The following is a 110733-nucleotide window of genomic DNA, read 5'->3' as shown; positions in this document are numbered from 1 at the left end:
ACGAGAGGATCATGGGACAGGAGGCCCAGGGAGAAAGAAAAGGGGGAGGGGGAAAGCCCAGAGGATGGACAATGGGTATAGTCAGAGGGACAGAGGGAGGAAAAAAAAAACATATATATATTAAATAAAGGATGGGGTACGAAGGGGAGGAGGGGCATTAACGGAAGTTAGAGAAGTCAATGTTCGTGCCATCAGGTTGGAGGCTACCCAGACGGAATATAAGGTGTTGTTCCTCCAACCTGAGTGTGGCTTCATCTTTACAGTAGAGGAGGCTGTGGATAGACATGTCAGAATGGGACTGGGATGTGGAATTAAAATGTGTGGCCACTGGGAGATCCTGCTCTCTCTGGCGGACAGAGCGTAGATGTTCAGCAAAGGTGTTCACAAGGTTAATTCCCGGGATGGTGGGACTATCACATGTCAAAAGATTGGAGCAACTGGGCTTGTGTACTCTGGAATTTAGAAGGCTCAGAAGGGTTCTTATTGAAACATATAAGATTATTAAGGGATTGGACACGCTAGAGGCAGGAAACATGTTCCCGCTGATGGGTGAGTCCAGAACCAGAGGCCACAGTTTAAGAATAAGGGGTAGGCCATTTAGAACAGAGTTGAGGAAAAACTTTTTCACCCAGAGAGTGGTGGATTTATGGAATGCTCTGCCCCAGAAGGCAGTGGTGGCCAAGTCTCTGGATGCTTTTGAGAAAGAGATGGATAGAGCTCTTAAAGATAGCGGAATCAAAGGTTATGGGGATAAGGCAGGAACTGGATACTGATTGTGGATGATCAGCCATGATCACAGTGAATGGCGGCGCTGGCTCAAAGGGCCAAATGGCCTACTCCTGCACCTATTGTCTATTGTCTAAGTCAGGCCATTCTGCCGTTGCCCTGCGGGTGGATCTGTCTTGTCTCGTCTTTGCCTCTGTTGAGTAAGTCCGGCCATTCTGCCATTACCCGACGAAGGGATCTGTCCCACCTTGGTATGGAGATGAAGTTGAGTCCCGGCTTGTCCAAGGATAAGTCCCCGCTCTATGTTGAAGTACAGTTCCCAGTCTATCTCTGAGCTCCAGCCTCTGAGTTATCAGCCTCCGCATTCCCAGACTCCAGACCCCTGCATCAAGCCTCAAGAGCCAAGACCCCTGCCTGTCTCCAAGCTCAGGCCTCTAGACCCCAGCCACATCCTGTCCTGAAGCCATGTCATGTCCTTGCATGGTTCTGGGGTCCGAGCCCGAGGGAAGACCCAGGTCCTGGGTCCTTGTCCAGTCTCTGGCTCGGAGTCCAAGCCTTGTTTCCTAGACCATGGTTTCTATTCCTGGTCCTGCTCTCCCTAGCCCAGGCTCCTAGTTCTTAGTTCCTTGTCCAGGTTCCCTGTCTAGTCCATGCCCTGGCCCTAGTCTGTGTTCTTGTCCCTGCTCCTTGTCTGTATCCTGTCACATCCCTACTCTAGTCAAGTCCTGTTCCTTGTACTTCAGTGTCTGTGTCTTGCATTTGGGTCCGTTCCCAAAGCCTCTCTTTGTGACACAGGGTTTATGAGCATTTGGAGCACAGTCTAATTTTGGATAGTCAGCATGGCTTTGTTAGGTGCCGATCAATCCTCACAAGCCTGATCGAACTCTTGAGGATGTTTCAAAGCACATTGATGAAGCTGGATCAGTGGATGCAGTGTAGGTGGATTTTAATAAGATGCTTGATAGAGTTCATCAAGGTTGGTTCATTTAGAAAGTCAGGAGGCATGGCTGTGTGGATACAGAATTGGTTTCCCATAGAAGACAGAGGGTCCTTTATTTCTTCTACACAAAAAAATGACAAAGAACAGGGGTCTTAGACGAGATCTCTATGGAGCAACTCTAGTCACCGACCTCTGTAGATGGAGCATATTCTGCTTGGCTGTCAGTGACCAGTAGCGCTCTCTTCCAGGATTCCTGCTCTTTGTGATTTTTATAAAGGACTTGGATGAGGAAGTGGAAAGGTGAGTCAGTAATTGCAGAAGGTCGGTGGATCTGTTGGTAGTGTGGCGGAGTGTCAAGTGTTTCAATGGGACACTGACAGGATCCAGAGATCAGCTCAGAAGTGACAGATAAAGTTCAGCCTGGAGAGGTGTGAAGTAAACCACTCAGCATTTTGTACACTTCAATGGGGTCACCTCTCATTTTTATACAGATTACATGCACAGATGTTCCTTCAGGTTCTCAAGACCAGAGGAGGAGGCTGTAGTGTCGATAAGCTCCCACTACCTATTAAATGCTTCCAATGGTGTGCATCTCAGATAGACTCTGAAAACCAAGCCCAAGTCCTACTTTTACATGTGGCTTAGTTACTATGCCCAGCAAAACCAATTTGACTGTCAGGAGAAAGGGCAAAGGTACCTTAAAACTAGTCACTGTGGACAATGGGGCTCATCTGTCATTGTTGGCTGGTCATCTAGGAGAAGGAAAATTCTGATTTCAAACCTCCGCTGCCTTGCGACTATACCTACTCATGGGGAAAGCTTTTAAATAAACCCCAATGAAAAATCTGGAGCTGGAGTCAGTCCAAGGGAGTTCAATAATGATTGGCAACTGCTGCGATGCCACTGGTCCCTGCTGTTCCTTTAGATTCATCAGCTGCATGGAGAGCTGGAGGCTGCTGCTAGGCCAGAAGCCTGCTCCAAATATTATACTGACCTGGCTTGTGTATCGTTGGCACGACACCAACAGCATAGACAGTTGGGACACAACATCCATGGTCAACCCTGACCATCGAAGGCCTCATGACAATCCCAGAGGGCAGCACTGTCGAGTACTGGTCGGCGCAATGATTTACAGTGCCGGCTGTGAGATTGGAGTTCACTTCCCACCACTGTCTGTGAGGAGTTTGTACGTTCTCCCCGCGACCCTGTGGCTTTCTTCCCACATACCGAAGATGTACAGTTAGGGTTAGTGAGCTGTGGGTGTGATATGTTGGTGATGGAAACATGGGGACACTTGCCCAGCACAATCCTCGCTGATTTGATTTGATACAAACAATGTATTTCACTGTATGTTTCAATTTACATGTGACAAATAAAGTGAATCATTTTAATCAGAATGTTCAACTCCTCCTCTCCTCACAGAGCCGCTGTCCGGGGAACCAGTTCTGTGAAACTTCACTGCACTGTCTCTATAGCAACCATCTCCTTTGTTGGGTCAGGATTCCACAGGTCTGCTGTCACCATGGCTGTGTATCGTGGGAAGGTCTCTCGTACTCAGATTGCTTGCAATAAAGGCCAAAGTGCCAACACTTTTAGCCAGAGAACGGTGAATCTGTGGAATTAACTGCCACAGGCGAATGTGGAGGCTAAGTCATGGGGTGTATTTAAGGCAGAGGTTCATAGATTCTTGATCTCAGTGAGAAAGCATTTTGGAGATAATGATCTATCTCCTATCTGCTTTACCATAGCAATGGAAAGGGATAGGATCAGACAAGTTAAAGTGTTTAATTGGAGTGAGGGGAAATATGAAACTCTCAGGCTGGAAACTTGGAAGCATAAATTGCGAATAGATGTTCTCAGGGAAATGCATGGCAGAAATGTGGTGAATGTTCAGGGGATATTTGCGTGATGTTCTTCTTTGGTAGGCTCCAATGAGACAGGGAAAGGATGGTAGGGTACAGTGTTATTTCCTCAACAGTTTGATCAGGGCCACTGCGCAAGCACGAGGACATCAGCCAGTGAGAACAGTGAGAAGAGTTTAAAAGGAGACAACTTGAGAGTGGTGACAGAGTAGAGGGAGACAGTAGGAAGACTTTTGACTCAACGGGGCTTAGGCGATAAGGGGTTGAGGCGAGGAATTTTACTGGTGTAGCTTACAGACAGAAAGTATGTGTGTGAGGCCTGTGCTCGTCCTCAGTGTCAGATGAGGGAAGTCCAGGAGACTCCCAGCCTCCAAGATGGCCACATCTGCACCAGGTGTGTCGAGCTGCAGCTCCTTAGGGACCGTGTTAGGGAACTGGAGATGCAGCTCGATGACCTTCATCTGTTCAGGGAGAATGCAGAGGTGATAGATAGGAACGAGAGGCAGGTAATCACACCGGGGTCTCAGGAGACAGATAACTGGGTGACAGTCAGGAGAGGGAAAGGCAAGAGTCAGATACTAGAGAGTACCGCTGTGGCTGTCCCCCTTAACAATAAATACTCCTGTTTGAGTACTGTTGTGGGGAACAGCCTGTCTGGGGGAAGCAACAGTGGCCGTGCCTCTGGCACAGAGTCTGGCCCTGTGGCTCAGAAGGGTAGGGAAAGGAAGAAGGCAGTAGTGATAGGGGCCTCTATAGTTAGGAGGTCAGACAGGTGATTCTGTGGACGCAGGAAAGAAACACGGATGGTAGTTTGCCTCCCAGGTGCCAGGGTCTGAGATGTTTCTGATCACATCCACGATATCCTGAATTGGGAAGGAGAACAGCCAGAGGTTGTAGCAGATATTGGTACCAACGACATGGGTAGGAAAAGAGGACATCATGAAAACAGACTACAGGGAGTTAGGAAGTTGAGAAGCAGGACCTCAAAGGTAGTCATCTTGGGATTACTGCCCGTGCCATGTGGCAGTGACTATAGGAACAGAATGAGGTGGAGGATAAATGCTTGGCTGAGGGATTGGAGCAGAAAGGAGGGATTCAGATTTCTGAATCATTGGGACCTCTTTTGGGGCAGGTGAGACCTGTACAAAAAAGACCTGTACCAAGGGGATCAACATCCTAGTGGGGAGGTTTGCAAAGGCTACTGGGGAGAGTTTAAATTAGAATTGCTTGGGGGTGGGAACTGAACTGAAGTGAAAGAGGAAGAGGTGGTTGGCTCACAAATAGAGAAAGCTTGTAGGCAGTGTGAGAGGGAGGATAGGCAGGTGATAGAGAAGGGACGCGCTCAGACCGATGGTTTGAGATGTGTCTATTTTAATGCAAGGAGTGTTATAAGAAAAGCGGATGAGCTTAGGGCATGGATCAGTACTTGGTGCTATGATGTGGTGGCCATTACAGAGACTTGGGTAGCTCAGGGGCAGGAATGGTTACTTTCTTGTGCCAGGTTTTAGGTGTTTCAGAAAGGACAGGGAGGGAGGCAAAAGAGGTGGGGGTGTGGCACTGTTGATCAGAGATAGTGACCACCCATCCCACAATCTCTTTGACTCACTATGGTCAGGAAGGAAGGACAGGAGCATCAGGACTGGGACTGTCAGACTGGGTAACAGCTTCTTCCCTCAGGCTGAGACTAATGGATACCCTGTCACCACTGAGGTCTCGTCACTAGGACTGTGAGCTGTTTATTGTTTACCTGTGCTGTGCTCTACATACATACAGAATGATATTTTATTAACATATTGATGGTAATATTTGGTTTTATCTGCTGTGTGAGACATGTTTTGTGAGTGCACCATGGTCTGGGGGAATGTTGTTTCAGTTGGTTGTATACATCTACAGTCAGATGACAATAAAATTGAACTAAAATGAGCTGCCACAGGATGTGGTCGGGTCAGCTACAATTACAACATTCATCCATTCTGACAGGTGCTTGGATAGGAAAAGCACTGAGGGATCGGGGCCCAATGCATGGAAATATAATTGGCAAACACAAGGAAATCTGCAGATGCTAGAAATTCAAGCAACACACACAAGATACTGGTGGAACGCAGCAGGCCAGGCAGCATCTCTAGGAATAGTCGAAGTTTCAAGCCGGGACCCTTCGTCAGGAATAACTGAAAGAAGAGATAGTAAGAGATTTGAATGTGGGGGGGGGCAGGGGGTGATCTGAAATGATAGGAGAAGACAGGAGGGGGAGGGATGTAATTGGTGTAGATTGGCAACGTGGTCAGGATGGGAAAGTGGGCTGAATGGCCAGTTCTGTAACCCAGTGTTTTACTGTGAGTCCATGATCACACAAGGTCATCAGTATGTTCCTTACAGTATATCTGTAATGTTCTCTTGCCTTTCCTTCTATTTCCCAATTTTACCACAAAGCAATGTGTGGAGTCACTATGTTCTTGCTTTTCTCTTCCTTGACCACATCTCTGCATTTAGTCTCACCAACTCCCTTCTGCTACCTCAACGTGCAATATCTGCACACTTTTACCAACCACTCTCTTCCTTCCTCACGGTAAGTTCTTGTAATTTACAGCCTGCAGTTCCCCTCAAACCAAAACCCAGAAGTTCTGTTGAATGGAGAATGGTCAGGGGCCATTTACACTGATGTCAGGGCATCACCGTACTCAGTGTCACGGACCAGACTGCTATTATCCACAGCACACGCACCCTGTCCAGTGGACCATGTAGTTATTTGGTCTCACATTCCCACATCTCCTGGAGGATCTCTCTCCACAGTAATTACTCTCATCTCTGTCCTCAGTTGTTTGTAAGACTCATTCAGCCTTATTCTGCACCACTTCCAGCTGCAGTAACATTGCGGTTGTTACTGGACTGGTATCCAGAGAGCTGGTCCATTGATCCAGGAACATGGGACTTCCAGCCACTGTCTGTGAGGAGTTTATACATTCTCCCTGTGACCGTGTAAGGCTTCCTCCGGGGGCTCTGCTTTCCTCCCACATTCTAAAGACTGAAAGGCCAGTGAGTTGTGGACATGCTGTGTTGGTGCTGGAAACGTGGTGACACTTGTGATCAGCCTCAGCACATCCCCACACCGTGTGGATTGTTGACACAAACAATGTATTTCACTATACTTCTCAACAAAGCCATCAATTCCATCATCTAAGTCATTATATGGTAACTATAATGGTAACTTCACCCACTTCATGAACCCTGACATCTAGAACTTCTCTCATCCTGCTAGTGTTTTCCACAGTGAAGGCAGATGCAAAATACTTAGTTCATCCACAAGTTCCTTGTCCCCTTCGCTACCTCTCCAGCATTGGTTTCCAATGGCCCAATATCCACTCTCACCTCTCTTTTACACTTTATGTATCTGAAGAAAATTTTGGTAACCTCTTTAATGTTATTGGCTAGCTTACTTTTGTATTCCACCTTTGCCTTTTTAATATTGTTTTTTTTAAAAGCTCCCCAATCCAAAAACTTCCAACTAATTTTTGCTCCTTTATATGCCCTCTCTTTGTCTTTGACTTCTCCTGTTAGCATCAGTTGTGTCATCTTTCCTTTGAAATGTTTCTTCCTCTTTGGAATGTATGGTATATATCCTGCATTTTCCAAGTTGCTTTCAGAAATTCCAGACATTGCTGCTCTGCCATCATCCCTGCCAGTGTTCTTTTCCAATCAATTCCAGCCAATTCCTCTCTCATGCTTCTGTAATTTCCTTTACTCCACTGTAATACTGATACATCTGACTTTAGCTTCTCCTTCTCAAATTTCAGGGTGAATATAAACATCTTATGATCACTTGTCCCTAAGGGTTCTTTTACCTTCAGCTCTCTAATCAATTTTGGTTCATTGTACAACATCCAATCCAGATTAGCTGGTCCCTTAGAAGGCTCAACCATGAGCTGCTCTAAAAAGCCATCTCTTAAACACTCTAGAGTGTCCCCCTCCTCAAATCCAGCACCAACTTGGTTTTCTTAATCTACCTGCATATTGAAGTCTCCCAAGAGTATTGTAACTTTGTTCCTTTGGCATGTATTTTCTATCTCACTTTGTAATTTATAGAGCACATCCTCACTACTGTATGGAGGTCTGTATACAACTCCCATCAAGGTCTTTATACACTTGCCATTCCTTAGCTCTATCCACAGTGATTCAACACCTTTCAACTCTTTCTAATAATTTAATTTCATTTTTTTTTACCAAGAGCGCAACACCACCTCCTCTGCCTTCCTGCCTTCCTTTCGATACAATGTGTATCCCTGGACATTAAGCTTCCAGCTAAATTCTTCTTTCAGCCATGATTTCATAATGCCAGCAATCGATTTGGAATGGAAGGCACATGACATGCTTGCCGTTATTAGTCAAGGAACTGAGGTCAAGGGTCAGGAATTTATGTTGCTGCTTTATATAATTCTAGTGAGGCCGTATGTGGAGTACCTGTTCTTCATTTCTCTGTCTCCATCTCTGGAAACAGATCATCTACTGATATCTTTTATAAACCTACTGACTCTCACAGCTATCTTGACTTCGCGACCACCTACCCTGTCATTTGTAAAAATACAATTCCCTTCTCTCATTTCCTCTGCCTCCACTGATCTGTTCTCAGAATGAGATTTCTCATTGTAGAAAATCTGAGATTTATTCCTTCTTCAAAGAATGATGTTTATCTTCCTCTACCAACAATGCTGCCCTCACCTGGATCTCCTCCATTTCCTGCATATCTGCCCTCACCTCATTCTCCTACTGCCATAACAGGGATAGGGTTCCTCTTGTCCTTTTCTACTAAATCACAAACCTCAGTATCTAGCTCATTATTCCCGATAGCTTTTACCATTTACAAAAGGATCCTAGCTAAACATATCTTTCCTTCCAAAACCCCCCACAATCCCCATTTTCAATAGAGATTGCTCTCTATGTGACTCCATTGTCCACTGGACCTTCCCCACTGGTCTCTCTCCTGGCACTACTGTATCTCTGAAAGCAAGACAAGTAGGTCACCTGCTCCTACACCTCCTCCCTTGCCGCATTCAGGGCCCCAAACAGTCCCTCCAGGTGATGCGGTATTTTACCTGTGAGTCTGACAGAGTTATCTACTGTGATCAGTGCTCCTGGTGTGGCCAGGAGACCCGACACATATTGGAGGACCACTTTGTTGAGCACCTTTGCTCCATCCATCACAACAGGAGTGATTTCCTGTGGCCACCCTTCAATTCTCCTTCCCAATCCTCTTCCCGTTCTGACAGGTCGATCCATGTCCACTACTACCGTCATGATGTGATCACACTCAGGGTGGAGGAGCAACTCTTCATGTTAAGTCTTGCTGTCCTCAAACTTGATAGCATGAACATCGATTTGTCTAGCTTCTGGTAATTTCATCCCCCTCCTCAATTCTCTCCTTTCCATTCCCCATTCTGTTCCTTCTCTCATCCCTTACCTTCTCTTCACATGCCCAGCATTTCTCTCTTGTTCTCCACCTTCTCCTTCCCTTTACCTCTTCCACCAATCTCCGCATGAAGCTAACGAATGTTTTTCTCACTTTTCCATCCAGCTAACAAATGTTTTTCTCACTTTTCCATCCAGCTAACAAATGTTTTTCTCACTTTTCCATCCAGCTAATGAGTGTTTTTCCCACTTTTCCATCCAGCTAATGAGTGTTTTTTTCCACTTTTCCATCTGGCTAACGAGTCACTTTTTCCACTTTCCAGTCCCAGTTTCCTTGGGCTGCATAAGTCTTGGCAATTCAGTCTGGCCCCACCAAATCTGAGATTGGGATGGCTCTCCCACCCTAAATCCCAGTTTGTGTGGATACTGTGTAATCTTTACCCTATTACAACTCAGTGCCAAGAAATAACAGACATGCACTGTATACGATTGAAGGAATTACATTCATGAACGTTAACTTAACTAAAGGGTTAGTATAGAAAAGAGAGAAACAAACAAAAAGGGCCCATTATAATTAAACAGTCAAATATGCACAAGTTGAAGCTCAACTCTTCCTAAAGCCATATTCACCAATCCTCAGTAAACCTCCACACCTTGTTCCATCGAATCACGGTTCCCCACCGGATCGAATCCTATGACCAGTTCTCTCCAGCATCTTCTCTCTTCATCTCCCGCTCAACCAAAACCTCAGGCACACAAAAAAAGCATGCTCACCTGATTGGATGGCTCACATTCCAAAGCACCCATTATCTCTGACCATAACTCAAATACTGCTTCCACAGAAAGATCATTACGTTAGCAGTGAAACCTTTACCACGGTGTTACGCTTCCCACCAATCAAAAGTAGTCATGTCCTTTTGACTTTGAGATAATTTATGACCCTTTCATAGAGCGCACAAAGCCTCACAGAAATTTTGTGCTATTGGGGCCTCCAACCTAAGGCGTGAATGACAGTGACATATCTCACCAAGGCTTTGGTGTCACTCTCTGTTTCCCGAGTGCGACAAAGGCCAGTCAGTCTGGCGGTTTCCTGACTCTTTGAGACCTCCTTATCCCATCATCTACCTGTTCAGCTTCAGACTCGCCCTGGGTTTTTTCCTGGCTACATGGAGAAGCCCCTCCCTGTCCATTACTCAGCCTCCCGACAACTCAGGTCCCCTTGTCACTTTGCTGAGTTCGGCTTCCAGTTACTTCAGATTCCAGCCTCCTGTCATTTTCTGACTGCAATTGCCTGTCCACTGCTAGTTCTCCCTGATGCCAGATGCCTCTGGTGTCCCTGACAACGACACCTGCAAGAAGTGCATCCAGCTGCAGCTCCTGACAAACCACGTTAAGGAACTGGAGCAGGAGCTGGATGACCTGCGGATCATTCGGGAGAATGAGGAGATTATAGATCGTAGCTACAGGGAGGTAGTTATACCAAAGGAGCAGAGGACAGGAAATTGGGTCACTGTCAGGCGCGGGAAGAGGAAAGGGCAGGCAGAGCAGGGTTCCCCTGTGGCCATTCCCCTCAACAACAAGTATACCGCATTGGATACTGTTTGGGAGGGGGGTATGACTTACCTGGGACAAGCTGCAGTAGCCAGATCTCTGGTACTGAGTCTGGCTCTGCAGTGCAAAAGGGAGGGGGGAGAAAGAGGAGAGCGGTAGTGATAGGGGACTCGATAGTTAAAGGTACAGATAGGAGGTTCTGTGGTCATGACAGAGAATCCAGGATGGTTTGTTGCCTCCCGAGTGCCAGGGTCCAGGATGTCTCTGATGGATTGCATGACATTCTGAAGTGGGAGGGTGACCAGCCAGATGTCATGGTGCACATCGGTACCAATGACATAGCAAGGAAGAGTGAGGAGGTCCTGGAGAGTGAGTATAGAGAGCTTGGTAGGAAGTTGAAAAGCAGGACCTCGAGGTTGGTAATCTCAGGATTGCTACCTGTGCTAGGTGCCAGTGAGGGTAGGAATAGGATGCTCTGGAGGAGGAACAAGTGGCTGAGGAACTGGTGTAGGGGGCAGGGTTTCAGATTTCAGGATCATTGGGACCTCTTCTGGGGCAGGTGAGACCTGTACAAGAGAGACACGTTACACTTGAACTACAGGGGGACCAATATCCTTTCAGGGAGGTTTGTTAATGTTACTGGGGAGGCTTTAAACTAGACTTGCAGGGGGATGGGAACCAGCATGCCAGAGCTGACAGTGTGGCTGGGGTGAAAATAAATGATGTTAAAAGTTCAAGCAAATCCGCTAATAGAAAGGTTGTGAGTGGTTGTAAAAATCTTCTGAGGTGTATATATTTCAATGCTAGGAGTATTGCGGGGAAGGCGGATGAGTTGAGGGCGTGGATTGACACGTGGAATTATGATGCTATAGCAAATAGTGAAACTTGGCTACAGGAGGGGCAGGACTGGCAGCTTAATATTCCAGGGTTCCGATGTTTCAGATGTGATCGAGGCAGAGGAATGAAAGGTGGGGGAGTGGCATTGCTTGTTAGGGAAAATATTACAGCAGTGCTCTGGCAGGACAGATTAGAGGGCTTGTCTACTGAGTCCTTATGGGTGGAGCTGGGAAACAGAAAAGGTATGGCCACATTAGTGGGATTGTATTACAGACCACCCAATATTCAACGAGAATTGGAAGAGCAAACCTGCAGAGAGATAGCAGGCAACTGCAGGAAACATGAAGTTGTGGTAGTAGGGGATTTTAATTTTCCATATATTCATTGGGACTCCCATACTGTTAGGGGTCTAGATGGTTTAGAGTTTGTAAAATGTGTTCAGGAAAGTTTTCTAAATCAATATATAGAGGGACCAACTAGAGGGGATGCAATATTGGATCTCCTGTTAGGAAAGGAGTTAGGACAAGTGACGGAAGTCTGTGTAGGGGAGCACTTTGGTTCCAGTGATCATTTTCAATCTTTTTATTAATTTCAAAATATAGAAACAAAACATAGCAATAATACAGATAATACGAGATGTATTGTTACATTTAAAAAAAGAGTAATTGCAAAACCAAATAGTGGAAATTACCAAAACTCCCATACATGTAGAACTGATCACGGATAATATAAAGCAAAAAAAAAGAAAAAAGAAAGAAAAAGAGAAAAAAAACCCATCCCAAAAGAAAAAAAAACAACTAAACTAAACTAAAAGACTTGGGCAAAACTAACAACTTAAAAATGGAAAAGAAGAAAACCTCAGCGTCGACGATTCCATTCCCCTCGAAAAACAGTACAGAGAAATAAAACAAGTTTGGAAATGATCAAATTACATCAAATGAAAATGCTGAATAAATGGCCTCCAAATTTTTTCAAACTTAATAGAAGGGTCATAAACTGCACTTTTAATTTTCTCCAGATTCAGACACACCATAGTTTGTGAAAACCAATGAAATAGTGTAGGAGGGTTGATCTCTTTCCAATTCAACAAAATGGACCTTCTAGCTATTAAAGTAAGAAATGCAATCATCCTTCGTGATGAAGAGGTTAAATTATTTGAGTCTATCATTGGTAGTCCAAAGATAGCAGTAATTGGATGAGGTTGTAAGTCTATATTTAGGACCATTGAAATAATATCAAAAATATCTTTCCAATATTTCTCCAACAAGGGACATGACCAAAACATGTGAGTTAGAGAAGCAATCTCAGACTGGCATCTGTCACATATTGGATTAATATAAGAGTAATAATGAGATAGTTTATCTGTGGACATATGAGCCCTGTGAACTACTTTAACTGTATCAACCTATGCTTAGCACATACAGAGGATGAATTCACCAACTGAAGAATTTTTTCCATTTTTCAGTCGGTATATTAATCTCAAGTTCTCTTTCCCAGTCAGCTTTAATTTTATTAGAGGCATCAGGACATAAATTCATAATTATATTATATACAATTGCTATTACACCTTTCTGAGAAAGATTTAAGTCTAAGATTTTTTCCAAAGTGTCCATTGGATATGGGTGTGGAAAATTAGGAGAGACAGTAATTAAAAAGTTTCTAATCTGTAAATATCTAAAAAAGTGAGATCTGGGTAAGTTATATTTATTAGAGAGTTGATCAAAAGACATAAAACAGTTATCCAAGAACAAATCGCGAAAAGATATTATACCTTTGGTTTTCCAATCAAAGTAAGCTTGATCCATCATGGAAGGTTGAAAAAGAAAATTTGATATAATGGGACTTGCTAAAATGAATTGATTAGACCCAAAAAATCTTCGGAATTGAAACCATATACGTAAAGTATGTTTAACTATTGGGTTATTCATTTGTTTATATGATTTAAAAGAAGTAAAAGGAAGTAAAGTTCCTAAAACCGAACCCAAGGAAAACCCTTGTAATGAATTAGATTCAAGATTTACCCAATGAGGGTTTAAAGATGCGTCCACATCTTGTAGCCAAAATTTTAAATAGCGAATATTAATTGCCCAATAATAGAATCTAAAATTTGGGAGGGCAAGTCCCCCCTCCTTCTTGGATTTCTGTAAATATCTTTTACCTAATCTAGGATTTTTATTCTGCCAAATATATGAGGAAATTTTTGAATCAACGTTATCAAAAAAAGATTTTGGGATAAAAATTGGAACCGATTGAAATATATACAAAAATTTAGGCAAAATGATCATCTTAATAGCATTAATCCGACCAATCAAAGACAAAGAGATTGGGGACCATTTGGTAAATAAAAGTTTAATCTGATCAGTTAAAGGTAAAAAATTAGTTTTAAATAAATCTTTATATTTTTTGGTAATTGTTATCCCTAAGTATATAAATGAATCAGTAACCAATTTAAATGGTAAACGTCCATAAATAGGTACATGCTTATTTAAAGGGAATAATTCACTCTTACTAAGATTCAATTTGTAACCAGAGAAGTTACTAAATTGAGCTAACAGATCTAAGATAGCAGGAATTGACTTCTCCAGGTTAGAGATATATAACAACAAATCATCTGCATATAATGATAGTTTATGTATTTCATTTCCACGGGTAATACCAACAATAGTTGGCGAGTCACAAATAGCAATTGCTAAAGGTTCAAGAGCAATATTAAATAGTAAAGGACTAAGAGGGCAACCTTGCCTAGTACCGCGAAAAAGACGAAAAAAAGGAGATCTATAATTATTTGTACAGACCGAGGCTACCGGGGAGTAATGTAACAATTTAATCCAAGATATAAATGTCAAATTAAAATTAAATTTCTCAAGAACATTAAATAAATAAGGCCATTCAACTCTGTCAAAGGCTTTCTCAGCATCTAATGAGATAATACATTCCGGGGTAGTAAGTGAGGGGGTATAAACAATATTCATTAACCTCCTAATATTAAAAGATGAATAGCGATTTTTAATAAATCCGGTTTGATCCATGGAAATAATTTGAGGTAACACCTTCTCCAGTCTAGTAGCTAGAATTTTTGAAAAAATTTTTGAATCTACATTCAGAAGAGATATCGGTCTGTAGGATGCACAATCCGTAGGATCTTTATTCTTTTTAAGAATTAAGGAAATAGAGGCTTCATAAAACGATTCTAATTTACCTAAACTAATTGCTTCCTTAAATATTCTAGACAACTTAGAAGAAAGAATGGAGGAAAAAAATTTTAAAAATTCTACTGTAAACCCATCGGAACCGGGTGCTTTACTGGAATTTAATGATGAGATTGCAGTTATTATTTCTTCCTCTGAAATGGAAGTTTCTAATGATAAGCAATCTTCGGGAGATAGTTTCGGAAAACTCAATTTACTTAAAAAATCATGCATGAAATTAGAATCATGAGGAAAATCAGAATGATATAAAGAGGTATAAAATTCTTGAAAGGTTTGGTTTATCCCAACATGATCAACTGTGAAAATATCATCCTGTTTGCGGATCTTAGTAATTTGACGTTTAACCGAATCAAATTTCAATTGGTTAGCCAGTAATTTACCCGATTTATCACTATGAATATAAAAATCACTTCTAGTTCTCATTAATTGATTTTCGATCAAGGATGTTAATAATAAGCTATGTTCCAATTGGAGTTCAACTCTGTGTTTGTACAGCTCCTTGCTAGGAGAAATTGCATATTTTTTATCAAGTTCTTTAATTTTATCAACCAGTAGAAGTATTTCATTGTTAATACGTCTTTTCAAACCGGCCGAATAGGAAATAATCTGACCACGGATATAAGCTTTAAAAGCGTCCCAAACAGTTCCGTTGGAAATTTCATCCGTAGTATTAGTTGAAAAGAAGAAATCAATCTGCTCCTTTATAAATTTGATAAAGTCCTGATCTTGAAGCAAAATAGGGTTAAATCGCCATTGTCTGGTAGTACAAAAGGTATCCATTAACTTGATGGAAAGTTTCAATGGAGCATGATCTGAAATATCAATAATGTCATAATTACAATCAACTACATATGGAATCAAACGAGAGTCAATCAGGAAATAATCAATTCCGGAAAAAGAACGGTGAACATGTGGAAAAAAAGGAGAATTCCTTATCATTTGGATGTAGAAATCTCCAAATTTCTGAAATCCCAGCATCCAACATAAAAGAGTTGATAATAGTAGCCGACTTATTCGGTAAAGCCGGACTACTTGTGGAGCTATCCAACATAGGATTCAAACATAAATTAAAATCACCGCCCATTATCAACATATACTCATTTAAATTAGGAAGGGAAGTAAGTAAATGTTTAAAGAATTCAGGATAATCCACATTCGGAGCGTAAACATTAACCATAGCGACCTTTTTATTAAAAAGTACCCCCGTAATTAACAGAAATCTGCCATTAGGATCTGAAATGATGTCTTGATGAATGAATGTAATTGAGGGATCAATAAAAATTGAAACGCCTTTAATTTTGGCTTGAGCATTTGAGTGGTATTGTTGTTCTTTCCAAAACTTAAAGAAGCATTGACTGTCCTCTTTCCTTACATGAGTCTCTTGAGCAAAGATAATATGAGCATTCGGTCTTTGGAATATTTTGAAAATCTTTTTCCGTTTTATTGGATGGTTTAAACCATTTGTATTCCAAGAGACAAAATTAATAGAATGAGCCATAACTAAAAATTAACCCTTTGGTGAGTAAGGGGTTAACCATAATGTGAGCTCATGAAATCGGAAGAGGAATACATGATTAGAGAGGAACCGGAAATCTCGACACTGGGGACATCTTTGTAGTTCTGAATCAGCCCAATAGAAAAAATTAAAAAAGAAAAAGACCACCCCCTCCCCCAACCCCAAGTAGAAACCCGAACTGAGCCAGAGAAGGCTGAAAAAAGTGCTAACTAATACTAACTTTAACCCCATTTCTGCAGGGGGCAACTCCAAAAATATATGTTAGATAAGTGACCTCCCAAAGACTAATATGTGAAAAATAAACAGTATTGTAAATTAGTCTCCATAGTAAAAATTACTAAAATATATAAAATAAAAGAAACCAGTATCAGTGCATATAACTAGTTAATTATAAACGAGTAAATTAAAAAAAAAGCTTCCAAAATAAGAAAAATGGATTATGGGAAGAAGAAGCATAAGAACATGGCATCCCGAAAAAAAACAAAAATTATAGAAAAAGAAAGAGAAGTCGCCATTTCAATTATGCGAAAATCAAAAATAGGAAGCATATAACTACAAATGACCGTCGGATCGGATCATTAGTAATAACAAAAAAGGATAGATTAAAACAAAAGGTTAACTAAGGGAAAGTGATGTTATTCACAGAAGATAAATATTCCATATAAATTCTAGAGTAATCACTATAGTAATAACCAAAGAACAAAAATCTTAAACTTATAAAAAACCTTCATCGCACAGTAGTAGAAGGTTTATTTTGAAGAAAAACACCAGAGAGAAAAAAAAATTGGTGCTAGAAGCACCCGACGCAGATTAAGAGAGGGTATCTGTATCAGATGGGAAATTATCATCCAAAAAGCTTCGAGCGGCTGTTGTAGAGTGGAAAACACGAAGATTTCCATCGGGAAGAGAGATTCTGAGTCGTGCAGGATACAGTAGTGCCGGTTTGAGATTTTTTTGATAGCATTCCGACATTAAAGGTTTAAAAGTCAGTCGTTTCTTCATCACTTCAGGACTGTAGTCTTGAACTATCCTGAAGGAATGCTGGTGATACTTGATCATCCCTTGTCGACGAGCGATCTGGAGAAGTTGTTCTTTGACATTAACATAATGGAAACGAAGAATAACTGGTCTGGGTTTGGAAACAGCCGCTGCCGACTTTACCCACGGTATACAATGGGCGCGATCGAGTAATGGAGGATCGTTGGGAAAAACTGAACCGAACGAATCCTTTAAAAGTTGAGCAAAGAATATTACAGGATCTCCAACCTCAACATCCTCGGGTAGGCCAATTAAACGTAAATTTTGTCTTCTCGATCGGTTCTCAAGATCAATAACTTTGGATTTAAGTTGTTGGAGCTGTTTAGTAGTCGAAGATAGATTCTTCTCTAAGATCTCAACTTTTGTATCCGTCTTCTGAGATTTAGTATCCAGCTCAGAAATTTTTGCATCGTGTTTTTGAACATCAGCATTCAGGAATTTCAAAGATTCCGTGATTGATTTTAAATCTTCATTAAGGCTTTGACGATGTTGTTCAAATTGAGCAGTTAAACTTTCAGATAATTTTATCCGATGCTGCTCAAACATTTCCTCCAAACACTTCACCATAACTTCGTAAGTTAATTCCGTTGGTTTAGAGTCACCTTTCTTCTTTCCTCCGTTCCCATCAGCGTCTTTCCCATCTTTGGTTTTAGATCTCGTACTCATTTCTTTAAGCTCAAAAGTTGCGATTGACAAAAGGAAGTCAATTAATCGATAATTCAGAGAGATAAAGTAAGTCTTCTGGTGTACTTAAAGTTGATTAGATCAAGGAGATCATAGGTTAAAAAGGATAACGGGAATGGAGCGAAGCCAGAGAGACGACCTCACTCCATGAGCGCTCCCTGCAGAATCCGGTTCCAGTGATCATAACACCATTAGTTTCAATTTGATCATGGACAAGGATAGATCTGGTCCTAGGGTTGAGGTTCTGAACTGGAAGAAGGCCAAATTTGAAGAGATGAGAAAGGATCTAAAAAGCATGGATTGGGACAGGTTGTTCTGTGGCAAGGATGTGATCAGTAGGTGGGAAGCCTTCAAAGGAGAAATTTTGAGAGTGCAGAATTTGTATGTTCCTGTTAGGATTAAAGGCAAAGTGAATAGGAATAAGGAACCTTGGTTCTCAAGGGATATTGCAACTCTGATAAAGAAGAAGAGGGAGTTGTATGACATGTATAGGAAACAGGGAGTAAATAAGGTGCTTGAGGAGTATAAGAAGTGCAAGAAAATACTTAAGAAAGAAATCAGGAGGGCTAAAAGAGGACATGAGGTTGCCTTGGCAGTCAAAGTGAAGGATAATCCAAAGAGCTTGTACAGGTATATTAAGAGCAAAAGGATTGTAAGGGATGAAATTGGTCCTCTTGAAGATCAGAGTGGTCGGCTATGTGCGGAACCAAAGGAAATGGGGGAGATCTTAAATAGGTTTTTTGCATCTGTATTTCATAAGGAAACTGGCATGAAGTCTATGGAATTAAGGGAAACAAGTAGTGAGATCATGGAAACTGTACAGATCGAAAAGGAGGAGGTCCTTGCTGTCTTGAGGAAAATTAAAGTGGATAAATCCCTGGGACCTGACAGGGTGTTCCCTCGGACCTTGGAGGAGACTAGTGTTGAAATTGCAGGGGCCCTGGCAGAAATATTTAAAATGTCGCTGTCTACAGGTGAGGTGCCGGAGGGTTGGAGAGTGGCTCATGTTGTTCCGTTGTTTAAAAAAGGATCGAAAAGTAATCCGGGAAATTATAGGCCAGTAAGTTTAACGTCGGTAGTAGGTAAGTTATTGGAGGGAGTACTAAGAGACAGAATCTACAAGCATTTGGATAGACAGGGACTTATTAGGGACAGTCAACATAGCTTTGTGCGTGGTAGGTCATGTTTGACCAATCTATTGGAGTTTTTCGAGGAGGTTACCAGGAAAGTGGATGAAGGGAAGGCAGTGGATATTGTCTACATGGACTTCAGTAAGGCCTTTGACAAGGTCCCGCATGGGAGGTTAGTTAGGAAAATTCAGTCGCTAGGTATACATGGAGAGGTGGTAAATTGGATTAGACATTGACCTCAATGGAAGAAGCCAAAGAGTGGCAGTAGGGAATTGCTTCTCCGAGTGGTGGCCTGTGACTAGTGGTGTGCCACAGGGATCAGTGCTGGGTCCATTGTTATTTGTCATCTATATCAATGATCTGGATGATAATGTGGTAAATTGGATCAGCAAATTTGCTGATGATACAAAGATTGGAGGTGTAGTAGACGGTGAGGAAGGTTTTCAGAGCCTGCAGAGGGACTTGGACCAGCTGGAAAAATGGGCTGAAAAATGGCAGATGGAGTTTAATACAGACAAGTGTGAGGTATTGCACGTTGGAAGGACAAACCAACATAGAACATACAGGGTCAATGGTAAGGCACTGAGGAGTGCAGTGGAACAGAGGGATCTGGGAATACAGATACAAAATTCCCTAAAAGTAGCATCACAGGTAGATAGGGTCCTAAAGAGAGCTTTTGGTACATTTGCCTTTATTAATCGAAGTATTGAGTATAAGAGCTGGAATGTTATGATAAGGTTGTATAAGGCATTGGTGAGGCCGAATCTGGAGTATTGTGTTCAGTTTTGGTCACCAAATTACAGGAAGGATATAAATAAGGTTGAAAGAGTGCAGAGAAGGTTTACAAGGATGTTGCCGGTTATTGAGAAACTCAGTTACAGAGAAAGGTTGAATAGGTTAGGACTTTATTCCCTGGAGCGTAGAAGAATGAGGGGAGAGTTGATAGAAGTATATAAAATTATGATGGGTATAGATAGAGTGAATGCAAGCAGGCTTTTTCCACTGAGGGAAGGGGAGAAAAAAACCAGAGGACATGGGTTAAGGGTGAGGGGGGGGGGAGTTAAAAGGGAACATTAAGGGGGGGGCTTCTTCACACAGAGAATGGTGGGAGTATGGAATGAGCTGCCAGACGAGGTGGTAAATGCGGGTTCTTTTTTAACATTTAAGAATAAATTGGACAGATACATGGATGGGAGGTGTATGGAGGGATATGGTCTGTGTGCAGGTCAGTGGGACTAGGCAGAAAATGGTTCGGCACAGCCAAGAAGGGCCAAAAGGCCTGTTTCTGTGCTGTGGTTTCTATGGTTTATGGTTTCTATGGTTTCTATGGTTTGAATTCTCTCCCAATTTAAATAATAGTCTGCCTGTTTATTTCTTCTGCCAAAGTGCGTAACCATACACTTTCCAACATTTTATTTCATTTGCCAATTCTTTGCCCATTCTCCCAATCTATCCAAGTCTCTGTTTCCTGCCAATCAGCCAATGCTCTATCCATGTATGTAACTTTCCCGTAATTCCATGGGCTCTTATCTTGTTAAGCAGCCTCATGTGTGGCACCTTGTCAAAGGCTTTCTGAAAATCCACTACATCTCCATTGTCTAGCCTACTTGTAATTTCCTCAAGAAATTGCAATAGGTTTGTCAGGCAGGATTTTCCTTTAAGGAATCCATGCTGAGTTCTGCCTATCTTGTCATATGCCTCCAGGTACTCTGTAACCTCATCCTTGACAATAGACTCCAACAACTTCCCAACCATCGATGTCAAGCTAACAGGTCTATAATTTCCTTTTTGCTTCCTTGCCCTCTTCTTAAATAGCAGACTGATATTTGCAATCTTCCAGTCCTCCGGAACCATGCCAGGATCTATTGACTTTTGAAAGATCATCGCTAATGCCTCCGCAATCTCCACAGCTACTTCCTTCAGAACATGGGGGTGCATTCCATCAGGTCTGGGAGATTTATCTACCTTTAGACTATTCAGCTTCCTGAGTACTTTCTCTGTTGTAATTGTGACTGCGCACACTTCTCTTCCCTGCCACCCTTGAGTGTCCGGTATACTGCTGATGTCTTCCTCAGTGAAGACTGATGCAAAATACTCGTTCAGTTCCGCCATCTCCTTATCTCCCATTACAATTTCTCCAGCATCATTTTCTATCGGTCCTATATCTACTCTCACCTGTCTTTTACTCTTTATATACTTGAAAAAGCTTTTAGTATCCTCTTTGGTATTATTTGCTAGCTTCCTTTCATAGTTCATCTTTTCCCTCTTAATGACCTCCTTAGTTTCCTTTTGTAAGCTTTTAAAAACTTCCCAATCCTCTGTCTTCCCACTAATTTTTGCTTCCTTGTATGCTCTCTCCTTTGCTTTAACTTTGGCTTTGACTTCTCTTGTCAGCCATGGTTGCATCCTTTTTCCATTTGAAAATTTCTTCTTTTTTTGGAATATACCTGTCTTGCACCTTCCTCACTTCTCGCATAAACTCCAGCCACTGCTGCTCTGCCGTCCTTCCCACTAGCGTCCATTTCCATTCAACTTTGGCCAGTTCCTCTCTCATGCCACTGTCATTTCCTTTACTCCACTGATATACCGACACATCAGATTTCAGCTTCTCTTTCTCAAATTTCACAGTGAACTCAATCATGTTATGATCACTGCCTCCTAGGTGTTCCTTCATGTCGATCTCTCTAATCACCTCCAGTTCATTACACAGTACCCAATCCAGTACAGCCGATCTCCTAGTGGGCTCAACAACAAGCTGTTCTAAAAAGCCATCTCACAGACATTCTACAAATTCTCTCTTGTGAGATCCAGTGCTGACCGGATTTTCCCAATCCACTCGCATGTTAAAATCCCCCACAATTATCATAACACTGCCCTTCTGACAAGCCTTTTCTATTTCCTGTTGTAATTTGTAGTCCATATCACTACAGCTGTTAGGAGACCTGTATATAACTGCTATCAGGGTCCTTTTACGGCTGTGATTTCTTAGCTCATCCCATAAAGATTCTGCACCTTCTGATCCTATGTCACCTGTTACTAATGATTTAATATCATTTCTTACCAATAAATCCATGCCTCCCCCTCTGCCTACCTTCCTATCCTTCTGATACACCGTGTATCCTTGGATGTTCAGTTCCTCCTCGACTTCTGGACTCCAAGCATGCTCAGTAACTTGTGTGTGAGCCGACTCTCAAACTCCTGTCCCTGTTCACTGTGTATTCATCTGGGAAGGCCATAATAAATTAAGTAATTCTCCCATAACATTTTGGCCACCGTGGACGCTCCCTAATCCTTGGTAGGGGAAGCTTGCGTATATCTGGTGTAGTGATCCGTAAAAACCAAGGTGTTCGCCATGTTGCTGGCATCTGGCTCTATTGACAAGAAATCCATTCACACCAGGTCAAGTGGCCCCGCACTCTTCAAATGGGACAACGGAGCGGCCCGCGTAGGCAGCGTCTTCCTCCATATGCATTGAATGCACGACTTGCAGTATTCTTTGACCTCCAGCTTCATTCGAGGCCAGTGGAGCAGATCTCTGAGCAATCCATAGGTCTTTTCAACCCCCAGATGTCCAGAATCATCATGAAGTGACTTCAACACAATCCTCTGATACTGCCCAGGCAGAACCAGCTGGGAACACTGAGGCCGGTGTGGAGGAAACGCATCCCGGTATATGATCTGGTTCCTCAACTCCAATCTGGGCCATTCTCTCAGTAGTAGAGACACCACTGAGTGTTTCTTCTTGTCTGCTTGGGCCATGTCCCCTTTCGCAACTGCTGACCAAACGATACTTGTGCACAGGTCATCTCGCTGAGCGGCGGCCACTTCCCGAGAACTCAATTCCGGCAACTGGTTTGTCTTCAGAGCAGTCAGGTTACAGTAAGCTTGTGGAATGGCACCATCAGAAGCTCCCAATTGATCTACTGCTCGATTCTGCCATTGCCTTCCCTCTGCCTTCTCCATGATGGAAAACTGGCACATAGCTTTGAGTCTAGGGGCAGGAATGCTCTCCCATTTTTCATCCCTGTCCAGCCCTTCACGCACAGGTCAGGACAGTGCATCAGCGTCAATGTTCATGCTTCCCGGCCAGTACTTCAGGCTGAAATAATCGGCGACAGACAACACCGCCAGCCATCGAAGGCCTGTGGCATTCATTTTTGCCAAGGTCAAGATACAAGTTAATGGGTTGTTGTCCGTCTTCACCTTGAACTTGGCACCATACAGATAGTCACTTAGCTTGTCTACCACAGCCCAATTCAATGTCAGGAACACCAATTTGTGTGCATGGTGGTTTCGCTCAGAGGGTGACAGACTCTGGCTGACAAACGCTACAGGTCTCAACCCGGTGCCCTGGTCCTGATACAGTACAACCCCTAAGTCCTCTCTTCTGGCATCCGTGTGTAGTATATACAGCAACCGGGGGGTCTGCAAAAGCCAGCACCGGCACCTGGGTCAGCATCTCCTTCAGCGACTGAAAGGCCTCTTCACATTTCACATCCCATCTCACTCCAAAAGGCTCTGAAGGGCTAAGATAATCTTTACCATCCTGTCCTTTCATCCTTGTTTTCTTTCCAAAAGGAAGGTAATGGCAGTAGCTGATTTAACGAATGACTCACTTTAGAGTTGTCCTTCACAAACCTTCGATCGTACCCACAGAATCCAAGGAATGAGCACAAAGCACTCACAGTCTGGGTTCTTGGCCATGTGGTCACCGCCTCTATCTTAGACGGATTTGTAGCTACTCCATTTCGTGAGACTATGTGCCCAACATAGCTAACAGACGTCTTGCAGAACTGGCACTTGTCCAGGGAAAGTTTTAACTCTTCAGCTTTCAGGTGACCCAGCAGCTTCACTAGCCTTGCTGCATGTTTCTCCAAGGTGGACTCGAACACAGTGAGGTCATCCAGATACACCAATACCACAAGCAAGTTCATGTCCCCCGTCATTTTCTCCATGACGTGCTGGAAAGTTGCAGGGACCCCAGTAGCCCTTGGGCATCACTTCAAACTGGAAGAATCCCAATGGACATATGAATGCCATCTTCTCTTTGTCAGCCTTACTCACGGGGATCTGATAGTACCCACTCCTCAAGTCCAGCATACTGAACCATTTCGCACCACTCAGATGTCCAGCATGTCTTCGATCTTTGAGGCTGTATACTGATCGGGGACAGTATGCCTGTTCAGAGTCTGATAGTCCATACACATCCTTGCCTTCCCATTCTTCCAGGCCACCACTATTGGAGATGCATAGGGGCTTCTGGACTCGGTGATGATCCCAGCTTCCTTCAACTTCCACAGATGCCACCGAATGTCCTCCATCCCTGCAGGCACCAGTTGCTGCAACCTTTCTCTGAATGGGGTGTCCTCTGTCACCTGGATGGTGTGGCAAGTGCTCTTGGAACAACCCACATCAAACTCGTCAGTAGAAACAACATCTTCTACCTTCAGCATTTTCTCTATCAACGTCTTCTTCCAACCTCCAGGTACCAGGGAGTCCCCAGATTTGAATGACTTGGCAGTCAACTTTCTCTTTTTCAGAGAGAGTTTCTCCCCGGCTTGTCTCACAGGGACACTGACGCCGGAAGGAGGTGCACCATTGGCATACGCCACCTGAGAGTGACCTCCTGCTTCGAAGTGTTCCTGACAATCACTGCCATCCTGTTCACCTGTACAACCGAGGGCTTCTGCAGTTCAGGCCTCACCAGCAGCCCAACAGGTAAGCCTGACTCCTCTTCGTGGTCTTCCGGACCATCCACCAAGAGGGCCTTAGCATCAGGCACTCTGGGAAGTTTGCGATTTCCCATCTGTGACGGGGTCCTGAATTACCCCTATGAACTGTGCCAAGAGGGAGATCAGTCTGGAGGGGCGAATGGTCAAGGGAGTCGCACAGTGAGCGATCCCTGTGGGAAGCGCAAAGTGGGGGAGGAGTGGAGGGACAGCTGTGCCTGATTTTGGAATCTCATTGGAGATGGCGGAAGTTACGGAGAATTATGTGCTGAACGTGGAGGCTGATAGCGTGGTAGGTGAGGACAACAGGAACTGTACCCCTGGAGAGGAGACGGGAGGATGGGTGAAATGGATGAGATGCGGTTGAGGGCAGTGTTGATGGTGGAGGAAGGAAAGCTCCTTTCTTTGAAGAAGGAGGACAACTCATTAATGATGGAATAAAAAGCCTTATTCTGAGAGCAGCTGTGGCAGAGACTGAGAAATTGAAAGAAGAGTGATTGAGTGGGAAGAGGTACAGTCCAGGTAGCTGTGAGAATCAGTAGGAGGAAAAAACACAAAATGCTGGAGGAACTCAGTAGGCCTGGTACCATAAGACCATAAGATATGGGAGCAGAATTAGGCCATTTGGCCCATCGAATCTGCTCTGCAATTTCATCATGGCTGATCCAGTTTTCTTCTCAGCCCCAATCTCCTGCCTTCTCCAGGTATCCCTTCCTGCTCTGACCAGTCAAGAATCTATCAATCTCTGCCTTAAATATACATAAAGACTTGACCTAAACAGCAAAGAATTGCACAGATTCACGACTCCCTGGCTAAAGAAATTTCTCCTCATCTCCGTTCATCCCTCTATTCTGAGCCTGTGTCTCCTAGTCTTAGACTCTCCTACCATAGGAAACATCCTCTCCACATCTACTCTCTTTTTTGTAATTTATTTTTTATTGAAGTTCATCATCAAACAAACATTTCCATAAGATGTATTTCAGATACTGTACATATATATCATATAATCATATTTGTCACAAATCTCCACATAATATTTATCTGAGGTATACACTTATAGAAAGGAGAGGAAAGAACAATTGATAGAAGAAAACTGTATACAAAGTAGGAAGTGATCTTGTTTTTTACAACATATGGATGGAAATTACAATGGACATTTACAAAATGAAGATCACAACTACTCTCTCAAAGCCTTTCATTGTTCAATAAGCTTTTGGTCAGGGGACCACTTGTCATTGGCAGCCTCATGAACCCTGGGCTGTAAACAATATGGCTCAAAAGACTTATTCACCCTCAAACCTTTCAGTTTCCCAAGAACCTTCTCTCCAGTTATGGTAATTTCACACTCTTCATGCTCCCTGACACCAGGAACTTTCATCATACTGCTCGTGTCTTCCACAGTGAAGACTGATGTGAGATATTTATTCAGTTCGTCCACTACTTTGTTGTTCCCCATGTGACAGGGTCCTGAATTACCCCTGTGAACTGTGCTTTTGAAAAGGCAGAGTTATTTAACACCGACATCTTGTTTTTAAGAGAGAGTGAGAGGTGAAGTCTGCTCACAGCATGTTTATACTTTCTCCAAGGACGCCGCCTGCTTGGAAATTCTTACAGACAGAGAAGGGAGGAGCTGTTTGAGTGACAGTTGGTATTCAGCACGGGGAGATAAATAGAAGGTCAGATGATAGACCTACAGACACATGGGTTTGGACACCGAATAAGCTTTGTTGTGCCCACAGAAAAAGAGGGTTTTGGAGGATCGATCAGGTAGATCGATCAGTGGCTCTCACAGTGTGAACAGGGCGTGACCGATGGGGAGTTATCTGTGTGTCCAACCCTCACCTGGGTTGATATCTCCACCACAGAAGAATGGTCCCCTTTGTTGTGGTCACAGATGGTGACTTCTAAAGGATCTCTGAGGACAACGGGAAGATCAATGGCATCATCTCACCTGAAGACTCAAATATCTCCCTCTCTCCATCACTACTCAACTCAATACCATGAACTGAACTTTACTCATCTATTTACCCCTAAACTTGAAGGAGCTTGATTTTCACTTATTTCCACACATATATAAACGTGCCCACATAACCTGTTTTATATATCTGCATTTATATTACTGTATCGCGTAGTTACTAATAAATATTATTGGTTAATAGCAATACTGGACTCCAAAGTGTTTTCCATCTCTGCTGGTTCTTTAACCCGTCACGGGGTACGTGACAAAATTGGGGCCTGTGTCCGTGATATGAACAAATAGGTTGTGGGGGACTGGTTTGAATTGAATGGGGAAAATCCCTTTTGATTTGCTTGTGTGGAATGTCAGCAGAAATGGAGTTTGAGATTCGTAAGTTTGTGGCGGAACCAGCCCCTGAGGTGTTGGATGATGCTAAAAGGGATGTGCGGTTGGCAATTGCTCATAAGTTAAAAGTTAAGGTGACCACTGGAATGAGGAAGGTGTTAATACAGGCGTTAATATCCCAGCATTATATATCCAAAGGAATGTTTGAAGAGGATGTGTGGGAAGGAAACCTATTGAGGTTGAGGTTCAGTTGCAATTGAAATTGAAATTAAAACAGCTCGAGGCTGATGAAGTAGAAAAGCAGAGGGTTCATGAGGCTCGAGAGGCAGACAAACAGAGAAAAGAGGCAGAAAGACACAGTTCGAGAGGGGGATGTGGCAGCTGAGAGGTCCAGTGTTGGCAACACTCACAACACGCTGGAGGAACCCTTCGTCAGGACTGAAGCGGGAAGGGGCAGAGGCCCTATAAAGAAGGTGGGGGGGAGGGTGGGAAGAAGGCTGGTTGGTTCCAGGTAAAAAACCAGTAAGGGGAAAGATAAAGGGGTGGGGGAGGGGAAGCAGGGAGGGGATAGGCAGGAAAGGTGAAGAAGGAATAGGGGAAAACACAATGGGTAGTAGGAGGTGGAACCAAGAGGGAGGTGATAGGCAGCTGGGGGAGGGGCAGAGTGAAATAGGGGTAGGGGAAAGGGAGGGAATTACCGGAAGTTGGAGAATTCTATGTTTATACCAAGGGGCTGGAGACTACGTAGACGGTATATGAGGTGTTGCTTCTCTTCACTCTTCAGTCCTGACGAAGGGTTCCGGCCCGAAACATTGACTGATCATTTCCACAGATGCTGCCCGACCTGCTGAGTTCCTCCAGCGTGTTGTGAGTGTTGCTTTGACCCCAGCATCTGCATAGTATTTTGTGTTTAAGGTCCAGTGTTGGACCCTGATGACTTTTACAGCTCGAAAGGGCTTGTGTTGTTTGATGTGTCCCCTATGATGTGAGGGCATACCTAGAGGAGAAGGATGCCGCCACCCTGCGGGGGTCTGCTAAGAAAACAGATGAAGTTGTTATAAACCACGGGGTTGAGTACCTGAAGTGCTTGAAGTACCTGTGGAGTCACAGGGTACTGAACCTTGTGTTGAAACTCAGTTAAGGTCTGAGATGTCTGACTTGGTTGGAAAGGAATGCAGTTCTTTTGTGTCAGCTGGTTTTGGTTCAGTGAATAAGGGGTTAACCTTGGTACCAGTGGAAATTGAGAATTCTCAGTCACTTGTATTAGACAGTGTTCTAAAAGTTAGTGATGAGATAAAAATTGAGAGGTAAGTGATACTGAAAATATTGAGAAAAGGGTTGTTTCTGGACTTTTGAATAAAGTATTTGTGAAGGTTGGATTGGTTTTGTGACCTTTGACCCTACTTGCAGGACAAGGTCCTGCTGAGGAAATATGTCCCCCTCTGCTGAATTTTGTTTTGACATTTGGAGGTAAACACCTTCTAGGTTATGGTAAGTTACTTCCAGTGCCTTAAAGTGATAGTCCAACAGTTAGTCTTCATCTCTCTCTCTCTCTTACAAATAAGTTGTTGGTATTAAATAACACACTCTCTCTCTTTTCAAAAGCACAGTTAATAGGGGTAATTCAGGATCCCGTCACACTCCTTACAGGAAGAGTATTTGTTCCCACAATAATTGAAGCTTCACGCTTCTTGACTGGTCCGAACAAACCAGCACGAATGTATGAAGGACCTCAGCTACTTCCATATCTGCTTCTGAAAACTCCTGCTTCAATGACAAGTAACCATCGTACAGATAGTCATCTGTACCAAGACCCCAGATCTCTAGCACACTGAGTGGCGTCAATGGTAAATGCATCAAATACTAGTTATAAAATGAACAATACAGCAGAGTAACCTGAGAGCCTATGTCAAGCAAGGCTCCAGCATAAATACCCTCGATCTGTAATGATTCACTGGAGCTTGGCCCAACTAAGCCTTCAGGAATAGGGTTCTTAGCTTTCGTGTGTTCCTTGATATATTGATTGGAAAGTGTTCCCCCCGAGACACTGGGCTGTTCCCTCAACTGGGTCTTTTCCAAGTTTCCTAAAGTTTCTTTCTGCTTAGGTACCCGGGGGCTCACTCTCCGAAGGCTTTCACACTCCTGCCTGAAGTGTCCCTCTTCCCCACACTTTTAACAGACAATATCGGTCGATCCCATCCCACGGAACCCCGTTCACTAGCAGCCCTCTGCTTAGCCCCTTGCCTCAGTGGGTCCCACTTCCCCTCGGCTTAGTCATGCCTGGAGGCTGCACCCACCGATAACAACCGGGACATCTCAGTTCTAAACTCTGCCACAAGCCCCCGGGTGTAGGCTATCAGGGTCACTTCAGCAACAGGGCCTACTGCTGATAGAGGCCTCCATTGCATTCTCCTCCCTTACTTCACTGATCAGCTCGACAAATGAAGGGGGGGGGGTTCGTGTCTTACGAGACATTTGGAGACCCCAAGCGATCATGTCTTGTGAATGAGCATCTTTCACCACTTGGTCCATTCTTAACTGATTCACGTCAGCCGTTGGCATGGCCCCTCTACTCTGCCAGCAACTCGACTGTTTCTCTAGCTGAAAAATATAGTCAGAAAGTTTCTCCAACTACTGAAACATGTTCCGAAACCCTGTCATAAGCTGTACTGGGTTTCCCATTGCAACAAAAACATTTTCTAGTACTTGCATGCAGCCTACGGAAGTAGCCAAAGGGTTCTGTGCCTTTAAGGACCTCACTACATCAGCAGCCAGACATCTCAGATTCTCTACCAGTCGCTGTCTTTTCACTTTATCAGAGCACTGCCGCTCATCCAACAACTGAGAGGTCTGCTCCGCCCAAGTCTCAAACTCCCCTTCCCCTTTAGGGGTGGGTGTTATCCCTGAGAACATTCCGAGCCTACGATAAATAGGACTTTCGACCTGGGCACTTGGCCATTTATTCGCCAAGGAAGTAAGGGCCGATACCAACTCAGAATGCTCACCTGTCGCAAGAGGACTCATTAAACCTTCCAAATCAGATTTCTCCTTCCCCTCATTTGGCAGAAACAAGAGCAACTTGTCTATAAAGTCTCCGCTCCCAGATATGGGAAGCTTGGTTTCCAATTCAGCACCCTCGCCTACAATCCCCTCCTCTTGGAAAGTATGGGCTGCCCATGGCCCCCCTGTCCCAGGGCCCCAGTAGTACCAGACAGTTCCACTGCTGTTACGTCAGCACCAGTCTGAACTAAAACAAAGTCTCTGCCCGTGAGTGATGGCCAGTTCAGCTCGCTGCTCCGTGAGATTTGCTCATCTCTGCGCTGAACTGAGATTGTGTCCTGCAAGTCTCCTGGATCGGCTGCAGTGGTGGCTGGCTTCGAGCCGTGGACTCACTTCTGTCAACTTCAATTGTGTTGTGTGCTTGCTTTTGTTGTTTGTACAATTTGGTTCTTTTTCTGCACATTGAGTGTTAGAGGGACTTTTATTTAATGGGTTCTATTGGATTTGTTTGTTTTATGACTGTAAGGAGACAAATCTCAAGCTTGTATACATAACTTTGATAGTAATTTTCTATCTCACATTTCTTCCCACAACCATATGCAGCCACTGCAAGCTTTCAGTTCACCTTCTCTGTGCTCTTAATAAACACATCTTTATCAATAGTGAATGGCACATTCAGAGTAACAATTTCATAACTGCAAATTTTGACAATATTAGGGTGAATAACATTGTCCCACAATCTCTGCACTTGTAGCGACGTGCTACACACAGAGGTAGAAATAACGACATGCAGTCTGTAAGTCGCACTCGAGACTCGTTTATTCAAACTTCGCGGCACTGGCTTTTAAAGCAGTTCCCTTCCAGCCCTCTCCGGGCGGAAATGGCGTCAGAGGTGCATTACAAAAGTCTCTCCCCACGCACGGGCTATTTTGTGAGCCGGCTCGCTTGTGTAGAAAGTGGGTCGCCACACACTGACGTTTCGGGTCTCTTCATCTCATGTTCTTGATAATGATTGCATATTCGTTTATTATTATTATTTTTTTCTTTTTCTCTTTGCACATTTTGTAGTCTTTTGTACACTGGTTGAACGCCCCAGTTGGTGAGTCTTTCATTGATTCTATTATGGTTATTATTCTATTATGGAATTATTGAGTATGCCTGCAAAAAAATGAGTCTCAGGGTTGTATACGGTGACTTTGATAATAAATTTACTTTGAACGTTGAACTCTCCATACATGCTGCCTGACTTGCTAAGTTCCTCCAACATTTTGAGTGTTTTGCTCAAGATTTCAATGGTTCAATTTAGTATCAGAGGATGTATACAGTATACATCCTGAAATTCCTACTGTCCACAAGACAGGAAAAATCCCCAAAAAATGAATGACAGAAAAGTGTTAGCCCCTTCCCCCTCACCTACAAGCAGCAGCAAAAGTATCAATTTTCCCCGACACCCACCGTGCAAACAATTGCAAACCCCAGGAAGACCATGGTCCAGAGTCCATCAAAAACTACTGGCCATTGACACAGCCTGGTCTGCTGAGTTCCTCCAACATTCTGAGTGTGTTTCTCAAGGTTTCAACAGAATCCCAGAATACTGAGCTTCCTGTCCCACCCCTCTTGCAACCAAGCCTCACTAATGGCTACAATAACATAATTCCATGTGTTGATCCATGCCCTAAGCTCATCTGAACTTTTAACTTCCACTCTCAAAATGTTGTCATATTTCTTTCCTTCAAAGCCTTGTAGGATTTATCCTTGAACACTGGGGGGTGCTCATTTACATGGGATTTTTTCATATTTTCTCCATCTGGACCCTCCCCACAGTCATAAGCCTGGATGGTAAATGCAAGCTCTTTCTGCAGCTCATAATCCATCACTTCCTTAGAACACAAGATAGCTTCACCATGGTTTTATCAACTATAATATGTTCAAAAGGAACGTTCTGCCCATGAATTCTAAATCCACTGATCTCACCTGCATAATGGATAGAAAGATAGAAACACAGAAAGCTTACAGCACAATACAGGCCCTTCGGCCCACAATGTTGTGCTGAGCATGTACTTACTTTAGGAATTACCTAGGATTACCCACAGGCTTCTATTTTTCTAAGCTCCATGTGCCTATCCAATGCAGAGGTGCATCTGTATCCAAGGCAACCACTGGAGGGTCCAGAAGGACTGTGACATCATTCTCTGTTACAACACCATCAGTGGCTTGTGCTTGGTTACTTTACCAGACGAGACCCCTACCGAAAAGCTCAGCAACAGGCAGGACAGCAAGGCGACGAGCTTACACCCGGTCACATCCATGTCCACGCTCCCACCATCCTGCCGCTCCTTGTCCAGGTGTTGAGATAACATGGCAGCTGGCTGCCCGCCCACTGGACTACCAACGTCAGCTTTCCATGTATTGCGTTTAATTTTTTATGGCCACAAAAAATTAATTTCACAACATACGTCAGCAATACCAAACTGTAAAACAGCAGAATGGTGCAAAGTGCGTTCTGAAGTTCATTCCTTTGTCCATCATGCAACGATGAGAACTACTCTAGTTGCCCATGATTTCCAGTGCCTGGACTGGTCTGTGGCTACAAAGATGGCTGGAGAGACCAGTCCAAGCTCAAAAAGGTCTTTGGCAGTGTGGACAAAAGCAGCCAGCCATGTTGGGTTGGTGGTCGCAGGCCCGGGCTTCCCTGGCCAGCCTACGTCTCTCTGCTGTCATTGTCCTTTCTGCCTTAGGTGTCACTGCACCCTTGTGGAGTGAGGAGTGCCACTCCCTCTGATCCTGGGCGATATGTTCCCGTCTCCGGGTTAATGCCAAAGGCTTTTAGTGATGTTTTCAGGGTGTCTTTACAGTGTTTCCTTTGGCCTCCAGAGGAACACTTTCCTTTCTATAATTCGTTATAAAGCAGTCTCTTTGGCAGTTGATGGTCTGGCATATGGGAAATGGGAAAGTGTAATGGGAACTGCACCAGGATGGTGTAGATACAGGGCAGGCCCACCTTGGTAAGTACCTCAGGGTCAGGGTTTCTGTCTTACCACTTCATGTTGAGGAGCTTTCTGAGGCAGACTGTGTAGAAATGGTTCAGTTTCTCAACATGCCATTGGGATGCTGTCCATGTTTCACAGATGTAAAGCAGAGTGGGAAGTACTATGCCCTATACACTTTCAGCTTTCTCTGTAGACCTATGCCTCTCTGTTACAGACGTTGGTATAAAGTCTGCCAAAGGCTTCACTTGCTTTGGTGATCCCGGCGATTACTTCAGCATCAATGACGATATTCTGGGACAGCGTGCTGCCAAGATACGTGAGCCTGTTCACTGGGTTGAGTCTTTGACCATTGATTGTGATGTTTGGCTCGGTGTATGATTTCACTGGAACTGGCTGATGACTTACTTCAGTCTTCTTGGTAAGTCAAAGTTGGTAGACGCATCGGAAAACTTGTTAACACTTCACTGCAAATCATCTATTGAACCAGCATTGAGGGCACAGTCATCAGCAGAAAGGAAGTTGCTGATGATATCTATCGTAACCTTAGTTTTTGCTTGGAGGTTGAACCGCATCCCATTAGTATGGATTCTGATGCTGACGTGTACATCACCGTCTCTGAATGGATCAGTCAGTATAGAACATAGAACATAGAAACTTATAGCACATTACAGAACCTACTCTAGAAACTGCCAAGAATTTCCCTAATGCATAGCCCTGTATTTTTCTAAGCTCCATGTACCTATCCAGGAGTCTCTTAAAAGACCTTATTGTATCCGCTTCCACCACTGCCGCAGGCAGTGCATTCCACGCACCCACCACTCTCTGTGTGGAAAAACCTACCCCGACATCCCCTCAGTACCTATTTACCTTAAAACTATGCCCCCTGATGTTAGCCAATTCACCCCCAGGAAAAAGCCTCTGACTATCCACACGATCAATGTCCCTCATCATCTTGTATACCTCTGTCAGTTTGCCTCTCATCCTCTGTTGCTCCAAGGAGAGAAGGCCAGCTTCACTCAGCCTATTCTCATAAGGTATGCCATCCAATCCTTGTTAATCTCCTCTGCACTCTCTCTGTAGCATCCACATCCTTCCTGTAGTGAGGTGACCAGAACTGAACACAGTGCTCCAAGTGGGGTCTGACCAAGGGCTTACAGTGCCATGAAAAAGTTTGGGCACCCCTGGTCAAAATTTCTGTTACTGTGAATAGTTAAGTGAGTAGAAGATGAACTGATCTCCAAAAGTCATAAAGTTAAAGATTCTTTTCAACATTTTAAGCAAGATTAGTGTATTATTTTTGTTTTTTACAACTTTAGAGTGAAAAAAAGGAAAGGAGCACCAAACAAACGTTTGGGCACCCCAAGAGATTTGAGCTCTCAGATAACTTTTACCAAGGTCTCAGACCTTAATTAGCTTGTTAGGGCTATGGCTTGTTCACAGTCATCATTAGGAAAGGCCAGGTGATGCAAATTTCAAAGCTTTATAAGTACCCTGACTCCTCAAACCTTGTCCCAACAATCAGCAACTCCTCTAAGCAGCTGCCTAGCACTCTTAAAATTAAAATAAATGATGTCCACAAAGCAGGAGAAGGCTATAAGAAGACAGCAAAGCATTTTCAGGTAGTTGTTTCCTCAGTTCATAATGTAATAAAGAAATGGCAGTTAACAGGAATGGTGGAGGTCAAGTTGAGGTCTAGGAAACCAAGAAAACTTTCTGAGAGAACTGCTCATAGGATTGCTAGAAAGGCAAATCAAAACCCCCGTTTGACTGCAAAAGACCTTCAGGAAGATTTAGCAGACTCTGGAATGGTGGTGCACTGTTCTACAGTACAGCGACACCTGCACAAATATGACCTTCATGGAAGAGTCATCAGAAGAAAACCTTTCCTGCGTCCTCACCACAAAATTCAGTATCAGAAATTTGCAAAGCAACATCTAAACAAGCCTGATGCATTTTGGAAACAAGTCCTGTGGACTGATGAAGTTAAAATAGAACTTTTTGGCCACAATGAGCAAAGGTATGTTTGGAGAAAAAAAGGGTGCAGAATTTCATGAAAAGAACACCTCTCCAATGGTTAAGCACGGATCATGCTTTGGGCTTGTGTTGAACCAATGGCACGGGGAACACTTCACTGGTAGAGGGAAGAATAAATTCAGTTAAATACCATCAAATTCTGGAAGCAAACATCACACTGTCTGTAAAAAAAGCTGAAGATGAAAAGAGGATGGCTTCTACAACAGGATAATGATCCTAAACACACCTGAAATTCCACAATGGACTACCTCGAGAGGCACAAGCTGAAGGTTTTGCCATGGCCCTCACAGTCCCCCGACCTAAACATCATCGAGAATCTGTGGATAAACCTCAAGAGAGCAGTGCATGCAAGATGGCCCAAGAATCTCACAGAACTAGAAGCCTTCTGCAAGGAAGAATGTACAAAAATCCCCCAAACAAGAACTGAAAGACTCTTAGCTGGCTACAGGAAGCGTTTACAAGCTGTGACACTTGCCAAAGGGGGTGTTACTAAGTACTGCCATGCAGGGTGCCCAAACTTTTGCTTCAGGCCCTTTTCCTTTTTTGTTATTTTGAAACTGTAAAAGATGGAAATTAAAAAGTAATACTCACCACACGCTGGAGGAACTCAGCAGGTCAGGCAGCATCAGTGGAAAAGATCGGTCGATGTTTCGGGCCAGAACCATTCGTCAGGACCAAAGATCAATTAAAAAGTAATTTTGCTTAAAATATTGAAGGAATGTGTCATCTTTAACTTCATGCCTTTTGCAAATTAGGTGATCTTTTACTGGCTTGGCTATTCACAGTAACAAAAATTTTGACCAGGGGAGCCCAAACTTTTGCATGCCACTGTATATACATATGAGAGAGAGAGAGAGATACACTTTGATAATAAATTTACTTTGAACTTTACAGTAAGTGTCATACAGATAAACGTCTGTTTTGCCTGGTGTTGGGCCAGTGTTTGTAGCCTTACCATGAGGAGCCTACTGTCAGGGAGGGGAAACTGTGTACTTGGCTTGTTTCTCACATTTCAATCTGATAATGGTGTGTGGGCATAAAGGATATTTCAGTGACAGACATGTAAATGTAGATGAAACATTCAGCTACTCTGCAGTTTGTTACTATTTCTTCAGCAGTTTCCACAGGGCTGCCCACTCTCCCCCATCACTTCCTCTTCACACCCTGTGCCTTTGTGCTGAAATAAGCATGTGGGGAAGTTAAAGGGGAATCAATCACTTGTGAAATACCAACGGGGAACATCGCATCCAAATGAGCAGAAATTCAGTTTTTGAAAAACAAACGAGAAGAAATGTTTGCAGCGATAATCACAACCTTGACTCTGTCCGTCTGTGCAGTGGGTAAGTAAATTCCCAGAGTGGGGTCACCCAGTCTGAGACTCGTTTCATCTGCCTTTGAGTTTATTTGACCAGTTGTGGGCAGTGGTACTGTGTACAGTTTTGGTCATCCTGTTATAGGAAGTCAGTTATTAAACTAGAAAGAGTGCAGAAACGATCCACCAGGATGTTGTCTGGTCCTGGGGGTCTGTGTTACAAGGACAGATTGTGTACACTAGGACTTCATTCCCTGGAATTGAGGAGACTGGGGGGAGAAAGACCTGACAGAGGGGTATTAGATCATGAGGGGCATGGACAGGGTGAAAGCACACAGTCTATTCCCCAGGAAGAGGGTGACAAAAACAAGAGGACAGGTTAAAGATCAGAGTCGAGAGATTGAAATGGGACATTGGGGCAGCTTCTTCACACAAAGGGTGGTGCATGTTTGGAATGAGCTGCTGGAAGTAGTGGTGTGGTGTAACATTAGCAACATGTAAAAGCTATAGAAACCATAGAAACGACAGCACAGAAACAGGCCTTTTGGCCCTTCTTGGCTGTGCCGAACCATTTTCTGCCTAGTCCCACTGACCTGCACACGGACCATATCCCTCCATACACCTCCCATCCATGTATCTGTCCAATTTATTCTTAAATGTTAAAAAAGAACCCGCATTTACCACCTCGTCTGGCAGCTCATTCCATACTCCCACCACTCTCTGTGTGAAGAAGCCCCCCCTAATGTTCCCTTTAAACTTTTCCCCCCTCACCCTTAACCCATGTCCTCCGGTTTTTTTCTCCCCTTGCCTCAGTGGAAAAAGCCTGCTTGTATTCACTCTATCAATACCCATCATAATTTTATATACCTCTATCAAATCTCCCATCGTTCTTCTACGCTCCGGGGAATAAAATCCTAACCTATTCAACCTTTCTCTGTAACTGAGTTTCTCAAGTCCTGGCAACATCCTTGTAAACCTTCTCTGCACTCTTTCAACCTTATTTATATCCTTCCTGTAATTTGGTGACCAAAACTGAACACAATACTCCAGATTCAGCCTCACCAATGCCTTATACAACCACATCTAGAGAAGTACGTGGATAGGAGAGGGTGAGTGGTCTGTGGGCCAGATGCATGCTGGGTAACACAGTCTGTGTGAACAAGTTGAGCCAAAGGTCTTGTTTCTGAGCCAAAGGTCTTGTTTCTGTGCCAAATTATTTTTTGAGACATGTGAATCTGAGTTTGCAGTTTAAATATTGAGAGATGTTGGGTTTTTTTTGGTTCACACGGAGCTGAGACACTGAAGTATAATCTTCTAAAGTTCCTATTCAGCATGAAAACCAGAAGTTTTACTCTTTGCTGAACAAGGTTCAGAAGTGATTTGAGACATGCTGTGCAAGTTAAGTGGGTGAACTTTCTGAAAATAGGAAGCACCTGGGCAATCACAACACAAATCTAAAAGAAGCGACTGATACAAATGCACAAAATGTTACTGATTAAGACAGGCAGAAGCAATGGAGGGAAGAAAAGAAATGAGGTGAAAGAAATTTAAAAATTAGTGTAAGGAGAGCTAACACTCATGACAAAAGAATTTACAGAAAGAAAATGGATCCGGGCAATGTGGGCAGAGTGAAGAAACAAAGTACCAGAGAGGCAGAAAAGAAAAGATCCCAAAAGCTGGAAATTCTCAACAAATCAGAGCACCGTGTGGAGAGAGAAGCAGTGTTTCAGGCTGATGAACTTTCATCACCGATCAGCAAGACAAATTGCAGCGAAGATTATAAAATATCTTCAGGAAATGACAGATCACAGGTGAAAAATCTGCATTCTCAGACCATAAGAGCATAAAGCATAGGAGTAGAATGAGGCCATTCAGCCCATCAAGTCTGCTGTACCACTCAATCATGGCTGATTTAGTTTCCCCCTCAACCCCATTCTTCTGCCTTCTTTCCATAACCTTTGGCACCCTGACTAATCGAGAACTTATTGACCTCCACTTTAATGACTTGGCTTCCACAGCCATCTGTGGCAATGAATTCCACAGATTCACCACCCTTGGTTAAAGAAATTCCTGCACATCTCTGTTCTAACTGGTTGTCCCGCTATTCTGAGGCTGTGCCCTCTGGTCCTGGACTCACTCATGACAAGAAACACCCTCTCTACATCCATTATTGTTCTTAATAACTTACCGAATTTAACATATGTAAATTAATGCATAGAAAAACTTTGTGACTCCCATAATTAACCAAAACAGGATCTTTCAAATCCAGGATAATAACAGAGAAAAAGTGAGCAAACTGTCGATGCAGTTTATTTTTTTCAGCCTTCTCTGCTTTCAGAGATTATACTTGTGGGTTGGAAAACAAAAAGGGGCAGGTACAATTGTTGCAAGACATCCTTGCTCCTGAACTTGAAACCTTTTGCAATGGGACCAGCAATGTATTTGCCTCCTTAACCGGTCACTGCACCTGTGTGCTTGCTTTCAGTAATTGGGGAATAGATACAGTGAATTCTGGTTCACTGGGACACATTGGGACCAACACATTTTGGCCCAATTAAACAGCTGTCCCAATCAGCTGAAGTTTCATGGAAATATTTACAAATGTATAAAAAAGGCAAACTACCATTCAACTGAGTAACAAATTCGGTATTTTGAAAATTTGATATAGAACGGTGCACTATTTCCAACTATTTAAGTACTCCCGAATGATGATTATCAGGGCCCAGGGGATTTGTCAGGTTTCAAACTGAGTAATTTATCCAGAACTGTTCTTTCTGCTAATAATAACAAGTCACAGCATTTCTGGGGCAAGCTGTGTGTCCTCCTCAGAGATCAACAATTTCCTATCTGTTTTTTACACTTACAATCCTCATTCACGTTCCTCACCTATTTTATTCTCTGCTTTTCTTCTCTTTTTTTGGTGAATTTTGAGTTGCTCTCTATCCTCAGTTCTGACAACCTATGTGACTTCCCTGTTCCTAACTTCCCTTACCTGTTTTTGTCCGGGAAGGGATGTTGAACTGTATGTTCGGGTGTTCTACCCATTGTCATATTTTCCAATCTGTCAGAGTCAACTCATGCCTCGTACCTTCACAATACCTTTGGCTAAATTTGGGGCCTGTGTTGTTGATTGAATAATCACATTTTCAATCTTAATGAAGAATTTTATCTTGTTCTGTGAAGGACACCGCAGTACCCACTGCTTTTAGTTGCAAATTATGAGGCAGCACAGTAGAGTAGTGGTTAGCACAATGCTTCACAGTTCCAGCGACCCAGGTTCAATTCCCGCAACTGCCTGTAAGGAATTTGTACATTCTCCCCATGATCTCTGGGTGCTCCATTTTCTCCCACAGTCCAAAGATACCCCGATTGGTAGATTAATTGGTCTTTGTAAACTGTCCCATGATTATGCTGGGATGAAATCAGTGGTTACTGTGCAGCATGGCTCGAAGGATCGGAAAGGCCAATTCCACACTGTGTGTCAATAAGCAAATAAATAAACAAATATCCAAATCAGGCTAAGCACTTTGGAGTTAACTGTTCACTGCTGGTCTATAAAACCATCTGATACTCACTCAGAAAATCATTCTCCACAGCGGAATTGATAATGTGTTTTGAACAGTCCATATGTAGATTAAAGTCACCCATTATCACTGTAGTACCCTTTCACATTCTGTAGTTTCCTGTAGTTGCTCTCCCTGACTGTATCTCTATTGATTGGAGGCCTAAAGACGACTCCCACCAACATTCTCAGGAATTTTCAATGTTCACATCCTCCCTCTGTTTCCTCATTCTACACTTTGATCTAACAAACCGATATCCTTTCCCATAACTTCTGTGAGGAAGCTCTCTTCAGCAATGTGACCATAGGACACAGAACACTACAGCACAGTACAGGCCCTTCGGCCCACAGCTGTAGATCCTTGCCAAAGAGGTGGAAGCTGAGGACCAGGGAAGCCCTATCCTTGTTCTGGGTGGAAGGAGAGGGGGTGAGAGGGGATCTTCAGGGCAGATGTGATAGAGACAGAGAGACTGGGGGAAGGGAATTGTGTCCCCACAAAAAGCAGAATGGGATGAAGAGTGGTCAGGTTAGCTGTGGGAGTCTTGTAGAACTGCTGACCCTCTCCTTGAAATGTGTACAGGGGAATTGAGGAAGTAATTTACGTGTCGGAAATGGAGCAAGTGAACTTACGAGCAGGATTGAAATTGACAGTAAAGGTGATGAAATCTTTGCTGATGTTGCCAGGAACCTGCAGGAAAGATTTCACCAGGTTCCACAGATGTGAGCACATGAAATCTGAGGTAACTTTGAATGATGGGGGGTGGGGCGGGGGGAGAGGAGAGAGAGAGAGAGAGAGAGAGAGAGATAGAGATACACAGACACAGACACTCCCTCTCTGATAGTGGCATTATGTGTCAGGAGCCTCAACCTTGGGGCCTCAACTTCCTTCATGTATTTTAGTGACCAGATGCAGGAATGAGGAATTGCATATAAAAGTAAAATACTGCAGCTGCTGCAAACCTGAAAGAAAAGCCAAAATGCGCCAAGCATTCAGCAGGTCAGAGAGCAAGAGAGCAGAGAGAAACCGGGTTCATGATTCACACAGAAAACCTGATGATGCTCACCCAGGTTTGCAGATACTACTGAGTAAGGAGGGAGCACTGGCAGTGCAGGTTACAATGATCAATCAAGTGGCTAAAACTATGAAAAATGGAATTTATTGAAGAAAATTGTCAAAATATCCAATGAAGTCAAATCACTATTTCATTAATGTGGATGGTAAACAACAATAGACCCATGTCAATCACCGCAGCACACCATTAATCACAGGCCTCCAGTCTGAGAGACAGCCATCCATTACCACTCTCTGGCCTCTCCTGCTGAATGCCAAGCCACGTTACCTTCTGGACCAGCCTTCCATGCAGGACTTTGTGGAAAACTTTGCTGAAGTCCATGTGCACAATATCCACCACCTGTCCTTCATGCAATTCCCTGGCTAATTTATAGAGCATTTCTTGAACAATCTTTGGCATTCTTCAGGCCTCCAACAGTTCACCTATGGCTAAATATCTCTGCCAGGGCCCTTGCAGTTGCTGCGCTAGTCTACCACAAGGTCCAAGAGGCAGGATCTCTCAGACGCCACCTATTTCAATACAACTCCCCATAATGACATGTTGGTCCATGCCGTCCTCTGCCATCAAAATGAGGCCAAACATTGGCATGAACAAGAGAAAATCTGGACATGCTGGAAATCAAAGCAATACACACAAAATTCTGGAGGAACTCAGCAGACCAGGCAACATCTATGGAAAAGAGTCGAGTCAACATTTCGGGTCAAGAAACTTAATCAGGACTGAGAAAAGTGATGAGAAGGCAGAGTAAGAAGATGGGGGAGGAGAGGAAGACGTACAAAGTAGGAGGTCAGAGGTGAAATCGGGGGAGGACGACGGGTGAGCTGGGAAGTCAATTGGTCAAAGAGATAAAGGGCTGGAGAAGGGAAAATCTAATAGGAAACCATGGAAGGAAGGGAAGGGAGAGGAGCACCAGAGAGAGGTGATAGGTGAGGTGAGAAGATAAGGTGAGAGAGCGAAGTGGGAATCGGGAAGTGAAGGAGAGAGGGGATGAAATTATCAGAGGTTCGAGAAATTGATGTTCATGCCAGCAGGTTGGAGGCTACCCAGACGGAATATAAGGTGTTGCTCCTTCTACCTGAATATGGCCTCATCGTGGCAGTAGAAGAAGCCATGTCAGAATGGGAATGGGAAGTAAAATTGAAATGGGTGGCCACCGGGAGATCCTGCCTTTTCTGGGAGACGGGTCATAGGTGGCCAGTGAAGCAGTCTCCCAATCTACGTCGGGTCTCACCGATATACAGGAGGCCACACTGGGAGCACCGGATACAATAGATGACCCCAACAGACTTATAGGTGAAGTGCCAACTCACCTGGAAGGACTGTTTCAGGATCTGAGCAGTATTGAGAGAGGAGGTGTAGGGGCATGAACGTTGATTTCTCCAACATCTGGTAATTTCTTATCCCAGCTCCTTCTCCTTCTTTCCATTCTACTCCTTCATCCATCCTCATCTCCTCGCCTGCCCATCACCTCCCACTGATGCCCCTCCTCCTTCCCTTTCTTTCACGGTCCCCTGTCTTTTCCTACCAGATCTAGTCCTATCCAACACTTTATTGCTACTACCTATCCCTTCCCAGCCTCTTACTTCATCCCCTTGAAACCCCTTTTTACTGAGCTCTTCTGAGAACGTGACTCGTTAGCCCGTCACTTCGTGGCGAAGAACCGCCCTCTCTCAGGCTCCGTCATCCAGGGTGTACACAACTTTGGTCCTGCCAAATCCGTGAGGTTGGGATGTCTCGCCCAAGCAAACCCAGGTTTGTGTGAATGTTGTGTGATTTCTTGCCCCCAGCAATAGTCCGTCAGTGAGAAATAACAGATCGCACACTGCATACAATTATAAAAGCGGATATTTATGAACGCTAACTTAACCAAAGAGTTATTAATGAAAAGGAAGAAAAAAAAAAGGGGTCAATGTAATTAAATATTCAAATGTGCACCTAAGTTGGAGCTCATCTTGAAATTGTCTGTAACTCATGCACTGGACCCACGGTCTGTGTGAAAGCACACACCACCTTCCGAATGTCACTTCAAATCCATTTTGAACAAATGGACTCTCCCACAGGAGTTTTGGGACTTCCTCCTTGAAGCCATTCATCTGCACAAAGCTACAGCACAATATAGGCCCTTCGGCCCACAAAGTTGTGCCGAACATGTCCCTACGTTAGAAATTACTAGGCTTACCTATAGCCCTCTATTTTTCTAAGCTCCATGTACCTATCCAAAAGTCTCTTAAAAGATCCTATCGTATCCGCCTCCACCACCGTTGCCGGCAGCCCATTCCACGCACTCACCACTCTCTGAGTAAAAAAACTTACCCTGACATCTCCCCTGTACCTTCTCCCCAGCACCTTAAACCTGTGTCCTCTTGTGGCAAACATTTCAGCCCGGGGAAAAAGCCTTTGACTATCCACACAATCAATGCCTCTCATCATCTTATACACCTCCATCAGGTTACCCCTCATCCTCCGTTGCTCCAAGGAGAAAAGGCCGAGTTCACTCAACCTATTCTCATAAGACATGCTCCCCAATCCAGGCAAAATCCTTGTAAATCTCCTCTGCACCCTTTCTATGGCTTCCACATCCTTCCTGTAGTGAGGCGACCAGAACTGAGCACAGTACTCCAAGTGGGGTCTGACTAGGGTCCTATATAGCTGCAACATTACCTCTCGGTTCCTAAACTCAATCCCACGATTGATGAAGGCCAATAAACCGTACGCCTTCTTAACCACAGAGTCAACCTGCGCAGCAGCTTTGAGTGTCCTATGGACTCAGCCCCAAGATCACTCTGATCCTCCACACTGCCAAGAGTCTTACCATTAATCCTATATTCTGCCGTCATACTTGACCTACCAAAATGAAACACTTCACACTTGTCTGGGCTGAACTCCGTCTGCCTCGTCTCAGCCCAATCTTGCATCCTATCAATGTCCCGCTGTAACCTCTGACAGCCCTCCACACTATCCACAACACCTCCAACCTTTGTGTCATCAGCAAACTTACTAACCCATCCCTCCACTTCCTCATCCAGGTCATTTATAAAAATCACGAAGAGAAAGGGTCCCAGAACAGGTCCCTGAGGCACTCCATTGGTGACAATCTCCATACAGAATATGAGCCATCTGCGACCACTCTTTGCCTTCTGTGGGCAAGCCATTTCTGGATCCACAAAGTAATGACCCCTTGGATCCCATGCCTACTTACTTTCTCAATAAGCCTTGTATGGGGTACCTTATCAAATGCCTTGCTGAAATCCATATACACTACATCTACTGCTCTTCCTTCATCAATCTGTTTATCACATCCTCAAGAAATTCAATCAGGCTCGTAAGGCACAACCTGCCCTTGACAAAGCCATGCTGACTATTCCTAATCATATTATACCCTTCGAAATGTTCATAATCCTGCCTAATATCTACATGCTCATGCTTTTCAGTCTGCTGCAAGTCATCACTACAATCACCAAGATCCTTTTCCATAGTGAATACTGAAGAAAAGTATTCATTAAGCACCCCTGCTATTTACTCCGGTTCCATACACACTTTCCCACTGTCACACTTGATAGGTCCTATTCTTTCACGTCTTATCCTCTTGCTCTTCACATACTTGTAGAATGCCTTGGGGTTTTCCCTAGTCCTGCTCGCCAAGGCCTTCTCATGGCCCCTTCTGGCTCTCCTAATTTCCTTTTTAAGCTCCTTCCTGTTAGCCTTATACTCTTCTAGATCTCTAACATTACCTAGCTCTCTGAAGCTTTTGTAAGCTTTTCTTTTCTTCTTGACTAGATTTATTACAGCCTTTGTACACCACTGTTTCTGTACCCTACCATAACTTCCCTGTCTCATTAGAACGTACCTATGCAGAACTCCACACAAATATCCCCTGAACATTTGCCACATTTCTTCTGTACTTTTCCCTGAGAACATCTGTTCCCAATTTCAGCTTCCAATTTCCTGCCTGATAGCCTCATAATTCCCCTTACTCCAATTAAATGCTTTTCTAACTTGTCTCTTCCTATCTCTCTCCAATGATATTGTAAAGGAGATAGAATTAGAGTCATAGTCATACTTTATTGATTCCGGGGGAAATTGGTTTTCATTACAGTTGCATCATAAATAATTAAATAGTAATAAAACCATAAATAGTTAAATAGTAATATGTAGATTATGCCAGGAAATAAGTCCAGGACCAGCCTATTGGCTCAGGGTGTCTGACCCTCCAGGGGAGGAGTTGTAAAGTTTGATGGCCACAGGCAGGAATGACTTCCTATGACACTCTGTGTTGCATCTTGGTGGAATGAGTCTCTGGCTGAATGTACTCCTGTGCCCTATCTCCATTATGATTATGATCACCATCTCCAAAATGCTCTCCCACTGAGAGATCTGACACCTGACCAGGTTCATTTCCCAATATCAAATCAAGTACAGTCTCTCCTCTTGTAGGCTTATCTACATATTGTGTCAAGAAACCTTCCTGAACACACCTAACAAACTCCATCTCATCTAAACCCCTTCGTTCTAGGGAGATGCCAATCGGTATTTGGGAAATTAATATCTCCCATCAGGACAACTCTGTTATTATTACACCTTTCCAGGAACTGTTTCCCTATCTGCTCCTTTGTATCCCTGTTACTATTGGGCAGCCTATAAAAAACACCCAGTAAAGTTATTGACCCCTTCCTGTTCCTAACCTCCACCCACAGAGACTCCGTGGACAATCCCTCCGGGGCGTCCACCTTTTCTGCAGCCGTGACACCATCTCTGATCAACAGTGCCACGCCCCCACCTGTTTTGCCTCCCCACCCCCGTCCTTTCTGAAACATCTAAAACCCAGTAACAACAAAGTCTCTTATCTCAGCTGAAACCCAGACAGTCTGAAAGCAGAACAGATTGTTCTTACAGAACTGCTGAATGAAATACCCGCAGCATAGCAGTAAAAATGTGAACCAGGGTGTTACACCCTTTCTCAGTCACCTGCCTTCCCCCTTCACCTGGTCACACCCATCACCTGCCAGCTCCTTCTTCCCTCTCCACCTTTTTATTCCAGTCCTGTTGAAGGGTGTCTGCCTGAAATATTAACTGTTTATTCCCCTCCATAGATGCTGCCTGACTTGCTGAATTCCTCCAGCATTTAGTGTGTCATGGCCAATATTCTACCAATATTTCTTCTAAGTCTCTCCAACAACACAGAAAAGTACATTGCCCCAGTTGCCCAAATACAGAAAGTTCCCTTTTAACTTAATGTTTAATATTAAGTTAATATTTAATATTATGTTTAATATTTTAATATTTCCTTAATGTTGAGGGTAGTAAAGGGGAAAAGCTCCCACTGCTATTAAATGTCCCAATGGCGTGTACCTCAAAGAACGTTTGACAACCATGTCTAGCTCCTGTCTTTCATGTGTGGTTTCGCGACTCAGCCTGGAGGATCTGTTTCTTCTGAGAGGAGAAGGGGGAAGATGGGTTATCAGCGCCTTAAAACCATCGCTTCGGGCAGATGGGGCTCGTCAGCCATGGTTCGCAGCTCATCTAGGAGAAGGAAAACTCTGATCTCAAACCTCCGCTGCCTTGCGGTTATACCTAGTCATGGAGGAGGCTTTAGGAGTAAACTCCAAAGAAAAATCCAGAGCTGGAGTATCTAAGGCAGGCCTACATTGACTTCAGTGCTGACTGGTGTCAAACAGTATCAACCTCTGCCATTCCTTTGAGTTCATCATGTGCATGGAGAGGGGGAGCCCGCTGCCTGGGCAACAGCTTGCTCTCCATATTGTACTGCCCTGACCTGTGTATCCAGACAGCTACAACACAGTATCCATGGTCATCCCTGACAACGAGGACCTCTCTCTCTCATCTTCAAACCGGTTTAAAATGGTGTTCCTGACGGCTTGAATAAACCGTCAGTAATGGATGAGTATGAGTAACAGGTCCGAGAGAGCCTTGTTGGCAGGTGTAATGAGAACGGCCTTGTTCTGCCGAGACCAAATTGTGCTACTTTTACAACTCTATTTATACCCAATGAGTCTCCTTTTGGTGGGAAGAGGTGAATTAGGATAAATGTAGATGAAACCTTTTCCTGTTACTCAGTAGTAAATGTGAGATAATAAATTGGAGCTGCCTAAATCTGTCAGCAGTTAGCAAGTATTGAATGGATATATTGGGAACTGCTGAGACGATTGTCATTAGAGCAGCAAATGCCTGTATTTTATCAACAATCTGCCGGAGAAAGTCCATAAGACAACCTTTGACACCCTGACTAATCAAGAACCTATCAGCCTCAGCTTTTAATGTACAATTGACCAATGACATGAGGACCATAAGACAAAGGAGCTGATTAGGCCATTCGGTCCAGCGAGTCTGCTCTGTCATTCCATTCTGGTCCATTTATTATCCCTCTCAACCCCATTCTCCTGCCTTCTCCCCGTAACCTTTGATGCCCTTATCAAAGAGCCTTTGAACCTCTGCTTTGAACTCTACAGCCATCTGTGGCAATGAATTTGACAGATTCACCACCTTCTGGCCAAAGAAATCCCTCCTCATGTCTGTTCTAAATTCACATCTGACTCTTCTGAGGCTGTGCCCTCTGGTCCGAGACTTCCCCAGAGGGTAGTGAATCTATGCAGAATAACATTTTGGCGTGGGCTAGATGGGCTGAAAGGCCTGTTTCTGTGCTGTAGTTCTCTATGACCCTCAAGATGGAACAGTTTCTTAAGTTGGATGATCAGCCCTGACCTTTCTAAATGGCAGAGGAGACTCAACAGATTGAATGGCCCCCTGCAGTTCCTGGCTTTCATGTATTGTTACAGAGACAATAGACAATAGGTGCAGGAGTAGGCCACTCAGCCCTTTGAGCCAGCACCACCGTTCACTGTGATCATGGCTGATCATCCACAATCAGTACCCTTTTCCTGCCTTCTCCCCATATCCCTTCACTCGGCTATCTTTAAGAGCTCTATCTAACGCTTTTTTGAAAGAATCCAGTGAATTGGCCTCCACTGTTTTCTGAGGCAGACCATTCCACAGAACCACAGCCCTCTGTGTGAAAAAGTTTTTCCTCAACTTCGTTCTAAATGGCCTACCCCTTATTCTTAAACTGTGGCCTCTGGTTCTGGACTCCCCCAACATCCGGAACATGTTTCCTGCCTCTAGCATATCCAATCCTTTAATAATCTTATAGGTTTCAATCCGATCCCCTCTGATCCTTCTAAATTCCAGTGTATACAACCCCAGTCGCTCCAATCTTTCAACATAAGACAGTCCTTCCATCCTGGGAATTAACCTTGTGAACCTATGCTGCACTCCCTCAATAGCTAGAAAGTCCTTCCTCAAATTTGGAGACCAAAACTGTACACAGTATTCCAGGTGTGGTCTCACCAGTGTCCTGTACAACTGCAGAAGGACCTCTTTGCTCCTATACTCAACTCCCCTTGTTATGAAGGCCAGCATGCCATTAGCTTTCTTCACTGCCTGAGAGGTATTTTACCATCAGATTCTGACATGCCATAAGAAAGGCACAGAAAACACACAGACACCTCTGTGACACCAGGGACATGTGGCATACGTGGCAAGGTATGTGACTCTGCTGACTCACGACTGCACTGCCAAATCCAGCTCAAGCCACATCATCAAGTTCAGTGATGATACTAAAGTGGCTGCCCTCATTAGCAACAATGACAAGTCGGCATACCAAGAAGAGCTAGAGAGGGCTTGTCAAATGGCATGAGAACAACAACTTGAGCCTCGATGTGAACAAAAGAGAATAGTGTGGACTTCAGGAAGGCACAGGGAGACCACTCTCCATTGCACATCAATGGTTTTATTGTTGAGAGGATGAAGAGCGGAAAGTTTCTTAATGCACACATGATGGACAATCTAACCTGGACCCACAGCACCTCCTCAATCGGTAAGAAGGCACAACGGTGTCTACACCTTCTAAGGGGATTGAGGCATAATTAGATGTGCTGATGGGTCCATTCAGACACCTTTAACTAAGCAACACATGCAAAATGCTGGAGCAACTCAGCAGGTCAGGCAGCATCTATAAAAATGAAGGTGATAAGTGAAGTTAGGTGGGTGAGAAAGGCATAGGGCTGGAGAATAAGAAATCTAATATGAGAGGAGGGAGGACCACAGGAGAAAGGGAAGGAGGAGGGGACCCAGGGAGAAGTGATAGGCAGGTGAGAAGGTGTAAGTGGCCAGAGTAGGGAATACAGGAAGAGGGGAGCGGGAGGGGGAAAAAATTATCAGAAGGAGAAATCGATGTCCATGCCATCAGGTTGGAGGCTACCCAGACAGAATATAGGGTGTGTCTCCTCCACCCTGAGGGTGGCCTCATCTTGGCATAAGAGGAGGCCATGAACTGATATTGGAATGGGAATGGGAATCAGCATTAAAATGGGAAGTTCCACTATTGGTGGATGGAGCAGAAGTGTTTGACGAAGCGGTCTCCCAGTTGACGATGTAGAGGAGGCAGCTTCGAGACACAACAGATAATTCCAGCAGATTTGTTTTACCTGGAGGAACTGATTGGGGTACTAAATGGAGATGAGGGAGCAGGTGAATGGAGAGGTGTGACATTTGGTCCTCTTGCAGGGATATCATCTTCCGACCTGCTTCTGTCACTGTTAAGGTGGTGGGAAGATGGGGTGAGCTTGGATGAGGGCAGCATCGATGGTGGAGGGAGGAAAATGCAGTTCTTTGAAGAAGGAGGACATCCCTAATGTCCTGAAACAGAAAACCACATCTTGGGAAAAGGGAACAGCATTTTGACGGGAGATAGTGCATTCAAGATAACCATAGAAATCGGTGGGTTTATCTCCAGAGACGTGACAGAGAGATTGAGAAAGGGAGGGGAGGTGAACCAAGTGACTTTAAGGGCAAGATGGAAGTTAGAGGCAAAATTGATTTTAAAAAAATCGAATGGCTCGGCATGGGTGCATGAAGCAGCACCAATACATTTGTCACTGGAGTGTATTACCAGGGAGCGATCAGAATACGCACTGTTTTGTGGAACCAAAGAAGGCATACCTGAGGCCCATCCAGGTGCCCGTTGATACCCTTCGAGTTTGGAGAAAGTGGGAGGAGCCGAAGGAACAATTATTGAGGGTCAGAAACGGTTCTGCCAGATGGAGGAGGGTGGTTGTGGAGGGAAAGTGATTTGATTCATTTGTCAAGAAAGAAGAAGAGAATTTGAGGCCTTCATGGTTAGGGATAGTGGTGTATAGGGACTGAACGTCCATGGTGAAAATGAGGCTGTCAAGGCCAGGGAATTGGAGGATGCTGATGATATCACAGGCATGACAAGTGTTGCGGATGTAGACCATAAGACCGTAAGAAATTGGAGCAGATTTAAGCCATTTTGCCCATTGAGTCTGCTCCGCTATTCAATCGTGGCTGATCATTTTTCCACCTCTTTATCCACACTCCCCAGCCTTCTCCCTGTAACCTTTGATGCCATGGCCAATCAAAAACCTATCAATCTCTGCCTTAAATACACCCAACAACCTGGCCTCCACAAATGCCTGTGGTAACAAATTTCACAAATACACCACTCTCTGAGTGAGGAGGTCCTGGAGAGTGAGTATAGAGAGCTTGGTAGGAAGTTGAAAAGCAGGACCTCGAGGGTGGTAATCTCAGGATTGCTACCTGTGCTAGGTGCCAGTGAGGGTAGGAATAGGATGCTCTGGAGGATGAACAAGTGGCTGAGGAACTGGTGTAGGGGGCAGGGTTTCAGATTTCAGGATCATTGGGACGTCTTCTGGGGCAGATGGGACCTGTACAAGAGAGACGGGTTACACTTGAACTACAGGGGGACCAATATCCTTTCAGGGAGGTTCGTTAATGCTATTGGGGGGGCTTTAAACTAGATTTGCAGGGGGATGGGAACCAGAGTGCCAGAGCTGACAGTGTGGCTGGGGTGAAAATAAATAATGTTAAAAGTTCAAGCAAATCCGCTAATAGAAAGGTTGTGAGTGGTGGTAAACATCTTCTGAGGTGTATATATTTCAATGCTAGGAGTATTGCGGGGAAGGCGAATGAGTTGAGGGCATGGATTAACACGTGGAATTATGACGTTGTAGCAATTAGTGAAACTTGGCTACGGGAGGGGCAGGACTGGCAGCTTAATATTCCGGGGTTCCGATGTTTCAGATGTGATCGAGGCAGATGAATGAAAAGTGGGGGAGTAGCATTGCTTGTTAGGGAAAATATTACAGCAGTGCTCAGGCAGGATAGATTAGAGGGCTTGTCTACTGAGTCCTTATGGGTGGAGCTGAGAAACAGGAAAGGTATGGCCACATTAGTGGGATTGTATTACAGACCACCCAATAGTCAACGAGAATTGGAAGAGCAAATCTGCAGAGAGATAGCAGGCAACTGCAGGAAATATAAAGTTGTGGTGGTAGGGGATTTTAATTTTCCATATATTGATTGGGTCTCCCATACTGTTAGGGGTCTAGATGGTTTAGAGTTTGTAAAATGTGTTCAGGAAAGTTTTCTAAATCAATATATAGAGGGACCAACTAGAGGGGATGCAATATTGGATCTCCTGTTAGGAAACGAGTTAGGACAAGTGACAGAAGTCTGTGTAGGGCAGCACTTTGGTTCCAGTGATCATAACACCATTAGTTTCAACTTGATCATGGACAAGGATAGGTCTGGTCCTAGGGTTGAGGTTCTTAACTGGAAGAAGGCCAAATTTGAAGAAATGAGAAAGGATCTAAAAAGCGTGGATTGGGACAGGTTGTTCTCTGGCAAGGATGTGATCGGTAGGTGGGAAGCCTTCAAAGGAAAAATTTTGAGAGTGCAGAATTTGTACGTTCCTGTCAGGATTAAAGGCAAAGTGAATAGGAATAAGGAACCTTGGTTCTCAAGGGATATTGCAACTCTGATAAAGAAGAAGAGGGAGTTGTATGACATGTATAGGAAGCAGGGAATAAATAAGGTGCTTGAGGAGTATAAGAAGTGCAAGAAAATACTTAGGAAAGAAATCAGGAGGGCTAAAAGAAGACATGAGGTTGCCTTGGCAGTCAAAGTGAAGGATAATCCAAAGAGCTTTTACAGGTATATTAAGAGCAAAGGATTGTAAGGAATAAAATTGGTCCTCTTGAAGATCAGAGTGGTCGGCTATGTGTGGAACCAAAGGAAATGGGGGAGATCTTAAATAGGTTTTTTGTGTCTGTATTTACTAAAGAAACTGGCATGAAGTCTATGGAATTAAGGGAAACAAGTAGTGAGATCATGGAAACTGTACAGATCGAAAAGGAGGAGGTCCTTGCTGTCTTGAGGAAAATTAAAGTGGATATATCCCGGGGACCTGACAGGGTGTTCCCTCGGACCTTGAAGGAGACTAGTGTTGAAATTGCAGGGGCCCTGGCAGAAATATTTAAAATGTCGCTGTCTACAGGTGAGGTGCCGGAGGATTAGAGAGTGGCTCATGTTGTTCCATTGTTTAAAAAAGGATCGAAAAGTAATCCGGGAAATTATAGGCCAGTAAGTTTAACGTCGGTAGTAGGTAAGTTATTGGAGGGAGTACTAAGAGACAGAATCTACAAGCATTTAGATAGACATGGACTTATTAGGGAGAGTCAACATGGCTTTGTGCGTGGTAGGTCATGTTTGACCAATCTATTGGAGTTTTTCGAGGAGGTTAACAGGAAAGTGGATGAATGGAAGGCAGTGGATATTTTCTACATGGACTTCAGTAAGGCCTTTGACAAGGTCCCGCATGGGAGGTTAGTTAGGAAAATTCAGTCACTAGTTATACATGGAGAGGTGGCAAATTGGATTGGACATTGGCTCAATGGAAGAAGCCAAAGAGTGGTAGTAGAGAATTGCTTCTCCGAGTGGAGGCCTGTGACTAGTGGTGTGCCACAGGGATCAGTGCTGGGTCCATTGTTATTTGTCATCTATATCAATGATCTGGATGATAATGTGGTAAATTGGATCAGCAAATTTGCTGATGTTACAAAGACTGGATGTGTAGTAGACAGTGAGGAAGGTTTTCAGAGCCTGCAGAGGGACTTGGACCAGCTGGAAAAATGGGCTGAAAAATGGCAGATGGAGTTTAATACAGACAAGTGTGAGGTATTGCACGTTGGAAGGACAAACCAAGGTAGAACATACAGGGTTAATAGTAAGGCGCTGAGGAGTGCAGTAGAACAGAGGGATCTGGGAATACAGATACAAAATTCCCTAAAAGTAGCATCACAGGTAGATAGGGTTGTAAAGAGAGCTTTACATTTACATTTTAAAGGTACATTGGCCTTTATTAATCAAAGTATTGAGTATAAAAGCTGGATGTTATGATGAGGTTGTATAAGGCATTGGTGAGGCCGAATCTGGAGTATTGTGTTCAGTTTTGGTCACCAAATTACAGGAAGGATATAAATAAGGTTGAAAGAGTGCAGAGAAGGTTTACAAGGATGTTGCCGGGACTTGAGAAACTCAGTTACAGAGAAAGGTTGAATAGGTTAGGACTTTATTCTCTGGAGTGTAGAAGAATGAGGGGAGATTTGATAGAGGTATATAAAATTATGATGGGTATTGATAGAGTGAATGCAAGCAGGCTTTTTCCACTGAGGCAAGGGGAGAAAAAAAGCAGAGGCCATGGGTTAAGGGTGAGGGGCTAAAAGTTTAAAGGGAACATGAGTGGGGGCTTCTTCACTCAGAGAGTGGTGGGAGTATGGAATGAGCTGCCAGACGAGGTGGTAAATGCGGGTTCTTTTTTAACATTTAAGAATAAATTGGACAGATACATGGATGGGATGTGTATGGAGGGATATGGTCCGTGTGCAGGTCAGTGGGACTAGGCAGAAAATGGTTCAGCACAGCCAAGAAGGGCCAAAAGGCCTGTTTCTGTGCTGTAGTTTCTATGGTTCTATGGTTCTATGGTATGGCTAAAGAAATTTCTCCGCATCTCTGTTTTAAATGGATGCCCCTCTATCTGGAGGCTGAGTCCTCTTCTCCTAGGCTCCCCCACCATGGGAAACATCCTTTGCACATCTACTCTGTCTAGGCCTTTCAACATTCAAAAGATTTCAATTAGATTCCCCCCCCATCCTTCTAAATTCCAATGAATACAGACCCAGAGCCATCAAATGTTACTCGTCTGATAACAGTTTCATTTCCAGAATAACCCTTGTGAATCTCCTCTGAAACTTTTCTCAGATGAGGATCCCGAAACAGTTCACAATACTCAAGCTGAGGCCTCACCAGTGTCTTATAAAGCCTCAGCATCACAACCCTGCCTTTGTACTCTAGACCTCTTGAAACGATTGCTCACATTCCATTCACCTTCTTCACTGCTGACTCAACCTACAAGTTAACCTTTAGGGTGTTCTGCACAAGTCCCTTTGCATCTCAGTTTTCTGGATTTTCCTCCTGTTTTGAAAATAGTCCACATTTATTTATTCCACCAAAGTGCATTACCATATGTCTTCCTTTTTTTCTTTTTCAATATTTTTATTAATTACTTGCATAGACAAATACAAAATACATTATGATATTATGGAAACAGAAACAAGGTTGAAATGCCCCATAACTATGTATAGTAAATTAACCATAATATTGAAAAGGTATATTTTATTCTAATCTAAAGCAAAATCAAAACCCCCATAACAAAACAAAAAAAAGAGGAAAAAACAGCTGTTTGGTTAAAAGAAAAGAAAAAAAATATCTTGGACATATAGTCATAACTTCAAACATATAATAGCATCATCACTGCTGAACAAGTCGAAGATTGTGAAAGTAGTTCCCAAAAGGTCCCCATAATGTGAGAAAATCTTGTCTAGGTATAGAAATAGAACACCTAATCTTCTCCAGATTTAAACATGACATAACATCAATCAACCAATGGGCATGAGTAGGCGGAGCAGCATCTTTCCATTTAAGCAACAAAACTCTTCTGGCTAAAAGAGAAATAAAAGCCAACATATGCAAATCATTTGGCTTAAGAGTAAAATCATTTGCTCCAACAATGCCAAACAAGGCAGTCAGACGGTTGGGTTTAAAGTTTACTTTAAAAAGCTCCGAGAAAGTTTGAAATACTTCTTTCCAAAATTTATCAAGCCGCGGGCAAGACCAGAACATGAATTAGTGAGGCCCCTTCGATATTACACCTATTACAGCATGGAGAAAAATCTGAGTAAAAATGAGAGAGCTTATCTTTAGTCATATAGGCTCTATGAACCACTTTAAACTGTAAAAGAGAGTGACGTGCACATAATGAAGAGGTGTGAACAAGTTTAAAATTTTCATTCCAAACATTCTCATCAATTGAAATCTGTAGGTCTTGTTCCCAGAGGTTTTTAATTTTGTCTAATGTTTCCCATTGCCAACAACATACTATAAATATTAGAAATAGATCCATTATGAAATAGTTTCAGAGTAAAAATTGTATCAATTAAATTCTTATCTGGACATTTAGGAAATGTATGAAGTTGAGAACGCAAGAAGTCTCTAACTTGTAAATATCTAAAAAAGCAAGCTTTAAGAAGATTATAGTTAATAGATAATTGATAAAATGAGGAAAGACTATCTCCAACAAACAGATCCTGAAAACATTTACAGTAATACAATGGGACAAGAGAGTGAAAAACCAAATAACTCAAAGAATTTTCTAAGTTGTAACCAACTCCTCAAAAAATGTTTAACTACATAGTCATCAGTTAAATTACTTAAGGACAGAGGAATTGAAGAACCAAGAAGAGAAATAATAGAAAATTGATTAACAGAATTAACTTCTGAAGAAACCCAAACCGGACAGTCTTCACGATTAATATAGAATAAGCAAAACATAAGGTAGCATATGTTGACTGCCCATTAGTAAAACCTAAAATTGGGTGGGGCTAAACCCCCATTTTTTCCAGTTTCCTGAAGATGAAATTTGTTTAATCAGGGGGTTTTATTCTTCCATAAGTAAGAAGGTATAATCGGTGGGAAAGATGCTGGAGTCAATTGTAAAAGATGAAATTACAACACATCTGGATAGCAGTAACAGGATTGGTCCGAGTCAGCATGGACTTATGAAGGGGAAACCGTGCTTGACTAATCTTCTGTAATTTTTTGAGGATGTAACTATGAAAATGGACAAGGGAGAGCCAGTGGATGTAGTGTACCTGGACTTTCAGAAAGCCTTTGATAAAGTCCCACATAGGAGATTAGTGGGCAAAATTAGGGCACATGGTATTGGGGGCAGAGTACTGACATGGATAGAAAATTGGTTGGCAGACAGGAAACAAAGAGTAGTGATTAACGGGTCCCTTTCGGAATGGCAGGCGGTGATTAGTGGGGTACCGCAGAGTTCAGTGCTGGGACCGCAGCTGTTTACAATATATATTAATGATTTAGATGAGGGAATTAAAAGTAACATTAGCAAATTTGCTGATGACACAAAGCTGGGTGTCAGTGTAAAATGTGAGGAGGACGTTATCAGAATGCAGGGTGACTTGGACAGGCTGGGTGAGTGGGCAGATGCAGCTTAATGTGGATAAATGTGAGGTTATCCACTTTGGTGGTAAGAAGAATGGGAAGGCAGATTATTATCTAAATGGAGTCAAGTTAGGAAAAGGGGAAGCACAACGAGATCTAGGTGTTCTTGTACATCAGTCACTGAAAGCAAGCATGCAAGTACAGCAGGCAGTGAAGAAAGCTAATGGCATGCTGACCTTCATAACAAGGGGAATTAAGTATAAGAGCAAAGAGGTCCTTCTGCAGCTGTACAGGGCCCTGGTGAGACCACACCTGGAGTACTGTGTGCAGTTTTGGTCTCCAAATTTGAGGAAGGACATTCTTGCTATTGAGGGAGTGCAGCATAGGTTCACAAGGTTAATTCCCAGGATGGTGGGACTGTCATATGTCAAAAGATTGGAGTGACTGGGCTTGTATACTCTGGAATTTAGAAGGCTGAGAGGAGATCTTATTGAAAGATAAAAGATTATTAAGAGATTGGACACGCTAGAGGCAGGAAGCATGTTCCCGCTGATGGGTGAGTCCAGAACCAGAGGCCACTGTTTAAGAATAAGGGGTAGGCCATTTAGAACGGAGTTGAGGAAAAACTTTTTCACCCAGAGAGTGGTGGATATATGGAATGCTCTGCCCCAGAAGGCTGTGGAGGCCAAGTCTCTGGATGCTTTCAAGAAAGAGATGGATAGAGCTCTTAAAGATAGCGGACTCAAAGGTTATGGGGATAAGGCAGGAACTGGATACTGATTGTGGATGATCAGCCATGATCACAGTGAATGGCGGTGCTGGCTCGAAGGGCCGGATGGCCTACTCCTGCACCTATTGTCTATTGTCTATTGTCTATTTTCCATTGAGTCTAAAGAGTCAAAAAAGGATTTAGGAATAAAAACAGGTAGGGCTTGAAATAAATATAAAAACTTAGGCAAAATACTCATTTTAATAGAATTGATACGTCCAATCAGCGATAAAGAAAGGGGAGACCAATTTGATAGTACCTTCTTAACATACTCCAAAAGAGTGATAAAGCTTTCTTCAAAAAGAAATTTATAATTCCCAGTAATTGTTATACTTAAATAAGTAAACTGATTTCTTACAATTTTAAAAGGAAGGTCAGAGTTGACTGATACCAAATTATTCAAAGGAAAAAGTTCACTCTTATGAAGATTAGGTTTATATCCTGAGAACTGACTAAATTCAGAAAGTAAAGAGAGTATTGAGGGTAGAGAGGATTCCACATTAGAGATGTAGAGCAAAAGGTCATCAGCATAAAGCAACAGCTTATGAGTGATACCCCTGCTTAAAATACCCGAGATGTCAACAGATTCACGAAACGTGATGGCTAAAGGCTCTAAAGCCAAATCAAAAAGCAAAGGACTCAGAGGACATCCTTGTCTGGTTCCATATTGGAGATTAAATGGTTTGGAACTCTGAGAGTTAGTAAAAACCTGTGCAGTGGGAGATGAATAAAGTAATTTAGTCCATTGAATAAAATTGGAGCCAAAGTTAAATGTTTCTAATATTTTAAATAAATAATTCCATTCAACCTGGTCAAAGGCTTTCTCAGCACCTGAAGAAATCACGCATTCTGAAGTTTCTTTAGAGGGAGAATAAATAACATTCAGTAAACGACGAATGTTAAAATGAGAATAACAATTTTTAATAAATCTGGTCTGGTCACCAGAGATAATAGAAGGCAAAATGTTTTCCATCCTATGAACCAAAAGTTTAAATAAAATTTTAGCGTCAACATTAAGTAAAGAAAGAGGTCTGTAGGAAGAGCAATCAGTTGGATCTTTATTCTTTTCGAGAATAAGTGAAATAGAAGCGTTATAAAAAGTTTGTGGCAACCTGCCTAATTTAAAAGAGTCAGAAAGGACAGAAAGTAAGTGAGGAATAAGCAAAGGAGCAAAATCCTTATAGAACTCTCCAGAAAATCCATCAGGACCGGGAGCCTTCCCCGAGCTCAGAGAATAGACAATCCGGGCACCTTCCTCAGAAAAAAAATGTTGATCTAACCATTTTTGGTTAACCTCAGAAAGTGAGGGAATGTTTAAATGATCTAGAAAATTATTCATAGCAAAATTGGCTTTAGGGGAATCGGAGATAAACAGTTTAGAGTAAAAGTATCATTTATTTCTAATTGATCAGAGGTTATATCACAATTCGCTTTGGAGATTTCCTTAATTTGACATCTAACTATTAAAGTTTTAAGTTGATTAGCCAAAAATTTGCCTGTTTTATCACCACGAACATAAAATTGACTTTTATCTTTTAAACGCTGAGTTTCAACAGGGTAAGTTAAGAACAGATCATATATAGTTTTAACTTCCACACATCTTTTATATAAGACGGAATCCAGATCAGAAGCATATTTTTGATCTGAATGTTTCAGCTGATTGGCTAAATCAGTTCTCTCCTTATTAGCTTTTTTCTTAATACTTGCTGTATAGGAAATAATTTGGCCTCTAATATAAGCCTTGAAAGCATCCCAAATAATAAGGCTAGAAGTGCCATCTAGCGTATTCTCTTCAAAGAAAAAAGTAATTTGACTCTCTAAAAATTTTTTAAAAGCCTTATCTGATAGTAAAATTGGATTAAAACACCAAAATCTGTTTGATCGAGAGACACCTGGAAGATTTAAAAATAAAAAACAGGGGCATGATCTGAAACAGCAATTTCTTTCTAATCACAGGATCGAACAGAGGGTATCAAATGACTATCGACAAAAAAATAATCAACCCTGGAATAGTTATGATGAACGTGAGAAAAAAAGGAATGGTAAAACTGGTAAAAAAGAAAAAAAACATTCAAAAAAGCCGGGATCATCTATATTCAGGGCAGAGCGATTAGCAAAAACCATTAGTTTGTTATCTAGTTCCCCTGAGACTATAACAAACCACCCATTGGGGTCAGGCATTACATCATGTTGAACAAAAGCAACTGAATTGTCAATCAACATCAATGTACCCCTGGCCTTGGCTTGAAAGGAAGAATGAAAAGCTGGACCATTTCAACGTTTGAACAAATGCCTACAGTCAGATCTGTGAACATGTATCTCTTGTAAAAAAAAACTGAGGCATTCAATTTCTTAATATAGCTAAAAATCTTATTGCGTTTCACAGGGTGGTTTAAACCTTTCACATTTAAACTAAGAAAATTAATACTGTATACCATTTAAATATGTTTAAAACAGAGGTTAAACATATAAACCACTCTAATATACCAAAAATCCAAACCTTAACATTCAAAATACTTCAGCAAGCAATAGATGAGGCGGGGATAACCAAACAGCTGATAAAAAGGAAAAAGAGAAAAAACGGTCCTCACCCGCCCACCCCCTCCCAAAGGAAAAAAATCACCCAAGAGAGGGCGAAAGCTAATCTACTGATAAATCCCACCCCTGACATCCTACTGGCAGAGCTCCAAGAAAAGAAAAGATTAGTACAGAATGAATTCCAACCTGGACTAAATAACTTTCAAAAGAACTAAAAAAAAATTCAAAACATAATGTTTGCAAAAAATAATCACAAAGAGAACTTACTGTAGTTAAGTCTATTAATTTTCTAAACAGAAAAAATAAAAAAGAGGAGAAAAAGAAGGATTATTTATGAAAATATATCAAAAAAAAGTAATTGTTCAAAGGAAAAAGTAATAAACAAGTAAACTGCAAAATTGCAAAGAAGTGATCAGTCAAACTGAGGGGACAAGGTTATATGATGCAGAAATAAACATTTAAACTTCTGGAGTTGATAGACTAAATCTTATTCAAAAGAGCTAAAGAAGAGTTCAAAACATCATGCTGAAAAAACAACTCAGCAAAGAAAATATGATAAGAACAGAAACTAATTATAAGAGTATACAAGAATAGAAGACAAAATTGTTCAAAGGAAAGACGTACTAACCCATTAGATTGCAAGCTTCCAACAACAAAGAATCAGTCAAGCTAAGGAAGTGTAGTTTATATGATACAATACTAAACAATTAGTCTTCTAGACTTGATTTGGCCTGAAGAAAATCGTGCACTTCCTTGATCGAAAGAATCCACTTAGAAGATCCATTTTTCAAAATGATCCTGAGGCAAGCGGGGTAATTTAGTGAAGGTTTAAAGCCTTTGTTATATAACTCCGCCATGATCTGTTTATACTTAAAACATTCATTTAATACCTCAGGTGAATAATCTTCGACCAGCCTTATCTTATAATCTTCGAAGTTAATCATACCTAACTGACGAGATTGGCAAATTATAGTTTGGAAGTCATGAAAAGCAAATATCACAGGTCGAGGTTTTTGTTGAGAAGAGGGTCTAAACACTGGGACTTGGTGTGCCCGGTCTATTCTTGGTGGAGTATCCAAAACATCAGAAATCAAATGAGCCAACAGCTTTGCAAAAAATTCTGAAGGTCGATTGCCTTCAACCAACTCAGGAAGACCCAAAATTCATATATTGTTCCTTCTTGATCTATTCTCCAAGGTGACAGTCTTTTGTCTTAAAGATTCAATGATTTTTGATTGTTTATCTCCAAACTTTTCCAACTCATCCGTCTTAGTATCCAATCTCGTTAAAGCATCTTCATGTTCTTGAATCTGAGTAATATGTTCCTGTAAAGTTTTTTGAATAGTCTGCAGCAGAATCTCCATTTGTTTAATCTCTGTGGTAACTTTTAAATACACATCCGAAAGTTGTTCAGACGTTTTGCCCTGAGCTTTCCGAATTAGCTCCTCAATAGCTTCCATATTCACAGCAGAATCCTCTTCTTTTTTAGAAGTTTTAGCATGAGACATCATAATACTGCAAGAGTAAGTTTTTGAAGCAGATTGGATTCAGTAATTTAAAAAGAACGGAGCCATTCGAGAAACACGTCTGCTCCATGCAATGCCAGTAGGAGGAGTCTGCACTTTCCAACATTGTATTTCATTTGCCACTCTCTTGCCCATTTTTCTAATCTGTCTAAATCTTTATGCAGCCTTCCTGTTTCTTCCACACTTCCTGCCCCTCCACAAATCTTTGTATCGTCTGCAAATTTGGCAACAGGGTTATCTGTTCCATGCTCTAAACCATTTATATACAGCATAAAAGGAAGTGGTCCCAAAACCAATCCCTGCAGAATACCACTAGTCACTGGCAGCCAATCGAAAAGGATCCTTTTATTCCCGCTCACTGCCTCCTACCAATCAGCCAATGCTCTAACCATGTTAGTAACTTTCCTGTAATACCATGGGCTCTTAACTTGGTAAGCAGCCTCATGTGTGACACCTTGTCAAAGGCCTTCTGGTAGTCCAAATATACAACATCCACTACATCCCCTTTATCTATCCTACTTGTAATCTCCTCAAAGAATTCCAACAGGTTTGTCAAGCAAGATTTTCCCTGAAGGAAACCAAGCTGACTTTGTCCTATCTTTTCCTGTGTCACCAAGTACTCCATAGCCTCAACCTTAACAATTGACTCCCAACCACTGAGGTCAGGCTAACTGGTCTGTAATTTCCTTTCTGCTGCCTCTCTCCTTTTGTAAAGAGAGGAGTGACATTTGCAATTTTCCAGTCCTCCAGAACTCTGTCAGAGTCCAATGATTCTTGTAAGATCATTACTAATACCTCCACAATCTCTACTGCTTCCTCTTTCAGAGCCCTAGGGTGCAGTTCATCTGGTTCTGGTGACTTATGAACCTGAGCACCTTCTCTCTTGTAATAGTGACTGCACTCAATTCTTTTCTCTCACACCCTTCAACATCTGGCATATTTCTAGAGTCTTCCACAGTGAAGACTGATGCAAAATACTCATTTAGTTCATCTGTCATCTCCTTATACCCCATTATTATTTCTCCTGCCTCATTTTCTAGTGGTCCTATGTCCACTCTCATTCCTCTTTTATTTTTAACAAACTTGAAAAAACTTTTACTATCCACTCTGATATTATTTGCCAGCTTGTTTTCATATTTCATCTTTTCCCTTCTAATGATTTTTAGTTGCTCTCTGTCCTTCCTAACAGTCTGATTGCAATATCTTTGCATTTTTTTTGTAATTTATTTTTTATTGAAGTTCATCATCAAACAAACATTTCCATAAGATGTATTTCAGATACTGTACATATATATCATATTTGTCACAAATCTCCACATAATATTTATCTGAGGTATACACTTATAGAAAGGAGAGGAAAGAAAGAACAATCATAAGATGAAAACTATGTACAAAGTAGGGAGTGATCTTTTTTTTTTGCAACATATTCATTGACTTGTGAGAATAAAATCAGGCCTATAAGGCGTTATGTAAAAATGTAGTTGAACCATTTTTCCCAGTATGAATCACATTGTTCCAACTTCTGATTAACAGGTACTGTTATCTTCTCCATTTTGTAAATGTCCATTGTAATTTCCATCCATGCATTTAAAGTTGTGCTCTCCTGCGATAATCATTTCCTGGTAAGGGTCTTTTTACCAGCCACCAGCAGTATATTTTTCTCTTTTCAAACATTCTTGAGGTATATACCCAAAATATATGGTCCTACTCTCGAAGGGTATTTCACATTTAAAGATGTCTTGTAGGACATTATGTATCCCACTCCAATAGTCTTTGATAACGGGGCATTCCCAGAAAATATGATAATAGTTTGCATTTTGATTTCCACAATTTCTCCAGCAAACAGGGAGGTTACTATCATAATAGGATTTCTGAGAGGGTGTAATAAAATATCTTATCAAGTTTTTCCATCCAAACTCCCTCCATTTCTGTGAACTGGTACACTTCCATTGATACCTCCATATTATTGTCCAGTCTTCCTCAGATATTATTATCCCTCCTTCCTTCTCCCATTTTGTTTTAATGTATGAAGTCGAATGTGTTTTAAGATTTGACAAACCCTTATACACGCTTGAAATTGTTCTACTACCATTGCCTGAGTTATATGCTTTTCTAGTTAGCTCTATCAGACATGTACTTGCCTTGGTTACATTTTTAACCATCCTATTAACATACTGTCACATCTGTAAATACCGATAAAAGTCTTGTTTTTCTAATAAGTGTTTCTCTTTGAGCATTTCAAAACTGAACAGTGTTCCTTCTTTCATTATATTGCAAATAACTGTTATTCCTTTAGCTGTCCAGTCCTTAAATCCAGCACCCAGTTTATTTGGCGTAAAATCCAAGTCATATGCACACCATTTAAGAATTGCAATGTCTCTCTCTAGTCTTTTATAATAGTTTTCCATATTTTAAGAGTCCATTTCACCCACAGGTTATCAATAGTATTTATGTAACTTTGTAGGTTGTTATCAGCCAAAATTGCCTGTATGGGGATGGAAAGTATCTTCTCCTCAATGTTTTTCCATTGAGCGTCATACGATGGATTGCACCAGCATATCAGAGCTCTCAACTGTGCTGCAAAATAATAATCTCTAAGAGAAGGTAGCCCTTTTCCTTGGCTAATTGCAAAGTTTTGAGATGAACCCTGGGCTTTTTACCTTGCCATATATATCTTGATAGCATCTTGTTCCATTCATTGAATTGATTTTGGTTAATCTCCTCTATTGGTAGGATCTGAAAAAGATATAGTAGTCTGGGTAGTATATTCATTTTAATGGATTCAATCCTTGAACTGAGAACCAGAGAAAGAACTAGGTTCCATCTCGTTATATCTTCCTTAATTTTTTTATATATCGGCTGATAATTGCATTCTGATAATTTTGCCAAATCTTTTGGCATAATGATGCCCAAATATTTGACAGACTGTTTGCCATGCCCAAGGATATCTACTTTCAATTTCTCTTGGTGGGCTATAGTTATATGAAAGTAGTCGGATTTTATCTACGTTGATCTTGTATCCTGATAATTGGCCATATTGTTCAAAGGATTGCATCAGTTTCGGTAAAGAGTATGTTGGTTGCCCTAGGTAGATCAAAATGTCATCCACATAACAGGCCAATTTATGTCATAGTCATACTCATTGTCATAGTCATACTTTATTGATCCTGGGGGAAATTGGTTTTCGTTACAGTTGCACCATAAATAATAAATAGTAATAAAACCATAAATAGTTAAATAGTAATATGTAAATTATGCCAGGAAATAAGTCCAGGACCAGCCTATTGGCTCAGGGTGTCTGACCCTCCAAGGGAGGAGTTGTAAAGTTTGATGGCCACAGGCAGGAATGACTTCCTATGACGCCCTGTGTTGCATCTCAGTGGAATGAGTCTCTGGCTGAATGTACTCCTGTGCCCAACCAGTACATTATGTAGTGGATGGGAGACATTGTCTAAGATGGCATGCAACTTGGACAGCATCCTCTTTTCAGACACCACCGTCAGAGAGTCCAGTTCCATCCCCACAACGTCACTGGCCTTACGAATGAGTTTGTTGATTCTGTTGGTGTCTGCTACCCTCAGCCTGCCGCCCCAGCACACAACAGCAAACATGATAGCACTGGTCACCACAGACTCGTGGAACATCCTCAGCATCGTCCGTCAGATGTTAAAGGACCTCAGTCTCCTCAGGAAATAGAGACGGCTCTGACCCTTCTTGTAGACAGCCTCAGTGTTCTTTGACCAGTCCAGTTTATTGTCAATTCGTATCCCCAGGTATTTGTAATCCTCCACCATGTCCACACTGACCCCTTGGATGGAAACAGGGGTCACCGGTACCTTAGCTCTCCTCAGGTCTACCACCAGCTCCTTAGTCTTTTCACATTAAACTGCAGATAATTCTGCTCGCACCATGTGATAAAGTTTCCTACCGTACCCCTGTACTCAGTCTCATCTCCCTTGCTGATGCATCCAACTATGGCAGAGTCATCAGAAAACTTCTGAAGATGACAAGACTCTATGCAGTAGTTGAAGTCCGAGGTGTAAATGGTGAAGAGAAAGGGAGACAAGACAGTCCCCTGTGGAGCCCCAGTGCTGCTAATCCCTTTATGCTCTGTCCCTTTAATAGTAATTCCCCTGATATCTTCATTTTGTCTGATGTATTGAGCAAATGGTTCCAGATATAATACGAAGAGTAGCAGTGACCATGTACAACCCTGTCTTGTGCCCCTTTCTTGGGTAAAACTATTAGATAAGTATCCACTGATTTTAATCTATATGATTGTCATATAGTGCCTGTATAGTTTTAATAATTGTGTCACGTAGACCAAATCTATGTAAAATTCTGTAAAGAAAATTCCAATTAACCGAATCAAATGCCTTTTCAGCATCTATGCTTATCACTATTGTTTCAATTTAATTTTTTATATGATCCATAATGTGAAGTGTCCTTCATATATTGTCTTGTGTTTGGCATTGTTTTATAAAACCTGTCTGATCATTATGTATCAGTGTGGGTAGAAACTCTACTAATCGTTTGGCCATGATGGAGGTAAATAATCTATAATCCACATTAAGAACAGATATTGGTCTAAATGACCCACATTCCATTTTATCCTTGCCTTCTTTCGGTATAGCTGAGATTATCACCTCCTTCCAGCTGGGTGGCATTTGCACCTTTCTTAGAGCCCAGTTCAGTGTGGGGAGTAAAACAGGAATTAATTTATTTCTAAATTCTTTATACCACTCTGCGGTATATCCATCTGATCCTGGTGACTTGCTTAATTTAAGCCGACTAATTGCATTTTTTTAGTTCAGCTTGTTATGTTAGCAGTCATCGTTTTGTTTTGTTCTTTGCTTAAAGTGGGTAACTCTAAAGAATTCAGGAAGGTGTCAATCTGGGCTATGCTTCCCCCTGGAACTTCGGAATATGGAGTTTTGTAAAACATTTCAAAAGCCACACTCAGGTTGGAGGAACAACACCTTATATTTTGTCTGGGTAGCCTCCAACCTGATGGCATGAACATCGACTTCTCTAACTTCCGCTAATGCCCCACCTCCCCCTTGTACCCCATCTGTTACTTATTTTTATACACACATTCTTTCTCTCACTCTCCTTTTTCTCCCTCTGTCCCTCTGAATATACCCCTTGCCCATCCTCTGGGTCCCCCCCCACTTGTCTTTCTTCCCGGACCTCCTGTCCCATGATCCTCTCGTATCCCTTTTGCCAATCACCTGTCCAGCTCTTGGCTCCATCCCTCCCCCTCCTGTCTTCTATCATTTTGGATCTCCCCCTCCCCCTCCAACTTTCAAATCCCTTACTCACTCTTCCTTCAGTTAGTCCTGACGAAGGGTCTCGGCCCGAAACGTCGACTGCACCTCTTCCTACAGATGCTGCCTGGCGTATTGCATTCACCAGCAACTTTTATGTGTGTTGCTTGAATTTCCAGCATCTGCAGAATTCCTGTTGTTTGCGATTTCAAAAGCTTCTTGAATTTCACTTAGCTTATTTTTTATCACTTTTCTTCTTGGGTCCCTAATTCTATGAATTGTATTTTCTGCTATCTTTTTTTTCAGTTTCCACACCAGTATTTTTATAGATTTAGATCCACTTTCATAGTCTCTCTGTTTCAGAAACATTAATTTTTTTCTAATTTCTTGTGTGGCCAAACTACTAATTTCATTCCTAATTTTTTTTTAATTTCCTCTAGTGTGCCAAATTCAGTTTGTGTTTTTTTCTAGTTCCTTCAGCTTATATTGTAATTCCTCTAATATTTTATTCCTTATTTTTTTTCTTATATGAAGATATCGCTATAATTTTCCTTCTTAAGACAGCCTTCAGAGTATCTCATAGAATAGGAGGTGAAACCTCTCCATTATCATTGAATTCTAAGTAAAGACCAATTTCTTTTTTAATTTGTTTCTTAAAATAGGGATCATTGAGTAGATTTGAATTTAGTTTCAAATAGTATTCTTTGATTGTAGGTCAAAATCAACAGATAAATATATAGGTGCATGGTCACTTACATCTATTGTCCCAATTCCACATGTGATTATTTTGTCTCTATCTTTTCCAAATGTTATGAAATAATCTATTCTTGTATATACGGAATGGGGGGGCAGAATAATGAGTGTAATCCCTTCTGTCAGGAAAAAAGTCCCTCCATATATCAATTAGACCAACATCCTCAAAAAGAGTGTTAACTTTCTTATGTAAGGACTTTGTTTCATAAGTTTTCCTATTGGAAGAGTCTAACTTTGGTTGTAATTGTAAATTTAAGTCTACCCCACATATCAAGAGACCTTCTGTTTCCATTATTAATATTAGTAATTTTCTGGAAGAAACTAATATCACTTCTTGGGCGTGTTCAATAAAGGAACTGGATTTCCGTCTATATTCCCCGTTACCAGAATATATCTGCCCTCCTTATCTCCCATTTCCAAAATTTAGCTTGCTTGAGATGAGAATAGCAACTCCTCTTCTATGTCCCGATTTATATGAGGAGAAAAACAAATTAGTGAAGCTCATTCTCTTTAATTTTCCATGCTCATTATCACTTGTGAGTTTTCTGTAAATATACTACATGGGCTTGTTCTTTTTTTCATTTTTGATAGAATTTCACTGCATTTGATTGGATTTAACAGCCCATTGACATTAAAAGAAATGAATTTTACATTGTCCTTAGCCATGTGTATTTATCTGTTAATATATCATTGAAATTTGCAGAATATAACTTAAACAATCTACTCCCTGAACAAATAAGAACCAAGAAACGTGAATAATTTTAAAAAAGTTAACGAAGGCTGGGGACTCTAGATCAGTGGTCTCCAACCACTGGGCCGCAAAGCATGTGCTACCAGGCCGCGAGGAAACGATATGATTTGGCGATATGAGTCAGCTGTACCTTTCCTCATTCCCTGTCACACCTACTGTTGAGCTTGAACACACGTGAAGTCATTACCCGCGCATCATCCACGTCAGCGCGGAAAGGAGAGCAACCCTTTTGAGAGAGTGGTTGGTGCGTGGAATGCACTGCCTGAGTCAGTGGTGGAGGCAGATACACTAGTGAAGTTTAAGAGACTACTAGACAGGTATATGGAGGAATTTAAGAAGGGGGGTTATATGGGACGCAGGGTTTGAGGGTCGGCACAACATTGTGGGCCAAAGGGCCTGTACGGTGCTGTACTATTCTATGTTCTATGTTCCTCGAGCTTGCAAATGACGACGGGCTGAAAAGTATGTTTGACATAACATCTCTGCCGGCATTCTGGATCAAAGTTAAAGCTGAATATCCTGAAATAGTCAGGAAACACTAAAACGTTGCTTTCATTACCAGCGTATCTCTGCAATGAATGCAACGAAAACTAAATTGCGGAATAGACTTGACATAAGGAACCCCCTCGAGTATCGCTGTCTCCCATCACCCCTCGATGGCACCGTCTTGATGCAGGGAAACAAGCCCAGGGCTCCCACTGATTCAGCGATATTGGTGTGTTGCAATGATTTTATGTGTTCATACGGGGAAAATATACTTAAAATGTTATGATGCTATTGACTTATATAACCATATAACAATTACAGCACGGAAACAGGCCATCTCTGCCCTTCTAGTCCGTGCCGAACGCTACTCTCACCTAGTCCTGCCGACCTGCACTCAGCCCATAACCCTCCATTCCTTTCCTGTCCATCTACCGATCCAATTTTTTCTTTAAATGATAATATCGAACCTGCCCCTACCACTTCTACTGGAAGTTCGTTCAACACTTACTTCAAGCCCCTGTCCTCCCCTGATAATTGACTTATCACTATAGTCGTGCGAGGACCATATGCGCTGTGTGTTTAATATTAAATTCGTTAGATAAACCCTTTTAGAAACAAAATTGAGTGTATTAGCCACTTATCACCTATATTCCGGTCGGGATTAACAACACCCCGCCCCCCCAAGCAGAATCGCCAAAAACGATTTGCAGCAAAATAGCAACATGTACACACATGCGCACTGGTGCCCGCGCAAGGCTTCGTGGTCGTTGTAGTCTTTCTAGGAGTAAACCCAACGTATTTGACTGCTACTCTTGGCCGTTGGCAACACTACTCCCGTCCCCTCCCCACTGGGTCGGCCGGTCTGCAAGAATATTGTCAATATGAAACCGGTCTGCAGTGCAAAAAAGGTTGGGGACCCCTGCACTAGATGACCCTGGGTTGAGCTAGAAGAAACATAGCCCCTCCTACCAGTGAGTTGAGGGGCCCCGCTGCAGTACCTATAAAAGTAAGTTTAAAAAAATCTATGTCCATTACACAGAAATGATTTCCCTGTGTATTCCTCCCATGTATATATTCTCATTTAGGTGGGGAAAAGGGAGTGAGTGAATTAATTTAAAAAATTGATTAATATAAAATCCACATTATAATACGTATTTCTTGAGATAGGAATATCACTGTCTATTTTTGCTTCCGTTTAGTTTATCAGCACTTTTAAAGTTAGCCAATCCTTATGGTTCTTCTGGAGGAGGTGAGGGCTGCCCTCGGAGATAGTCTTTTCCTAATATCCTTCTCTCGTCCTCCTCCCGTCCCCTGCTTTCTCGGTTCTCTTTCTATTTCCCAAGCAGATCGGGATAACTGCTCAGCCAAGCTTTCCCTCGGTCTGATCACACTAACGGGCAACCCTCCGTTGTTCGTGTCTGTAGTCGCCTCTTCCACCGTCTGATATAGCTGTATCCCTCCTTCGTAAAGCACCTTCAGTTTAGCAGGGTACAGGGGTTGGGAATTTAATCTTTTCTTGCTTTAATATTCGTTTCGCTTCGGAATATTCCTTCCGTTTCTGTAGGACCGCCGGGGGGTAATCTTTCTACTTTTGTGCTGGCCGCAGCAACCAGGAGATTGTTGGTTGTTTCAGAACAAAGTGAAAGAACTGAGTTCAGGATGGAAAGAATTTGACTGCAAATTGATATTCAATGTGCAAAATATTCATTAATATGGTGCCTTTGGTTTCAAATTATTATGATGGTTTTTGGCGGTTCTTTATCTGCCCTGACCTTCAGTTGTTTACTGCCCACAGGTGTAAATGCAGGAACAGTCCTGATCCAATCACCAGGAGTTGTGAAGGTGCGTGAAGGTGGAACGGTGCTGATACAGTGTGTCCTGGAGAGTGACAACGTGGATTACACTGTGGAGAAATACGATGTACACTGGTACAACTCACGCGAAAAAATTGCACTTAGTCTTTACGCTGATGGCCGAGTTTACAGATCAGGGGACTTCACCAATCGATTTCAGCTTTCCAGGAATGTCACCACGAACAGCTACTCACTGACCATCAGCAAGGTGAAGGTCACCGACTCTAAACTTTACATCTGTGGCATTTGGGGGACAGTCTTTGGAAATGGAACCCAGCTGAATGTGACCAGTGAGTACTTCGTGTTGGTTGTTTTTCTAGTCACGTCTCTGTATCAACATCTACAGATAACGATGACACCATGTCCTCAGTTTCATAAAAACGCCTGTTAGCTTCTGCTGCAGAATAACGAGTGGGACAAACTGATTTTTTTAACTGATCAAAGTGGATGATTATTCACTGGCTCCTGAGTTCAGGGTTAATCAGGGAAAGAGGATAAATGCTGGTATTGCCAGTGACGTCCGTGTCCTGTGAATAGACGAATGCAAGGTGAGGGACAGCCATTGCATGGACTCGGGTGCTGAAAAACAAAAGCACCCAGAGGAATAGCAGATGCCATCTGAATAAAACAGGACATTGACTGGACTACAGGCATGATTAAAACAAAGTATTATGAGGAGATTTTGGCTCCTTATCGAAGAAAAAAATATGCTGGCATTGGAGAGAGTCGAGAGGAGGTTGACAAGAATGATTCCGGAAACAAAAGGGTTAATGTATGAGCAGCATTTGATGGCTGAGGGACTGTACCCCCTGGAATTCAGAAGAGGGAAGATCTCAATGAAACCTATCAAATATTAAAAGGTTTGGATAAAGTGGATGCAGAGAGGATGTTTTCTATAGTGGAGGAGTCTAGGACCAGAGGGCATGGCCTTAGAATAGACAGATGCCCATTGAGGACAGAGATGAGGAGGGATTCCTTCAGGCAGAGGGAGTGAATCTGTGGAATTCATTGTCATGAGGGGCTGAGGAGGTTAAGTCACTGAGTATATTTAAAGCAGAGGTTGATACAGAGGTAGGTGGAGGAGCAGGTAGTGTTGAGGAAACAGAGAGCCTGCAGAGAGACTTAGATAGTTTAAGGAAATGGGTAAAGAAGTGGTAAATGAAATACAATGTTGGAAAGTATATGGTCATGTACTTTGGTGGAAGAAACAAACAGGCAGACTATTATTTAGATGGGAGAGAATTCAAAATGCAGAGATGCAAAGGGACTTGGGAGTCCTTGTGCAGGATCTCCTAAAGGTTAACCTCCAGGTTGACTCCGTGGTGAAGAAGGCAAATGCAATGTTGGCATTCGTTTCTAGAGGTATAGGATATAAAAGCAGGGATGTGATGTTGAGACTCTATAAGGCACTCGTGAGACCACACTTGGAGTATTGTGTGCAGTTTTGGGCTCCTTATTTTAGAAAGGATATACTGACATTGGAGAGGGTTCAGAGAAGATTCACGAGAATGATTCCAGAAATGAAAGGGTTACAATATAAAGAACGTCTGGCAGCTTTTGGGCTGTATTCCCTGGAGTTCAGGAGAATGAGGGGGGATCTCATAGAAACATTCCAAATGTTATAAGTCCTAAACAGATTAGATATGGCAAAGTTATTTCCCATGTAGGGGATTCTAGGACAAGAGGGCACGACTTCAGGATTGAAGGATGTCCATTTAGAACTGAGATGTGCAGAAATCCCATGGACCCACGGACTTGACCTCCACCACAGTCTGTGGCAGAGCGTTCCATAGATTCAATACCCTCCGGCTAAAGAAATTTCTCCTTACCTGTGTTTTAGAAGGTGCCCCTCAAAGCTTGTGCTCTCTAGTTCTGGATACCCCCACCATAGGAAACATCCTCTCCACATCCACCTTGTCTAGTCCTTTCAACATTCAATACGTTTCAATGAGATCCCGCTGCATTCTTCTAAATTCCAGTGAGTACAGGACCTAATCTGCCAAACGCTCCTCATGTGAAATCCTTCAATCCTGGAATCATCTTCATGAACCTCCTCTGGACTGTCTCCAACGACAACACACCCTTTCTGAGATATGGGGCCCAAAACTGTTGACAATACTCCAAGTGCAGCCTGACTAGTGTCTTATATCATTATCTCCTTGCTTTTATATTCTATTCCCCTTGAAATACATGCCAACGTTGCAGTTGCCTTCTTTACCACAGACTCAACTTGTAAATTAACCTTCTGGGAGTCTTGCATGAGGACTCCTAAGTCCCTCTGCACTTCTGATGTTTGAACCTTCTCCCCATTTAGATAATAGTCTGCACTATTGTTCCTTTTACCAAAATGCATTATCATACATTTCCCAACACTATATTCCATCTGCCACTTTTTTGCCCATTCTTCCAATTTGTCAAACTCCAGCTCGAATCGCATTGCTTCCTCAGTACTACGTACCCCTCCACCTATGTTCATATCACCCGCAAACTTTGCCACAAAACCATCAATTCCATTATCCAAATCATTGACAAGCAATGTGAAAAGTAGCGGTCCCAATACTGACCCCTGAGGAACACCACTGGTCACCAACAGCCAACCAGAAAAGGCCCCTTTTATTCCCACTCACTGCCTCCTGCCCGTCAGCTATTCTGCTATCCATGCCAGTCTCTTTCCTATAATGCCATAGGACTTTATCTTGTTAAGGAGCCTCATGTGTGGCACCTTATCAAATGCCTTCTGAAAATCCAAGTAAGTGACATCCACTGCCTCTCCTTTGTCCACCCTGCTTGTTACTTCCTCGAAGAAGTCTAAGAGATTTGTCAGGCAAGATTTCCCTTTAAAAAAGCCATGCTGACTTTGACCTATTTCATCATTAGTCTCAAGTACCCTGAAACCTTATCCTTCATAATAGACTCCAACATTTTCCCAGCCACTGAAATTAGGTTAACTGGCCTATAATTTCCTTTCTTGTGCCTTCCTCCCTTCTTAAAGAGTGGAATGACATTTACAATCTTCCAGTCCTCAGGGACGATGCCAGGATCAAGTGATTCTTGAAAGATCATGACCAATGCATCCGTTATCTCGTCAGCAACCTCTCTCAGGTCTCTGGGATGTAGTCCATCTGGCCCAGGGGACTTATCCACCTTGAGATTTGATTTTGAAGGGCAATTTTTCCTTTCTAATAGCAATGGCACTCACTCTGCTCCCTGACACTCAGTGACCTCTGGCACACTGCTAGTGTCTTCCACAGTGAAGACTGATGTAACGTACCCATTACGTTCACCTGCCATTTCTTTGTCCCCCATTACTACCTCACCAGCGTCATTTTCCAGTGGTCCAATATCAATTTTCACCTCCCTTTTACTCTTTATACAACTGAAAAACAAAACTTTTGGTATCCTGCTTTATATTATTGGCTAGTCTGCCTTCATATTTCATCTTTTTCCTTCCTATTGCCTTTTTAGTTGCTGTTGTTGGATTTCAAAAGCTTCCCAATCATCCAACTTCCCACTCACTTTTGCTAGCTTTTATGCCTTTTCCTTGGCTTTTATGCAGTCCTTAACTTTCCTTATCAGCCACAGTTGCCTACCCCTGCCATTTGAGAAATTCTTCCTCTGTGGGATATATCTATCCTGTGCCTTGTGAACTATTCCCAAACACTCAGCCATCTCTGCTCTGCCATCATACCCTCCAGTATCCTCCTCCAATCCACATAGGCAAGCTGTTCTCTCAGGCCTGTGTAATTCCCTTTATTCCATTGTGATACTGATACATGTGACTTCCAGTATGAATTCAATCATATTATGATCACTGCCTCCTCAGGGTTACTTTACATTAAGCATCTTAATTTGATCTGAGTTATGACACAACACCCAAACTAAGATAGCCTTTCCCCAAGTAGGCACAAGCACAATCTGCTCTAAAAAGCCATCTCATAGGCGGTCAAAAAACGTTCTCTCTTGCTATCTGACATCAAACTGATTTTTCCAATCTTCTTGCATGTTGAACTCCCCCATTACAATTGTGACATTACTCTTGTTAGACGCCCTTTCCAGCTCCCTTTGCAATCTCATAATGATCTTTTTTACCCATTTTAGCTTCACCCACAAAGATTCAACATTCTCTGACCCCATGTCACCTCTTTCTAAAGATGTAATTCCATCTCTTGCCAACAGAGTCACACCACTGCCTATGCCGTCCTGCCTGTCCTTCCGAATAAAGTATATCCTTTGATGTTAAGCTCTCAACTATGGCCTTCTTTCAGCCACGACTCAGTGTTGCCCACAATGTCATACTGACCATCTCTAATTGCGCCATGAGTTCATCCACCTTATTCCGAATGCTACACACATTTAAATACAGCACCTTCAGTCCTGCATTTTTCACTCCTTTGAATTTTGGTACAATATAACTCACTGCTCTATCTGCATTGGTACCCAGTCATTGGCTTGTCCTTTGTTACATTCATGTTACATCATTAACTTGTCAACATGCTGGCTCATCCTCAGCTCTATCATAACATCAACATAACTAGTCGATGCTGAAACCATTTAAATCGCCCACTCCCATTGCCCCCATTGGCACAATAGCCCTCCATACCACTATGGTCCATGAACCTATCCAAACTTTTCTTAAGAGTTGAAATCGAGCTCGCGTGCACCACTTGTGCTGGCAGCTCATTCCACACTCTCACAGCCCTCTGGGTGAAGAAGTTTTCCCTCATGTTCCCCTTAAGCTTTTCACCTTTCACCCTTACCCCATGACTTCTGTTTGTGGTCCCATCCAGCCTCTGTGGAAAGGATTTACTCCCCTCATAATTTTGAATACCTCTATCGAACCTCCTCGCAACCTTTTATATTCCAAGGAGTAAAGTCCTAACCTATTCAAAAGAAAGTGGTGAATCTATGGAATTCTTTGTCACAGTCAGCTGTGGAGGCCAAGTCTTTGTGTATATTTAAGGCAGAGGTAATAAGATTCTTGATTGGTCAATGTATGAAGGTATATGGGGAGAAGGCAGGAGATTATGGACCTGTGTTCCCAGATCCCTTTGTTCTACCACACTCCTCAGTGCCCGACCGTCGGTTGGTTCTACCAAAGTGCGACACCTCACACTTGTCTACATTAAATTCCATTTGCCATTGTACAGCCCATTTTCATCAGCTGATGTAAATCCCTCTGCAAGCCATGATAGCCTAACTCACTATCCACTATACCCCCAATCCTGGTGTCATCTGCAAATTTGTTGATCCAGTTAACCACATTATCATCCAGATAGTTGATATAGATGACAAATAACAATGGACCCAGCACCGATCCCTGGGATATACCACAGGTCACAGGCCACCAGTCAGAGAGGCAAACATCTGCTACCACTCTTTGGCTTCTTCCACAAAGCCACTGTCTAATACAATTGACTACCTCACCTTGAATGAACATAAGATAGAAAATAGGAGCAGGAGTAGGCCATCTGACCCATCGAGCCTGCTCTGTCATTCAATAAGATCATGGCTGATCTGACCATGGACTCATCTCCACCCACCTGCCCTTTCCCCATAACCCTTAATTCCCCGACTATGCAAAAATCTATCCAGCCTTGTCTTAAGTATATTTACTGAGGTATCCTCCACTGCTTCATTGGGCAGAGAATTCCACAGATTGACCACTCTCTGGAAAAAGCAGTTCCTCCTCATCTCCGTCCTAAATCTACTCCCCTGAATCTTGAGGCTATGTCCCTTAGTTCTAGTCTCACCAACCAGTGGAAACAACTTTCCTGCTTCTATCTTATCTATGTCTTTCATAATGTTATATGTTTCTATAAGATCTCCTCTTATCCCTCTGAATTCCAGCAAATACAGTCTCAGGCAACTGAGTCTCTCTTCATAATCTAACCCCTCATCTCTGGAATCAACCTGGTAAACTTCCTCTACACTTCTCCAATGTGGAGCTACTGAACCGTCTTGACCAGCCTGCCATGTGTGACCCTGTGAAATACCTTGCTAAAGTCCATATAGACAACATCCACTGCCTTGCCTTCATCCACTTCCCAGGACGTAATGATGAGACTTTATAAAGCACTGGTGAGACCTCACTTAGAGTATTGTGAGCAGTTTTGGGCCCCGTATCTTAGAAAGGATGTGCTGAAACCGGAGAGGGTTCAAACAAGTTTCACGAAAATGATTGCAGGATTGAATGGCTTGTCATATGAAGAGTGTTTGATGGCTCTGGGCCTGTATTTACTAGGGTTCAGAATACTGAAGGATGATTTAAATGCAAACTATCAAATGGTGAAAGGTCTTGGTAGAGTGGTTGTGGAGAGGATGTTTCCTATGGTGGGATACTCTAAGACCAGAGGACACAGCCTTAGAACAGAGAGGCATCCTTTTAGAATAGAGATGAGCACGAATTTCTTCAGCAAGAGAGTAGTGAATCTGTGGAATTCTTTGCCACAGGCAGTTGTGGAGGCCAAGTCTTTATGTATATATAAGGCAGAGGTTGATAGATTCTGGATTGGTCAGGGCATGAAGGGATTCGGGGAGAAGGCAGGAGTTTGGGGCTGAGAGGAAATTGGATTAGCCATGATGAAATGACGGAGCAGACTCAATGGGCGAAATGGCCTAATTATTATGGTCTTATGGTTATGTTAACGGCCTTACAAGCACACATGACTGACGCTCGTTAGAAACTATTCAGTGACTTAGTGTCCCAAATAAACAAAGTGAATCCTGCCTATTTTCTCAATTAGTTTTTGTTATTTAAGAGATGTCCCAAATAAGCGGCTCCCTGATTAACCGATGTCCCAATGAACCAGAATCTACTGTATCTGGCTGGAACAGGTTACTGGGGTAGGAGTGGAGCACGGAGTTTGTTCAACTTTGAGGATTTTAGATGGACACGTGAATACAAAGGGAAAGGAGGGATATGAATGATACATAGGAGGAGGATATTTAACATAAATGACCATCAAGGTCAACGCAACATCAAGGCCAGATGTCCTGTCCAGTTCTGTACTGTTCCACGTTCAACTTAAAGTGGGTGGTGATTACCTGAAGCACATATTTATCACCCATCATTGGTCTCACCTGAACTCTGTAAACTCTGGAACAGCTGCAACATAATATTAATATCAGAAGCAATAAAGTGTTTGTACTTTCACAAGAGGTCATGTAACAAAAGATGACTGCTTCAAGCTGGGGTTGAAGTGACGATATTCTCCCTTACAGGTGCAGACGTTCCTGTCCTTATCCAGTCCCCGAGCATACAGCGTGTCACTGAGGGTCACACGGCGTGGTTATGGTGTACCATGAACAAAGCCAGGCTGGAAGACACCGACGTCCACTGGTATCGGAAACTACCTGGGCAGGACATGGAGTGGGTTTTAACACACAGGGTAGGAGGCAGATCAGAGTGGGGACGGGGTTTCTCTGAGAGGTTCCAGTCCTACAGAGACACGTCCAACAGCAGCTTCACCCTGACAGTCACAGACGTGGTGCACAGTGATTCTGCCGTCTATTACTGCAGTGTTTGGGGAGACATCAACGGGAATGGCACCCAGCTCATCGTAACCAGTGAGTACAAGTTCTATTTATTCAGCAGTGTGTTCCTGCATTGGGAGTTATTCCATCACCACTCACTTCCCGTGGCTGGGCACATTGTACTGAAGAACACACAGTGTAATACTGGAGCCCCATCACTGGGACACCATCCAGAGTACTGTGGCCCCTAACTCATGGGTGGGGAGCACCAACATGGTGACTGACCGTCTGCTCTGTGTGTCCAGTTGGATATTTGAAAATAATTGTCAATGCGGAGTGTGTTATCACAGGAGAGAAAAGGAGAAGCTGTTCAGTGTTCAGAGTCATAGATCAGGCTCTTTTAAATCTAAAACACCTCCCTCAAAAGCACCTAAACTGTGGAATTCAAAACCTAAAACTATAAGAAATGCAGACTCAGATGATACTTTTAAATGCCATCTCTTTTAACTAACAAGTTTTCTAAAGTAAATGTAATATTAAAATACATATCTGTCACCAAAAACATCTCTGAGATTCTTTTTCTTACCGGCATACTCAATAAGTCCATAATAGAATAATAACCATTATAGGATCAATGAAAGACAATACCAACCTGGTCTTAGATGCAAGATGTCACCAGTCCATATGAAAAGTACACTATAAATAAGTTATTATGATTTTTTTTTCTCAGCTCCAGCTGGTGAATCGGAGGTACAGGCATAGCCAAGCACACTCATTTCTAAATTGCTAGGAGCTATTGGATTACTCAAGTGGTGTTTAATATTGTGGCTTCCTGAAGATTTACATAAGCACTGCTGTGTAGCCCTAATTGTTTAATGCTATTGCGTCGTGCCTTTGCGATGATACCAATTGTAGATATTACCACTGGGACAATGTATACCCTGTTCATGTTCCATAGTCTTTCAATTTCCACTTTTAATTAAGCACAGTTCTGGTGTTTTTCACTTACCGACTTCTGTAAGTTTTGTGTGTTTGGAATGGCTATATCTACTAAGTAAGTTGTTATTGCTTGTTTATCCTGTATTTTTTAATATCCGGGCAGTTATTATGGATTGTCCAATTTGTAATGTTATTATTACAGATGGACACTGCAAAGGTGCCTAACTAAAAGCCCTGGAAAGAAGAGAACTCTGGCTGGTGATGGATTTAAATGAACCAACTCTCCCCCCTCATTCAAACCATGAATATTGATAATTCTATCACTCACTGAACAGAAATGTGGAGGTTGTTTAGGGACAACTTCCATGGGGTTCTGGATAGCTTTGTTTCGTTGAGGCAGGGAAAGGAAGGGAGGGTGAAGGAACCATGGTTGACAAGAGAAGTGGAACATCTGGTCAAGAGGAAGAAGGAAGTACACATAAGGTTTAGGAAGTAAAAAATCAGATGGAGCTCTTGAGAGTTATAAGGTCACCAGGAAGGATCTTTACTTGGGATTTGAGAGAGCTGAAATGAGTCTTGGTGAGCAGGAATAAGGAAAATCCAAGGCATGCTACATTCTAGATGAGGAACTGGAGAACAGCTAGAGTGAGGGTAGAACTAATCAGGAATAAAGGGGAAATATTATCAACCGATGCAACATGGTCCTCAGAATTCTCTCCAAACTATAACAGACCCCCTGACCGCAGGGCTGCCGAACCATCAGAACCAGCCAGATATAATTGAGCAGTAAGGATCTGTAAATTATTCTTGTTGCAAACATTTATTTAAATTTTAGAAACTGTTAAATGCCAGGGAAATACACTGCCTTGTATTGAGCTCCATAAATATACATTAATGTCTACATATCCAACACACAGATCCCGCGGATGATCCCGTCCTTGTGCAGGATCCACCAATCAGCAAGGTGCCGGAGGGTGTAACTGTCCAGCTCCACTGTGCCTTGTATAATGCCAGTGTGAATGTCACTGATGTCCACTGGTACCACCAGCGGCCTGGGAACAAGAGCGAGTGGGCGTTGAGTCACTTTGTGAATGACTCTGTGAGCAGGTCTGGGTATATCTCTGACCGTTTTCAGTCTTACAGGAATGTCGTGAGTAACAGTTACATTCTGACCATCAGCCACTCATCTATTAGTGACACTGCAGTGTACAACTGCAGAGTGTGGAGTTACATCTACGGAGGAGGAACACAGCTCAACGTAACTGGTAAGTCAACATCAGTTCACACTGACAATAACAGCATCTCAGTATTCAACCTTCACACGATGACTGTCAGACACAGGGGGTTCTGTAATGTCCCCAGTAGAACAGAGAGTCGGATGGTTTTCCCTGGAGTGTAAGCATAGAAACATAGAAAACCTACAGCACAATACAGGCCCTTCAGCCCACAAGGTTGTGTCGAACAGGTCCCTACCTTAGAAATTACAAGGCTTACCTACTTTTCTAACGTCCATGTACCTATTCAAAAGTCTCTTAAAAGACCCTATCGTATCCGCCTCCACCACCGTTGCTGGCAGCCCATTCCATGCACTCACCACTCTCTGAGTGAAAAACTTACCCCTGACATCTCCTCTGCACCTGCTTCCCAGCACCTTAAACCTGTGTCCTCTTATGGCAACCATTTCAGCCGTGGGAAAAAGCCTCTGACTATCCACACGATCAATGCCTCTCATCATCTTATACACCTCTATTGGGTCACCTCTCATCCTCCGTTGCTCCAGGGAGAAAAGGCCGAGTTCACTCAACCTATTCTCATAAGGCATGCTCCCCAATCCAGGCAACATCCTTGTAAATCTCCTCTGCACCCTTTCTATGGCTTCCATATCCTTCCTGTAGTGAGGCAACCAGAACTGAGCACAGTACTCCAAGTGGGGTCTGACCAGGGTCCTATATAGCTGCAACATTACCTCTCGGCTCCTAAATTCAGTTCCATGATTGATGAAGGCCAATGCACCGTATGCCTTCTTAACCACAGTGTCAACCTACGCAGCTGCTTTGAGCATCCTATGGACTCTGACCCCAAGATCCCTCTGATCTTCCACACTGCCAAGAGTCTTACCATTAGTACTATATTTTGCCATCGTATTTGACCTACCAAAATGAACCACTTCACACTTATCTGGGTTGAACTCCATCTGCCACTTCTCAGCCCAGTTTTGCATCCTATCAATGTCCCACTGTAACCTCTGACAGCCCTCCACACTATGCACAACACACCTAACCTTTGTGTCATCAGCAAATTTACTAACCCATCCCTCCACTTCCTCATCCAGGTCATTTATAAAAATCACGAAGAGTAGGGATCCCAGAACAGATCCCTGAGGCACACCACCAGTCACCGACCTCCATGCAGAATATGACTTGTCTACAACCACTCTATGCCTTCTGTGGACAAGCCAGTTCTGGATCCACAAAGCAATGTCCCCTTGGATCCCATGCCTCCTTACTTTCTCAATAAGCCTTGCATGGGGTAACTTGCTGAAATCCATATACACTACATCTACTGCTCTTCCTTCATCAATCTGTTTATCACATCCTCAAGAAATTCAATCAGGCTCGTAAGGCATGACCTGCCCTTGACAAAGCCATGCTGACTATTCCAAATCATATTATACCTCTCCAAATGTTCATAAATCCTGCCTCCCAGGATCTTCTCCATCAATCTACCAACCACTGAGGTAAGACTCACCGGTCTATAATTTCCTGGGCTATCTCTACTCCCTTTCTTGAATAAAGGAACAACATCTGCAACCTTCCAATCATCCGGAATCTCTCCCATCCTCATTGATGATGCAAAGATCATTGCCAGAGGCTCAGCAATCTCCACCCTCTCCTTCCACAGTAGCCTGGGGTACATCTCATCCGGTCCCAGCGACTTATTCAACTTGATGCTTTCCAAAAGCTCCAGCACATCCTCTTTCTTAATATCTACATGCTCATGCTTTTCAGTCTGCTGCAAGTCATCACTACAATCACCAAGATCCTTTTCCATAGTGAATACTGAAGTAAAGTATTCATTAAGTACCTCTGCTATTTCCTCCGGTTCCATACACACTTTCCCACTGTCACACTTAATAGGTCCTATTCTTTCACGTCTTATCCTCTTGCTCTTCACATACTTGTGGAATGCCTTGGGGTTTTCCTTAGTCCTGCCTGCCAAGGCCTTCTCATGGCCCCTTCTGGCTCTCCTAATTTCCTTCTTAAGCTCCTTCCTATTAGCCTTATAATCTTCTAGATTTCTAACATTACCTAGCTCTCTGAAGCTTTTGTAAGCTTTTCTTTTCTTCTTGACTAGATTTGTTACAGCCTTTGTACACCACGGTTCCTGTACCCTACCATAACTTCCCTGTCTCATTGGAACGTTCCTATGCAAACTCCACACAAATATCCCCTGAACATTTGCCACATTTCTTCCATACTTTTCCCTGAGAACATCTGTTTCCAATTTAAGCTTCCAATTTCCAGCCTGATAGCCTCATAATTCCCCTTACTCCAATTAAATGCTTTTCTAACTTGTCTCTTCCTATCTCTTTCCAATGCTATTGTAAAGGGGATAGAATTATGATCACTATCTCCAAAATGCTCTCCCACTGAGAGATCTGACACCTGATCAGGTTCATTTCCCAATATCAGATCAAGTACAGCCTCTCCTCTTGTAGGCTTATCTACATATTGTGTCAAGAAACCTTCCTGAATGCACCTAACAAACTCCACCCCATCTAAACCCCTTGTTCTAGGGAGATGCCAATCAATATTTGGAAAATTAAAATCTCCCATCATGACAACCCTGTTATTATTACTCCTTTCCAGGATCTGTCTCCCTATCTGCTCCTCGATGTCCCTGTTACTATTGGGCAGCCTATAAAAGACACACGAGTAAAGTTATTGACCCCTTCCTGTTCCTAACCTCCACCCACAAAGACTCCGTAGACAACCGCTCCATGGCGTCCACCTTTTCTGCAGCCGTGACACTATCTCTGATCAACAGTGCCGCACCCCCACCTCTTTTGCCTCCCTCCCTGTCCTTTCTGAAACATCTAAAGCTTGGCACTCGAAGTAACCATTCCTGTACCTGAGCCATCCAAGTCTCTGTAATGACCACCACCTCATATCTCCAAGTACTGATCCACGCTCTAAGCTCATTCGCTTTGTTCACAACACTCCTTGCGTTAAAATAGACACATCACAAACCGTCAGTCTGAGCGTGTCCCTTCTCTATCATCTGCCTATCTTCCCTCTTGCACTGTCTACAAGCTTTCTCTATTTGTTAGCCAACCTCCTCTTCCCCAGTCTCTTCAGTTCTGTTCCCTACCCCCCAACAATTCTAGTTTAAACTCTCCCCAGTAGCCTTGGCAACCCTCCCTGCCAGGATATTGGTCCCCCTGGGATTCAAGTGCAACCCATCCTTTTTGTACAGGTCACACCTGCCCCAAAGGAGGTCCCAATCATCCAGAAATCTGAATCCCTGCCCCCTGCTCCAATCCCTCAGCCATGCATTTATCCTCCACCTCATTCTATTCCTATTCTCACAGTCGCGTGGCACAGGGAGTAACCCCGAGGTGCCTACCTTTGAGGTCCTGCTTCTCTGTCTGTCTGAAATCTCTCCACATTCTCCTCATAGCCACACTGCCAATCAGTAACCTTATCCATTGCACAGTCCCTTCACCGACATCACTGATCAATTCACTGTGATACCCCAAGACTCAGAGTCACACAATCCTAAAATGGCCATTTCTGTTTCAGAAACTGGTTCTGAACAGACTGTTTTCTGTTCATAACCAATCCACAGTCCACATTAGCATCGCAAACACGAGGAAATCTGCAGATGCTGGAAATTCAAGCAACACACACAAAATGCTGGTGGAACGCAGCAGGCCAGACAGCACCCATAGGAAGAAACACAGTCGACGTTTCGGGCCGAGACCCTTTGTCAGGACTAATTGAAGGAAGAGATAGTTAGAGATTTGAAAGTGGGAGGGGAGGGGAGATTCAAAATGATAGGAGAAGACAGGAGGGGGAGGGATAGAGCCAAAAGCTGGAAAGTTGATTGGCAAAAGGGATATGAGAGGATCATGGGACGGGAGGCCTGGGGAGAAAGAAAGGGGGAGGGGAGCACCAGAGGAATATGGAGAGCAGGCAAGGAGTTATTGTGAGAGGAACAGAGAGAGAAAAAAGAGAGAGAGAGAGAAAAAAGGGGAAAACCTTATATTCCATCTTGGTAGCCTCTAACCTGATGGCATGAACGTTGACTTCTCTAACTTTCATTAATGCCCCTCCTCCCCTTCTTACCCCATCCCTTATTTATTTATTTATTATTCCCCCCCCCTTTTTTTCTTCTCTCTCTCTCTTTTTTCTCTCTCTGTTCCTCTCACAATAACACCTTGCCTGCTCTCCATCTTCCTCTGGTGCTCCCCTCCCCCTTTTCCTTCTCGCTGGGCCTCCTGTCCCATGATCCTCTCGTATCCCTTTTGCCAATCACCTGTCCAGCTCTTGGCTCCATCCCTCCCCCTCCTGTCTTCTCCTATCATTTTGGATCTCCCTCTCCTCCTCGCACTTTCAAATCTCTAACTATCTCTTCTTTCAGTTAGTCCTGACGAAGGGTCTCGGCCCAAAACGTCGACTGTACTTCTTCCTATTGATGCTGCCTGGCCTGCTGCGTTCCACCAGCATTTTGTGTGTGTTGTCCACATTAGTATATTACCTCTCATACTGTGCACTGTAGTTTATTTAACAATCTGTGCCCGAATCCTCACAGGAATCTCCTTTTGACCCTCTCCAATGGCACAACATTCTTTATTGGATAAGTGGCTCTTTAAGAAAGCAGGGAAACAAAAGAAAGGAAATTATAGGCCAATGAGCCTGACAAGGTGGCCATGAGGCTGCGTAACAAAATAAGAGCCCATGGTAAGATACTTGCATGGATTGAGCATTGACTGATCGGAAGGTTGCAAAGAATGGGAATAATGGAGTAACATACAACTTACGGTCATCCAGAACCATTCCAAAATCTCGTGAAACTTGAAAGTCCAGTACTAATGCCTCCACAAACCCTTCAGTTTCCACTCTGAGAATCCTGGGGTGAACACACCTGGTCCAGGTGACTTATCTACTTTCAAACCTTTCAGCTTCCCAAACACCTTTGCCTGACTAATAGTTCAAGTTTAGTCATCTGACTGTACACGTATACAACTAAAACGGAGCAACATTCCTCCAGACCATGGTTCACCCACAAAACATACGTCACGCACAGCACATAAAACAAAATATTACCATCAATACATTAATAAGATATCATTCAAAATGCATGTAGAGCACAGCACAGGTAAACAATAAACAGCTCACTGTGCTAGTGAGGAGATCTCGGTGGTGACAGGGTATTCATTAGTCTCACAGCCTGAGGGAAGAAGCTGTTACCCAGTCTGCCAGTCCCAGTCCTGATGCTCCTGTCCCTCCTTCCTGACCGTAGTGGGTCAAAGAGATTACAGAATTCATCCTTGTAAAGAAACAGTCAAATGCTATGGAAATGGCAAAAGTGCTGCCCGATGCCACAAGGGGCGAACAGGAACAACAAACAACATGAGTTCAATACTTCAATGTCTCCTCTTGATACTGGAATGAAATTTGATATGTTCTTTGCCAAACTTTCCAAATACCTCAGAAAATATTATTGTGAGTCCAATTGCTAATTGCTGATGGGTGGTGGGAACCCTCAACAATGCTTCAAGCTCTTCGTCAGCAATGGTCCTGGTAAATGTCACAAATAGAGGGGAGGATGGTGTGGGTGGTCCTTGGCAGTTTTCACTATCCTCTGTAGAGTCTTACGGTCTGATGCCTTGCAGCTTCCGTACCACAAAATGATACAACCAGACAGCTGAAGGCAGTATTGAGCTTCCATCAGTTCCCACCAGTCTTCCTTGAACAGGAACATGTTGATCCTCACGTCCCAGCATCTCACTTTTAAATGCCTCTCCCATCAAATGTTGTTTTTCCTTCAGTCAGCTGTTCCCAATCTACTTTCTTACTGATACCATCAGGCAGGAGGTACAGAAGCCTGAAGTCTCACACCACCACATTCAAGAACAACTATTTCCCTTCAGCCATTGATTTCCTGAACCAAGCAGCACAGCCCAACTCACTACAGTTTAACAAGACAATGGTCATTTTGATCACAGTGTACTAAAACGAGCTGTGTTTTATTTTAGTTCAAATTACGTTCTTTATTGTAAAATTTGTGTATAATTGGTGTTTTCTTGTGAATGCTGCCTATTTGATGCTCTGTGCCTGATCTGCAAGTGTTTCATTGCATCTGTCCTGGTATGTACTTGTGCAGAGGACAATAAATACAACACTAATGCTTTTAAATACGATAAGAGCCATTTCTGTACAATTAATAACTCTCAGCAAAGTGCTTCCATTTGCATCATACAGTGCAGCTGAAACAATTCTATAAATTTAATATTTCAATCTGTTTACTCTCTTAGACGTCGTTACGCAGAAAGATTTTTAAGGTAATTGATATTTTCCCTTTACAGTTGCCAATCCTCCAGTCCTTATCCAGTCCCCAAGTCAGGAGAGCATCACCGAGGGGCAATCGGCACGGTTATGGTGCACCATGAAGAACGCCGGAGTGGGAAACACTGATGTCCACTGGTATCGGAGGCTGCCCGGGCAGGACATGGAGTGGGTCTTAACACACGAGGCAGGAGGGAGCGTACGAAGGAGACCAGGTTTCACTGAGAGGTTCCAACCCTCCAGGAACTCCTCCAGTAGCAGTTTCATCCTCATCATCACAAAGGTCAAGGTCAATGACTCTGCCGACTATTACTGCAGAGTGTGGGGAGACATCAGTGGAAATGGATCCCGGCTCATTGTCATTAGTAAGTTCAGTTTACACAATGCGAACTGATTTCTAGTACTGGAGATAATGAGCATGTATGGGCCAGGACAACAACTTTGTAAATTACTTTCATTAAACTATGATGTGATTATTTCTAAATATCTTAAAGATATTAAATAATTTAGTTTTCATTAATACATCTGACAACAATTTTGTGGAATATTGCTCCTCAATCTGGGATTTCAAATTAGATTTTTCCAGTTTTGGATAACTCCTTACCTGTCTGCTTTTCATACTCATACTGTCTCTCACTCCACCCAGACCCTTTACCCAGTTCCATTCCCGTCACCCATCTGCCTGTCTCACGCAAACTTAACCTTCTGGGTGCCCTACCCCCTTGCCCTAACCAGTGTAGTGGTTAGCACAGTGTGTTACAGTGTCGACGACCCAGATTCAATTTGTGCACTGCTGTAAGGAGTTTGTACGTTCTACCCATGACTGCATGGCTATTCTCCAGGTGCTCTGGTTTCCGCCAACAGAACGAAGACATATTGGTTGGGAGGTTAATTGGTCCTTGTAAATTGTCCCCTCATTTGGCTCAGATTGAATATGGGGATTAGGCTCAGATTAAATCAAGAATCACTTGATTGCAAATGTCACTCCATTCTTTAAGAAGGAAGGAAGGCAAAAGATAGGAAACTATAGGCCAGTTAGCCTAATCTCAGTGGTTGGGAAAATGTTGGTGTCTATTATTAAGGATGAGGTTTCGAGGTGCTGGGAGACGAATGATAAAATAAGTCAAAGTCAGCATGGTTTCTGTGAAGGGAAATCTCGCCTGACAAATCTGTTAGAGTTCTTTGAGGAAGTAACAAGCAGGGTGGATAATGGAGAGCAGTTGATGTCATTTACTTGGATTTTCAGTTTGATTAGGTGCCACACATGAGGCTGTTTAACATGATAAAATCCTATGGTGTTACAGGAAAGATACTGGCATGGATAGAGGAACGGCTGACAGGCAGGAGGCAGCAAGTGGGTATAAAGGGGGCCTTTTTTGGCTGGTTGCCAGTGACTAGTGATGTTCCTCAGGGGTCAGTATTGGGACCACTACTTTTCACATTGTTTGTCAATGATTTGGATAATGGAATTGATGGCTTTGTGGCAAAGTTTGCGGATGATACGAAGACAGGTGGAGGTGTAGGTAGTGTTGAGGAAGCAATGTGATTGAAGCAGGACTTAGACAAATTGGAAGAATGGGCAAAAAAGTGGCAGGTAGCTTTCTACCGAAGGAGGCGTAAGGTGCTCCTTCCCTCTGCTAGCCTGTACAAGGTGGACTTACTCACAGTACCTACTTCCTGCCCATTACACCACTGGCATTTGGGGCAGAATGAAGGTCCTCCATCCCTGTGGTCAATGTGTAGCTCCCGCTTAGCCCCCCACCCTCACCCCGATCAGGGTCACGAGCAGCCGGGGGAGCAAGTGGTGAATGGTAATACAAGCAGCTGGTGCAAATCACTAGCCCTAGTTATATGACCGCTGATATCAGGCGTACAATCACTGGAGAATATTGATAATGGCTGGGGTCACCTATCTTGTGAAGACACTGCTCAGAAGGAGACAATGTCAAGCCGCTGCTGTAGAAAACTTTTCCAAGAACAATGATGGTCATAGATCAGTAGACCGTGATCATGCAAATCATACAGACCAGGCACATAATAATGACAGTGATCAGATTCCAGCGTGTGCAGCCTCAATCTATTGTCCCCTCCACCTGAACTTCCTCTCTCTGCTCATCTCTACCTCTCCTTCTCCTCCACCTGCTTCCACCTGCCCATCATTTCTGTTAGATACATGGGTTATGACCAAAGGAAAAATGTCTGGATTTGCTTAGCACTTTTGTGCAAGTGTGTTTATTCGATGTGTCAAAAATCCCACGGACAAGCAGCAGCAAAGACATCATCCCTCCTCCCATTTGCCCCAGCAAATGCATCAGCCTGAAAATATCAACATATCAACCCAGTTCCTCCCTCCACAGACACCACCAGCCCTGCTGAGTATAAACAGCATTTGTCTCAGACTTTCAGCATCTTCGGGATGTTACTTTCCTTCCCACCTGATCACGCCATCTGGCACCCGGGACTGAGTCTGTTGCACCCCCGGTGAATTGGTGACGCTTTCAACTAACGAATAGCCACTGCCCACCGGAGACCAGTGATGCCTTCTGTAGACGATCGCAGCCGCATCACGGTCGGCAGTGTGCACAGTTCGGTCCACGGGCTTCAATCGAGGTTACTGGCCAGGCCCTCACTACCATCCAGAACAGCTCTCCGCCCCTCCGGCCCGTACACCACATGCGTGGCCTTCTGTTTTCACCCCACTCAGTACTGGTCAGTGCTGGAGGCCACCAGGGAATTCATCGGTGAGCAAACATTAACATCACTGTCCTTGGAGTTTCACAACCTGCACCTTCGATTAAAATGAGAGCAATAAACTAACATTGCAGATGGAAGTCATTATAGAAACTAGTCCGTGTTATTAATGTTCACACTTCAACTCATTCAGAACACCACTGCTGAGGGAGCATATCGCCGCCGTCCTAGCTACTCAGCATTGGCTGCCTGGATGTTTAAAAATTGATCTTAAAGTTCTCTTATTTGTTTTTTAAAACCCTTAATAGTCTGGGACCGGAGTACATCACAGAGTCATTTTTGTTTTATAATCCTGATCGAGTTCCCTGGTCTTCTTCTGCCGGCCTCTCAAATGGAAGGATAATTGGCAGATCACCTTTTTTGAATTATGCTCATAAACTGTGGAATTCAAAACCTAAACTGTAAGAGACACAGACTCAGTTGACACTTTTAAACACCAGATCAAAACCCATTTATTTAACCGTGCTTCTAATCTATTTTCATGATTATATTTTAATTTTCATGTTTGTACTTTATCCCAATGTCTACATTGTCTGTATGAAAAGTGCTTTTTAATAAGTTATTATTATTAATAACCTTGATGTTTCTTTCCTTCGGTACAATAGCAGCACAGTAGTCCATCCTTCACACGGCGCTCTCTCCCTTACTGACTGTTAATGAGATGTCTCAGGGAGAACTATCGGCCTCCAGTGTTCACATATTAAACCTGTCATCCAAAGGACAATTCACATTACCAATATTAAACTAACATAAATCTTTGCTATTTTTCAGAAGCGGATGAAGGTGGGTCTTCGAAAGTCTTGGCCAGTATTCTCGTCAGTATCCTCGTACTCGTCCTCTTATTCTGCATCTTAGTAACAACAATATGCTATGTGAAAAAATGGGCATGTTTTCAACAGAGATTGAAGCCAGAAGGGTAAGTAACGTTTTATTTTGTATCTTCTTTCAATAATATTGAATCACACATGGTTGGTAAAGGAATTGAATCTGAATGAAACAGTGGGAGAACACAGAAGCTCCACCAGGATGTTGTCTGGGATGAAACAGTTCCGTTATGAGGAGAGACCGGAGAAGCTGAGTCTGGTCTCCCTTGGGCAGGGGAGCTCAAGACGGACGATTGAGGTGTACAGAGTTATGAGGGACATAGATAGGCTTTAGACTGCAGAAAACTCATCCCCATATCAGGGGTAGATAAAATTCGAGAACATGGTGTTAAGGTGATTGGGAAGAGATTCAGAGGGGATGTGCAGGGCCTCTTCAACCAGAGAGCAGGAATACCAGATCACACTGCCAGAGAGAGTGTCAGAAACTGGGTCTCTGACAGCACTAACAATGAACACTTAGGCAGAGAGGGTGATGGACAAGGTGCCAGACGATGGAGTTACTATGGAAGAGTCAATATTGGTTGGCATGCAGTGCAAACACATAAAATTACTGTAAATACAAAATTAAAAGTGAAAAACAATGAATAACAAAACAGTGTCGATAGACCATTCAGAAATCTGATGGCAGACTTTAGAAACCATTTCTGAATCTTCATGTTCATGTGCTCAGCCAGCTCCATCATGGGCATCAACCTCTCCAGTATCCAGGACACCTTCCAGAAGCAATATCTCTGAAATTTGGCATTGACACTAAGGACCCTCATCACCCAGGACTTGCCCACTTTTCATTGCTACTGTCAAGGGGATGTCACAATGTGCACTGGCAATATCAGAACCCATGTGTAGAGGAAAGACTGACACTACTGTAGAAACGGCAACCAGAGTTTATGCATATTAATTCCAAAAGAACATCAGAGCTCGTCTGAGTGACACCGTGAGAAGTAAACATTCTCAAAACCAGGACCCAGCAATCAGCACGAATAGAGCACTCGCTTAAATAATACAAGTAAAGCAGAATCCCTGAGCTGATCAAAATAAAGTTAACAAGCTTAAACAGACAGCAACAGGAGAATGCATTACAAAGAGTGAGTTGCTCGAGAAAAACACAAGGAACTCTATTAAAGAATCTCGCTAAACAACAATTAAAGCTCAGAGCCCAGCAGTCTCCAGCGGCCCACACAGGCCTGATGACCTCATTACAGGATGTGGTACAAGAGCCTGAAGACACACACTCAACATTTCAGGATCATCTTCTCCTCCACTATCATATTTCTGAATGGACAATGAACTCATGAACACAAGCTCACTATTTTGTTTGATTTCTTCCTAAAATTTTATACATGCAAGCCTCTCACCAGGGTCATACACCAACTTGGCTCGTTCGCTGACTCCGCTAACAGCCACGTGATTCAGCGATGAGATGGCCATCTTTCATAACCAATACGCGTCGTGGGTTGGTATGATTTGGGGTTCAACCAAAGAGGAACGTCAAGATATTCTGATTAAATGAACTTTGATTTGAGTGAATGCTGTGTAAATACTGCCCATACACAGTTATCGGTAGCCCAGAAATGACAGATCATACACCAGCATAGTATTATAAAGAAAGCATATTTACCAATTTTCAACTTTATCGAACCGTTATCAGAGAAAGAAAGAGAGAGATAAATGGGCCCATCACGGTTAAACTGGTCTAAATGTGCACATAAACGCTGGAGTTCATTTCTGTAGCAGCTTGAAGTAGCTTTAATCACAATGGTGAATTCTCCTCACCAACCACAGGTAGAACTTCCCTTCTTGGAATCCTGTGCCTTGCGAAGCACTTCTTGCAATAGGGTCTCCCCGTAGGATGGGATCCTCCAGGCGTCTTCCCTGGTGCTCTTCTCTCCACACCTGCCGCCAAAGGACACCAAACCGGACAACTGTCCTTCAGAAAACTCTTCCCATCCAGCTCTCAAGAATGCTCCATGCCATCCCACTCCTGATTGGCTGACACAACATTCCTAATTTCGACAACATGGCCCCTTGTTTTAGCCAAAAAGCAAGACACAATGCTTTTTCAGAAAGCTGCTGAAATAAAATACCTCACAGCCTGCCGTAGAAATCTTAACTCGGGCATTACACTATATATCATCATCACCGTCTGTGATCATTCGTAGTCGGGTATGATTACTGGTGGTTGATCTGGTCACTTGTAGGTCTTGAGATGACTGACGAGGCCGATCTGTGATCCTCATGTCCTGTTGCAGTGTTGGCTGGTAAAATCCCTACAAAAATGCCTCCAACATATTCTGAGAGTTAGCTGGAAGAACAGGCGTCCTGGTTATTTTTTAAATTTTTATATATGCACACACACCTATACACATATACACACATACTATAAGGCTTTAGATGGGGCAGAGTTTGTTAAGTGTGTCCAGGACGGATTCCTGTCACAGTATGTGGACAGGCCGACCAGAGGGAATGCTATACTAGATCTAGTATTAGGTAATGAACCGGGTCAGGTCACAGATCTCTCAGTAGGTGAGCATCTGGGGGACAGTGACCACCGCTCCCTGGCCTTTATAATTATCATGGAAAAGGATAGAATCAAAGAGGACAGGAAAATTTTTAATTGGGGAAAGGCAAATTATGAGGCTATAAGGCTAGAACTTGCAGGTGTGAATTAGGATGGTGTCTTTGCAGGGAAATGTACTATGGACATGTGGTCGATGTTTAGAGATCTCTTGCGGGATGTAAGGAATAAATTTGTTCCAGTGAGGAAGATAAAGAATGGTATGGTGAAGGAACCATGGGTGACAAGTGAGGTGGAAAATCTAGTCAAGAGGAAGAAGGCAGCATACATGAGGTTTAGGAAGCAAGTATCAGATGGGTCTATTGAGGAATATAGGGAAGCAAGAAAGGAGCTTAAGAAGGGGCTGAGAAGAGCAAGAAGGGGGCATGAGAAGGCCTTGGCGAGTAGGGTAAAGGAAAACCCCAAGGCATTCTTCAATTATGTGAAGAAAAAAAGGATGACAGGAGTGAAGGTAGGAACGATTAGAGATAAAGGTGGGAAGATGTGCCTGGAGGCTGTGGAAGTCAGCGAGGTCCTCAATGAATACTTCTCTTCGGTATTCACCAATGAGAGGGAACTTGATGATGGCGAGGACAATATGAGTGAGGTTGATGTTCTGGAACATGCTGATATTAAGGGAGAGGAGGTGTTGGAGTTGTTAAAATACATTAGGACAGATAAGTCCCCGGGACCTGACGGAATATTCCCCAGGCTGCTCCACGAGGCGAGAGAAGAGATTGCTGAGCCTCTGGCTAGGATCTTTATGTCCTCGTTGTCCACGGGAATGGTACCGGAGGATTGGAGGGAGGCGAATGTTGTCCCCTTGTTCAAAAAAGGTAGTAGGGATAGTCCGGGTAATTATAGACCAGTGAGCCTTACATCTGTGGTGGGAAAGCTGTTGGAAAAGATTCTTAGAGATAGGATCTATAGGCATTTAGAGAATCATGGTCTGATCAGGGACAGTCAGCATGGCTTTGTGAAGGGCAGATCGTGTCTAACAAGCCTGATAGAGTTCTTTGAGGAGGTGACCAGGCATTTAGATGAGGGTAGTGCAGTGGATGTGATCTATATGGATTTTAGTAAGGCATTTGACAAGGTTCCACACGGTAGGCTTGTTCGGAAAGTTAGAAGGCATGGGATCCAGGGTAGTTTGGCCAGGTGGATTCAGAATTGGCTTGCCTGCAGAAGGAAGAGGGTGGTGGTGGAGGGAGTACATTCAGATTGGAGGATTGTGACTAGTGGTGTCCCACAAGGATCTGTTCTGGGACCTCTACTTTTCGTGATTTTTATTAATGACCTGGATGTGGGGGTAGAAGGGTGGGTTGGCAAGTTTGCAGCTGACACAAAGGTTGGTGGTGTTGTAGATAGTGTAGAGGATTGTCAAAGATTGCAGAGAGACATTGATAGGATGCAGAAGTGGGTTGAGAAGTGGCAGATGGAGTTCAACCCGGAGAAGTGTGAGGTGGTACACTTTGGAAGGACAAACTCCAAGGCAGAGTACGAAGTAAATGGCAGGATACTTGGTAGTGTGGAGGAGCAGAGGGATCTCGGGGTACATGTCCACAGATCCCTGAAAGTTGCCTCACAGGTGGATAGGGTAGTTAAGAAAGCTTATGGGGTGTTAGCTTTCATAAGTCGAGGGATAGAGTTTAAGAGTCGCGATGTAATGATGCAGCTCTATAAAACTCTGGTTAGGCCACACTTGGAGTATTGTGTCCAGTTCTGGTCACCTCACTATAGGAAGGATGTGGAAGCATTGGAAAGGGTACAGAGGAGATTTACCAGGATGCTGCCTGGTTTAGAAAGCATGCATTATGATCAGAGATTAAAGGAGCTAAGGCTTTACTCTTCGGAGAGAAGGAGGATGAGAGGAGACATGATAGAGGTGTACAAGATAATAAGAGGAATAGATAGAGTGGATAGCCAGTGCCTCTGCTCCAGGGCACCACTGCTCAATACAAGAGGACATGGCTTTAAGGTAAGGGGTGGGAAGTTCAAGGGGGATATTAGAGGAAAGTTTTTTACTCAGAGAGTGGTTGGTGCGTGAAATGCACTGCCTGAGTCAGTGGTGGAGGCAGATACACTAGTGAAGTTTAAGAGACTACCAGACAGGTATATGGAGGAATCTAAGGTGGGGGCTTATATGGGAGGCAGGGTTTGAGGGTCGGCACAACATTATGGGCCGAAGGGCCTGTGCTGTGCTGTACTATTCTATGTTCTATGTTCTATATATGTACACTTCTTATTGTAATTTATAGATTAATTAGTATGCATTGTAAAGTAACTTTTCCACAAAACAACAAATTTCATGACATATGCCAGTGATATTAAACCAGATTCTGATTCTCCCTGACAGGAGTAACGAGCAGGGGGATGTCTGGGTGGTGAGGGTCCTGAATGGTGGATGCCGCCTTCTTGAGGCACTGCCTCTGTAATAGTTCTCGATGATGGGGACGGTTCTGTTCCCCAGCTGGCTGAGTCTACAACCCTCTTGCAATGTGTGTGTGTTAGAGCCTCTCTGTCAGGCTGTTGTACAGTGAGTCACAATGGTCTCCACCGTCCATCTGTAGAAATTCGCAAGAGCTTTTGGTGACATACCAAATCTCCTCAAACTCCTATTTTCGTTGAACTGTTGGCATGTCCACTTCATGACAGAATCAATGTGTTGCACCCCGGATAGATCTTTGCTTATTTAGTTATTGAGAAGCAGCATGGAGTAGGCCTTCTGGCCCTTTGAGGCACGCCGCCCAGAACTAGCCTAGTCATGGAATCATTTACAATGATCAATTAACGTCTTTGGACTGTGTGAGGAATCAGGAGCAACCGGAGGAAGCCTACGCCGTCACGGGGAGATCTTATGAACTCCATACAGCCAGCAGCGGGAATTGAACCTGGGTCACTGGTACTGTAAAGCGTTGTGCTAACCACTACACTACCATGCTGCCAGCTTGTGGGATGTTGACATCGAGGAACATAAAGCTGCTCACTCTTTCCACTGCTGATCCCTTCATCACTTCCTTTGAAAGCTCTTGTGTAAAGCCCTGACCTCTATCACCCAGAACGACATTGAGCATGTGGAATGCCAGCAGAATATTTAATTTAGGCATGTCTGATTAAAGGACATTTTTATTCATTTTGTTTATTTAGAGACAAGGTGGAAATGAGTAAAATTCAGTGTGTCCCTGTGAGGATCACCATTCCCTAAAGCCGGTCAGTCAGGCTGTTTTGCTTCTCAGCTTGCTCCTGTTCTCCAATATCCCAATGTGTGTCTCAGTCCCATCATTATCAATGCTGCTTTACCTTTGACATCCTGTGCTGAACAGAAACTGGTGGAATTTGCACTTGACTCAAATTTGGCGGTGTGGAAGGTTAGGAATATTGATCAGCAGGTGGTCTGGGCAGTGCCATGGTAGATGAAATGAATGCTGCATTTTGGAACATCAGGAGAAGGGTGGGGCACACACAATGAATGTGAGGACACTAACAAGTATTGAGGAATGGAGGGACATTGATGTAAAAAGTGCAGAGAAGGTTCACCAGGATATTACCAGCAATGGAGCACCTCAGTTGTGGGGTAAGAATGGAAAGTCTGGATCTGTTTTCCCTTGAGCAGAGAAGGTTGACAAGTAACCTGAGAGACAGACAATGATTTGTGTGACAGAAAGAGGGGACACAAAATGCTTCGACGAACTCAGCAGGTCAGGCAGCATCTATGGAGAGGAATAAACAGTTGAGGTTTCCAGCTGAGACAGTTTAGAGGGATATAAAATCAACTCTTCCTCCCAGAGGGTAGCTGGAGACGGGAATGCTCTGCCTGAGAGAGTGGTGGAGGAAGAGACTCTCACAACATTGTATTTATTTATTGAGATACGGAACAGAATAGGCCCTTCTGGCCCTTTGAGCCATGCTGTGCAGCAATCCCCTGATTTAAATTCCTCCCTAATCATGGGACGATCACCAGTTAACCTCCCAACCAGTCTGTCTTTGGACTGTGGGAGGAAACAGGAGCACCTGGAGAACACTCACACAGTCATGGGGAGAACGTATTAAGTCCTTGTGGACGGTGACGGGAATTGAACCGAGGTTACTGGTGCGAGGCATTACACTCCCACTGAGAAGTATCTCAATGAGTCTTTGAATTACCAGGACCATCAACAAAGGGCTGGAAATGGAATTGATGAAGAGGTGGGTCAGTATGTACAGGGTGGGCTAACGGACCTGTTTCTGTACAGTATGACTCTATCCAATATACCCATATTAACATCAGCCTCTGTGCCGACCAGGTACCTGAGCTGACCTACTTATACCTCATCTCTACTATCAGGATGAATGTCCGCTCGCAATTGAATGTGTGAGTCCCAGTTTATGCATTAGCAGATCCAGGATATTTTCACATACAAAAGTGGAACTGGGCATGGAAACCACTTTCTAGTTTGTCCTCCTTCCCCACTCCTCACGTTTTTATTCTGGTGTCTTCCCCATTCCCTTCTAGCCCAAAATGTCAACTGTTTATTCCTCCCCACAGATGCTGCCTGACCTTCTGAATTCCTTTTGTGTGTATTACTTTGGATTTCCAGCATCTGCAGTATCCTGTGTTATTGAAATCAACTAATCCATTCTTACCTTAATCCTGGCAACCCTTTTGAGATTGAAAGTGTCTCAATTCCATCAGGAGTACTAAAATCGACATGAAACAGACAACTGCTGCTTTCATTGAACTTTGTTATGCTGGGAGAAATAGTCTGAGTACATTAACTGCTCATAAAATTGTTAAGTTGTTAAGACATTAATATTTATCAGATTTATCAGTGGCAGATGGAGTTCAACCCAGATAAGTGTGAAGTGGTTCATTCTGGTAGGTCAAATTTGAAGACAGAATATAATATGAATGGTAAGACTCTTGGCAGTGTGGAGGATCAGAGAAATCTTGGGGTCCGTGTCCATAGGACACTCAAAACTGCTGCGCAGGTTGACAGTGTTGTTAAGAAGGCTCATGGTGTGTTGGCACTTATCAACCGTGGGACTGAGTTCAAGAGCCGTGAGGTAACGTTACAGCTTTATAGACCTTGGTCAGACCCCACTTGGAATATTGTGTCCAGTTCTGGTCACCTCACTACAGGAAGGATGTGTATACTATAGAGAGAGTGCAGAGGAGATTTACAAGGGTGTTGCCTGGATTGGGGAACATGTCTTATGAGAATATACACATATCTTATGAGAACTTAGCTTTTTCTCCTTGGAGCGATGGAGGATGAGAAGTAACTGATAGAGGTGTATAAGATGATAAGAGGCATTGATCGTGTGGGTAGCCAGAGGCTTTTTGCGGGGCTGAAACGGGGTATAGTTTTAAGGTGTTTGGAAGTAGGTACAAAGGGGATATCAGAGGTACGTTTTTCACACAGTGTTGGGTGCATGGAATGCTCTGCTAACGATGCTTGTAGAGACGGATACAATAGGGTCTTTTAAGAGACTCTTAGATAGGGACATGGAGCTTAGAGAAATAGAGGGCTACGCGGTAGGGTAATTCTAGGCAGTTTCTAGCGTTGGTTACATGGTCGGTACAACATTGTGGACCGAAGGGCCTGTGATGTGCTGTAGATTTCTATGATTCTATGTTCCATATAACTAATTCACTAACATTATCTTCACTATTTACCCAGGTGCTCTACTGAAGATTTGAACACAGTGTATGCCACAGTTACAGGTAAAAAGTTCATTTCAGTGCTCACATTGGGAATTACTTCACATGATAGTTATGTTCAACAATGATTCCCAATGCAGGACAAGGGAGTAATCAATTGTTTCATCATCCTCAACAGCAACTCCAGTCCTGCCTTTTCACTCCTCTTCAATATATGCAGACAAATAAACATTCCTTGTCCTCTGAAATAGAGAAGAATAAAGATTCATAAGCCACATGAAAGAAAATTCATTATAACTTTGTCCTAACTTACTGACAGTCAGATCATAACAAGAGATTGAAATGGAGCAAAAACCTCTACTCTATTAAGGTTTCAATTCCAATCAGATCCTGTATCCAAACAATCAAAATTTAAGCACTCAACATCTGCATCAAATCAGAGGACAGCTGGCTACAGGGCACTGACACTGACTGGCATATCATCAGTCTTGAGTTGGCTTTAAAAAAGTCTCAATTCATGCACATTCTCTAAGGTTGGTTACTATTAGTGCAAAATTAATAGCAAAATTTTACCAAGACCAATAACATAAGATCATAAGATACAGAAGCAAACATACACTGACGAATCAAGAACCTTTCAATGTCTGCCTTAAATATACATTAAACTTGGCATCCACAGCCGCCCGTAGCAACGGGTTCCACAGATTCACCACTCTCTGGCTAAAGAAATATCTCCTCATCTCCGTTCTAAAAGAACGCATGAGCAAGGACTTTCAAATTCTCATCCACTTGACCTTGGTTGAACTCAGACCTGTGATCATGAGTAAACTAAAGAACATACAATAAATTCTTTGATTAATCCTTTACTCCCAGTTGAAAAGTTTATAGAATAGCCAGCTGAAAGCAGCTTTGCATTGAAGCATTAGCCTGCAAGGTGCTGCACACGAGCCAAACAAGATGAGAGCCCGTGGTCTTACAGGACGGATACGGACATGGGTAGAGCATTGGCTGACTGGCTGGAGGCAGAGTGAGGATAAAGGGCTAGTGGTGTTCTACAGTATTGAGGCTGCTTTTTACACTTATGTCAATGATTTGGATGATGGAATTGGTGCTTTTGTGGCCATCGTTGCAGATGGTACAAGGATAAGTTGAGGGGCAGGTAGCATTGAGGAAGCAGGGACCCTGCATAAGGACTTCCATAGATTAGGAGAATGGCAAAGGAGTGGCAGATGGAATTGTAGAAGAAATAAAAGTGGAGACCTTTTCTAAATAGGGAGAAAATTCATAAATCAGAGGTGCAAAGGGACTTGGGAGTCCTCGTGCAGAATTCCCTAAAGGTTAAATTGCAGCTTGAGTCAGTGGTGAGGAAGGCAAATGCAATGTTAGCATTCATGTCAAGGCAACTAGGAGAGATAAAAGCAAGGATATAATGTTGAGGCTTTATAAGGCATTGGTCTGATCATATTTGGAGCACTGTGAGCAGATCTGTACCCTTTACCTAAAAACAGATGTGCTGGCATGGGAGAGAGCCCAGAGGAGGTTCACGAGAATGATTCCAGACATGAAAGGGATAACAAATGAGGAGTGTTTGGTAGCTCTGGGCTTGTACTTACTGGAGTTCAGAAGAAGGGAGGATCTCAGTGAAACCTATCAAATATTGAAAGGCCTAGGCAAAATGGATGTTTTCCTAGATTGGGGTGGGGGGAGTCTAGGACCAGAGGGCACACTCTCAAAATAGAGGGACGTCCCTTTAGAACAGACATGAGGAGGAATTTCTTTAGCAAGATGGTGAATAATCTGTGGAATTCGTTGCTACAGATCTCTGTGGAGGCCATCATTGTGTATATTTAAAGCAGAGTTGTGATGTTCTTGATTAGTAAGGGCGTCAAAGGTTACAGGTAGAAGGCAGGAGAATGGGGTTGAGTTGAGACGGATAATAAATCAGCCATGATGGAATGGCAAAGCGAACTTGATGGGCTGAATGGCCTAATTCTGCTCTGATCTCTGAATGCACTTGATAAGGGAGATCAGAAGACTCTGGCCTTTGAGTCATGTGTGAGTCTTGCTTGCCATGCCCCTGTGGAGGCTCCGATGGGAAATGCTTCACATGGCATGTTCTGCAGTTTGCTGTCCCTGTCTGAATGCACCTGATAGGGCGAATAGGTGACCATTCATCACAATGTGATTTCAGTTCAATTATCACTCGTGTGTGGCAACTCTCAAACAAATTCTCATTTTATTTCAGCTGAAACCGAGGTGAATACACAGGCAGCCACAAATGTTACTGCGGTAAGTAACCTTCTTCAATATAACATTGAGGAATGTTTTCCATGAACACTTTTACTTCCTAATAAATCAGGTATTTAACATCTGTTAAATAAACACCATTACTTCCTCTTTGACATTTAATTCAGACACTAATATGAATTAGCAGTAGGAACAGGCCCTTCCACCCCACTGTTATAAGACTATTTCTACTCTCCTATACTCACCTCTACTCACCTCTACTTTCTGAGGAGGCTGAAGAGAGCTGGACTTTGCACATCCATACTCACGTCATTCTACAGATGTACAGTAGGGGGCATCCTAACAAACTGCATCACTGCGCGGTACAGAAACTGCACTGCTGCAGACAGGAACAATCTACAACAGGCAGTCCAAACTGTCCAACACGTCACCAGCACCAGCTACCCTCCATCAAGGACATAGATTCAGAAAGGTGCTGGAACAGGGCCAGTAACATCATGAAGGATCCCACCCACCCTGCTCATGGACTGTTTGTCCCACACCCGTCAGGGAGGAGGCATAGATAGGGCAATTGCAAGCAGGCTTTTTTCACTGATGTTGTGTGGATGACAACCAGAGGTCATTTTCTGTGAATACCCTTAAGTAAATGAATCTCAGGGTTGTATATGGTGACATAAATGTACTTTGGTAATAAATTTACCTTGAACTTTGAACTTTTGTCTCACCAACTTTGACCTTTGGCCTCATCAATACTTCCCAATTATACCAAGCAACTGTGAAGGCCCAACTCAAACACTCACTGTACTGACCAATAAGGCAGGTGTCCCAAAGCCTTCTTCACCACCGTATCTACCTGAGTCACCACCTTCAGGGATCTGTGTACTTGTACCCCTAGGTCTTTCTGTTCTACAACACACCCTGCAATTTACTATGGACATTAGCAAGGCATTTGGAAAGGTCCTGAACGAAAGGCTGGACCAGAAAGTGAAGGCAAATGGAATGCAAAGCAAACATCCCAGTTGGATCCAACATTGGCTTGGTGATGGGAGGCAGAGGGTTGTGGTGGGAGATGCTTTACTTATTCGAGGTGGCAGGTTGGTCAGTGATGTACCACAGAGACTGGTGCTGGAACGATTATTGCAATTTTGAATAACATAAAATGTCAGAATCTTTCCTGTCCCATGCTGATGGCTTCAGAAGCAAAAGTGCATGGGTTTAATATGAGAGAAAGGAGCTTTAACTGAGATGTGAGCATTTAGCACACTTAGAAATCTGGTTAATATCTACAAATCTCTGCCTGAGATGGTTTTGGAGTCAGATACAATCAGTAAGTTTTAGAGACATTTAAACACACTCAAATAGATAAGGCAGAGAGGGATATGGAACAAATGGGGACAAATGGAATTCAGTCGATGGGAAAAGATCAGCATGGCCGTATTTCCCTGCTGTACGACTCAATGACTGTATGAGATGAAAGGGAGGTGTTGGATTCCAATGTTTTAAAGAATCCCAAAACCTGTTGCTTCGAGATTGTTTTATTAAGCCCTAATAGAACAAAGAGAATTGGAAGTGAATTGCATCATAATCTGCCCATCACCTACACCTTCTCCCTCCAGTTCCCCAGCCTTTATTCACAGTCTACTGTCCTTTCCTATCAGATTCCTTCATCTTCAGTCCCTTGCCCCTTCCACCTATCACTTCCCAGCTTCTCACATCATCCCTTAACCCCCACCTCCACCTCTCTCACCCTCCCCTCTAACCTGGACTCACCTATCACCTGCCATCTTGTGATCCTCCATCTCCCTTCTACCCTTTTTATTCTGGCTTCTGTCCTCTTCCTTCCCAGTTTATTCCCCTCTGTAGATGCTGCCTAATCTACTGAATTCCTCCAGGATTGTGTGTCTGTGTTGCTTCAAACTAATTGCATCATCAGTATCTCTGGTGTCAATGTCCTGTGGGGATGGGTCAGATATAAACCAGGGGGTGAGTGGTTTGTTTCAGTACTGTAAACGTCTGTGTTTTTCTGTTCCAGTCAGAGCAATCAGAGATATTTTACGCTGATATTCAGTTCTTCCAGCAGAAGACAGCTCCAAAAATAAAAGTCACCGAGGAAACAACCGAATATGCCGTCATCAAACGTGACTAGTGTCTAAAAGTAATTGTTCTGCAGCCGCAGGTTATTAAATATGTGTGTGCTTCTTGCTGGTAACTATCAGCACACGGGACTCCGGAACGTCACACCTTCTCAACTTCCAGCAGCTACAACGTGATCCTACACACACCACATCTTCCCCTCCCCACCCATAAGACATAGGAGCAGAATTAGGCCATCTGGCCCATCAAGTCCATTCCACCGTTCAATAATGGCTGATCCTCTATTTCCTTTCTGTTTTCCACAGGGATCACTCTCTCTACAACTCCTGGTCTGCCCACCTCTCCCCACCCATTTCTTCCCAGCTGCAGGAGATATCATCCCCATCACAAATCCATAGTCACACAGAATGGAAACAGGCCCTTCAACCCATCTAGGCCATGTTGACCAAGATTCCCATCTAAGCTAGTCCCACTTGCCCACATTTGGCCCAAATCCACCCAGACTTTTCCAATCCATATACCTGTCCAAGATATTATTAATGTATCTACCTCAACAATTTGCCCTGCAGTTCATTTCATCTACTGACCACTCTCTGGATAGAAACATTTCCCCTCAGGTTCCTACTAAATCTCTCCCCTCTCACCTTAAACCTGTACTCTCTAGTTCTGGGAAAAGGACTCTACGCATTGAGTATCTCTGCCCCTTGTGATTTTATACAGCCCTCAGTCTCCTACACTGCAATGAATAAAGCCCCAACCTGAAGACAAAACTCCAAATGTGGCTTCATTTCCACGTCCACCCTCAGCACCATCCAGGGCCTGAAGCAGCCCTTCCCCTATGAGGTGGGCATTATTGCCTCTCCTCCAGCATTAGTGGTTGTACCTGGGCCTCCTCTACATCAGTGAGAACAGGTACAGACGGGGCAATCGCTTTGTTCAACACCTACATTCCTTCCTCCAGAAATGACCCATTTATGTCTGTCTCCACTACCTGCCAATCCTTTAAAATTGTGCAGTATCGGTGCTTATTGAATGGCTTCTGAAACTCCAGATACAATGAATAGACAGGATCAGATTTACCCTGCTTCCTACATCCATAAAGAATGGACTGAAACATTTTCTAAGTGTCCTGATCCTTCTCTATGAACTGCCAACTTTGGCTGACAAGCCCCATCTTCCGGAAGCGATTGGTTTTAAGGTGGCAGTAAACCGTCCTTACCCCTTCTCCCGTCAGTAGAAATGGTTCCACTGGGTCAGTCGCTAAGCCACAGGTGAAGACGAGAAGCTGGACTTGTTGGCCAGAGGCTATTTGGGACACACGACATTTGGAGCATCTTGTGGGAGTTAATCTGCACTACCCCCTCCTTACCCTCCATCCCAAACCAGCTGTGACAACTTTAAAGGAACCTAGGAAAATAGATATAAAGTTCAAACTTTACAGAACTTTTTGTTATCTAAATACAGCCAACCCCCATGTTACAGGGCATGGGGGTGGGGAGGGGGTTAATGGGAGGTTGCATTCATAGATAAGAAAGTGGGTGAGACTTCTTCAGCTCAGTTAGTGCTGTAATATGAGGCATGTATTCTGCTTTTAGAAAACGAGTTTACTCCCTCAATTTGTATTGTGTAACAAAAATGCGAAGTATTAATTTTGACAAGAAAAGCTGTGTGCAGATTGCTTGCAAATATTGATATTACTGTCAAAGTATCTTAACTTAATAAAATCAAATTCTGTGTGTATTTATTAATTAAACAATGGGATTTTGATACTGGAATGCTAAGTTGTGCACGACCCCAGGGAGTTACCGAGCATGCTGGCCCTTCAGCCCGTCTAGTCCATGCTGAGCTGTTATTCTGCCTAGGTGCAGTGACCCTGGAGCACAGCCCTCCATTCCCCTGCTGTTGACTTATCACCAACTGGTCTAAGTCAGGCAATTCACCGCGGAATTCTCAATTAATCGAAGCTCACACTTCACTGTCTCTATCTAACAACTATGTTAACCCCAGACCAACAAATTATAACATGCGTTCTACTGTTCTCTTTGTACCAATACTCACTCAGACCACTTTCCCAATTTATAACCCCGACACAGGCCAAATGATTGATCCTTCTTCTCCAAACCTCTGACTCCAGGTCTTTTTTGCGATAGGTAGTCTCTGGAGTTACTGCCCTTCATCCTTATACCCATTCCTCATCAGTTCAAATGTTGTGTTTCAATATCATCTGACAGACCTGTTAGATTCCCATTGGATGTAGCCAAGGGCTACACAACTTTCTGCCTCTGGTGACTTTTTTTGTTTTGTTTGGCTCTGGTTCAAACCAGTCAAACCGGTCACAGAGACACTGGGCCAAGATAACAAGATTACTTCTGCAAACCTGTCATTGCACACCATAACAATTCATCTGACAATGGATTCAAGTTTGGCAGATCATCATCAGAAACTCCTTGTGTCTATGTTCAATTGCTCTGAAGAAGTCCAATTGCTCTGATCCAGAGCAAGAATTTGTTCATCAAACAGTTCAGAGAATGGAAGTTACAGAGTGGCTTCACAAAATGGCAGGCTCCATTTCTTCAAGCACATGGCAAGAGTAAAGACTTCTGCTTTTTCTACTTCCAGTGTCCTTGACCCATTTGAGTTTGATGTTTCGTTCAATGTTTTAATTTCTTAATGACCAAAACTGCTGTCTATTTATTTATGCAAACTTCCTTTAAATGTTGAAATCGAGCTCATATGCACCACTTCTGCTGGCAGCTATTTCCACACTCACCACCCTCTGTGTGAAAATGTAACCCTTCATGTTCCCCTTAAACACTTCACTTTTCACCCTTAACCAATGACCCCTAATTCAAGTCCCACGTAAATTCAGTAGAAGAAAAAGCCTGCATGTATTTATCCTATCTATACCTCTCATAATTTTCTATCCCGCTATCAAAACTCCCCTCATTCTCCTACACTCCAAGGAATAAAGTTCTGATCTATTCAACCAATCCCTATCACTCAGGACCTCGACCTGGCATCACCTTGTAAATTTTTTCTGCACTCTATCAATCTTATTGATATCTTTCCTGTAGGTAGGTGACCAAAACGGCGCACAATTCTCCAAATTAGGCCACACCAATGTCTAATATAACTCCAACATAACATCCCAACTCCTGTACTCAGTACTTTGATTTATAGAAGCATAGAAAATAGGTGCAGGCGTAGGCCATTCGGCCCTTCGAGCCTGCACTGCCATTTATTATGATCATGGTTGATCATCCAACTCAGAACCCCGCCCCAGCCTTCCCTCCATACCCCCTGACCCCCCGTAGCCACAAGGGCCATATCTAACTCCCTCTTAAATATAGCCAATGAACTGGCCTCAACTGTTTCCTGTGGCAGAGAATTCCACAGATTCACCACTCTCTGTGTGAAGAAGTTTTTCCTAATCTCGGTCCTAAAAGGCTTCCCCTCTATCCTCAAACTGTGGCCCCTCATTCTGGACTTCCCCAACATCGGGAACAATCTTCCTGCATCTAGCCTGTCCAATCCCTTTAGGATTTTATACGTTTCAATCAGATCCCCCCTCAATCTTCTAAATTCCAACAAGTACAAGCCCAGTTCATCCAGTCTTTCTTCATATGAAAGTCCTGCCATCCCAGGAATCAATCTGGTGAACCTTCTCTGTACTCCCTCTATGGCAAGGATGTCTTTCCTCAGATTAGGGGACCAAAACTGCACACAATACTCCAGGTGTGGTCTCACCAAGGCCTTGTACAACCGCAGTAGTACCTCCTTGCTCCTGTACTTGAATCCTCTTGCTATAAATGCCAGCATACCATTCGCCTTTTTCACCGCCTGCTGTACCTGCATGCCCACTTTCAACGACTGGTGTATAATGACACCCAGGTCTCGTTGCACCTCCCCTTTTCCTACTCGGCCACCATTCAGATAATAATCTGTTTTCCTATTTTTGCCACCAAAGTGGATAACCTCACATTTATCCACATTAGATTGCATCTGCCATGAATTTGCCCACTCACCCAACCTATCCAAGTCACCCTGCATCCTCTTAGCATCCTCCTCACAGCTAACACTGCCACCCAGCTTCGTGTCATCCGCAAACTTGGAGATGCTGCATTTAATTCCCTCATCCAAGTCATTAATATATATTGTAAACAACTGGGGTCCCAGCACTGAGCCTTGCGGTACCCCACTAGACACTGCCTGCCATTCTGAAAAGGTCCCGTTTATTCCCACTCTTTGCTTCCTGTCTGCTAACCAATTCTCCACCCACACCAATACCTTACCCCCAATACCATGTGCTTTAAGTTTGCACACTAATCTCCTCTGTGGGACCTTGTCAAAAGCCTTTTGAAAATCCAAATATACCACATCCACTGGTTCTCCCCTATCCACTCTACTAGTTACATCCTCAAAAAATTCTATGAGATTCGTCAGACATGATTTTCCTTTCACAAATCCATGCTGACTTTGTCTGATCATTTCAGCGCTTTCCAAATGTGCTGTTATCACATCCTTGATAACTGACTCCAGCAGTTTCCCCACCACTGACGTTAGGCTAACCGGTCTATAATTCCCCGGTTTCTCTCTCCCTCCTTTTTTAAAAAGTGGGGTTACATTAGCCATCCTCCAATCCTCAGGAACTAGTCCAGAATCTAACGAGTTTTGAAAAATTATCACTAATGCATCCACTATTTCTTGGGCTACTTCCTTAAGCACTCTAGGATGCAGACCATCTGGCCCTGGGGATTTATCTGCCTTCAATCCCTTCAATTTACCTAACACCACTTCCCTACTAACATGTATTTCGCTCAGTTCCTCCATCTCACTGGACCCTCTGTCCCCTACTATTTCTGGCAGATTATTTATGTCCTCCTTAGTGAAGACAGAACCAAAGTAATTATTCAATTGGTCTGCCATGTCCTTGCTCCCCATAATCAATTCACCTGTTTCTGTCTGCAGGGGACCTACATTTGTCTTTACCAGTCTTTTCCTTCTTACATATCTATAAAAGCTTTTACAGTCCGTTTTTATGTTCCCTGCCAGTTTTCTCTCATAATCTTTTTTCCCCTTCCTAATTAAGCCCTTGTGTAACATTAGCTAAAGTTATTCTGAAAAAGCCTTATGGAGAAAGCTACAGGAGGACATCTTGTGTAATCCCTGCTTTGCTGACGTTTGATGGCACCGGGGTGAAGCCGGTGATTGGTCACCCGTTGCTATGGGTGGGGCCAACATTTGGCTGCTTGGAGCAGTGATTCATCTTAAATCTCCTCCCATGGGCTCTGTGCCAATGGTGCCTGGTGACTTAGAGAGGGGAGCAGAATACAGAGATATGGGTTTGATGGGGGAGGCAATGGCAGTCATGGTGTCCTGTCAATCGGAAGCACATGCTGGGCCTGAACAGGGACACCAGTGTGGCAGAGGAGGCCGTTCAGCCCGTCTTTGTTGAATCTGCCACTTGGTAATGTCATGGTAAAGCCCGTTATCCCATATTTTGTCGGCTCCCTCCAAACTATGTTTGTTGTTTCGCATGCTCTTTTCTGCTCCCAATTATAATATCCTCTTGCTTTTGACAATATAGGATCTACGTTGTACTTTGTTGACCATTCCTTCAGGTAAAAGCTGGCTGTAAAACCTTTTATCAGCATGTTCCCTTTAAGTTTACTCCTATATTCGACCCCAGTAGATCTCTGAGTCATCAGGATGATTGCAGAAACCCAAGAGTTCTAGTCACCACCACTTTTTCACAGACAATTGGACGCAGGTGAATACAGCACAGGGACAAGCCATGCTGTTCACCATGATACCAAACTGAACAACTCTCATCTGCCCACATTCTGCTGAACTGCTTCTCTCCCCTTTCCAAACCTCCACTTCCTTCCTGTAACGTGATCACCACCAGAAGCCTAAATGTGGTCAGATCTCAGTGTTTTACCACTGAGGAGTGGCATCCCTGAACAATGACGGTGATCGCCTTTTTCTTCACCATCCTACCTACATCTCTTGCCACATTCAAGGACCATGATCCATCGAGGTGTTGCACTTTGCGACGACAAGCCAGGGTAGGATGCGCATGCTCAGCCACTCGGGATTGCGGTAGAACAATGGGAAATGGGAATACTGATCCATGATTCCTTGAAGGCGGTGTCACAGCTAGGCAGGGTTGTAAAGAAAGCGTATGGCACATTGACCTTCACAAGGTCCCACACAGGAGATTAGTGTGCAAACTTAAAGCACACGGTATTGGGGGTAAGGTATTGGTGTGGGTGGAGAATTGGTTAGCAGACAGGAAGCAAAGAGTGGGAATAAACGGGACCTTTTCAGAATGGCAGGCAGTGTCTAGTGGGGTACCGCAAGGCTCAGTGCTGGGACCCCAGTTGTTTACAATATATATTAATGACTTGGATGAGGGAATTAAATGCAGCATCTCCAAGTCTGCGGATGACACGAAGCTGGGTGGCAGTATTAGCTGTGAGGAGGATGCTAAGAGGATGCAGGGTGACTTGGATAGGTTGGGTGAGTGGGAAAATTCATGGCAGATCCAACTTAATGTGGATAAATGTGAAGTTATCCACTTTGGTGGCAAAAATAGGAAAACAGATTATTATCTGAATGGTGGCCGAGTAGGAAAAGGGGAGGTGCAACGAGACCTGGGTGTCATTATACACCAGTCATTGAAAGTGGGCATGCAGGTACAGCAGGCGGTGAAAAAGGTGAATGGTATGCTGGCATTTATAGCGAGAGGATTCGAGTACAGGAGCAAGGAGGTACTACTGCAGTTGTACAAGGCCTTGGTGAGACCACACCTGGAGTATTGTGTGCAGTTTTGGTCCCCTAATCTGAGGAAAGACATCCTTGCCATAGAGGGAGTACAAAGAAGGTTCACCAGATTGATTCCTGGGATGGCAGGACTTTCATATGATGAAAGACTGGATGAACTAGGCTTATACTCGTTGGAATTTAGAAGATTGAGGGGGGATCTGATTGAAACGTATAAGATCCTAAAGGGATTGGACAGGCTAGATGCAGGAAGATTATTCCCGATGTTGGGGAAGTCCAGAACGAGGGGCCACAGTTTGAGGATAGAGGGGAAGCCTTTTAGGACCAAGATTAGGAAAAACTTCTTCACACAGAGAGTGGTGAATCTGTGGAATTCTCTGCCACAGGAAACAGTTGAGGCCAGTTCATTGGCTATGTTTAAGAGGGAGTTAGATATGGCCCTTGTGGCTACGGGGGTCAGGGGGTATGGAGGGAAAGCTGGGGCGGAGTTCTGAGTTGGATGATCAGCCATGATCATAATAAATGGCAGTGCAGGCTCGAAGGGCCGAATGGCCTACTCGTGCACCTATTTTCTATGTTTCTATGTTTCTATTTTAATAAGATTTAAAGATTCTGATATAAGATCATCAGATATAGGAGCAGAATTACGCCATTTGGTCCATCGATTCTGATCTGCCGCTGAACCATGGCTAATCCATTTCCCTCTCAACACCAGTCTAATTCCTTCTCCCTGTATCCCTTCATGCCCTGACCAATCAAGAATCTATCAACCTCTGCCTTAAAGATACAAAAAGACATTCTCCAGAGCTGCTTGTGGCAGAGAATTCCACAGATTCACCCTAACCCTGCAAATCAGCTGCTGCTTTATCCATGCTAGAATCTTTCCTGTAACACCATGAGCTCGTAGCTTGTTAAGCAGCCTCATGTGTGGCATCTTGTCAAAGGCCTTCTTTTTTCCCACCTCACCCTGGTCCAGTTGGTAGCAGTACTGCTCCTTTCTGCCTTTAAAAGTGAAAGGAAGAAGAATTTTTGGAAATCATCAAGTTGGATAAGTCGCCAGGATCGGATGAGATGTACCCCAATGTTGTCATTTAAAGTTAAATTGGATAGATACATGGACAGGAAAGGAATGGAGGGTTATGGGCTGAGTGCAGGTCGGTGGGACTAGGTGAGAGTAAGAGTTCAGCATGGTCTAGAAGGGCCGAGATGGCCTGTTTCCATGCTGTAATTGTTATGTGATTATATGGTTATAAACCCAATAGAACCCATTCAGAAAAAAGTCCGTCAAACACCCAATGTGCATGAAGAAACAAATCACACAAACAATAAAAATAAGCAGATAGCATTCTGAACTGAAGATCATGAAAGCGAGCCCACAGACACAAAGCCAGTCAGCAGGAGCCTGGAAGTTGCAGGCCACAGCCTCAGTTCAGCGCGGAGTCGAGTAAACCTCGCTGAGTAGTGAGCTGAACTGGCCTGTCCCTCGTCTCGGGACCCAACATCCTGACCTTTTCAAACTCAAAGTTCAAAGTTACTAT

At 43.2% G+C, this 110733-nt stretch overlaps 1 protein-coding gene across 1 annotated transcript; it reads left to right on the top strand.

Moving 5' to 3' along the window:
- The first annotated feature begins 36078 nt into the window (after positions 1 to 36078).
- Positions 36079 to 104149, top strand: LOC140201110 (uncharacterized). The gene is made up of 9 exons (XM_072264719.1): positions 36079 to 36288; positions 70198 to 70545; positions 77477 to 77821; positions 79585 to 79932; positions 86259 to 86603; positions 89761 to 89905; positions 98088 to 98131; positions 100314 to 100357; positions 102348 to 104149. Exons 1-9 carry the CDS (start codon positions 36240 to 36242, stop codon positions 102459 to 102461), a joined length of 1782 nt encoding a protein of 593 aa, XP_072120820.1. The 5' UTR covers positions 36079 to 36239; the 3' UTR covers positions 102462 to 104149.
- Positions 104150 to 110733: the final 6584 nt, after the last annotated feature.

Source organism: Mobula birostris, chromosome 8, assembly GCF_030028105.1.
Source record: "Mobula birostris isolate sMobBir1 chromosome 8, sMobBir1.hap1, whole genome shotgun sequence".
NCBI lineage: Eukaryota > Metazoa > Chordata > Chondrichthyes > Myliobatiformes > Myliobatidae > Mobula > Mobula birostris.
The sequence above is the reverse complement of the archived record's forward strand: the minus strand, read 5'-3'. Positions and strand labels throughout refer to the sequence as shown.

Bases quoted from the DNA above. Each gene is read 5' to 3' on its own strand.
- LOC140201110 (XM_072264719.1), top strand. From the start codon at position 36,240: ATGTTTGCAGCGATAATCACAACCTTGACTCTGTCCGTCTGTGCAGTG. The intron at 36,289-70,197 runs GTAAGTAAATTC...TACTGCCCACAG, and splicing joins TCTGTCCGTCTGTGCAGTGG to GTGTAAATGCAGGAACAGTC. The intron at 98,132-100,313 runs GTAAAAAGTTCA...ATTTTATTTCAG, and splicing joins AGTGTATGCCACAGTTACAG to CTGAAACCGAGGTGAATACA.